At 44.7% G+C, this 142,230-nt stretch overlaps 6 protein-coding genes across 10 annotated transcripts in view; 3 read left to right on the top strand and 3 right to left on the bottom strand.

Annotated features, from left to right (window-relative positions):
• Positions 1–18,553: 18,553 nt before the first annotated feature.
• Positions 18,554–21,270, top strand: IER5L (immediate early response 5 like). The gene has a single exon (XM_070758171.1). It carries the CDS (start codon positions 18,710–18,712, stop codon positions 19,793–19,795), a length of 1,086 nt encoding a protein of 361 aa, XP_070614272.1. The 5' UTR covers positions 18,554–18,709; the 3' UTR covers positions 19,796–21,270.
• Positions 21,271–39,516: 18,246 nt separating this feature from the next.
• PTPA (protein phosphatase 2 phosphatase activator) lies at positions 39,517–68,249 on the bottom strand. Its single transcript, XM_070758632.1, has 10 exons — positions 68,120–68,249; positions 64,840–64,940; positions 63,901–63,987; positions 60,850–60,975; positions 59,845–59,962; positions 55,151–55,250; positions 54,450–54,574; positions 53,496–53,596; positions 41,881–41,988; positions 39,517–41,004 (listed from the first exon to the last, which is right to left on the bottom strand). The coding sequence occupies exons 1-10, from the start codon at positions 68,142–68,144 to the stop codon at positions 40,930–40,932; spliced, it is 966 nt and encodes a 321-aa protein (XP_070614733.1). The 5' UTR covers positions 68,145–68,249; the 3' UTR covers positions 39,517–40,929.
• Positions 68,250–69,434: 1,185 nt separating this feature from the next.
• On the top strand, positions 69,435–97,521 carry CRAT (carnitine O-acetyltransferase). Of its 2 annotated transcripts, none has more exons than XM_070758610.1 (14): positions 69,435–69,595; positions 77,568–77,831; positions 79,753–79,871; positions 83,102–83,155; positions 83,766–83,931; positions 84,505–84,679; positions 86,024–86,202; positions 86,684–86,784; positions 87,898–88,017; positions 89,300–89,422; positions 90,751–90,886; positions 91,974–92,036; positions 92,886–93,023; positions 93,754–97,521. In XM_070758610.1, the coding sequence occupies exons 1-14, from the start codon at positions 69,569–69,571 to the stop codon at positions 93,967–93,969; spliced, it is 1,881 nt and encodes a 626-aa protein (XP_070614711.1). In that variant the 5' UTR covers positions 69,435–69,568; the 3' UTR covers positions 93,970–97,521. The 2 variants fall into 2 exon arrangements, with proteins under 2 accessions (XP_070614711.1, XP_070614710.1); XM_070758609.1 differs by lacking the exon at positions 69,435–69,595 and adding an exon at positions 73,885–73,979.
• A 1,745-nt stretch (positions 97,522–99,266) lies between these two features.
• On the bottom strand, positions 99,267–115,489 carry DOLPP1 (dolichyldiphosphatase 1). Its single transcript, XM_070758635.1, has 8 exons — positions 115,270–115,489; positions 106,616–106,716; positions 105,949–106,033; positions 104,780–104,879; positions 104,227–104,325; positions 103,131–103,259; positions 101,695–101,784; positions 99,267–101,086 (listed from the first exon to the last, which is right to left on the bottom strand). The coding sequence occupies exons 1-8, from the start codon at positions 115,343–115,345 to the stop codon at positions 101,050–101,052; spliced, it is 717 nt and encodes a 238-aa protein (XP_070614736.1). The 5' UTR covers positions 115,346–115,489; the 3' UTR covers positions 99,267–101,049.
• A 6,115-nt stretch (positions 115,490–121,604) lies between these two features.
• On the bottom strand, positions 121,605–139,838 carry MIGA2 (mitoguardin 2). Of its 2 annotated transcripts, none has more exons than XM_070758470.1 (16): positions 139,622–139,838; positions 138,157–138,356; positions 137,704–137,914; positions 136,456–136,568; positions 135,163–135,283; positions 134,029–134,165; positions 133,019–133,133; positions 131,000–131,103; positions 129,794–129,909; positions 129,276–129,348; positions 128,605–128,691; positions 127,284–127,382; positions 126,276–126,410; positions 124,792–124,845; positions 123,553–123,669; positions 121,605–122,634 (listed from the first exon to the last, which is right to left on the bottom strand). In XM_070758470.1, the coding sequence occupies exons 2-16, from the start codon at positions 138,250–138,252 to the stop codon at positions 122,434–122,436; spliced, it is 1,779 nt and encodes a 592-aa protein (XP_070614571.1). In that variant the 5' UTR covers positions 138,253–138,356; positions 139,622–139,838; the 3' UTR covers positions 121,605–122,433. The 2 variants fall into 2 exon arrangements, with proteins under 2 accessions (XP_070614571.1, XP_070614572.1); XM_070758471.1 differs by having other exon boundaries at positions 139,671–139,765.
• Positions 139,839–141,591: 1,753 nt separating this feature from the next.
• SH3GLB2 (SH3 domain containing GRB2 like, endophilin B2) overlaps positions 141,592–142,230 on the top strand; it is a 30,617-nt gene continuing 29,978 nt past the window's right edge. The window contains exon 1 of one of the 3 annotated variants that reach the window (XM_070758629.1): positions 141,592–141,857. In XM_070758629.1, coding sequence (XP_070614730.1) covers positions 141,795–141,857 — 63 coding nt within the window. In that variant the 5' untranslated portion in view covers positions 141,592–141,794. The remainder of the gene's footprint in view (positions 141,858–142,230) is intronic. The other 2 variants (XM_070758630.1, XM_070758628.1) reach the window with 2 other exon arrangements.

The following is a 142,230-nucleotide window of genomic DNA, read 5'->3' as shown; positions in this document are numbered from 1 at the left end:
TTTCGGCTGTGGCGAGGAGGGCGTTTGCCCAGGTTCGCCTGGTGCACCAGTTGTGGCCCTATTTGGACTCACTCATGCCCTTATCACCTCGAGGTTCGATTACTGCAACGCTCTCTACATGGGGCTACCTCTGAAAAGTGTTCGGAAACTCCAGATCGTGCAGAACGAAGCCGCGAGAGCCATCGTGGGGCTTCCCAGATTCGCCCATGTTTCTGCAACACTCTGTGGCTTGCATTGGCTGCCGATCAGTTTCTGGTCACAATTCAAAGTGTTGGTCATGACCTTTAAAGCCCTACATGGCATTGGACCAGAATACCTCCAGAACCGCCTGCTACCGCACGAATCCCAGCGGCCGATAAGGTCCCACAGAGTTGGCCTTCTCCGGGTCCCGTCGACTAAACAATGTCGTCTGGCGGGCCCCAGGGGAAGAGCCTTCTCTGTGGCGGCCACGGCCCTCTGGAATCAACTCCCCCCGGAGATTAGAACTGCTCCCACCCTCCTTGTCTTCCGAAAACTACTTAAGACCCATCTATACCGCCAGGCATGCGGGATTTGAGACACCTTTCCCCCAGGCTTATTATAATTTATGTTTGGTATGTATGTGCTGTTTGGTTTTTTAAATTGATAGGGTTTTTAGTTTTTTCTTAATATTAGATTTGTGCCTGTACAATATTGTTTTATCGCTTGTTGTGAGCCGCCCCGAGTCTTCGGAGAGGGGCGGCATACAAATCTAATAAATTATTATTATTATTATTATTAAATTATGTGTATGTACACACACACACATACTCACAGCTCTTCTAAAATTATACACATTCAACCTCATTTACTGTGATAGGAAAAACATACTCAGAGCCCCGAAGGGGGAAAAAGAGAAAAAATTAAAAATTTCAGGTTTTTAGACAGATTTTACTGTTTTTCTGCTGGAGATGTTTCCCCCCAATAAAACATTGCCCTTGTAGGAAAGCTTCACCTTAGAAAAAGCTTTAAATTGTTTTGGTTGAGTTGACCTAAGTAAGAAAAACATATTGGGAATTTCTGTTTTTTATCAAAACAAAAACCAAAGGGCTATCTCTTACTGTCACTCATACAAAGCTGGGGATATTAGCCAAATTACGTTGAGTTTAGTTGAGTCACCCAACTGGCTTCACAGCTAAGGCAAGACTAGAACTTGCCATCCCCTGGGGATTGGCCCAAAGTCACCTGTCTGCTTTCATGCCTAAAACAAAACTAGAATTCACAGTCTCCAGTTTATCAGCCCAAAGTCACCCAGTCTGCTTTCATGCCTAAAACAGAACTAGAATTCACAGTCTCCAGTTTATCAGCCCAAAGTCACCCAGTCTGCTTTCATGCCTAAGGCAAAACTAGAACTCACAAACTCCCACTTTCTAGCCTGGTACCTTAACCACTAAACCAAAGAGACTCCAATGCATTTTACATGAGAGAGATGGTGGGGGTTTTGGCCTTGGTCTGTCCCTCCTCCCGTCCGTCTCCCCTCAAATAAAGCAAACGGAAGCAACATTGTCCTTTAAACTGCTTGTTGGATTACATCGCCTACAAAACACTCGACCGGGAACGTCCACAAAGGGAAGTGAAGATTGCCGCTTTGCCTTTTTTGACCTCCCACCTGCCTTCCATGCTCCCTCTTGCCCTTAGCCAGGACAGGCTGCATTAAAGCAACTAAGCCACTGAAAAGCAAACCAAGGTTAGGATTAATCCAGTTCAGCTCGCTGTCCAAACAGACTAGGTTAAAGGACTCATGGGAACACAGTGTTTTTATACTATTTTCGGCGCGTGGTCCAATCATTTCTATCTGCTTAGGCAATCCGAATGCATTATAATGCTGGCTGGGATAATTATATACCCCTCTGCCTTGTCATATCAATTTAACTGTCATTGTTTGTGGTAATATCTGTAATTTCCTACATATTGCAAACAGGCAATTTCTTAATGGACTATTTTGCATGGGGGGTTCTTCTTAATTTTGTGATCAGCATATTCCAGAAGGGTAAAAAATAATGACCTTATGAAGCAATGGGGAAAATTCTAAAATCTCAGGCTGCCTGGGTTGGGTTTTTTTTTTTAATTTAATCAATTCAAAATACGCCAAGTTTCTAGATCTCATTGTAGGTGATGATGCTATTGAAAATATCTAGAAGGATGTTGGATATAGGCATAGCAAAGAGAAAGCATGAAGAAAATATGAGCAGAAGATGAAACTGAAATGTGAAATAAAGTAATTATTCTGTATGTATACAGGGAGTTGTTGACTTACAACCAAAAACCAGAACCATAATTGTGTGACTTTTACTTTTTGGGCCACAGTTACAAGCAAAGCATTGCGGTTGTTAAGTGAATTGTGTTAGTCATTAAGCAAATCTGTCTTCGACCAGTGAGTTTGTTTGTTAAAAGCTGGATGGGGAAATCACAAAGAAGAGGGAGTCCAGCTATTCTCCAAAGCCCCTGAGGGTAGAACAAGAAACAACGGGTGGAAACTAAACAAGGAGAGAAGCAACTTAGAACTAAGGAGAAATTTCCTGATAGTCAGAACGATTGATCCGTGGAACAGAAGTTGCCTCCAGAAGCTGTGGATACTGCAACATTGGAAGTTTTTAAGCAGATGTTGGATAACCATCTGTCTGAAGTAGTGTAGGGTTTCCTGCCTAAGCAGGGGGTTGGACTAGAAGACCTCCAAGGTCCCTTCTAACTCTGTTATTGTTGTTGTTGTCGTTGTTCTTATTATTATTATTATTATTATTTTATTTTTATTATTTTATTATTATTATTATTATTAACAGAGTTGAAAGGGATCTTGGAGGTCTTATAGTCCAACCCCCTCCAGCATTCCAGACAAATGGTTTAATGGTTACTTAAACGCTTCCAGTAACAGATCAGCTTATGTCTGACATCTGCCAAAATTCCCAGTCCAATTGAATCCAGATTTCCAAAGGGACTGAATCCGATTCAGCCAAGGGAGCTGGTGGTGTGTGGACAGATTGAAGACGAATCTTCCTTGCCGTAATTTCCAGCTCATCAGACAAATTGTTTTTCAGACCGTAGCTTTTTAGCCCCGGAATCAGGCTTTTCCGCTCTCAGATTCTTGCTTTCTCTCCCTCCTTCTTTTCAGCTTCTTTGTGTTCTCTCTCTCTCTCTCTCTCTCTCTCTCCCTCTCTCTCCCTGTGCCCTGTAGATTGCTGCATGAAAGATACTCATTCATATAAAAAGTTGGATTGCACGATATTATTGAAAAAGTGACCTCCAGTGGTAACATTCACCCATCAGTTACAAGGCAACTTAAAGACGATTGTCACAATATTTTGAATTTATCTTGTCATTTCTCCCCTGTCCCAATTTAAGGGAGTGTTTTGATGAGCTCCAGACACGCATCGTTAATTCCAAAGACCCCCCCAGTCCCAACTAGGCAAATTCTCCATGATTAAGAGGGTTTTTTCAGGTCCCCCCCCCCTGTATTTCAGAAGATCATTTATGAATGGAAACAATCAGACCTTAGATATAAATCACTAAAGGGGAATACATGGAGGAATAACCACTTGCTTCCAAAGGGAAGGGCGTAATTATTTATCAAATATTTATAATTATATCAGAGTGGGTTGATGGGGGTCCAAATAGGGCGAACGTAAATAATTCATCGGGGTGTGTTTTTTTCTTTAAACCTATAATCGTTCCCGACTTTGATCACCAGATATTTCTAATATTAATAAGACATTTCTGGTCAATAAGAGTCCTTAATATAAATACTTAATTAGCACAGCATTTTAGGCTTCAAAAAACAGGTTTTACGTGGGCTGCCAAATTGGACCCACCAGTATATCTCACCCGCTGTATAGAGCGCTGGTGAGATCACATTTGGAATAATACTGTGTCCAGTTCTGGACACCTCACCTACAAAAGATATTGATCAAATTGAATGGGTCCAAAGATGGGCTACAAAAATGGCAGGTCTTAAGCATAAAACTGATCAGGAAAGACTCGATGAACTCAATCTGTAGAGTCTGGAGAACAGAAGGGAAAAGGGGGACAGGATCAAAACATTTATATGTGAAAGTGTTAAATAAGGTTCAGGAGAGAAGTGTTTTTCATAGGAAAATGAACCCAAGAACAAGGGGGCACAATCTGAGGTTAGTTGGGGGAAAGATCAGAAGCAACGTGAGAAAATATTTGATTGAAAGAGTAGATGCTTGGAACAAACTTCCAGCAGATGTGATTGGTCAATCCACAGGAACCTGCCTGGGATAAACATACATCCATCCTAAGATAAAATACAGGAAATAGTATAAGGGCAGACTAGATGGACCAGGAGGTCTTTTTCTGCCGTCAATCTTCTATGTTTCTATGTGGGAACTGCGCGGAACTTTGAGATGGTTGGTCGGTCCATCCAAAATCCCTCTTGGTCATCATAATTATCCAGTTTTGGCCACTCTCTTCCTCTTTGCTTCCCTAAAGGGTTAAGTTAAAAAACGGAGCAGGGGGTCCTCGAGTTACGACTACAATCGAGCCCAAAATTTCCATTGGCTTTGTTAGGTCACTAAAGTAAATCACATGACCACTCCACCTCCACTGCAACCATTGTAATTATGGGTCAGCATCTGAATTTTGATCTTGTGGCCCCAGGGGACTTGAATTGTTAAGTTTCCAACCAGTCTCAGACTGGGAATCGAACTGCAGTTTACCGGCACATAATAATTTGTAAATAAATTTTCCACTGAAATCAAAAGAAATAATGATACTTACAAGTAGGCAGCTTGTATTTTAATAAAGGAAAAGATTTGAGTTGTCGTTTTTTAACGGACAAAACAAAAACTTTATTTAATGAAATTTAAAAGATTCGTAACACAAAAAGATTATTACTACGAAGCATCAAACGAAGCAATACAACATTTGAGAAATGTAAATTGGGGTGCTCACTGGTTTTAAAATAAGAGATATAATTTGCCAAACTAAGCCTCATCCCTTTTTAATATGCATCACTTCAATTATTTATTTATTTATTCATTCATTCATTCCATCCATCCATTCATTCAATTTATTTGCAGCCTGCAATGGTCATAAGTCAATTTTTTTCATTTTTTTTCCAGTTGCCATTGTAACTTTGAACGGTCACTAAACAAACTCTTGCATGTATATTCTTTACAAAAAGGGTTAAAACTATCAGCAACAAAAAAGAAAGATTCATCAGACCAAGTAACAACAAAGCAATGACAGTTTTAACAGTTTAAAACAATAACAGGAAGTCTAAACTTAGGCTGGTTGGGGGAAGCGATTATTTAGTGGTTAGAAAAAGAGGTGGGTGGGTAGGGAAGACCCTCCAGCCCACCCAAAATATATCCCAAAAGTGAATCAAAAGTGATTCGAATGGGAATTTATTTTGCTTAATCCATTTCAATTCCTTGGCTCTTGATCAGAATGCTTTCGGGCATTCTGCTGGTTTAAAAAAAAAATCAAAATAGCATATTCTATCAAGTGGTTAACTCACCCACCCCGCTCTTCCCCATGCAACAGAAGCAAGGGAAGGGGGCTTCCGTTGAATGGGGCCAGATGCCATTTTGACTTTTTTTTGACACCCCCTACCCCTCTGCAGAGGGTTCATGGGACATTTTTGCAAGGACACCATGCTGTCAATCAAACATATCCACTGCAGAACCTTGAATCCAGATTCCTTTTTCAGCAAAATTTTCCCTTCAGTGGGATTCAGCTCCAGTTGACTAGGGGAGACATGACAGCAATGTTCCAATATCTCAGGGGATGCCCCATAGAAGAGGGAGTCAAGCTATTCTCCAAAGCCCCTGAGGGTACAAGAAGCAATGGGTGGAAACTAAACAAGGAGAGAAGCAACTTTGAACTAGAGAGAAATTTCCTGACAGTGAGAAGAATTAACCATTTTATAAGGCCTTGTAAGGCCACACTTGGAATACGGCATTCAGCTTGGGTCGCCATGATGCAAAAAGGACGTTGAGACTCTAGAAAGAGTGCAGAGAAGAGCAACAAAGAGGATGAGGGGACTGGAGGCTAAAACATAGGAAGAACAGTTGCAGGAACTGGGTAAATATCTAGTTTAATGAAAAGAAGGACCAGGGGAGACAGGATAGCAGCCTTCCAATATCTCTTCTCAGGGGTTATGGCCACAAAGAAGAGGGAGTCCACCTATTCTCCAAAGAAACCACAAAGAGGGCGGTTGTACAGGTAGAAGGGGCGATTCATTCCCCCTTGGAAAGAAAACCTGGGGGCTCGCAATGTCCCCCAACCCATTCCAACCCAATCCTCGGGACGGTTTCAGGGTAACCGCCAAAGGTTTTTCTTCCCTCCGGGGGTTCATTCTGCTTTGGAGGGAAGCCGCCCGCGGGCGCCAGGTTGCAAAACCCGGCCAGGTTGCGCCTCCCGCCGCCAACCTTCCCAAGTCGGACCCCAAGTCCCATTATCCCCAGCCAGCAGAGGCCGCCCTGGCTGCGGACGAGGGAAGCTGGGATTTAGCGGGGTTGGAAAACACCAAGGAGGAGCCGGGATGAAGATCAGCATCCTCCCTTCCCGAAGGAGGCGGGCGGGGAGGGGAACCCCCCTCCCCAAAATCGCCCCTCCGTTTTGCAACAGCTCCGGCGACCAGCTCCGCGTCTCCCCATCTCCCGCTCCCCAGGGATCTCGGAATGGGGCGGGCCGCCTGGTTGGGGATGGAGGGGGGGCTCCAGAACTACGTTGCCCAGAATGCTTTGCTCTCCAGCTGCTCTAGGAAGGGAATGGGGAGGGGCGTCTCCTCTGGGAATTGTAGTTATGGGGAACAGTCGATTACACTAGGAGTATTGCATGAAGTTTGGGTCAGCATGTTATAGAAAAGATGTGGAGACTCTGGAAAAAGTGCGGAGAAGAGTAGGAGGAACATGGTTCTATCTACCTACCTACCTACCTATCATCCACCAATCATCAATCAATCTATATCTGTATCTGTCTGTCTGTCTGTCTGTCTGTCTCTCTCTCTCTCTCTCTCTCTACCTACCTACCTACCTACCTATCTATCACCCATCTCTCTATATATATCTATCTATCTTATCTATCATATCATATCTCTCTTTCTCTATCTATCTCTTTATCAGATCACCCACCTCTATCTATCTATCTATCTATCTATCTATCTATCTATCTATCTATCTATCTATCATCTATCTATCTATCTTTATCATCTATCTATCTATCTATCTATCTATCTATCTATCTATCTATCTTTATCATCTATCTATGTATCTATGTATCTATCTATCTATCTATCTATCTTTATCATCTATCTATGTATCTATGTATCTATCTATCTATCTATCTATCTATCTATCTATCTATCTATCATCTATCTATCTATCTTTATCATCTATCTATCTATCTATCTATCTATCTTTATCATCTATCTATGTATCTATGTATCTATCTATCTATCTATCTATCTTTATCATCTATCTATGTATCTATGTATCTATGTATCTATCTATCTATCTATCTATCTATCTATCTATCTATCTATCTATTTTTATCATCTATCTATCTATCTATCTTTATCATCTATGTATCTATGTATCTATCTATCTATCTATCTATCTTTATCATCTATCTATCTATCTATCTATCTTTATCATCTATGTATCTATGTATCTATCTATCTATCTATCTATCTATCTATCTATCTATCTATCTATCTATCTATCTATCTATCCACACCATATTTCTGACATAAACACTCTAGAAAATGTCCAGAGATACTTTACACAACAGATACAAACTTAAAGTAAACTGCTCCAAACTTGACTGCAGGAAATACGACTTTAGTAACCGAGTAGTTGATGCCTGGAACTCACTATCAGACTCTGTAGTATCATCACCTAGCTCCCCAAACTTTACCCTTAGACTGTCCACTGTTGACCTCTCCTGATTCCTAAGAGGTCAGTAAGGGCCGCGCATAAGTGCACCACCGTGCCTTCTGTCCCGTCCTAATGTTTCTCTCTTACTAGTATCATGTATAAAAATATTATATCTTTGTATACCACCAATATGTATGTGACAAAACAAAACAAACCAATAAATAAATAAATAAATAAATGCTTCCTGTTGAGGCCCTAAGGAGCCAAAGTGGGGAGGAGTGGATGAGTAGAGGCCAGCGAGGTGCCACTCAATGTGAGTGACATTGAGTTGACCACGCCCACCCAGTCACATGACCATTTAGCCACGCCCACCCGGCTGCTCATTAGGCAGATGATATTAGTGGTCCGCGGTTTTTAAAATTATGAATTTAATGGTCCCTGTGATCCAAAAGATGGGTAACTCCTGGTACGAGTTTGGACTAGAAGACCTCTAATCTCCCTTCCAATGCTGATATATTTTAAGTTCCAACTCCCAACTTTGAGATCTTGTCTTGGGATGGGGGGAAAATGTTGCCTTGTTTCAAAAAATGAGGGAGGGGAAAGGGAGGTTGATTTGGACATTAAAGGCGAAGTATTGTGTGAGTGCAACTCTCAAAAAGGAACCCTGTTTGTGTTTTGCTCCCTGTTTATTTAATGCATAATTGAATAAGTTGTATGAAAGGTTTTTGACAGGAGGTATAAAACAAGGAATATAAAAGAAAGAAAGAAAATAGAAGAAGAGAACAAATGAAAAATGTCCAGAAAAAGAATGAAAAGAAATAGGGGGGAAAAAAGCTTTTGGGATTTTTTTAGTGATTCTGACTACAAATACAAATTTACTTCTCGGATGAGAAAAAAATATATATAATTTTTCCTTATCACCAACACCTCTGTCCTTTAAAAACACAAAGCTCTGATCCTGAATGAAACTGAATTAAAGAAAGGTAGAGAGGGCAAACAGAAATGAAGGGAGAATTGAGTTTTTCCTTCTTTGAAAAAAACAAAACCAGTCTCGTCTTCAAATTTTCTTGCACATCTCTGCAGAACGGCTGTAATTTGCAGCTTTTAAGCCAAATCAATTTCATTAACAGGTCCAATTTTAGGAGCCGATGCACAATTAGAGGAAGGCTGACATGCTTTGCCAGGAGCGGGTGGGGAACTGGTTCCCACCCACTTTTGTCAGCCCTGAAATTCAAAATTTGACTACTCTCAGATCTCGTTTAGACGTCAAACTTGGAGCAACACAAATCAGATTTTTAAAAAAAGAAAAAAAAAGAATAGCTCTTCATCTCTCATACACATTACTGGACCTAAATTAAAATGAAGATTGAGTTAAAATAACCCAAATTAGAAACAACAAAGCAAAAGGAAGATATAAAATAACGGCCAAGGGCCCTCCTCACATCGCAAATCCAATACTGTATAACCAAAGCGCTCAATCATACAATCAAGAATCATGAGGTCCAACACTTAATGATGGTCATACGGGTCAAATAAGCAATCAGGAAACAATATTAATCAAAATCTTAAGGATACAAGCAACAGGTTACAGACATACAGTCCTAAGTGGTAGGAGGGGGATGATAGGTATGATGAGAAAATAATAATAATAATTTAATAATAATAATAATAATAATAATAATAATTTATTAGATTTGTATGGCACCCCTCTACGAAAACTAGTAGTAATAGAAATGCAGACTTAGTAAAAGGTTTGACAGTGTTGAGGGAATTATTTGTTTAGCAGAGTGATGGCATTTGGGGAAAAACTGCTCTAGTGTCTAGTTGTCTTGGTGTACAGGGCTCTGTAGCGATGTTTTGAGGGTAGGAGTTGAAACAGTTTGTGTCCAGGATGCAAGGGGTCAGTCAATATTTTCCACGCCCTCTTTTTGACTCGTGCAGTCTACAGGTCCTCAATGGAAGGCAGGTTGGCAGCCGTTGTTTTTTCTGCAATTCTGATTCTCCTCTGACGTCTGTGTCGGTCTTGTTGGGTTGCAGATGTTTCCAACCTCTGTGCTGCTAAGAAAATATTCACCAAATTTCACCCTTTGCCAGCCAGTCCTGCCGGTGTTTCTCTGCAAATGTTCCCAATTGATTTAAACCCAGAATTTTAAATCTCCTTGGTGAAGTAGCTTGAACAGAGCAGGAAGAAGGGGGGCATTTAAAAAAAAAATTAAAATCCCTTATTAGAATGTATTGCCACGAGTCCGCTAATTTAAGCATGTTTAAGTGGGTTTAGCATGGCCTCGCCTGAGCAAAGGGTGGCATTACTTTTCAACCATGTATTTGTATTAATATCCACTCCGATAACCAAGCTGTTGAGGATGGTAGAGTGGGAAGGGGGTGAATTGCTTGATTTCTTTTTTTCCCAGAGTATTTCTCTGGAAAGGAAGGAAGCTGCAAAGCCTGCTGGGAGGCAGCATTGATTTAACGTGCAGTGAGAGCTTAATTCACCAAAATCCAAACAAGATCGGAAAGGCAGAAGGCTGAATAAACTCCCGACCAGGGGTGAAAGCCAGCACCTTCTGGAGAACCTGTAGTGGAAATTTTGAGTAGTGCAGAGAGCCAGCAAACATCACCTCTGGCTGGTCCCAGAGTGGGGAGGGAAGGGGGATATTATTATTATTATTATTATTGTTGTTGTTGTTGTTGTTATTATTATTAATATTATAGGCCAAGAAACATTCATAAAGGCAGGACAACAACTTGATGGTTTAATCTAGAGAGTTCTGAGGAACTATGATGAACTTGGATGCAAGACAACCCCATATATGGACAGGAAGAAGGGGGTGTAAACCAGACATGAAAATTCTATATAAGATGAGTCTTGAAGTTAGGTACTTGACCTTTTGAGGTTCACGGGTATTTTTCCCGTGACTTCGTTTGGTCCCTGTATGATACTGTATAATCATGCTGGCCTCTTTAAGATCTTTATGTTATTATGTTATGTTTGATATATGTTTTCTATGATATATATATCATGTGGTTAATAAAGTTTTTTAGCTTTTATTCTCTTGGTCTGGGGAATTTTTCTTACAATTATTATTATTATTATTATTATTATTATTATTATTATTATTATTATTATTTAGATTTGTATGCCGCCCCTCTCCGGAGACTCGGAGCAGCTCACATTAAACAGTATAAATCCAATGATTAAAACAATTAAAAAACCCTTAATATAAAAAGCAATCATACATTTCGCAATGGCCTTCCGCTGCCACGCCCACAGAACCAGTAGTTTTAAAAAAATGGATTTCACCACTGCTCCAGTGATGGGCCCCTACGGGTACGGTCAGGTGCACAGAACCGGTAGAAAAAATTTGAATTTTTTTCTTTTTCCCCCTTCTGGGCTCTGGGTGTGTTTTTCCTATCGGAGTAAATGAGGTTGAATGTAATTTTAGAAGAGCGGTGTGTGTGTGTGTACATACACTTTATATAGTAGATAAGGTAAATTTTTGTGTTCCTGTGTGTAATACGTATGTACACACATGGCATATATATATAGAATTAAAGAGTATATTTTGCATGTTCAGCAATAATAAATAGAGAGGGGAATTAATACTGATTGTTTCTTCATTGCTTATTTGACCCCTATGACAATCATTAAGTGTTGTACCATATGATTCTTGACAAATGTCTCTTTTTCTTTTATGTACACTGAGAGCATCTGCACCAAAGACAAATTCCTGGTGTGTCCAATCACACTTGGCCAATAAAAAATTCTATTCTATTCTATTCTATAAAAATGTCTCTCTTTGAGACGAGGAGGCCAGGCACCCTAACCCAAACCCTTGATGTGAGTGACGTCAAGTTGGCCACCTTTAAGCCAGTCACATGACATTTAAGCCACTCCCACAAAATAAGCCACACCCACAGTATGGTAGGAACATTTTTTGCAGCCTTTCCCTGCATTGCTCCCACCTACGTGTCACATCTTGAGAAGGCCTAAAGGAGTGTTTCTCATCTTCAACTGCTTCTAAGATTGATGGACTTCAATTCCCAGAATTCCCCCAACATGCCAGCTGGGGAATTCTGGGAGTTGACGTCCACATGTCTTAAAGTGACTGAGGTTGAAAATTAGCCAATTCCCTGTCAAGTTGAACCCTTTGTCAAGTGTCCAAATTTTGGTGCCTTGACCACGGAGACACTGCAAAGGTCATAAGAGTGAAAACCAGTCATTAGTCACTTTTTTGTGCTGTTGCAACTTTGAATGGTCACTAAATGAATCGTTGTAAGTCGAGGATTACCTGTCTTTTACTACTGCTATGCGTACATGTCTTTTCATTTCTCTTTTTTTATTCTTGTAAATGGGCTAAAGCAGCCCTGCGGTGAGAAAATGGACAAATAAATCTAATAATAATAAGCAGTAGACGTAAGCCTGAAAGAATTGGATCATCACTTCAACACCACTGTCATTGACATATGCCACCACTAGTCAATTGCAAAAGGCAGCTTGGTTTGGAACAGCTTCCCTCCTGTAACGAGATCTCTGACGCCATCAGAAGTTAACATCTGTTCATTCCCAGCCCTTGGGAAAGTGGGACAAAAATGCCAAATCCAGTTTAAATACCTGCTGACTGTACAATGAACCATAATAATTTATTGTTTGAACACTTGAATACTTGTCGGCATTGACAAATTCCACCATCAGTCAACTGCAAAAGGCAGCTTCATTGGGAAGAGCTGAAATCCTGGCATGAGACCTCTAACCTCACCAAACTTCAACGTCTACCTATCCCAGGAAAGGACAAAAAGGCCAAATCTGGTCTAAATTCCCATTGACTGAACAATGAACCATAATAATGTATAATTTGAATAGTGTCGGTATTGACAAACTCACTGCTAGTCAATTGCAAAAGGCAGCTTCATTGGGAAGAGCTGAAATCCTGCAATGAGACCTCTAACCCAGTGTTTCTCAACCTTGGCAGTTTGAAGATGTGTGGACTTCAACTCCCAGAATTCCCCAGCCAGCGTTGCTGGCTAGGGAATTCTGGGAGTTGAAGTCCACACATCTTCAAACTTCCAAGGTTGAGAAACACTGCTCTAACCTCACAAAACTTCAGTGTCTGCGTATCCCGGGAAAGGACAAAAATGCCAAACCTGGTCTAAATAATAATAATAATTTATTAGATTTGTATGCTGCCCCTCTCCAAGGACTCGGAGCGGCTTGCAACAACAACAATGCACAAATCTAATGTTAAAAACAAGTTATAAAAAGCAATCACACAAATATCACTAAATATCCGCTGACAGAACAATGAACCATAATAATTTACAATTTGAATAGTGTCGGCATTGACAAATTCACTACTAGTCAATTGCAAAAGGCAGCTTCATTGGGAAGAGCTGAAATCCTGCAATGAGACCTCTAACCTCACAAAACGTCAGTGTCTTATTATTCTGCCATTCTGGGAAGGACTAAAAAAAAAAAGGCAAATCCAGTTGGAACATCTGGCTGACTGTGCGACAAACCAGAAAACAAGGGTGAAATCCACCCTCCAGTTGTGCTGCAGGCCCTTCTGTTTTGAAGCAACGCTTCTTCCCTTTTCTCTCCTCTGCCTTCCTTTGCAAATGGCTCCCTCCTTCTCCGACTTTGGGGTGGACCCCCTCTTCCTTCCTTTGTGACAACCCCTGTCTTGTTGTTGTTCCCGCTGTGGGTTGTTTTTTGCCCGGGCCCACAGTGTTGGGTTTCCAGCTCGCTTTTACGCAACGGGGAGACAGATGTCCTCCGCGCTGTTTCTGCCCGTTTCCTTTCGTGCAACCTGGTAACCGACCGGCAGGATTATAACCGAACAGGTTTGGGCTGAGATGCACGTTGAGACAAATTCAATTCTCCCCAACATGTTTCTCTGCAACTTCGTGGCTTCATCCTGAGCGGAGCATGGGAGGGGATTCGTGCAGAAAAAAAATGCTCCTGCAGGTTTTACATTCCCTCCCCTGCTTATGGTCTTGAGCACTTCTTAGGAGAGGAGGTTTGTTTACAGGTTTCCTTCATCCAATAAAATACTTTTCAATGCAGGAGAGTGTTTTGCTGTTAATTGTGTTTCAGTGCGGGTACAATCTTTGCAATGGAGGCATTGCAACTTATCGGCACAATTGTGCGACTTACGAGCACAATTGACCCTGAAATTTCTGCTGCTAAGCGGAAGAGTTCATTTTGCGATCTTTCTTGCCAATAGTTAGTTATTTTATTATTTTATTTCTCTCTCTCTGTCTCTATCTATCTATCTATCTCTATCTATCTATCTATCCTATCTATCTATCCATCCATCCATCCATCCATCCTATCTCTCTCTCTCTCTCTCTCTATCTATCTATCTCTATCTATCTATCTATCTATCTATCTATCTCTATCTATCCTATCTATCCATCCTATCTCTCTCTCTCTCTCTCTCTCTCTCTCTCTATCTATCTATCTATCTATCTATCTATCTATCTGCAGTGTACAATGGAATGGGCTACAATCTGTAAAAGACTATTGTGATGTATATTTATTTCTAATAAATAAAGTGAAAAAGAATTAAAATGAGCTGGCCAAGGGATTCTGGGGGTCGAAATGAAGACATCGGTGGGTTTTTGGCAAAGTCACAAGTTCGTTCTTCAGGAGCTCTGCAATCTGGCAGCACTTGCAACCAATCCCAGCATCGCCCAGTTATGTGACTGCATTTCAAAACCATTTCCGGGGGGGATGGGACGATGACATAAACCTTTGATTCGCTTAATGGCCATTGGTTTACTCTCGACCACCACACACAAAGAAGAAACCGTTGTAAAACTAGGCAGGTTGGTGTGGCTGATCTGCTTTGCACCCATCACAAGTTACAATGGCGGTGGGCAGCCTCCATCACAGTCGTAATGTAGTTATGCACATTTTTAGCAAGCAAAGGTCCCTCAAAAATATGTATTCTTCATAGATGGTGATATCCGACTTATTAACAGATTGTTGTGCCAGGGAACTCCAAACCGCTCAGCCTCAATCCATCCGAGTTCCCAAATCCCACTAAATGCTTACTAATTATATAACAGAAAATAAAATCTCCTTTTTGGAATCAAGCTTGAACTTTCTAGGGATTTCAAGGACAAGAATAGGCTGTTGCAACAGCAGCAGCAGCAGCTCAAAACCGGTGGGTTTCCCCCCCAGCCCCCTCTCAAAGCCTTTTTGGATTCTCGGTCTCTTCACTCGTCTGAGATTCCTGGGGGGTTGGACTAGATGACCTGAGGGGTCCCCCATCCAACTCCCATCACAGGCACCCCCTAAACCTTGCTAAGTTTTTCAAGTTCAGCCGGGCTAAGCTGCCCCTTAACTGGATCCTAAAGGAAATACAGAAAGAAAAAAATGGGTCCAAACCTTGTTTTACCTTACGCTGCAGAAGAAAAATCAGAGTTTGACATAAAACAAGGGCAAATTAGTTCCACGGGGGCTTGCAATTAATTGTTGGGGTTAACAAGTCTGCCTCAGCTCTCTCTCTCTCTCTCTCTGTATTTATCCATGGGGTCAGGATTTTTAAAAACAAAATAAAAGATTCCAAAGGTCTTTTTAGCGAATGACCCGGAATCATGGATAACCCAGAGGTATACAATTTAATGAATTGTTAGGGTTGGCTGCATAGTCAGCCAGATGTGGATTTCCAAAGACCTGGGATAGGCAGTTGTGACTGTTGGATGGGGTTACAAATATAGTTGCAGGATGTAAGCTGTTGCTGATAGAACTGCCTTTTGCAATTGACGCAGGGTGAATTTGTCAATGCCGAGGGTATTTGTTGTACATACTCCTGGTCAGCTGGAGGATGATGAGAAAATATTATTTTACTGAAAGAGTAGTAGATCCTTGGAACAAACTTCCAGCAGACGTGGTAGATAAATCCACAGTCACTGAATTTAAACATGCCTGGGATAAACATAGATCCATTGTAAGATAAAATACAGAAAATAGTATAAGGGCAGACTAGATGGACCATGAGGTCTTTTTCTGCCGTCAGACTTCTATGTTTCTATGTTTCTATGAAGAAATTGAGGACTCTGATACAGATAGTGTTTATGAATTAGTGGTGGGCCCGGGGTTACAGGAAGTAGAACAGGTGAGAGGCCAGCCACAGGATGTGGCTATGTGTCCCAGAATCTAGCGAGGAAGAATCAGACGTTCGCTGGATCGATCCTAAATTCAGAAGGGTCCAAAAACGTAAGGAACAGGTGTTTGGAAGAAGATATTAAGGGGAGGAATGGGTTAAATACTGGAGTGATGTATTTGGTACATCAGGGGGTCAGTGGGGAAAAAGGGTGGAATGTCAATGTTGTAGGGCTAAAATGAAAAGTGTTTCCGTTCAGCTCCCAAGCAAGCAAACACATTCTGTGTTATTTTACAGTCATTTCTGCTGTTTTTGAATCATGCTGTGAGTACATCAATCTTGTTAAAGGGAGGAGGCTGGGAGGAATGGATGAGGAATGCAATTAAGAGAGATAACGGGAGGAAGAGGAATGTGCTAGTATGAACTGTATTTTGAATACGGAAGGGAAGAGAAATAAAGATGGAGTTTCTTTGTTTATGAAATACTGCATTTAGTAAGAGTTATTTGTAATAGCTAAAGTTCTACCAGAACTGTTCCAAATGTGCTTTGAAAAAGAAAAAGAAGCAACTGAACTTTCTGGTTCTTTTTTTAAAAAAAGATGTTTTGCTTCTCACCCAAGAAGCTTCTTCAACTCTGACCTAAAAGAAACAGGATGTAAGGCGTTCTAAATCAAACGGATGCTTGCAACTGACCTAGGCGGTCAATACCGATGGCATCCAAGAGGTGATCCAGATTGTTTTGGAATCGCACCGAAGACGCTTATCACTATTGGTCCCGAGCATAAATTCATCCTGATGGCAAGGGGGGGTGGGGGGGAAGGCCAGTTGAAATCAACATTGACGCATTTGGAGGGTCCCACCAGAGCAATCGGGAAAGGAAACGCGTCCCGAGGACCTTTTGAAAATGAAGCCCCTCAAATCCGTCAGAGAGATCAAGGGACTAGAAACCAAAACATACGAGGAAAGGTTGCAGGAACTGGGCATGGATAGTCTAGCCAAGAGGAGGTCCAGGGGAGACATGATAGCAGTCTTCAAATACTTGAGGGACTGCCACAGGGAGGAGGGGGTCACATTAAAGAAGGAGGAGTCAAGCTATTCTCCAAAGCACCTGAGGGTAGGGCAAGAAGCAATGGGTAGAAACTAAACAAGGAGAGAAGCAACTTAGAACTAAGGAGAAATTTCCTGACAGTTAGAACAATTAATCAGTGGAACAGAAGTTGCCTCCAGAAGTTGTGAATGCTCCAACACTGGAGGTTTTTAAGCAAATGTTGGATGACCATCTGTCTGAAGTAGTGTAGGGTTTCCTGGCTAAGCTTTCCTGGCTAAGCAGTGGGTTGGACTAGAAGATCTCCAAGGTCCCTGCCAACTCTGTTGTTGTTATTATTATTATTATTTTCCAAAGCACCACAGAGCCAGACAAGGAACAACGGATGGAAGCTGCCCATGAAGAGATTCAACCTGGAAATAAGTAGGAACTTTCTGACAGCGAGAGCGATCAACCAGCGGAACAGCTTGCCCGCAGAGGTGGTGAAAGCTCCAACACTAGAGACCTTCAAGAAAAACTGGACTGCTAGTGCGGGGGTAGGCAACATGGACTCTTCTATGGCTGTGGACTTCAACTCCCAGAATTCCTCATCCAATCATGCTAGCTCAGGAATTCTGGGAGATGAAGTCCACATGTCCTAGATAGAAGAGCCAATGTGACGTAGGGTCTCCTGCACCAGCAGGGGGTTGGACTAGATGACCTGCAAGGTCCCTTCCCACTGTAATAATAAATGAATAAAATAAACAAAACTCCCAGAATTCTTGAGCTAGCCTGATTGTCTCAAGAATTCTGGGAGTTGAAGTCCAACAAGTCACAGAAAATCCCACTGGGCCTCCGCCTGCCCCAGAGCATCGGGGAAAGGAAACGGGTCCCAAGGACCTATATGAAAACGAAGCCCACCGAATCCGTCCAACTGCCTTCGGTGCTAATGCAAACCTAAGGAGGAGTGGGGGGGGGAGGAGAAAAACCAGAAGCAGGAAATCATACGGAACTCCCCGAAACTAGAAAACCGCCTACAAAAAACCCCGGACGCGCAATGGGGATTTCAGCACCGATGATGCCCAGGCAGGGGGCTTGTGGGGAGGCGAAGCCCTTCGAAGGAAGGGCCGATATGGGGCACCTGCAGCAGGGGAGGCGGGGCTCCACGAGGTCCCGCCCCTAGCCCGCCACACACCCCTCCGGGGCCCGCACGTGGCCAGGCAGCCCGGGGAGGCTCACCTGTGCCAGGCGGCGCCTCCCTCCCTCCTCCCTCCGCCCCGCGGAGAGACCCTCGCGGCGGCCGCCCGCCCGCCTCGCCCCCTTCCCGGCCGCCCGCCGGAGCAGCCCCCGCTCCCTTCCAAGCCCGTTTCTGTATTTGAATAGCACAAAGGAACCGCCTCGCCTGGATTGGCGGGTCGGGCCCCCGGTGGGCGGGCGTCGGCTGCCAATCCAAGGCCGGGGCGGAATCCTATAGGTCCCGGGCGAGGGGGGCCGGCCCGAGGAGGGGGTATAAATAGCGGGGGCCGGCCCAAGCCCAGCTCAGTGCTGGCCCTGCCGAGCGCGGACGGCGGGGCGGGAGTGGAAGCGTGGGGCCGCGCGCGAAGGCGGGCACCGGGCGGGGTTGCGCTGCTTTCGCACCCAGCGCCTGGCCCAGGGCCGCGGGTGGGGGTCCTGCCCCAGTCCGTCCGGGTGGATGCGGGCCCGGAGCTGAGCGGGCCGACGATGGAGGGCGCGCTGGACGCCCAGAGCCTCATCAGCCTCTCTCTGCGCAAGATCCACCTGTCGCGCACGCAGCGCGGCGGCCTCAAGCTCCACAAGAACCTGCTGGTCTCCTACGTGCTCCGCAACGCCCGGCAGCTTTACCTGAGCGAGCGCTACGCCGAGCTCTGCCGGCGCCAAAGCAGCCCCGCCGCCGCCGGCGCCCACCAGCCGTTTCTCTACCTCGACGGCGCCGCCGCCGCCTGCGCGCCCCCGGGCCCCGACTTCCAGCAAGCGCTGCCTGCCGCCTCCGTCGGACCCGACGGCCTCCAGCTCCGGAGCTGCGCCCTGGCTAGACCGGACGCCCCGTCCCTGCTGCTCCTGCCGCCGCCGCAGCCGCCCCCCGACGACAACGGTGCCGCTTTGGGGATACCCGGCGCGTCAGGCATGTGCCGAGACTCGCCGCTGCCCTTCTACCCACCGCGGGGCTACTCGGGCTCAGCCGGGACGGAGTTCGGCGCCTCGTGCGCCCCCTCGGGGGTCCCCGGCGGGCCGCACTGCTCGAGCCGCACCACCGTGCTGGACCTGGACACGCACGTGGTCACCACGGTGGAGAACGGCTACCTGCACCAGGACTGCTGCTGCGCGCCCGGCCCGCCAGGCGGCCTCGTCCCGGCCGTCGTGGGAGCCGCTGCCGGTTGCTGCCCGCCGCTTCCTCCGTCGCCGCCGCCGCCTCCGCCCAGCCCGGGCGCCAAGCGCAAATACGAGCCGGCGGGCAACGTTGGGGACCCGCCACTCTTGCCGCCGCCGCCTCCCGGTGCGCCTTCGCCTTTCGCGTCCTGTGCCAAGCGCGCGCGCTTCGAAGGCTTCTTCTCCGCCGGCGGGCAGGCGCCCTCACCTTCCTCCTCCTCCTCTTCCTCCTCGGCGGACGCGTCCAACATCTCCAGCCTAATCTCCATCTTCGGTTCCAGCTTCAGCGGCTTGGTCAGCCGGCCTCCGGCGCCGGCGCCCCCGTCGGACACGGAGCAGCAGCTCTCCAACGGACAGCTGTGCGGGAAGCAGGCGCTGGCGAGCTTGGGGGCTTGGACGCGGGCCATCGTGGCCTTTTGAGTCGGCTTTTGTGGCCCCTTTCGGGACGCGCGGGGGAGAAAACGGACCGGTGCTTTGGGTGGGGGACCCTGGAAACAAAAGACTGGGGCCGGCGGGCTCTGGGTTAGAAACCGGGAGGGTTTGGGGGGACGAGGAGGAGGGGGCGTCGAACCGAGCGAATGTTTTCTAAAATTGGACCGCGGACTTGATGATTTCCCCGGAGCTCGGTTTTTTGCAGCGAGCGGAGGCGAGGCGATTTCGGGCAGCGAGGAACCGCGGAGGACGGGAGGCGAAGAACTTTTCCTTTGTTTCTGGATTTTCCCGGCGCTTTTGAGTTGGAGGGGTGTGCGAGTGTCTGTGTGCGCGTGTGTTTTTGGTGGGTTCCGAGCCTCCTCTTGAGTTTCTGGCTTTTTTTTTTCTTTTTAAAGATAATTAGAAAGGAAACCGCGAATGCCGCATGGGGGGCAAAAGGCGAGGTTTTGGGGGGGGGGGGGTCTCGGTGGGGCAGGAGTTGGTTACTTAGAAAGGGCGTTGGGGGAACAAATCCTGGGGAAATTGGGGAGAGGTCCCTGCCTAGAAAGGAGGAATTTCTAAAAAGCTTCAAGAGTTAGAATTTATTTTGAAAAAGCTCTTTGAAAATGCTGGGTTTTTCAACGGATTCCGCTCGAGAATCACTGCCCTCAAGTCAAATGTACTGTATGCATTGCCCACCTGAGGGTTTTTGGGCAGGGGGACTGGGCTTTCCCTCCTCCCTCCTCTTTTTTTTAAAAAAAAAATCCCCAATGTTTTATGCTGCAGAAATACCCCCCCCAAGAGGGTGATTTTTGTATCGATTGACCACCTTGGAGATGGTTGCTATTTTGTCCTGGCATGTACACAAACACAACACACACCCTTGCACCCTCTGGTCCATTTGCAGATGGGGTTTTGTTTGGGGGGGGAGGTAACAGCTCCCATCATGCACAGCTGTCTGCTTCCCTTCATCCCAAGGGAAGGGAGCGTGCAAGAAAGAGGGAAAACAACTCTACCAGTTCACTATTCTCCTGTCTTTAAATGTGTTGGGTGACTCCTCCAAATTTTTTTTTTTTAAAAAACCCTCAACTAGCCAGCATTGTTCAGTCCTGTATGCAGGAAAAATAAGAACTCTCTGTTTTCTGTAACCCTTTTTATTTCTCAGAGACCAGGGTGATGGGATTTAAATTTGTGTTCTTTTTTTAAAAAAATGTTTTTGCAAGGGAAGGGAGGAAAATAGCCTTTTGTTGTAAAAAGGTAGTTTTTTTTTTCAATCTGCCATCCACTTCACATTCAGCACTGTGTATTAAAGGCCTCATTGCCAAAACTATTAATTTTCCCCCCACCCTCCCTTTGTGTATCTGTATATTTGTGTGTGTGTGTGTGAGTGTGTGCATACTGAATTGTATATCACCGGGTAAAAACTGTTCAGATTTGTTTAAATTTATAATCTTAATAAAAAGGCCAATTATAAAAGGGAAAAAGCAAGTGGCTGTGTTATCCATTGCTTACAAAAAGGAGCTTGCAGCTGGGGGTGGGATGGGGTCGCAAATCTAAATTCAGTTGTTGCTACCCATGTGTAAAATGAATGACTCAAGTGGTGAGGTTTGCTTGCCTTTTAGGTTTAGCCTAACACAAAGTTTTGCTTGAAACAAAATAGTTCACTTTGTTTCCAGTGAAAATGCCCTTGTCTAAAAGGATTTAACTCCATGTCATCAGGAACATTTTTAATATTTTGGGAAGGGGAGGGCCAAGCCTTATCCAAATGCATAAAAAAAAGAGAATGATACATTTTCTCCAGACAACCAGATCTTTTAAAATATATATATATATTCCTTAACTAGGAATATAGATTCCTTAAGTAGGCTATATTCCTTAAGTAGGAAAATATATATATTTTAAAAGCTGGGAAATAATAGTGTTTAATGTTTGGAGCAAACTTGAGTTGCAAAAAGTTGAATTATGACTTATGCTTGGAGAAGCTTGGATTCAAAGAGTTTGTTTGAGTGTGGGATTTTTCTTTTCAACAGAAGAGTGCCTTTGACAAAGGGATAAAAGTTTCCCCCCGTGTGGATCTCTAAAACATGGTTATGCAGCCCGTATTCCTAAAGTTTGTTTTTCCCTCTTTTCTTTTTATCTAGAAGTCGAGTTTGTTATCTCTGCTTTACACCACTTGGTGGTGTTTTCCACACACCCCTTTCTTTTAAACCAAATGAATGAAGGTAATAAAAAGATTTTTCTGACCAACTACAGGCTGGCCTCAAAATTAATGGGTGTGTGTGATTGTGCACATGTGTGCCCACACAAACACACACTTTTTAAAAAAAGATATAGGAGCTATTCCTAAAACCAGAGATTCCCAACTCCCAGGCAAAATTGTCATAATGAATCAAAACCTTTTGACATCCCTTATTAGAATTTTTTGACTGGACGGGATATTTATATTCTGACCTCAGGTAGATGACCGCTTTTGTTTCTAAGGCTCACGGATGGATTTTTATGAATTTGTGCACTTGCTACTATCTTTTATATCTATATCCACAGCTCTCCCTCTATATTCCTTAAGTAGGAAAATCAATTATTGTGGATCGTGTTAATATTATGAGTTGATCTTTGTTTAATCTTGCTGAATGTCAGGTCTGAAAAAGCCCGTTTTAGATAATGAATTGAAATCCAGGAGAACGGAATGTATTAAAATCTGAGGCTGATATTTAAACGAAAAAGAGCTCCCGTCCATCTTTTTAACCTTTTGTTGAAAAATGTATATGATTTAAATTCATTTTTCCAATCCTAAATTTGCAAACGCGGTACAGTCCAGCCGAAAAGACGGATTGCCAGAGCTCTCCCTAGTGGTCAATGTGGGCATTGCAGCATTACACGGTAGCAGATTTTAAAAATACATTGAAATTCAAAATACAAAATTCAGAATAAGTCCAAATTCAACTCATTTGGGAAGGGGATTTATATCAATGCTGGGAGGGGGGAAGTGGGCTATTTTTCTCCCACTGTTTATTCACTGCCTCTTTGCACAGACATTTACAGATCCACACACACAAACACAATTTGCACACACCCAAATGGGCTGCATAAAAAGATTAAAACAGGAAAAAGCTATTCGACCACTTGGATAACCCAGGTCAATTGCTACAGGATGCTAAGCTGTGGTGTGAATGAACTCTAACCGAGTCCATCCGATGCACTACCTCATACAACAGGGTTTACCAAACAAGCCAGAGTTTATCTGTATCCTGGCTTTATTATTTTTAATAATAACTCAAGGTGGCAAATACCCAACACACTTTCCTCCTCCTCTTTTGCCCACAACCACCTTGTGAAATGAGTTGGGGCTGCCTAAGACCAGACTAGAACTCACTATCACCTGGTGATAGTCAACCAGGTGCCTTCCTTCCTTCTTTCCCAACTATCAATTCCTTCCTTCTTTCCCATTCCAATCTCCCTCCCTCCTTTCTTTTTCCTTCCTTCCCTCCCTCCCACCCTCCTTCCTTCTTTCCCAACTATCAATTCCTTCCTTCTTTCCCATTCCAATCTCCCTCCCTCCTTTCTTTTTCCTTCCTTCCTTCCCTCCCACCCTCCTTCCTTCTTTCCCATCTATCAATTCCTTCCTTCTTTCCCATTCCAATCTCCCTCCCTCCTTTCTTTTTCCTTCCTTCCCTCCCTCCCACCCTCCTTCCTTCTTTCCCAACTATCAATTCCTTCCTTCTTTCCCATTCCAATCTCCCTTTTTCCTTCCTTCCCATTCTTTCCTCCCTCCCTCCCTCCCTCCCTCTCTCTTCCCCACAAAGCAAGGGGATGACCCCAGGATCTCCAAAACTAGGCACAATCAGAACACATATGTAGAATAATAATAGGCTGAAACCTGCACAGACATCCTGGTGAAAGTTGATGATCTACGCAACAATTTCCTTTTCCAATGCTGGCTAGAATGGTCCAGAGAGGGAGATTATAGAATAGAATTATTTATTGGCCAAGTGTGATTGCACACCCAAGGAATTTGTCTTTGGTGCCTATTATTATTATTATTATTATTATTATTATTATTATTATTATTATTATTAATTAGATTTGTATGCCGCCCCTCTCCGGAGACTCGGAGCAGCTCACAACAATAACAAAGTGTACAAATCCAATACTTAAAAAACAATTTAAAACCCTTGTCATTAAAGTAGTAACACAACCCAATCAAACCATACATAAATCGTAAAAGCTAGGGTGTATATTAATTTCCCCATGCCTGGCGACATACAGTAGGTGGGTTTTGAATAACTTGCGAAAGGCAAGGAGGGTGGGGGCAGTTCTAATCTCTGGGGGGAGTTGATTCCAGAGGGCCGGGGCCACCACAGAGAAGACTCTTCCCCTGGGTCCCGTCAGACAGCATTGCTTAGTTGATTATGGGGACGGAAGGGAAAAAAAATATTTATCTATTTAGATTTGTATGCTGCCCAATCCCCTAGGATCCCAGGGCGGCTTATAGCAAGAATAAAAACAATATAAATAAATAAATAAATGCAAGAATTGAAAGTACACTTCAGTTGAGTTGGGCTCTGCCATACTTTGCAAAGGAGTGAGCAAACCTACGTTTTTCATTCCAAAATTAAAACCAGGATGAAATTGGGGCAATGGCTGGAAACAGAGAAGTCCATTGCATCCTCTTTGTGGTAGGAATGTGGTTTTTTTAAAAGGCTATTTTCAACCCCATTTCAGCCGCTCTTTCTCCCTCTCTCCTTTTCCTGGAGGACCCACGGGGACAAACCCGGAGTTCTCGGTTGCCTTTTCCTTCCCAAAAGGGGCCCAGCCACTTTGCGAGAGTGAATGCAAAAAAAAAAAGACACAAAAATCTTGTTGTAAATAAAGCAAAGCAGCCGCGTTGAAAACAACACTGCCCTCACTTGCCTGCTGTGGAGGGCAGAGAGAGAGAGACACACACAGAGAGAAAGAGAGAGAGAGAGAGAAAGAGAGAGAGAGAGACACACACAGAGAGAAAGAGAGAGAGAGAGAGGAGAAACTGGAATCGGCTGAAGACAAGAGTTTGTTCCGGGCTAAATTTAAACCCCTGGTTATTAGCAGACTGCCTCCACTGGACCCTTTTCGGTATTCCCACAAGACAGTTAACCTCTCCATGAATCCAGTTAAATGTGCTGTGGGAACCAGCTCAATAGACAGGGTGAACCTAAAAAAACAGGTTAAAACCAGGTTAACAGAGTCTTCTCTGTGGGGGGGCCTTCCCTCTGGAATCAGCTCCCCCCTCCTGGAGATTCGCACTGCCCCCCCCCCCTCGCCTTTCCTAAGACTCACTTATGCCACCAGCCTTGGGGTGATTACACTTTAACCCCCTGGCCTACGAATGGTTGTGTATGGTTGTTGTTTGAATGGGTATGATTGATTTTTAATATAATTAGGATTGTAGAGTAGTTTAGTTAGTTTTAATTAATTGGATTTAGCCTGCTGTATTTTATTGTTTCTTTCATATGTTGTAAATTGTCCTGAGGCCTCGGAGAGGGGCGGCATATAAATCCAAGAAAGAAAGTAAGAAAGAAAGAAGGAAAGAAAGAGAGAGAGAGAAGGAAAGAAAGAGAGAGAGAAAGAAGGAAGGAAAGAGAGAGAGAGAAAGAAAGAAGGAAAGAGAGAGAGAGAAAGAGAGAAGGAAAGAAAGAAAGAGAGAGAAAGAAAGAAAAAAGGAAGGAAAGAGAGAGAGAGAGAGAAAGAAAGAAGGAAGGAAAGAGAGAGAAAGAAAGAAGGAAAGAGAGAGAGAGAGAAAGAAAGAAGGAGAGAGAGAGAGAGAGAGAGAGAGAGAAAGAATCGGTTTGTAGGTTGGGCAAAGCGAAAGGTGCCGCTTAACGCACCCAGAAAACAGCATCCCTCCACACACACCACTCAGTTGCTGGTTGTAGACCCTTCCTCCAACCTGCAGCCCTCTACAGGGGTAGGCACTACACTTCCCATCCTCCCCAGCCTCAGCCCAACTAGCATTGCAAGACCAGGAAACAAGGTTTAGGGCCGTGATGGCGAACTTTCTTTTTCTTGCCTGCCAAAAATGGGAGTGTGTGTGCGTGTGCCAGCCCCCAGCTCCACCCCACGCGTGCTGCACTGCACATGCCCCCCCCCCCCTCGGCCCGTTTTTCACCCTCTGGCTTCCCTGAAGTCTCCCGAGTGCAGAAAAACAGCCCAGTGAGCAAGTCAGAAGTTGAGAAAAAGAGGCTCCCGGTTTGCCTGTTCGGCTATTTTCTGCACACTTGAGGCTTGAAGGAAGCCTCCTGAAATCTGGGGAAGAAGAACGCGGCCTCCCCCAGGCCAGAGGTCAGCTGGCCAGCCCCCCACGCATGCTGAGAGTGACACAGCACAACGCCTTGTGTGCCCTGATATGGCTCCATGTGCCACCTGTGGCATGTGTGCCATAGGTTTGCCATCACAGGTACTCCGAAGGCCCCTTCTCTTCAGAGGCAGACTACAAAGCCCATCTACCCAATGAAGTTGATGGGGAGCAAAAGATACCGCAAATACTGCCGGGCTCATTGCTTCAGGTTGCCTCTACAGTGGTACCTCTACTTCGGAACTTAATTTGTTCCCTGACCCGGTTCTTATGTAGAAAAGTTTGTAAGAAGAAGCAATTTTTCCCATAGGAATCAATGTAAAAGCAAATAATGTGTGTGATTGGGGAAACCACAGGGAGGGTGGAGGCCCTGTTTCCTCCCAGGACATTCCTAGAGAGACCCCACAGAGGCTTCTCCCTGTCTTTTCCGGCCCTGTTTCCTCCCAGGAGATTCCTAGAGAGGCCCCACGGAGGCTTCTCCCTGCCTTTTCCGGCCCTGTTTCCTCCCACGAGATTCCTAGAGAGGCCCCACGGAGGCTTCTCCCCGCCTTTTTCAGCCTTTTTCCTCCCAGGAGATTCCTAGAGAGGCCCCACGGAGGCTTCTCCCCGCCTTTTCCGGCCCTGTTTCCTCCCACGAGATTCCTAGAGAGGCCCCGCAGAGGCTTCTCCCCGCCTTTTTCAGCCTTTTTCCTCCCAGGAGATTCCTAGAGAGGCGCCACGGAGGCTTCTCCCCGCCTTTTCCGGCCCTGTTTCCTCCCACGAGATTCCTAGAGAGGCCCCACGGAGGCTTCTCACCGCCTTTTCCGATTACAGTTTCGGAGGCTCGGGGTTGTAAGTGGAAAATGTTTCTTGAGAAGAGGCAAAAAAATCTTGAACACCGGTTCTTGTCTAGAAAAGTTTGTAAGTAGAAGCGTGCTTAGGTAGAGGTATCACTGTACGGTGGTACCTCAAGATACGAACCCCTCGTCTTACGAACAACTCGTGATACGAACCCGGGGTTCAGAAAAATTTTGCCTCTTCTTACGAAGTTTTTTCGAGTTACGAACCGGCGTTCGGAGACTGCTGGGAAGCCGCGCGGCTGTTTTAAAAGGTGACAGCCGGGCGGCGGGGCTTCCCAGAAGCCTCCCGAACGCCGGTTCGTAACTCGAACAAAGTTCGTAAGAAGAGGCAAAATTTTTCTGAACCCCGGGTTCAGTTCGGGGGGGTGCTGGGAAGCCCCCCAGGCCGGCTGTCACCTTTTAAAACAGCCGCACCGCTTCCCAGCAGTCGCCGAAAGCCGGTTTTTTGCGGGGGGGTTTTTGGTTGCACGGATTAATTGACTTTACATTGTTTCCTATGGGAAACAATGTTTCGTCTTACGAACCTTTCGTCTTATGAACCTCCTCCTTGCACCAATTAAGTTCGTATCATGAGGTATTACTGTATTTAAAACGGGAGAAATGGGGATATTTGCAGGCCAATGCAAACCAGACCAAACTCCCAACCGACCTATGTGAAATAAAACACAGTTGTGGCCCCGATACGTAAGGTTCCTATTGACTTAATTAACTTATTAATGGTTGATTAACTGTATCCTTGCTTTCGCTTAAGATTAATTCATGTTTAATTCCGTGCAGTTGTGATTTTGCCACCAAACGCACAAGGCAGTGAACGACATAAAAACTCAAATAGAAAAACAAGGTGTTTTTTTTAAAAAGCAAGTGAATTAGAATCACCTTCAGATTCAAGTCGAGCCTCTCTCAAGAACGAACACGTTCAAGGTTTTCTTGGCAACACTTGGAAGGCTTTGTCAACTTCGCCCTCTAAGTCTACGGCACTAAGATCTCCTGGTGGTGCCTCGTTCAGCTTGAAGCACCGCTTAGGTGTTTGGATGTCAGCCCAGGTTAGAATGAAAACGGTTCTTGTTTAAGTTTAATTGGGCTGACGTCATCAACAAATCCAGAGAGCTTCCTTGCCAGAGCCCAGAAGTGACTTCCCGCTCTTGTAAAGAGAAGTTTTTAAACTTCGGTCTCCTGATGGTCTCCCATCCTTTTTCTAACCAACTGAGTTTTGCCCCCTTTTTTTTTTTTTTACCTTTCTTGCCACAATGGTTAAGTTAGTGACACGGTTGTTAAGCGAATCTTGTCTACCCAACTGATTTTGCCCGTCACCAAACGGGATCATGTGAATCCATTTGAATTTTGATCCTATGACTGTGGGGATTTATTTATTTATTTATTTATTAGATTTCTATGCCACCCTCCTCGAGGCGACTCAGGGCGGCGTACAACATTATAAATGTTAACAATATGTAAAGAAATCTAAATTGCTATAAAAGGATATGCAAATTACTAAAATAATATTTCTAAAAAAAACCATACAGAATCATGCGCCTTCATCCAATTCAATCATACATAGTATCGTCTGGAGACAATCTCCTCATAAGAACGTAAGGACCTAAGAAGGGCCCTGCTGAATCGGGCCAAAGCCCATCGAGTCCAGCATTCTGTGTCCCACTATGGCCCCCCAATTGTCCATGGGGATCTTGAGCAGAGAGAGAAGGCAAGACCCTCCCTTTCCCCTGACCCCCAACAAATGGGACCCAAGGGAACCCTGCCTGCCTCCACCAACATACAGGCGGCACTTGGACATCTGTTTCAATAGCCACCCATGATACACTTGGCATCTATGAATCTGTCTAATCCTGCCTTGAAGGCTGACAGCTGTCACGGCCTCTTCTGAAAGGGAATTCCATCAACCAAAGACCCTCTGGGTGAAGAAATATTTCCTTTTATTTGTCCTCCCCTTACCTGTGAGCTTTAGGGAGGGCCCCCTCGTCCTACCATTGTGTGATAGAGAATAGAATTTTTCTCTATCCACCTTTTCTACCCCATGCATGATTTTATCACTCATGGACCCCATTCCCTCCGACAGAGGTAGGTTTTTAAAGCTTTAGGAAAGACCAGGAGGGAGGGGGCGGTACATATCTCCAAAGGGAGTTCATTCCAGAGGGCCAGGGCCACCACAGAGAAGGCTATTCCCCTAGGCCTCCCCCATCTGACATTGTCTGGCCGACGGGACCCGGAGAAGGCCGACTCTGTGGGACCTAACCAGCCACTGGGATATTAACACAGCTCCAAGTCACTTGCTTTCAGTACCATTGCAATTCCAGTCACTAAAGCCCTACATGGCATGGGACCAGATTACTTACAGGACCACGAGTCCCAGCAACCGCTAAGGTCCCCCAGAGTCGGCAATGTCACTTGCTGGGATTCAGGGGAAGAGCCTTCTCTGTGGCGGCCCCGGCCCTCTGGAATCAGCTCTGCCCGGAGATTTGAGTTGCCCTCACCCTTCCGCAAACTCTTGAAAACCCACCTATGTTGCTAGGCATGGGGAAATTGGTTCCCCCAGCTGTTCCGCGTTATGTATGGTTTGCTGAATTGTGTGATTGTTTTTAATAAGGGTTTATTAATATGTTCTGGTTTTTAATATTGGATTTGTATTAGAAACATAGAAGACTGACGGCAGAAAAAGACCTCATGATCCATCTAGCCTGCCCTTATACTATTTCCTGTGCTTTATCTTAGGATGGATATATGTTTATCCCAGGCATGTTTAAATTCAGTTACTGTGGATTTACCAACCACGTCTGCTGGAAGTTTGTCCCAAGGATCTACGACTCTTTCAGTCAAATAATATTTTCTCATGTTGCTTTTGATCTTTCCCCCAACTAACTTCAGATTGTGTCCCCTTGTTCTTGTACTGTTGTTGGAAGCCGCGCTGAGTCCTTGGAGAGGGGCGGCATACAAATCAAATCAAATCAATCAATCAATCAATACATGTCACCTCGAGAAGGGCGGCATAAAAATCTAATTAATATATAAGTAAATAAATGAACTGTTGTAAGGTGACAAATTTAGCTTTGTTACATTTGTTTGGATGGCATCGTGGGCTGCCAAGGGGGGCTTTTTGCCCTCTACAATTAATCAGGTGCCCCCCCCCCTCGCCCCTCTTTCCTGACAACTGTCTCACCCTGCACCCCCTCTTCTCATTATCCCTCCTGCCAACTTTCGACCTCACCGCTTGGGAGCCGGGGACGGTGGCTGGGTTGCAAACCCCAGCAGAAAAATTCCAGCCTTTGAACCGCTAACGCTGGGCTCCGTTTCATCCTTTCTCTCCTCCTCGGCTGTCAAGCTCAGCAATTTCTTTCCCAGGGAGAAAACCCAGCAGAGCAGCAGAATAGCGGGTGGGTAGGGGAAGAAATGGGGGGGGGGGTGTTTAGGGGGAAAAGAGAGAGCGAGAGGGGAGATTCTCCCTGTCACCCTGAAAATTTACCCGATTGTGATTAATTTATCGGCTGCGGCTGAGGAAAGAGGAGCGAAGAAGGAGCTGGCTCGGTTGGGAGGAGGGGGCCCTGCTCAACTTCGGAAGGGAGGCAGGAGGAGGGAGGACAAGGGGCATCGGAGCATGTGCAGAGAGCAGGGCGAAGTTTTTAGGGATGGTCTGATCAGACGGCTGCCGTGTGCAATGGCTGGGAAGAGATGCCTTTTAAATCTTTGTGCACCTGATCTATTTGCAGAGGGTGGGGAGTTGGGGGGGGGCAACACACAATCTGTATAGTCTGGAGCAGTGTTTCCCAACCCTGGCCACTTGAAGATATTTGGACTTCAACTCCCAGAATTCCCCAGCCAGCGAATGCTGGCTGGGGAATTCTGGGAGTTGAAGTCCAGATATCTTCAAGTGGCCAAGGTTGGGAAACACTGGTCTGGAGGACAGAAGGGAAAGGGGGGGACAGGATCAAAACCTTTAAATAGGTGAAAGGGTTAAATAAGGTTCAGGAGGGAAGTGTTTTTAACAGGAAAGTGAACACAAGAACAAGGGGCCACAATCTGAGGTCAGTTGGGGCAAAGATCAGAAGCAACCGTGAGAGAATATTATTTGACTGAAAGAGGAGTAGATGCTTGGAGCAAACTTCCAGCAGACGTGGTTGGTCAATCCACAGGAACTGAATTTGAACGTGCCTGGGATAAAAATAGACCCATCCTAAGAAAAAGTACAGGAAATAGTATAAGGGCAGAGTAGATGAAACCAGGAGGTCTTTTTCTGCTGTCAATCTTCTGGGTTTCTAGGTTTCTAAGACTGGTTAGCAAAATCCTTCCAGACCAACACAACTTGAGTCGCTGTGAGAAGGGCGGCATAGAAATCTGATAAATAAATAGATAAATAAATAAATAAAATAAACTTTGGAGAAAATAAATTGTAAGGGCACTCATCCTTTTGGGACATTGGTGCTCTGGCAACTGGATCTAGTCAGTTTCACCACGTTTTCCCCCAAGGACTCTCAATCTGGTGTGTGTGTATATCACAAATCTAGAGAGGGTGGGGTGGCAAATGACTCTCGCATGTGTGTGAATGTGTGCGTTTGTGTCACATATGCGACTGCTGGAATGCTGTCAGAATTCACCCGCAGAGATTCGGGATGTTGTACAGTTGTGGCTCTCAAGCGCATTGACTGATCCAAAATAAACACGCGATGTGAAACAAGGAGGACTATCTCAAAAATGCAACCTGGAACTCGGGAATTAGGGAGAGCTAAACAAACAGAAACACAAAAATAGCAATTTTCCCCCCCGTTGTTTATTTCAATTTAAAGGACTCATCCTTCACACACATGCTCAAATACACACACACGATTACTAAACAGATGGTCCCATGTTGAAGACTAGCTATATAGTTTCCAGATCATAAAACAACAGAATCCTAGGGCCGGAAGGGACCTTGGAGGTCTTCTAGTCCAACCCCCTACTCAGGAGACCTCATGCCATCCCAGACAAACGGTTGTCCAGTTATCTTCTTGAGAACATCAGAAGGGAGGCCATTCCACGGGTTAATTCGGCTGCTTCTCTCCTTCATTGGTTTCCACCTAAGGCCCTTCTGGTGCAGAGAAAACAATGGCTGCCAACCTGCCTTCCATTGAGGACCTGTAGACTGCACCAGTCTCACATCCTGGGCACAAACTGTTTCAACTCCTACCCTCAAAACGTCACTACAGAGCCCTGCACACCAAGACAACTAGACACAAGGACCCCGTCCGCCAAACAATGTCGGTTGGCGGGACCTCGGGGAAGAGCCTTCTCCGTGGCGGCTCCAACCCTTCGGAATCAACTGCCCCCAGAGATTCACACTCCTACCAGTCTTCTGAAAAGCCGTTAAGACCTGGTTTTTCCAGCAGGCCTGGAATTAGGATTGAATGTTAGTACGTATGGGGTTTTTTTCTTTTTTATATAGTAACAATAATGATAATTATTATTAATATTATGTTAGCTATAGGTTTTCTTCATGTTGTATTTCCACATGGTCATGGATCCTGCAGCTTGCTTACTCAGCCTGGACTCTCGCTTCCTTTCAATAGAGGAAGAATTAAGGTTTTATACAGCACCCATTAGGCTTAAAACATCACCCTCCAGTAATATTCCATTCCTAAATTTCAGTGCCTATAAACCTATGATTACAACAATTATTATTCTTATTATCATTATTGATGTAAGCTAGCAGGCAGCCCCCGACTTACGACCCCAACGGAGCCCAAAATTTATGTTGCTTATTATTATTATTATTATTATTATTATTATTATTATTATTATTATCATTATTATATTTGTATGTTTCCCCTCTCCGAAGACTCGGGAGTTTTTGTAGTTTTCGTATTGTAGATTTAATTGATGTTTTTATTGTTCCTTTTATCAGTATTATAACTGTTTGTTAGCCGCTCAGAGTCCGTTTTGGCGTGAGCGGCATATAAGTGCAACAAGTAAATAAATAAATAAAATGATTCTTGACAAACATATATTTTCTTTTATGGACACTGAGAGCATCTGCACCAAAGACAAATTCCTTGGGTGTCCAATCACCCTTGGCCCATAAAGAATTATCTTCTATTCCCTTCTTTGTAGCATTCCCTCAAATATTGGAAGACCAACCCCATGTGTCCTTTGGATCTCCCCTTATTTGGAACAAGGCGAGGTGGAAGATACTGGAAGATACAAACCGATGCGTTCATGAAGCCACCAAAGTTCATCGTGATCCAGGCCCAGCCTCATTTTATCCACTTAGTGATGCTAATAGCGGAGCTATTTTAAAAGTTGGTGCTTGTGGCAGGATGTCAGTAAAGAAAATTGCCAGGGCTCAGTTTCCATCCAGCTTTTATATTATCTGCCCGGAGTGCTTCTATATCTCTTCTAAGAAAAAGTTCCTGTCCCCTGTTCAGTGGATCCTGAAAGACCACGAGAGATCCCTCCAGCTGAAATCCCCGCCATCCCCTCTGGAATGGAGAGAAACCCTGGAAGTCAATTACCAGAATGTCTTTCCGGACCGATTTCCTGCAGGAAGTCTTTGAATAAAGTCTCAAGTCACTTTGGCAAATCTAGAAGCAGAATTTGTTGGGAACATTCTACGTAATTGTGGTGATGAATTCGTTTGGGGGGAGACAGAAAGCTTGTCAAATAAACGCAGCCATCAAACTTGCCAATGTTAAGCCATGGAAAATTAACCAAGGTTAATGCTACAGAAGCTTCTCGTGTTTGTGTGAATGCAACTGCCTTCCTTTGTTCTGGGTAGAGGTGTTGCAACACTCCGTGGCTTGCACTGGCTGCCGATCAGTTTCGGGTCACAATTCAAAGTGTTGGCAATGGACCAGATTACCTCCGGAACCGCCTGCTACCGCACGAATCCCAGCGACCGATAAGGTCCCACAGAGTTGGCCTTCTCCGGGTCCCGTCGACTAAACAATGTCGTTTGGCGGATCCCAGGGGAAGAGCCTTCTCTGTGGCGGCCCCGGCCCTCTGGAACCAGCTCCCCCCGGAGATTAGAACTGCCCCCACCCTCCCTGTCTTTCGTAAACTACTCAAGACCCATCTATACCACCAGGCATGGGGGAGTTGAGATAGCTCGTCCCCCTAGGTCATTACAAGTTATGCATGGTATGTTTGTGTGTATGTTTGGTTTTATAATAGGGGTTTTTAGTTGTTTTTATTATTGGATTGTACATATTGTGTTTATTATTGTTGTGAGCCGCCCCGAGTCTGTGGAGAAGGGCGGCATACAAATCCAATAAATTATTATTGAATTATTAATTAATACGCTTTTAGTTGGAAAATCCTGGCTAACGTTTATTTAGTGTTTCTAGATCCCAACAACTTTGAGTTGTGTGGATTTCAATTCCCAGAATTCTCCAATCAGCCACTGTTTCCCGTTTGGTCCATTTTTTGCCCGCAAAGAGGCTTCCCTTCTAATCCTCCTCCTCCAATTTAAACGTGCGTTACATGTTTGCTTTTAAACCAATGCTTCCCTCTGCCCAATAAGATGCAAAACTCAAGGAAAAGCAGATTGCTCAAGATCTGGTAGAACCCCTGCCCCTTCTCTTAAGCCAATTTCGCAACTAGATCTTAGAGACAGGAAGTTAGTCAATTTCACCTTCCTATCTAATCAATTTCACCAGCTGTTTGGCAGAATCTGGGAATTTAAAGCTATAATCTTGGTGTAAGCTAGCAGGCAATCCCCGACTTACGACCCCAACGGAGCCCAAAATTTCCGTTGCTAAGCGAAACATTTGTTCGGTGAGCTTAGCCCCATTTCACGACCTTTCTTGCCGGCCATTAAGTGAATTGTCTCAGTTCCTCCGTTAGCCACAGGTTGTTAAGTGAACCTGTGCGGTCACTTAGTGCAGTCAGGCAGTAGGGAAAGCGAGTCGAATGCTTGGCTGCATAACAAGCAGGAAGAGGCAGATTGTGATCCCGCTGTATGGAGCGCTGGTGAGACCCCATTTGGAATAATACTGTGTCCAGTTCTGGAGGCCTCACCTACAAAAAGATATTGACAAAATTGAACGGGTCCAAAATCAGGCTACAAAAAGGGTGGACGGTCTTAAGCGTAAAACTTTAATAGGAAAGTGAACCCAAGAACAAGAGGGCACAAATCTCAGGTTAGTTGGGGAAAAGATCAGAAGCAACGTGAGAAAATGTACATCTCTTGTATAGTTAACAATGGGTCAATCTTGGTTGCTCAGCCAAAAGTCCTGTTTCCTGTTCTTTTTCCTTTTAATTATTATCAATATTATATTGATGGTCTTTGACCATAAATAAAATCTATATAAAATATTATTTGACTGAAAGAGATGTAGATGCTTGGAACAAACTTCCAGCAGACATAGTGGATAAATCCAGAGTCGCTGAATTTAAACATGCCTGGGATAAACATAGATCCATCCTAAGATAAAATACAGGAAATAGTATAAGGGCAGACGAGATGGACCAGGAGGTCTTTTAATGCCGCCAATCTTCTATGTTTCTATCTTTCTAGGTATCTGGCTTCCCCCATTGCCTTTGAGGCATCAGGAGGTTGCGAAAGCGAATCACGTGACACCCTCCACCCCCACCCCCCACCCTGGGGGAAGTGCAACTGTTCTAAGAACATGTCAGTTGTCGAGCGTTTTAATTTCATTCCATTGACCATGCTGTCATGTCATTTTTTTCAGTGCCGTTATAACTTTGAATGGTCGTAAGTCCAGGAATACCTGTATTCCAAGCACTTCTTTGCAAGTAATGCTACCAAATTGTAATTTTTATACTGTTATAAGCCATCCTGAATCCTTCGGGATTGGATAATGAATAAACAAACAAACAAACAAACAATAAAGCAGGCACCACGGATGCTTTGCAAGGCTACCACCTTCTTCAGAATTCAAAGGCAACTCAAATATTCTCCAGTGACTTTCCTCAAAGCGTAAAAGGCATCCCGTCCCACCAGACCCTATGGGACAAGCTCCCTAAGAATGGGGTGCCACCTGGATTCTCCCCAAAAACATATCATCATCATCATCTTCATCATCATCATCATCATCACATGCTTCAATTACATTTATTTTACTCTTATTACCAGGACAGGTGAGTTGTGGAAAGCACAGGAAGCCCTTCTAATAACTATGTAATTTCACTGATCCCCCATCTGGCCTAAATGGTAATTTACTTTACCTCCGGCCCGTACAGAATCGCGCCCCCCGGAATTAAATAGTTCTTAGAAAGTGAAGAAGAGAAAAGGCTGAAGATCGGGGATCAGCTTCCCCTCTCCAGAAACATTTGTGTGTGTGTGTGTAGGTGTGCGCGTTTGCAAGCAGTAAATAAACAGATTTGATGGTCTTAAGGAGCTCTTTTGAAATATTGTTTGGTCAGGAATTCAGTCTGCTGATTTGATCTCGCGGGATGATTTTTGTTACCTGAGAAATCCACCTTTTCCATCTGAAAACCTAGAAACCTAGAAGATTGACGGCAGAAAAAGCCCTCGTGGTCCATCTAGTACAGGGTTTCCCAACTTTGACAACTTGAAGATATCTGGACTTCAACTCTCCAAATATCTTCAAGTTGCCAAGGTTGGGAAACACTGATCTAGTCTGCCCTTATGTTATTTCCTGCATTTTATCTGAGGATGCATCTATGTTTATCCCAGGCATGTTTACATTCAGTTCCTGTGGATTTACCAACCACGTCTGCTGGAAGTTTGTTCCAAGCATCTACTCCTCTTTCAGTCAAATCGTATTTTCTCACGTTGCTTCTGATCTTTCCCCCCCCAACTCACCTCAGATTGTGCCCCCTTGTTCTTGGGTTCACTTTCTTATGAAAAATGCTTCCCTCCTGAACCTTATTTAACCCTTTCACATATTTAAGTGTTTCGATCATGTCCCCCCTTTTCCTTCTGTCCTCCAGACTACACAGATGGAGCTCATGGAGTCTTCCTGATAGGCTGAGAGCTCTATACAGCGGGATCACAATCTCCCTCTTCCTGCTTGTGATACCTCTAGAAACCCCACAAAACAGCAACCTACAGGAGGTCCTCAAACTTACAAACATTTAGCAACCGTTGGGGGTGACTTATGACCTGTCCTCACACTTACGACGTATCCCCACAGTCTTGTGATCGAAATCAGAATCCTAAGGGTCGTCTGATTGACACCTGCAACCCTCCCAACCGGTTTGTGACAAGCCAAGTCAACGCGGGAAGCTGGGCTTGTTTTAACGACCACACAGTTCACTTAAGAACTGTGGTTTTTTTTAAAAAGGTTGCGAAATTGAGTGGGGTTTGCTTAACAACCACAGTAATTCTGATCGTAAGTGGAGGACCGCTAATACTCGCAGGCCAAAAGAATCGAGAGGGAACGTTCACCTCCATCCAAATCCTTGAGAAAAGCCCAACACATATTATTGGGTCGGATCCTGGACAAAATGCCTGCAACTCCAGACGAAATTCAACAGGTTTCATTCCAACCATGATGCCAGAGACCAGGGTCAGGGGAAAAGCTTATGGGCCCAGGAATGCCCGACTGACCGTTTGGGACAATGTTTGCAGAGTTACAAATCAGACAGGCTAACGGACGTCCAACTGGGAATGGGACTGGGCAGCATATAAATCAAATAAATTAAATTAAATTAAACTAAACTTCCATCAAATTCTGGTCCAGTCCTCTGCAAATTTGGTTACTTCAAGACTGGTGGACTTCCATTCCCAGAATTCTCCAGCCAGCAAATGAGCTGGAGAAAAATGCTGACTGGGGACTTGTGGGAGTTGTAGTCCACCAATCTTAAAAGTTTGCCAGGTTTGGAGACCCATTAAGCTAACCTTTTGGACTATAAAACCTAAAAAGAGGCGGTTGAAAAGCCGGTGACCATCCAGCCCCGAGAAACACACAGGTGGGCCCTGAATAATATCTGGAATTAATAAAAGCTATGTCAACACAGAGAAAGTGGCCAATCCTATTTAATTGAAGGTGCAGCTCTCCCGGCGCCAGAAACAGGCAAAGATGGACGTTTGGAGAGGGAGGGAGGAGAGTGGTGACTCCTCACAGGGGGTGGTAGGGCTGAGTAGACACATGCAAGGTTTGCAAAAATGCCCCCCCCATTTGCAAGCTTGCCTGGGGGAGCTGCCGCTTGCTTTGATCAGAGTTTCAAAAGGCGTTGGGTTTTTTGTATGTGTGTATGGCCATTCCAAGTGCAATTGCAAGGCGAGGGCTGAACTTTTTGCTCTAGAGTAAGCAACACAAAAGCTACAAAAAGACCTTGGAATTCTTATATCAAATGACCTAGGTGCTAAAGCCCACTGCAACAATATCGCCAAAAAGGCTTCTAGAGTTTTAAACCTAATCCTACGCAGCTTCTTCTCCGGCAATCTTACACTACTCACCAGAGCCTACAAAACTTTCGCCAGACCCATCCTTGAATACAGCTCATCTGTCTGGAATCCATATCACATCTCGGACATCAACACCCTCGAAAATGTCCAAAGATACTTCACCAGAAGAGCCCTTCACTCCTCCTCTCGAAACAGAATACCCTACGAAAATAGACTGACAATACTGGGTCTAGAAAGCTTAGAACCACGGCGCCTAAAACACGATTTGAGTATTGCCCACAAGATCATATGCTGCAACGTCCTACCGGTCAATGACTACTTCAGCTTCAACCTCAACAACACAAGAGCACGCAACAGATTCAAACTTAATATTAACCGCTCCAAACTTGCCTGTAAAAAATATGACTTTAACAATCAAGTTGTCGAAGTGTGGAACTCATTACCGGACTCAGTAGTGTCAACCTCCAACCCCCAACATTTTCCCCTCTCCAGGTTCCTAAGAGGTCAGTAAGGAACGTGCATAAGTGCACTAGTGTGCCTTCCGTCCCCTGTCCAATTGTCTCTCCTTTATCTCATATATCTTTTCTTCTTTTCATATATCTTCTCCTCTATTTTTATATCTTTTCTTCTATCCTTTTCTTTATATATATTACTACATGTCTATTCTCTTCAATATGTATTGTGTATTGGACCAATAAATAAATAAATAAATAAAATAAAATAAAATAAATAAAAATCAGTCCGTAACAGGAGAACATTTGTAGCTCAGGCTTGACAATGGGGGCTCTCTGAGCTGGGTTTCCCCCCCCCTCTTTCTTGTGGACGTTTTACGCCCCAACTAGGTGACATCAGCAGTACTTATAAAGGAGTGGGGGTTTGCTTCTAGCGAGGAAGCCACCGAGCTCAGAGAGGACCAAGGAGCCCACAACCACCTGCCCCTCTCAAAGCAGTCACAGGCTGGACATTTAAATGGGGGGAGGGGTTTCTTTAATAAAATGGAATAAACTGGCAAAAACAGTTTCTTGGAATCCCCCACCCCAGTTCCCCCCATTTTGGAGGAACAGGGTTGACAAGTTTTTGCCAAGGAGCCAGAAAAATAAATAAAAACTAAAAACTACAGAACCGGTTTGAATTAGAAACGGAGGCGACCCTGTAGCAGAAATTGGGGGACCCCCCCTCTTTCAAATCACTTGAAGGTGAGGTGGGGAGATCACGTATTCCCCATAAACTTCAACGGAGACATCTAAATGTATATATATATATATTTGGTTATTTTAGATTTGACTGGGAAGAAAAATAATCGAACAAATCAGAAATACTTTTGCAGAGTGAGTTTTGGGGGGTTTTTTCTGTTGGTGGTGAGGGACAAAATGTTTTCTCGCTGAAATGTTTTCGAGGTGTCATTTAAAGCCTTTGTCTCCTTGGCCGAAAGAGATGGGCAATAGATTGGTGGTGGGGTTGTAGCATTTCGTTCTCCTTTTGGGTGGGGGGAGATCTAGAACTCTCTGCTCCACGTAGCCAACTCCTCAACGCAGGGAGTTCCTCTTGAGTTCCTCCAGGATTCCAACTCCCAGAATTCCCCCAGCCAACATAGATATTTCCATTTTAGCTGTTTCCCGTTTTTCCCCCCTGTCCATTTTCTGCCCGCAGAGAGCTTTCGCTTTTAAAACTTCATTCTCTTATTTAGATGTAGGTCTCATCTCAATAAACGCAAGAGGCAACATTCAAGGAAAAGCAGATGGCTCAAGACGTGAGAGCCCCTCCCCAATTGAAACTGAGCCCTGGTCAATTTTCCAGATCTTACAAAGAGTTGGTCAATTTCACCTCCCTGCCTGGTCAATTTCACCAGGCGCTGAGCAGAATCTGGGACTCTAAAACCCATAATCTTTTCCTGATGGAGGCTAGAAAGAGACAATGCTTTTGGCTGCTTTTCTTCGAATTTGCCCCCCTGCCCCGGGTTTGTCTGAACCCTTCAAACCCCGGGTTTTCCGCCCCCCGCCCGTTTGTCTGAACCCTTCAAATGTGGCTTCCCCACATGCCAGGTGGGGAATTCTGGGAGTTGGAACATCTGAAAACTCGCGAGGTTGTGAAACACTGGCATGGCATCATTCTCTCTGGAGTGGGGAGGGGAAGCACCTCCTCCTCCACCCCCTGAAATGGGGAGGGTCCGGCTTGGGGAATTCTAGAAGTTGAAGTCCAGCAGTCTTAAAAAGTGGCCAGGTTTGGAGACTCCGGTCCAAAGGGATCGAGACAGAGAAGTGGAAGGATCGGGAAGAATCGTTGAGCATGTTTAAACCATGTGTATTTCCCCCCAGCAAAATATACAGCACAGCTCAGAGAGGCAAACCGCCCCCCCCACCCCGCCCCTCCCACCGCCAACCATCCTGGGGCAAATGGAAAAAAAAGAGGGGCAGAAGAGGGCCACCACTGCATGGTCCACGTCGAGTCCACCTCTTGCCTTTTTTTTTTGCTTTTTTTTTGTGCCAATGGTGGGGTCTTTTTGGACAGTGGCGCCCCGACAGTCTCCTGCCGAAAGGAAGGAGCATCAAGGCTAGCGGGGTTTGGGGGTGACTAGGGAGGGGAGCCCTCCCCCTCCCCCAATGTTCTCCAGGGCTCCCTCCCCTCCCTCCCTCCTCGGTCCCATCACCAACAGAGCTCCTTAAGGTGCGACAGGCTGGATAGGAAGCAGGCTGCCAAACTTGAAGTGCTGGATGACGGGGAACTTCTCCAGGCACTAGGAAAAGGGAAAGAAAGGGAAGAATCGTCGGACCAGGCGACTTGTGGGACCGTCTCCTGCTGCAGGGATCCCAGTGGCCGGTCAGGTCCCGCAGAGTCGGCCTTCTCCAGGTCCCCTCAGCCAGGCAATGCCATCTGGCGGGGCCTTAGGAGAAGAGCCTTCTCTGTGGTGGCCCCGTCCCTCTGCAACCAACTCCCCCTGGAGATTCACACTGCCCCCACCCTCCCAGAAGGTCTTAAAAACTCGCTTCTGCCGACAGCCCTAGGCCCACTGAATTTTAACATCTACCCCGGCCTATGATTAAATCTATAATGTATGTTGGGAAGAATGTGGATCGTTGGTTTTTAAATAAAATGGGTTTTTAGAAGATGAATTCTTATACATATTTTCAGAATGGATGCTTTTTAGAATTCATTAATTAATTAATAGTTAATTAATTGGTTTCTACGCCGCCCTTCTCCTAAGGCTCAGGGCCACTCACACCACAACAAATACAAAATATGCAAGAAATCTAACATTTAAAATTCTAAAAAGTTCTAGACTCGCCTTGACCATGAAAGCCGACTGGATTTCTTTTACCCTTGGGCCTGGGCTTTTTGCCTGGTGACTGCAGACCATGGTGGACACTGGATGCCAATCCTCTGTCTTTCTTTCTTTCTTTCTTTCTCTTTCTTTCCTTCCTTTTCTTTCCCATCCTTCCCATAGCATATTATCTCCTTCCTTCCCTCCCTTCCTTCCTTCCCTTGCCTGCCTGTTTTTTGTTAATTAATTGATTGAATAGAGCCTCAATGTTGGGCAGATGTCTGACCCGGAAACAGGACACCTGGGTGGAGAGCTGCAGTGGCCCCCACCCCTTCCTCTGCCTTTCCTCACCTCGGCTTTGTACATCCGGATGAGCCCCTGGTTGACTTTGGCCCACGAAGGGACGGCGCTGATGTTCCACAGCTGGTTGGAGTGCTCAGGAAAGGGGCCCGTCTTCATCTGGGGGGGGGCAAAGGAACCAGCGTTAACCTCGAGGCACATCCCCACAACAAATAGCCCAAAACTAAGTGAGGTCCTTCACCTGAGTAAAAAAAATCCCAGATGCGCATACAGACTGGGAGGAACCTCACTTTTTATATATATATACACTGTGTATCTAAAATAATATTTATTAGTTTAGTATATTAAAGAAAAAACAAACAACAAACACAAACAGGAAATTAACAGAACATTACACACATGTAGACAGAACGAGTTGTCAACTGTGCTGTTGATTGCTAAAACTGCGACCTTTCAAAATTTGTTGTACATATTTGGATATCTTAATTATTTTTACATTTCACAAATGATGATTATCTGATAAATTTGGAAATTGGGAAAGAGAACTCGGGAGTCTTGGTGGATAACCAACTAAACATGAGCCAGCAATGTGCAGCAGTGGCTGAAAAAGCCAACACGATCTTAAGCTGCATCAACAAGGGGGCTACACTCCAAGACCAGGGAGGTATTCATACCACTCTATAATGCCCTGGTCAGACCTCACCTGGGGTATTGCATTCAGTTCTGGTCACCACACTTCAAAAGAGACACAGAAAAGAGCAACCAAAATGATCAGGGGACTAGAGACCAAGACATACGAAGAGAGGTGGCTGGAACAGGGCATGGAGAGCCTAGTGAAAAGAAGGGCCAGGGGGGACACGATAGCAGCATACAGGTACTTGCGGGGTTGCCACAGAGGGGAGGGGGTCACACTATTTTCCAGGGCACCAGTGGGCCAGACGAGGAGCAACGGATGGAAGCTGACCAAGGAGAGATTCAACCTGGAAATAAGGATGAACTTCCTGACGGTCAGAGCGATCAACCAGTGGAACGGCCTGCCAGTGGAGGTTGTGAACGCCCCCAACTCTCGACAGATTCAAGAGGAGATTGGACTGACATCTGGCTGGGGAGGTGTAGGGTTTCCTGCTTGAGCAGGGGGTTTTACGGCCCTTTTTTGTGGCAGTTGTGGACTGAACACGGCAGGTCTAAAATGAATCCGTTTTATTCAATGGGTGGATTTTTTTTGCCAGAGATTGGAGAGACAAATTTCCCCTGGTCTTAGAACTAAAGCTTCTATTCTGGCCCCTGGAACATAATTTTACAATCCGACCAATCAGGCGTTGACAGTGGGGCTGTCCCTCTGACCTTCCTGCCAATCCGCTTCGAGCTCTGTTGGGAGAATTGGTGCTAGACTTATGGTTGGGGGTCACCACAACATGAGCAACTGTATTAAGGGGCCACAGCGTTGGAAAGGTTGAGAACCACTGATTTAGAGACTAAATCTATTTTATTTATTATTTATTTATTATGAGAGTTGGAAGGGACCTTGCAAGTCATCTAATCCAACCCCCTGCGGGTGCAGGAGACTCTACATCACACTAGTCCAATGGCAGTCCAGCCTTTTCTTGAAGGTCACTAGTGTTGAAGCGTACAATGATTTCAGGGAACCAGATGGTCTCCAGTTGATTGAAGAAAAGGATTGAGGGGTGACACGATAGCCGTCTTCCGGTACTCGAGGGTCTGTCACAGGGAGGAAGGGGACAACCTATTCTCCAAAGCACCAGAGGGCAGGGCAAGAAGTAAATGGACGGAAAATAATCAGGAGAGAAGCAACCTGGAACGGAGAAGAAATTCCCTGGCACTGAGAACAATTAACCAGTGGAACAGCTTGCCTCCAGACGTTGTTGTGGGTGCTCCACCACTGGAGGGTCTTAAGAAGAGACTGAATGTCAGGGGGTTGGACTAGAAGACCTCCAAGGTCCCTTCCAGCTCTTTCCTCTTTATTTATTTCTTGCCTGCCAATCTGCGCCCAGCCCAGCCCTGCCCACGAGGCCAAAAGACCGGTTCTGCCAGATGGCTGGGCATCCGAGCGTTTTGGGTAGGCTGAGAAATGAGGTGATCTGACTTCTCCAGCAATTTGCGGAGGGGACCCCCTCCACACCTCAAAACAAGGGGCCGCACTCCCCACTTTTTTCTAATTCCAGCCTTCTGATTCTTTTGCCCGAAGCCTTTTGCCAGAAAGAAGATTCTCGGATGCTCTCCCAAGCAAGAGAGAGAGACAGAGAGAGACAGAGAGAGAGAGGCACAGGGTTTCTGGGGAGGGAGGTAGGAGGGAGGGGAAAAAGCAGTCGAGTTACTTTTCCTGGACACGGATTCTGGGGCACACCCTTGAGAAGAAAGCTGGCTCTGTCTGGGAGGGGGGGAGGGGGGGCAGAGAGAGGAGGAGGAGGAGGAGGAGGCTGGGAGGGAATGCAACCCAACTTGCCTGAGAGGGAAGTTTCCATGACATCACCCACCACAGGGCTGCAGCGCCAGCTGAAAAGCAAAGCCTGGGAAGTCAACAGCCCTTTGCAGGATGCGGATTTTAAAATAACTCACTTCCTCCTCCTCCTCCTCCTCCTCCCCAGACCTAAAGCACACAGAATATTCAGATTGCGAGCGAAGGCCCCCCCCACCAGTGCCAAAAACAAGAAAAGGGAGGTGGGAGAGGAGGGAGAGAAGGAGAGGAGGGGGAGATTCAAAATGGGTGGTGGAAGGGAGGGGGGGGGACACTGCCTTTTAAATGCGCCTAAAATTGCAAAGGTAATTGGAGAGGAGGCTGGTGGGGGCTGGTGTGTATATTTGAGAGGGGGAGAGAAAATAGGCAGTCAGCCCCCTCCTCCTCCTGCCGTGGTGGTCAGCCTCCTTTCTCCACCCTTTTGTAGCAAGGCCTGGGTTTCATTTCTGCCCCCAACAGCTGCAAAAAGTCCCCCGTCTCCATCCTGCCCCCAAAACAAAGAAAATGGACAGTGGGTTGCTAAACCCACAAGGGTTTGTGTGTGTGTGTGTGTGTGTGTGTGTGTGTGATTCTGGAAGAGAAGCACAAGTTTTGGGCCGTGGGGAAAAAGAAAAAGAAAAAGAAAAAAGAAAAACGACTGGGTTCCCCAGCTCCCCGTATGTATTTGGAGGACCAGCCAATGGGAAACTAAAAGGCGACTGGAGTTCTTTATAGAATTTCTTCCGCTGAACGAAGGGGGGGGGCAGAATCTCCCCCAAACAGAGAAAAAAAGCCAGAAGGAAAGACAGGGGTGGGGTAAGGATTGAAGGAGCACAAAGTGTGCTCCTTTTTTTGTTTTTGGATGAGGAATCTGCCACGCCTGCTTTTTACAAGCTCCTAGTCCTCAAGGCCTCCAGCAAAAGAAGGGGGGGCAGGGAGGAATTGCAGATTGGGAACTTTATACTGTAAAGTCCTCCACTTACGACCACAGGATTTATGTGTCGAGGTGAGAAATCTGTCAAGTGAGTTTTGCCCCATTCTTAGGGACTTTTCTCACCTCATTTGTGAGTCACACAGTTGTTAAGCGAACCGGGAGACTGCGACTGTCGTGAATCTAAACCAGTTGCCAAGAATCTGAATTTGGGTCACGAGACTGAAAGAGTAGTAGATCCTTGGAACAAACTTCCAGCAGACGTGGTTGGTCAATCCACAGTCACTGAATGTAAACATGCCTGGGATAAACATATATCCATTGTAAGATAAAATGCAGGAAATAGTATAAGGGCAGACTAGATGGACCAGGAGGTCTTTTTCTGCCGTCAATCTTCTAGGTTTCTATGAGACTAGATTCACTTAACAACCCTGTGACTTGTTTAACCACTGCAGTCATTTGCTTAGCAACGGTGGTGAGAAAGGCCGCAAAATGGAGCCACATTCACTTAACGAATGTTTTGCTTAGCAACAGACATCCTGGGCTCCACGGCTGTTGTAAGTTGAGGACCACCTTTAAATAAACCGCTAAAAAGCGGCACAGATCTGCTTTGCACGGCTACCAAAAACCATGGATTTCAGCAAGTTCACTGGCGTTACTGTTCCATCATCCTGGGTAGGACCACCGCACAGCGGTGTGAGCTGTGGACCATGGGCCTGGGAGCAGCCAGGAAGGGAATGTAATTTAATTTAAATTAATTTATTTGACGTAAATGCTGCCCGATCCCGTTTTTCAATGGGAAATATAGTTAGGTCAGAAAGGTTTATATACTGCTCAAAAAAAATAAAAACAAAGGGAGGACTCAAAAAACACATCCTAGATCTGAATGAATGAAATATTCTCATGGAATAATTTGTTCTGTGCAAAGTTGAATGTGCACGACAGCAGGTGAAATTGATGGTCAATCAAAGTTTGCATTTTACAAAAGTTTGATTGACTTGGAGTTATATTGTGTTGTTTAAGGGTTCACTTTTATTTCTTTGAGCAGTGTATCTTGAGATAACGAGATTAAGAATATATATACATCTTCTTTAAAAAGGAGCAACTGCCCTTCTTGGAAGGCCACTTTCTCAGAATAACAGAGCTGGTAGGGATCTATGGAGGTCTTCTAGTCCAACCCCCTGCTCAGGCAATAGCAATAGCCATCAGACGTATATACCGCTTCCTAGAGCTTTTACAGCCCTCTCTAAGCAGTTGACAGAATCAGCCACTTGCCCCCAACAATCTGGGTCCTCATTTGTCCCACTTAAGAAGCATGGAAGGCTGAGTGAACCCTGGAGCCGGTGGGGAGATTTGAACCACTGAACTACAGCTAGCAGTTAGCTGAAGGAGCCTTAGTGCTGCATTCTAACCATTGCGCCAATCTGACTTAGACCCTAGAGCAGTGATGGCGAACCTATGGCATGGCTACCACAGGTGGCACGCGAAGCCACATTGGCTGGTACGTCAGCCGTTGCCCTAGCTCAGCTCCAACATGCCTGTGTGGGGCAACCAGCTGATTTTTGGCTCGTGTAGAGGCTCTGGGAGGGCGTTTTTGGCTTCCAGAGAGCCTCCAGGGGGATGCGGGAGGGCGAAACGCGAGCCTGCTGGGCCCACCAGAAGTTGGGAAGCAGGAGGACCTCCAGTGGGCCTCCAGGAGGTGGGGGAAACAGTTTTTTGCCCTCCTCAGGCATTGAATTATGGATTCGCCATAACTGCTGGCTGAGGAACTCTGGGAGTTGAAGTCCACAAGTCTTAAAGTTGCCAAGGTGAGAGACCCCTGCCCTAGAGCAGTGTTTCCCAACCTTGGCAACTTGAAGATATTTGGACTTCAACTCCCAGAATTCCCCAGCCAGCCAATGCCCCAGAATGCTGGCTGGGGAATTCTGGGAGTTGAAGTCCACAAGTCTTAAAGTTGCCAAGGTTGGAGACCCCTGCCCTAGAGCATCCCAGCCAAGTGGCTCTCCAGCCTCTTCTTCAAAACCCCCAGTGATGGGAGGCAAGATGCCCCACATCCTATTTCCAATCGGTAAACAGGAGAGCCCTCACCTTTGCGACAGAGGGCAAGGCGAGGGGGTTTCAGGGGCCTTCACGTAAGGCTGGTGGAGGGGCCGAGTGAGGCCCCAATGTGCAAAAAGAAAAAAAGAAAAAAGAAAGAAAGGAGGCAGCAGGAGCTGCGCAGTGTTGTGAGTCATGCCCAGCCAGATCCTCCAAAGGGAACGAGAGCAGCGTGACTCATCCAGGCTGCGTCAGTTCAGCTCTGGCAAAAAGTTGGTCAGATGTTGTGAAGCCTTTCCCAATAAAGCGGCTCGTTTGAGGCTCCTCCAGAGCGAACTCGTGGGTCGGGCTGATCGATATGTTTAGTTATTTATTGGACTGTTCTCTCTCTTTTACAGGGGGGGGTCCTCCACTTACGACATAGAAACACAGAAGACTGACAGCGGAAAAAGACCTCCTGGTCCATCTAGTCTGCCCTTATACTGTTTCCTGTATTTTATCTTAGGGTGGATATATGTTTATCCCAGGCATGTTTAAATTCAGTTACTGTGGATTGACCAACCACGTCTGCTGGAAGTTTGTTCCAAGCATCTACTACTCTGTGACCACAACAAAGCCCAGGATTTCTGCCACTAAGCGAGACAGTTCTTAAGGCAGCTTTCCCACAGTGGTGAAGTGACACAACTGCCATTGGCATCACCTGATCTCTGTATTTCTAAAGTGATGTTGTCCTTGTCTTTTTCACAACGCATATGTACTGTATATGTACTGTATATGTGTTCGCCTGAGAACAAGGACAGAAACACCAGCCTGAAGATGATGAGTGGGACCTCATCGAAACGTCGCCAGAAATTTCCAAATCCTACACGGGAAGAAACCCGAATATACCAAGACCGTCATACCTGTACCCGTGAAAATCTACGAAAACAAATATATATATATATATATATATTTGTTTTCTTAGATTTTCACGGGTATATGTATGTAGATTGTTCTGAGTTCGGGTTTTGCCCCGTGTATTTATCTACAGCAGCACGAAGCTTACAACTGCAGCCTGATGATGGTGAATGTGATTTCACCGAAACATCGCATAGACACTCAAAATATTACACGGGGCAAAACCCGAACTCAGAACAATCTACATGTATGTATGTATGTATGTATGTATGTATGTATGTATGTATGACATGTTTTTTGCTGAAATTTTTAAAATTAAGGGAGACTAGGGTGGCACCATTTCGGCCTTGTCCTGGCCTCATCAGCTAGCCAAACCCTATGTGTATGCATGCATGTATGTATGTATGTATGTGTATATAAATAAATCTGATTTTGGGTTTTGCCAATTAGATTAGTTGGCTGTTCTAGAAATGGTGAGTATTCACAAAATATGAGAAAAGTAAAAAGCTGAGATTATAATTTCATTTTGCACAAAAAAGGGGGCAAATCACCATTTTCCTTCCCCCTTTCCTTTTCTTTTCCTTTTCCCCTCCTGTCTCCCTTTGCATTTTAGAATTACAGAAGAGCTGGAAGGGACCTTGGGGGTCTTCTAGTACAACAAGCAGAAGAACCTATGTCATTTCAGACAAATGGCTGTCCAACCTCTTTTTGAAAACTTCCAGGGATAAAGCACCCACAGCTTCTGGAGGGAAATTCCTTCCCTCCCTCCTTCTTTTCTCCTTCACTTCCTCCCTCCCTCCCTTTTCTTCCTTCTTTCTTTCTCCTTCCTTCCTTTCTTATTTCTCTCTCTCCTCCCTTCCCTTCTTTTTCTCATTCCTTCCTTCCTTCTTTCTCTCTCCTTCCTCCCTTCCTTTTCTTCCTTCCTTCCTCCCTTCCTCCCTTCTTTTCTTCTTTTTCTCTCCTTCCTCCCTCCTTCCCTTTTCCGTTCCTCACTTTTATTATTTTATAAGTAGCTCAAGGCAGCAATATATTGTGTTTTATATCACAATCAACTTCAATAGAAAAGAGACAGAAAAACTTTCAGAAAAAGGGACCTGGGGCCTGGTCAAGCGAAGCCTCTTCCGCCTGCCCCTTCGTGGCCAGGGGACCCACAACATCCGCTGTGGCTGGGGAAGGGGGGGCAGATGGTGGTTTGTGTTTGCGTTCCAAAGGGATGACCTTTCGCGCAGCCTCAGTTACGAAACCAGAGTTTTGGCACCCTGAAACGCCGCTCTGCCCAAGCAGGTGGGCATCGACCGTGGTGCCAAGCGGACATCTGCTGGCGAGGGGAGGCTGGGGACGAAGTGGTGGAGTTTTAGAAAAAGAAGAGGGGAGGGAGGGGGAAGCGAAAGGGAGAGGTAGAAAGAAAGGAACTGCAGCGGATTCCAGCCACAAAGAAAAGGACGAGAGCCGGAGAGAAGGATAGAGTGTGTGAGTTTGTGTGTGTGTGTGTGTGTGTGTGAGAGAGAGAGAGAGAGAGAGTCCCTCAGTGACCCCCAAGGGAACAAAATGAGTCAGGGTAACCATATTGAGCAGGAAATTACTCACAGACGCTGCGTTCCTGCCTCTCTGTTCCCAAGAGAATCGGCCTTTTGTAAATGGTTCCTCTGTCAGTTGAAAAAAAAAATAAGGGGGGGGGGAGAGGAGATGGAAAAGGGGAGTGTGTGTGTGGGGTAGGGGAGCAGCTGAGCCCTGCACCTTCCTGTCCGTGGCTTCCCTTCCAGCCAGGAGGGGCTTAGCATTCCTGCCTCCCTCCCCCCCCCCAGTCCCAAACACGCAATGCAAAGCTTTTTAAAATGTTTTCTTTCTTCCCTCTACTCCCCACTTCTCAAACCTCACCTCCTTATTTCAATTATTATTCTGTAATAAAATGATTGTTCGATTACTCTGCTGTTCTGAAATCAGAGCTGGCCCTTCCCAAAATCCCCCCCCCAAAAAATTTAGTAGCCGGATTTATTTATCGATTTGTGAAATATTTAGTAGCCTCCCATCCTAATTACAAGGTTAAAACTAGGGAAAGGGGGCAGGGTGTTGAAAAGGGGGTGCAGGGAAAAATAATAATAATAATAATAAAACCTTTAAAAAGAAATCTTTGCATTGCATGTTTTGGGGGTGTGCGTGCGTGGAAGGCGGGAACGGCAAAGCCTCCCTGCTTTCTTTCCAGGCGTGGAATTTGTGAGTGGGAAGGGAATCGACTTCTGGCCCAGGATTTGGGCCTGTTTGCTGACCCCACAACCCACGGGGAGGGGGGGTGGAAGGGGTGGGGGTGGAGGCTTGCTTGGAAACGAGGCCAGAGGGGACACCCCAAGAGACGCAGGAGAGATGCTCTTGCCGAACAAAGAAACAAAGCCGGGGGCGGGAGGGAAGGGAGGGAGGCTGCTTGGGAACCGAAAGGACTCCGGGCGGGTGGGGGGAGGAAGAGAGGTGAGGCTGCGGGTGGACTGCCACGGCCCCCACCACAAGGAGAGTGTTGACCTTCTTTCGGCCACCTCCAAATGGCAAACCTCTCCCTGTGCTACGGAAGCTGAAATGCGGCCGCAGAAGGTAGAATCTTAGGGCTGGAAGGGACCTTGGAGGTCTTCTAGTCCACCTCCCCTGTTAAAGTGCGAGAAGTCGAGAACCTATCCCTTTTTTCCTCGGGTGCCCAAGGAGCATGCGCACAGGCTATCGCACATGTGTAAGTGCCCACGCCCATAATTCAGTGCCTGGGGAGGGTGAAAACAGCTTCCCCCACCTCCTGGAGGCCCTCTGGAGGCCGGAAACGGCCTGTTTCCCAACTTCTGTTGGGCCCAGTAGGCTCATGTTTCACCCTCCCCAGGGTTCAGAGGCTTCCCTGGAGCCGGGGGAGGGTAAAAACGCCCCCTCCCACCCTCCTGGAGGCTCCCTGGAAGCCAAAAACGCCCTCCCAGAGCCTCTGTGCAAGCCAAAAACCAGCTGGCTGGCACAAAGATGCACATTGGAGCTGAGCTAGGGCAACGGCTCGCGTGCCAGCAAATGTGGCTCCGCATGCTATCTGTGGCGCCTGTGCCATAGGTTCGCCATCACGGACAGATGCCATACGTCAGACAAATAGCTGTCCAGCCTCTTCTTGGAAACCTCCAAGGATGGACCACCCACAAGTCCAGGAGGCGAGACATTCCACTGGTTAATTGTTTCTGCTGTCAGGAAATTCCTCCTTCGTTCTAGCTTGTTTCTCCCCTTGATTGGTTTCCATCTGTAGCTCCTTGTTCTGCCTTCCGGGGCTTTGGAGAATAGGCCGAGCCCCTCTTTTCAAGGACTGGGAGAAGGGCTATCGTGGTCACTCCTGGGAGCAACCCACACAACGATTAGGAAAGAAATCTTGGCCCAAATGCCCACCCCACTGGCCATCGTGTTGGAAACGAGGAGGAGAGCGAGAGGTTTCTTGGCTAAGAGCTTTGTGGAGAAGGAGAAGAAGAAGAAGAAGACATCTGTTGTCCATTGAACAGAGTTTTCTTATTGGGTAAATCTGCAGGAATTTGCTATTTCCCCCACCCACTATGCAGCTGTGGGCTATGCAGCTTCTCTTATCTGGCCGCTCCCTCGGCGGTATCACTTCCCCCACATCGCCAAAGGTCATCATCCCCACATACCATGACATCACCCTCCCTCCTCCCCTTCCTAGGATGAGATTCCGGAGCAGAAAAATAAAACTTCCCCTTCGGCTACGTTGAGGGTGCTGTAATTCTACCGTTCTGCCACTAGGGGCCGATCTTGTGCTGGCAAACTGGAGGTCGCCAGAGGGGACCACGTGACACTCGGACACCGCAGCAGTCATAAGGACCAGCCAGTTGCCAAGAGTCTGAATTTTGATCACGGGGCTGTGGGGATGTCGCAACCATCACAAGTGGGAAACAGAGTCATAAGTCGCTATTTCGCTCACCCTGAGTCCGCTTGGAGAAGGGCGGCCTATACATTTTTATTTCAAATGAATAACATAAAATAAAATATTTCCAGCCGTCGTAAGGTTGAATGGTCACTAAACAAGTGGTTTTCAGTTGAGTATCTGCAGCCCTGCAAGGCAGACAAGGCCAAACTTGGCTTTAGGAATAAAACGGGGGCTCTTGCAGGGAATGAGGGGGGGATTTTTATTTTTTAGTCAAATCTTTTTCATAGAATCAAGAAAGCACTAGGTGGAGCTGCAAGAACACAATTGGTGTCTGGTCCACAAATTTTCCAAGCCAAGACTTTTACAGGGTTTCTTTTGAGGCGGATCCAAAATTGGGCTTCCTTCCAGAACGCAAAACTACAAGCGGCCATTGACTATTCGGTTAGTGACCATTCACTGTTACAAAGGCACTGGGGGGGGAAAGGGGTTTAGGACCATTTTTCACGAGTACAAACTGTTGCATCATCGCCATGGTCACCTGATGGAAACGAAGAAATGTGCAACTGGACTGTATTTATGACGGTTGCAATGCCCCAGGGTCATGTGATCCCTTTTTGTGACCTTCCAACAAAACCAGATTCACTTGGCAACCTAGCTCGTGGGTCGGCAACCTTAAACACCCCAAGAGCCACAAAGGTCCCAACCGGAAGACCCAGACGCCTCACTTAATTACTGTATTTTTCAGAGTATAAGTTTAACGCACCTTTTTCCTCCCTAAAAGAGGCAGAAAAATCAGGTACATCATATATTCTGAATGTAGCTTTTTTCCCCTGAAGCTTTTTCCCCCCAGCCCTAACTAGCTGCTAACAACGTTCCCAGCTCTGACCTTGCAGGCTCTTTCATTGTTACTCTCTGTGAAGAATGTTTTCCGAGCCCTAAGTCTTTGCAGGGTTTTCTCCATTGCTCTAACTTGCTCCGAATAAGTTTCTTTCCAGCCCAACCAGGTGCTAACAACGTTCCCAGCTCTGACCTTGCAGGCTCTTTCATTGTTACTCTCTGTGAAGAATGTTTTCCGAGCCCTAAGTCTTTGCAGGGTTTTTCATTGCTCTAACTTGCTCCGAATGTTTCTTTCCAGGTGCTAACGATGTTCCCAGCTCTTACTGGCTTGCCAGCTCTTTCATTGTTACTCTCTCAGAATATTTTTTTTTAAAGCCCTTAACCAGGGGATAAAATAATGTGCTGAAGCTGACCAGACTAAGGACGCTAGCCAGATGAATACCTGATAAGCAGATTCTTTTCCCTTTTTCCCTCCCGCAAAACACTAAGGTGCATCTTATACTCCGAAAAATACAGTATCTGGCTTAGCAACGGAAATCTTGGACTCTTGTTGTAATTCAAGGACTCTCTGTCTCTGCTCCGCAAAAAGAATGGGAAGGAAGGCGCGGGAATCCCAGCCTCACCTCTGTGATGAACCGGATACATTCGAGGAACATGTAGTCCTTATGGTGCTCGTTCACCACCTTCTCCTCCACAAAGTGCCGAGGTTCCAAGTTGGGGTGATCTGAAAACAGGACTTTTTCAGAGCAGCTGCAGGAAGTTCAACCCTGGGGGGAGACTGACGGGAGCCCCTGGCAATGCCCCTCGCCTCTTCAGAATGGACCCCAAAGGGCAGAAACTTTACATTCTGAACAGAAATTGCTTGAAGGCCGGGGGGGGGGGGTGTATCTCTTTTTAATACCGCTAACCCCTGACTTATAACCATTCGTTTAGTGACCGTTCCAGGTTACAACAGCACTGGGAAAAAGTGTTTTTCGCTTATGTGACCCCCTCCCCTTAGCGACCGCCCAACAAGCAAACTCCTTGGTGAAGCCAGGTTCACTTAGCAACCGTGGTGAGAAAGATTGTAAAATGGGGACAAACTCCACTTAATGGCTCGTCTTGCTCAGCAACGGAAACACAGGGCTCAATTGTGGTTGTAAGTCAAGGATTATTGGTATAGAAGGCAGAAATCCTGTAGATATTTTGGCTCAGGGTTTAAAGTCTTAAGCTTTGCTTTCTGCTCTTTCCGAGCCCACATTCCCTTCGCTATCCTGTTTTCTAAACTTCCTAACAGTTACACGGTAATTGGAGGATCATGAGCCAGCCCCTTCCTCCCAGCCCAAGAAAGCAGGCAATGACAAACCACTTCCGAAATCTTGCCATCTTGTCCAGGAGGTTGCCAGAGGTGATAGTAAATAAATACCCTTTATAGCCCCACTTTAAAAGAAATGGCAGCAATAAATAATTTTTTTTCCTAAATAGGAAGAAAAAGAAAGGAAAGAGAAAAAGAGACAAGGACAAAGAAAGAGAAGAGAGACAGAGAAAAAGAGGGGGGGGGAGACAAAGAGAGAAAGAGAGAGAATATTCCTGCTTACCAACCAATTGAGAGCTTCCCCAAATGAAGGGGAGGAACTGAAAATCGTCCAGACCCCAAACTCCTTGACTGCCAGCTGGCTCCATCCGATAGGTTTTCTGCAGTTTCCGCATCACTTCCAAGTACCTGATAACAAGGAAAATTGGATGGGTCAGGATTATATGCAACTGACCACTGATTCCAACACCACAGCCATGGGAAAAACCTCCACATGAACTCGATAAGAAAAGACCTTTTGCCCCCTTGGACCACCGGGAAGAATAATGGAATGACCAGAGAGAGAATCTGGGGAGGGGAATCTGGGCAGAACCTGGAGGGTTGGGCTAGAAGACCTCCAAGGTCCCTTTTTAAAAACTAGCCCCGATTAATATGAATGCTTGCTGAATGTCTACTGTATTTTGGGATTTAAAATGTTTTATAATGCTATTATTCTATCATGACGTTTGCTATTGTTTATATTGTTTTTACTTAGGTTATCTTTATTACTGTGCGTTGCCCAGTGTCCGCAAGGAGTTGGGTGTTTAAAAGTCAAATAAATTAAAATTAAAATTAAATTAATTCTTTTATGTTCTCTGATCACTCTTCAGGAAGCAGATCTGGCCAAGAAGAAGAATTCGGAAATCAAACAGTATCAGCTACTTGAGAATTTGCTCCAACGGGACAATCTCAAGTCTGGCGGCTTTTGAGATACCTGCACTTTACCTGTTGAACACTTTGAAGACGATGGCCAGCTGATCGTCCAGCCGAAGGACTCCGGTTTTGCAGAGGCAGCAAAGGAAGGCAGCGAAGGCTGCTTCGTGGCCTGTGGGGAGAAAAGAGATGCTCGGGATGAAGAGCAGTTTGGCCTAATGGTTAAGGTTAAGGCTACAAAACCTGTGAGCTTGAGTCCAGCCTTAGGCGTGAAAGGTGGCTGGCGGACTTTGGGCCAATCCCTCTCTTTCTCTTAGCTAAACTCACCTCACAGGGTTGTTATTATTATTATTATTATTTATTATTATTATTATTATTTATTGGATTTGTATGCCACCCCTCTCCGCAGACTCGGGGCAGCTAACAACAGTAATAAAAAACAGCATGTAACAATCCAATACTAAACAACTAAGAAACCCCTTATTATAAAACCAAACATACATACAATCATACCATGCGTAAATTGTAAGGCCTAGGGGGAAAGAATATCTCAGTTCCCCCATGCCTGACAACAGAGGTGGGTTTTAAGAAGCTTACGAAAGGCAAGGAGGGTGGGGGCAATTCTAATCTCTGGGGGGGAGTTGGTTCCAAAGGGCCAGGGCCGCCACAGAGAAGGTCCCGCCAAACATCATTGTTTAGTTGATGGGACCCGGAGAAGGCCCACTCTGTGGGACCTAACTGGTCGCTGGGATTCGTGGTTATGGAGAAAAAAGGAAGGAGTATCTGGTATGTCCACCGCCTGGAGTTATTTGTAGAAATAATAAAAGTGAGATTGAAGTGAACAATTAAAAATAAGAAAGGAAAAACATCCAGGCTTAAGAAGTGGCCATCCCGAGACTGCAAAACTACATCTCAGCCACCTCAGGTAAGGCACAGGTGAGGAACTCTTTCAAAGCTCATTATTTTGAGAAAGGTGGTGTCTTTCCTCTTTTTCCCAGGAATTCTGTCCTTTGTCTGCATGAAAGGGATCATAGAAACATAGAAACATAGAAGTCTGACGGCAGAAAAAGACCTCATGGTCCATCTAGTCTGCCCTTATACTATTTTCTGTATTTTATCTTAGGATGGATATATGTTTATCCCAGGCATGTTTAAATTCAGTTACTGTGGATTTATCTACCACATCTGCTGGAAGTTTGTTCCAAGGATCTACTACTCTTTCAGTAAAATAATATTTTCTCATGTTGCTTTTGATCTTTCCCCCAACTAACTTCAGATTGTGTCCCCTTGTTCTTGTGTTCACTTTCCTATTAAAAACACTTCCCTCCTGGACCTTATTTAACCCTTTAATATATTTAAATGTTTCGATCATGTCCCCCCTTTTCCTTCTGTCCTCCAGACTATACAGATGGAGTCCATGAAGTCTTTCCTGATACGTTTTATGCTTAAGACCTTCCACCATTCTTGTAGCCCGTCTTTGGACCCGTTCAATTTTGTCAATATCTTTTTGTAGGTGAGGTCTCCAGAACTGAACACAGTATTCCAAATGTGGTCTCACCAGCATTCTATATAGTGGGATCATAATCTCCCTCTTCCTGCTTGTTATACCTCTAGCTATGCAGCCAAGCATCCTACTTGCTTTCCCTACCGCCTGACTGCACTGTTCACCCATTTTGAGACTGTCAGAAATCACTACCCCTAAATCCTTTTCTTTTGAAGTATTTGCCAACACTGAACATCATCAAGGTCACTTGATCCTGGAAATCTTGACTCCCAAATTTTAGCTCCCAGAATTCTTCAGCCAGATCCTATTTTATTGTATAACTGCATTTGAATAGAATAGAAGAATAGGACAGAACAGAATAAATGGAAAATAGAAGAGTAGAGTAGAGTAGAAAATAAAATAAAATAGAATACAGTAGAGTAGAGTGGAGTGGAGTGGAGTGGAGTGGAGTGGAGTGGAGTGGAGTAGAGTAGAGTAGAGTAGAGTAGAGTAGAGTAGAGTAGAATAGAATAGAATAGAATTCTTTATTGGCCAAGTGTGATTGGATACACAAGAAATTTGTCTTTGGAAGAAGGCTGGAAGTAACTTTTTAATGTTACTTTTGTATGTTTGTTTTGTTTTGTTCCTTTTGTGCAATTTTTTTCTACATGTGTCACTTTTTAAACGTTCTTCACATCCCCTTCAGGTTGCAATATTTTTATTTTAATTACATCCTATTGTAAGCTAGTAACCATATTTTTTTTTTAAAAAAAGTCATTCCAAACATTTTAGAAGCCTCTGCCTGCGTGCAAGTACATGGAGCTAATCTGGGTCTGTGAACCCCGGAGTCCAATTTAAATATTTCCAGAAAACTCAAAAAAGCCTCCGTACAACACAGTTAAACTTCGGTTTTGCTCTCTCCGCTGCGATGTCGCACAAAATGACAATCCCATTTGTGGGTCATGCTGGCTGGAAACAAATTGCTTGTACACTCAGGAAAACTAGGCTGGGCCAGAGCTATGTAAAAAGTCACAGCAGAAGGAAAAGTGAGTGTCGTCTGTGTGTCTGTTTGTGTGTGTGAGAGAGAGAGAATATCTTGTGTGGTTACTGCTCCCCTCAAGCTTAGCTGAGGTTCATTTCTGAACTATCAGCAACAAAACAAGGAATTGGAGCTAAGAGGTAGCCAGGATGATAGTGCCGACTGGTGGCCAATTGCAGCTTTGCTAACGGTTCTCTGGCCGTCCCCTTATATAGAGCGCTGGTGAGACCCCATTTGGAATAATACTGTGTCCAGTTCTGGAGACCTCAGCTACAAAAAGATATTGACAAAATTGAATGGGTCCAAAGACGGGCTACAAGAATGGTGGAAGGTCTTAAGCATAAAACGTATCAGGAAAGACTTAATGAACTCAATCCATATAGTCTGGAGGACAGAAGGGAAAGGGGGGACATGATCGAAACATTTAAATAGGTTAAAGGGTTAAATAAGGTTCAGGAGGGAAGTGTTTTTAATAGGAAAGTGAACACAAGAACAAGGGGGCACAATCTGAAGTTAGTTGGGGGAAAGATCAAAAGCAACGTGAGAAAATATTATTTCACTGAAAGAGTAGTAGATCCTTGGAACAAACTTCCTGCAGACGTGGTTGGTCAATCCACAGTAACTGAATTTAAACATGCCTGGGATAAACATAGATCCATTGTAAGTCCTGCAGACTTCAATTTTTCATGCCTTTTCTTTTTTTTTTAAAGGATCAACTAGCTGTCCAAAAGTCCCTTCTTCGGCTCAGCAGCAGCTGTTTTTAAAGTACGTTGCTCGGTTCCATTAGCAGTTTTGTGAAGGTTCTTTTGGGAAACTACAGAATGCAGGACAGAGGAACCGAGCGGGAAGGGACCTTAGAGGCCTCTGCTTGAGAAGGAGATTTTATACCGCTGGGGCAAATGCCTGTCCAAACCTCTTCTTAAAGGCCTCCAGGGATGGGGCACCCACAACTTTCGAAGTATCGGAGCTCGGGGCTACCCGGAAAAAAATCTTGATTTAATTTTGCCACGCTGTGCCTGTTTTAATCAGGGGACTTGCATTCCAAGATGCAAGGCAGAAACTGCCCATCTTCTTAAATCATCATCACCATCTCTAACTATTATTACGGCGGTTCACTGCTTCGGCACGTCTGGAGTTTCCAAATGCAATTCCACTTCCTCGGGTCACTTTTTCAGTGCTGAAAACGGCCCTGTTTTCAACTTTTGATAAATCAGGGCGTCCAGGAGGAAGGCATTTGGAAACTCCCTGACAGTTCCCTGTAACTTGCGATCTAGTGAAGGCCCGGTCGTAGATGACGTCATACCAAATGGCTAAGCCATGGAGAAATATCGGTAGCTGAGGAAGCAAGTGGTTGCCACAGTTAGGCTCATTTTTCCTTGACTCTGCCAGGCAGCGCGATCCGTTGTTGTTTCCTTACATGACTTTTCCCTGACTTTTAAACACTTTAATACAGTTTGTTTTTCCCCCCTGATTTATTCCTTTTCTTTCCACAAATTCCCTGATAATTCCCTAATATTTCCTGAACCACTGATTTCCCTAACAATTCCTCGATTTCCCTGATTTATTTATTTATTTATTTATTTATTTATTTATTTATTTATTTATTTATTTATTTATTTGATTTGATTTGATTTGATTTGATTTGATTTGTATGCCGCCCCTCTCCGTAGACTCGGGGCGGCTAACAACAATAATAAAAAACAGCATGTAAATCCAATACTAAAACTACTAAAAAACCCTTATTGTAAAACCAAACATACATACATACAAACAAACAAACATACCATGCGTAAATTGTAGAAGCCTAGGGGGAAAGAATATCTCCATTCCCCCATGCCTGAAGGCAGAGGTGGGTTTTGAGGAGCTTATGAAAGGCGAGGAGGGTGGGGGAAATTCTAATCTCTGGGGGGAGTTGGTTTTCCAGGTTTGCTGGACACCCTGTAAATGCTTGGCATTAAAACATCTGCAAGACAACTGCCATGCTGAGAGCAGCAGGACCCCTCGGTCCTCCTCCTCCTCCTAAATCCCACTCCCTTCTAGCTAGTTGGGTCCTAAAACATCTGCAAGAAACCCACCCTGTTCAGAGAGTGTGGAAGACCCCCAAAGCCCGTTATTGCTCCTGCCCACGAAGCTGTCTGCCAGGCTGAAGGGCTGCCCCCCCTGGAGGCCAGGCACCCACTCCCATCCTCCCCAGGAGCCAAAGAGAGATGCCAAGAAGAGGCTTTAAATCAATAAACAAGGTACCTGTGCCATAGTCGATGCGAGTGGAATTGCCAACGGACTCTTTCAAGTACACAGCCACCTCAGGCACAGCGTCAGCTTGCTGTTTTGGGATGACAGTTGCCACCAAGGACTCTGCCCCCTAAGAATTATTTTATTGATTAATTGATTGATTGATTGAATTTGTATGCTGCCCCTCCTTGAGGATTCGGAGCGGCTCACAACATATCAAAACAATATACAATATACATATCTAAAAAATCCAACTAATACATAGCTAAAAAACTCTAATAACATTTAAAATCATTCATTCCCATTCAAACAGCAAGACATACTGCATTCGTCGGCCAGGGAGCTAGGGTCTAATGGCCCCAAACCTGGAGGCACAGATGGGTCTTCAAGCTTTTACAGAAGGCGAGGAGGGTGGGGGCAGTGTGAATCTCCAGGGGGAGCTGATTCCAGAGGGCCGGGCCCCCCACAGAGAAGGCTCTTCCCCTAGGTCCCACCAAGCAACAACGACTAGCTGATGAGACCTGCAGAATGCCGACTCTGTGGGGCATCACCAGAGGCCCTCTGGAGGCTGGAAACGGCCTGTTTCCCAACTTCTGGTGGGTCCAGGAGGCTCGTGTTTCTCCCTCCCCAGGCTCCAAACGCTTCCCTGGAGTTGAGGGAGGGTAAAAACGTCCTCCCCCATCTCCCTGGAGGCTCTCTGGAAGCCAAAAACGCCCTCCCAGAGCTTCTATGGAAGCCAAAAATCAGCTGGCTGGCAAAAACATGCACCTTGGAGCTGAGCTAGGGCAATGGCTTGTGTGCCAGCAGATATGGCTCCACGTGCCACCTGTGGCACCCATGCCATGGGTTTGCCATCACTGGGTTAGGCTAAATGGCCTGTAATGTGTTTTACAACTCTGGGAGCCTTTTCAGCCTAAACTGACTGAAAAAGGTATGTCCACCTCTGACCCTGCCTCTATGGGACCCTCTGCCCACTCTCTTCCAGCCCTTTTCCCAGCCTACCTGGTTCCAGCCTACCTGGTCAACTTTTGCGTACCACGTCCGGAAAGCTTTGTTCCCAAAGCGAGAAGGTTGATCCACAGGGGGCGTCTCATCGATCCACCGATCCAGCGTGTTGAGGAGCAGGACTAGATTTTCGATGGGCTGTTTGGGAGGAAGAGGGTACAGCTGTCCTATCAGCCGGCGGTAAGAAAGCCTTGAAACAGAGTTCACACAACGCACCCTGTTCTGCCAGGTTTATCACTTTGTAAGGCACGAGAGAGGCCACGCTTGGAATGATGAGTGCAAATCTGGTTACCACGATACAACGGGGGGTGGGGGGGTGGAGAAGATGCTGAGGCCCTGGAAAGTGTGCAGAGGACTGCAGAATAAATTCTGCCTAAATTCTCCTTTGCAACATTGGATCATCTGAAAGGGGGAGGGGGGGAATGGAGGAAAACCCAGGGGGTGGGAGGCAGACTCAACATTGATTTGCAGCAGGGGAGGAAAATGAAAATGAAGGAAGATGTCTTGGAGGACAAGAAAGACAATTGCCTGTGTTTGGAAAGTCAAGACAAGATGACTCCCTCACTCCCTCCTTCCCCACTTCTTTCCATTCATTCATTCATTTATTTATTGGATTTATATGCCGCCCCTCTCCGAAGACTCGGGGCGGCTAACAGCAATCATAAAACAGTGTACTGTACAATAATAATCCAATACTAAAAGTGAATTAAAAACCCCTTAATATAAAAAAACAAACATACATACAAACATACCATGCATAAAATTGTAAAGGCCTAGGGGGAAAAGAAATTTTAATTCCCCCATGCCTGGCGGCAGAGGTGGGTTTTAAGCAGCTTACGAAAGGCAAGGAGGGTGGGGGCAATTCTAATCTCTGGGGGGAGTTGGTTCCAGAGGGCCGGGGCCGCCACAGAGAAGGCTCTTCCCGTGGGTCCCGCCAAGCGGCAGTGTTTAGTTGACAGGACCAGGAGAAGACCCATTCTGTGGGACCTAACTGGTCGCTGGGATTCTCTCTCTCCCCCCCCCCTTTCCATGTTTTCCCCTTCTCATCTTCCTTCCTTCTTTCCCTTTCTCATTTTCCTCCCTCCCTCCCTTCTCCCTTTCTTTCCTTTTTTCTTTTCTTTCTTCTTTTCCCTTTCTTCCTCCCTCCTTCCTTCATTTATTGGATTTATATGCCACTCCTCTCTGAGGACATGGGGCGGCTTACTATAATAAAAAACAATAAAATAGAGTGGCTAAATCCAATTAATTAAATTAGATAATTAACCTAAAGTCCCCAACCTTCCCATCTTCCTTCCTCTTTCTCCCCTGTCACTTTCCTTCCTCCCTCAATGCCCCCTTCTCCCCTCCTTTCCTTCCCTTCCTTCCCTTCACATACTGCAGCCCAAGGCTTGTTTGATCAATTAATTCACCCAAACCTTCCCTTCCAAATGTACAGAAGCCCTTGGGGGGGGAGGGGGGACCCTCAGCATGGAAACGTGGGGAAGGGGGGTGGAGGAGGGAGGACAAAGATAGCTGCGGTTCCCTCGACTTTGCCAGAGGCGGCTTCCTTCGTGAGAAATCCTCCAGGCCCTCGGGCCAAAGTTCGGCCATCACTCACTCTGCCATGTCAAGGCGGGAGGAACTGTCAAGCCGCACCAATTTTCCCAGCCCTTCAAGCATGAGCCGAGCGGGAAGGAGGGGCTGCAATTCAACCAGCGCAGCGTGCAAACCAGAGGTTAAAAAAAACCCCGCCACTGAGCAGAAATCAGCACGAACTAAGACTTGCAACAAACGTCAAAAATACAATTTTTAAAAAGTTTTGTTCAACACGTAAGAGCACGGGAAAAAAAGTCAAGGGAAGAATTGGTCCACTGATGGGAGAACGTGGCAAGGAAGCGGCAGGGAGAAAGGCTTGACCTTATTAAAAAAAAAAATTGGCACAGGATGGAGAAAGCCTTTGCCAGCGAAGAAGGTTCCATCTGCAGCCCCAGCTCTGCTCCTAACCCTGGTTCAAAGCTCGGAGCCCAAACCCAACCAGTCTCTGAACCGTCTCCCGTTCTGATCGGTTCAAAACCCCATTTTCGCTAAAGGCCTTGGCTGCCTCGGTGTCATTAGTGCCTGGGAAGGGTAGGGCTGTCGTCCGCCTCCCCCAGGAACAGGGCATCCCAGATGCCGCCCATCTCCCCTTAATCAATTTCTGCTGTGGTTGGATTAGCAGCCGAGATTGGTTTGCCTGCTGGTGCGGCCGCTCGGTTCTGCCTGCAGCTGAGACCTTTGTTGTTTTCCAAATCTCTCTTCCAAGCAGAGGGGAGGTGGAAACCCCTCTCTCTCCTTCTCCTTTCTCTCTTTCTCTCTCTCTCTCTCCAAGGAAGGGAAGGATTGGGAACCATTTTGGCCTGTTGGTGGTGGGTGAAGGTATCAGGTTGTGGGTGCTCCATCACTGGAGATTTCCAAAAACAAACTGGGCAACAACTTGACTGGGATGGGAAGGGGGCACAATCTGAAGTTAGTTGGGGGAAAGATCAAAAGCAACGTGAGAAAATATTATTTCACTGAAAGAGTAGTAGATCCTTGGAACAAACTTCCAGCAGACGTGGTTGGTAAATCCACAGTGACTGAATGTAAACATGCCCGGGATAAACATAGATCCATCCTAAGATAAAATACAGGAAATAGTATAAGGGCAGAAGAGATGGACCAGGAGGTCTTTTTCTGCCATCAGTCTTCTACGTTTCTATGTTTGAAGAATGAAAGGAAGAATAAAGAAAGAGAAGGAAGGAGGGAGGGAGGGAGGGAAGGAAGGAAGGAAGGAAGGAAGGAAGGAAGGAAGGAAGGAAGGGAAAGAAAGAAGGAAGGAAGAATCCACAGTAACTGAATGTAAACATGCCTGGGATAAACATATATCCATCCTAAGATAAAATACAGGAAATAGTATAAGGGCAGAAGAGATGGACCAGGAGGTCTTTTTCTGCCATCAGTCTTCTAGGTTTCTATGGTATCCCATTGAGCAAGGGGGTTGGACTAGAAGACCTCCAAGGTCCCTTCCAGCCCTAGGATTCTACGAGAGACCAAAACAAGGCCTACCTCCGAGACTTTATATTCGCAGGTCAACTTTTTTCCTTTGATTCCTTCGTTCAAGGTGAGAATGAACCCCATGTAGTCAGCATACGCCTGTTTAAAAAAACACACACACACACACCGTGTTAAGAACCAGCAGTACGTGTAGACCTCTCGATTTACAAAGTTCTTTTAGTGACCGAAGTTACAATGGCCCTGATAAAAGGGATCAAAATCCAAAATGCTTGGCAACTGGGTCAGGTTTATAAAGGTAGCGGTGCCCGGGGTCACGCGATCCCCTGACAAGCAAAGTCAAAGCAGAAGCCAGATTCACTTACTAACTTAACAATTGCAGTGATTCGCTTAACAACTGAGGTGAGAAAGGTTGTAAAATGGGGCAAAACTTTTGCTGAGCAACAGAATTTTTGGGCTCAATTGTGGTCGTAAGTCGTGGACTACAGTGGTACCTCTACCTAAGAACACCTCTACTTATGAACTTTTCCTGATAAGAACCGGGTGTTCAAGACTTTTTTGCCTCTTCTCAAGAACCATTTTCCACTTACAAACCCGAGTCTCCAAAACTGTAACCGGAAAAGGTGGGGAGAAGCCTCCGTGGGGCCTCTCTAGGAATCTCCTGGGAGGAAACAGGGCCTCCACCCTCCCCGTGGTTTCCCCAATCGCACGCATTATTTGCTTTTACACTGATTCCTATGGGGAAAAATGCTTCTTCTTACAAACTTTTCTACTTATGAACCTGGTCACGGAACGAATTAAGTTCATAAGTAGAGGTACCACTGTACCTCTATTCCAAGGGACTTCTCCCTGAGAAGTTAGCTTTCTACATGCAGGGAACAGCGTTCGCAATTATCATTGACCCAAATGAGGCTTGAGGCTCCTGCCAGGCCCTGTGTCTGTGGCCAGAACCAAATAATCCCAAGCAAATAATGCCAAGCTTTTCAGCCCTACCTGTGACCGCTTCCACTTTGCCATGTCAGGAACCATGTTGATTTCCTTCCTGGGGATCATGAACGTTTGGGACGGAGGAGGCTGGGTCTCCTCCGAGGCTTCTGGAAGGGGGAAAAGCAAATAAAATTACAAGAGATCTTGGAGAGTTCCAGATTTCTTCAGGGGAGGAAAATTAATTAATTAATTAGTTTGTTTGTTTGTTTGTTTATTGGATTTGTATGCTGCCCCTCTCCGCAGACTCGGGGCGGCTAACAACAATGATAAAAAACAACATGTAACAATCCAATTTAATAAAACAACTAAAAACCCTTATTATATAAAACCAAACATACACACAAACATACCAAGCATAACTTGTAATGGCCTAGGGGAAGGAATATCTTAACTCCCCCATGCCTGGCGACAAAGGTGGGCCTTGAGTAGTTTGCGAAAGACAAGGAGGGTGGGGGCGGTTCTAATCTCTGGGGGGAGTTGATTCCAGAGGGCCGGGGCCGCCACAGAGAAGGCTCTTCCCCTGGGGCCCGCCAAACGACAAAATCTCTTCAGGTGGTTTTTAAATCCGTCTCTCTCTGTCGTACTGATTGCCTAAGTGAGATGCAATAAATGCAGGAGATTAAGTGTGATCACCCGGGAGTTAAAATCCTCGGGAACTGCTGCTTTTTTAACTGTCCCGATGATTAAATCTGCAGGCAGGCAGAGAGGACCGTGCGGGTCCAGATGAAGCCAAGTGAACTTTTTAAAATAAGGGTTGCATTTCATTGAGGAAATTTAGGTTTCTTAACATGGGGAAGAGAGGAAAAAAACAAAATCAAATCACTGCAAACCCCCAGAGAGACATGACCTACCTAAAGGAGTGCTCCTGGTTTAGAGGTCCCTCTTTCAAAACCGCACGCATAGAAATTTGGCAGATTTCAAAGGAGAGCCTGCGCTAGAATGCCTGAGATTGGAGCTGCAGAATTGTGTAAAAAATGCACCGTGATCAAAAACCGCAGCAGGACTACAACTGGCTTTCTCGCCTAGTTATGCAGAACGACAGACTTGGAAGAAGGGACCTTGGAGGTCTTCTAACGCAACCCCTTCCTCACGCAGGGAACCCTAAACCATTTCGGACAAATGGTGGAGCAATCTCCAGTATCTGGAGACGGGAAGAACTGGAGAAGATAACCAAATACAAAGGCCTCCCAATAGAAATGGAAATAGACTGTGGCAAAAGAAAGCAAAGATAGGACCAATAGGGGATAAGCGCCTTTGGCGCAATCCCAAAACATCACTTGAACAGCTTCGGCATTGACAAAATCCGCATCGGTCAATTGCAAAAGGCATTTTGATTTAGAACAGCCCACATCCTGCAAATGAATGCCATCCAACCAACATCTGTCTATGATTCCATAGGTGGACAAAAATGTCAAATCCTTTCTGAACTGAACTGGCTGTGTGATGAAGCATCATTTATTATTTGAACACCATCGTCATTGGCAAATTCACCATCCGTCAATTCAAATGGCAGCTCTATCAGCAACGGCTCACATCCTGCATCTATCTATCTATCTATCTATCTATCTATCTATCTATCTATCTATCTATCTATCTATCTATTTATTAGATTCGTATGCCGCCCCTCTCCGTAGACTCTGGGCGACTAACAACAATAATGAAACAACATGTAACAAATCTAATATTTAAAATAATTTTAAAAACCCTTATTTAAAATATTTGTAACCCCACCAAAGAGCCACATCTGTCCATCCCAGGTTCTTGGGAAGGCCTTGACGGGTGGACAACAATGCCAATTCAAGTCTGAACATTTGGCAGGCTGTGCAATGGACCACAATAATGAACATTTGAAGAGGGTCAGCATTGACCAATTCACCATTGATCAATTGCAAAAGGCAGTTTGATTTGGAACAGCTTACATCTTTATAGCTGAAATACTATCAAAGAGTCACATCTGTCTATCCCAGTTGCTTAGTAATAGGTGAATAAAATGCTAGACCCAGTCAGAACATCTGGGGGGCCATGCAACGAGCTATAATAATATATTATTTGAACATCTGAACACTATCAGCATTGACAGAAATCCCTATCAGTTAAATTGCAAAATGCAGCTTTTCTTGGAACATCTTACAAGCAGTCCTCAACTTACATTCGTTCATTTAATGACTATTCAAAGTTACAGCGGCACTGAAAAAAAGTGACATAGGGCCATTGTTCACACTTATAACCATTGCAGCATCCCCACAGTCATGGGATTTACATTCACACGCTTGGTCAGTGGAGTCAAGCCAGATTCACTTAACAACTGTGTTACCGACTTAGCAACTTGAAACTGTTTCATGTTTAGCAACATGGCTGATATATAATAGAATATATAATTACCATGTACACACAAATGTCAGAAGTCAAAAGCTTAAGTATATCAATACTATTGTTATTAACATGGGTATAAACTACATCGACCCAGACAATACACCGTTCATCTTTTCTTTTCTTATATATATTTTTCTTATATACCATTTTTCTTTAACATCCATAAGTGCTTAGTGAACAGTGTATCTATACACACGTATAGACAGGGATAGAGACAGAGAGTGAGAGAGAGAGAGAGAGAGAGAAAGAAAGGAAAGGGGAAGGGGAAGGAAGGAAGGAAAGAAAGAAAAGGAAGAATGAGAAAGCAAGGAAGGAAGGCAGAGATAGCGAGAGAGAGAGAGAAAGAAAGAAAGAAAGAATGAAAGAAAGAAAGAAAAAAAGAAAGAGGAAAGGAAAGGGGAAGGAAGGAAGGAAAGAAAGAAAAGGAAGAAAGAGAAAGGAAGGAAGGCAGAGAGAGAGAGAGACAAAGAAAGAAAGAAAGAAAGAAAGAAAGAAAGAAAGAAAGAAAGAAAGAAAGAAAGAAAGAAAGAAAGAAAGAGATGCTGGGCTCAATTGTGTCATGAGTCGAGCACTGCCTGTATTAACCCCATCCCACAAGAACCTCCACCCCGGGATAAAAATGCCGAATACCGCCTGAACCTGTCTGGTTTGACTGTGCCTGAGACCATAATCCCCAGCCTTGTTATTATGGGATGGAGACCTTCCAGGCCCGCCCCACACAAGGACCCCAGGAGTTAAGAACCCCTCACCCATCCATTCCTCTCACGGAGGTGTTTTTTTCCTTCCCTCAGAGGAGCAAAAGACGCCCCGGCGCGCGCGTGAGGGGGTCACGACGACCCTGTAAGGTAGGCCGCTCTTCCTCGCCTTCCCCCGTCCTTGCCCCGCCGGGTTTCACCTCAGGGCTGGCCCTTACCCGGTTGTCGCTCGCTCTCGGCCATCTTCCCGGGACTGAGGAGAAACCGTCGCCACCGCCGCCACCTTTCAACCCTCACCACCTGACGGCCCTGAGGAACCGCCGGCCCACCATCTTGGAAAAGGGCAAAGCCGGCGGCGGCGAATAGGAAAGCGCGAAGGGGAAGCCGGGGCGGCCATGTTTGTCAAGGGCCACGGCGACTTGGCCCAGGGCGTCAGCGGACTCCGACGCCGCTTCGGCCATGTCGAAGAAGGGCAACGAAGCCTTCCAGAGAGAGGAGGCGACGGGCAAGAGTTACTACTGGGCCGTGTGCGCCTGTCTTTGACGGTGGGAAAGCTGAGGTGCTACAGGTGTTCCACCTCTAGAGGGCACTCCAATGATGCTGATAATCTTGTGGGTGGGGGGGTGGGGGGTATTATTATACTGCACTAGTACTGTATTGTATTGTTTGTATTGTTACTCTAGTCTAGTCCAGTAGTGAGATAGATAGAGAATTAGAGAATTATTTTATTGGCCAAGTATGATTGGACACAAAGAATTTGTCTTTGGTGCTTAATATATGATTGATAGATAGGTAGGTAGGTAGGTAGGTAGGTAGCTAGCTAGGTAGGTAGATAGGTAGATTAGGTAGATTAGGTAGATAGGTAGGTAGGTAGATTAGATAGGTAGGTAGGTAGATAGGTATGTAGCTAGGTAGGTAGATAGGTAGATTAGGTAGATAGGTAGGTAGATTAGATAGGTAGGTAGGTAGACAGGTAGGTAGCTAGGTATGTAGCTAGGTAGGTAGATAGGTAGATAGGTAGGTAGGTAGATTAGATAGGTAGGTAGGTAGATAGGTAGGTAGATAGGTATGTAGCTAGGTAGGTAGATAGGTAGATTAGGTAGATAGGTAGATTAGGTAGATAGGTAGGTAGGTAGATTAGATAGGTAGGTAGGTAGACAGGTAGGTAGGTAGGTAGATTAGATAGGTAGGTAGGTAGGTAGGTAGGTAGGTAGATTAGATAGATAGGTAGGTAGGTAGATTAGATAGGTAGATAGGTAGGTAGGTAGGTAGGCAGGCAGGCAGGCAGACAGACAGATAGATGCAAAGGCTTCTTAAGCCCCTCCTCTTTTCTTTCGCGGAGATCTCTTGGTGGTCTCCCATCCGCGCCTTTTTTTAAAAAAAAAACAACCCTTGCTTCCAAACTCCTTTTTGCCTGGGGGGGGATCTTGCCCTTTCCCAGCATGGCGGGGCCGGGGTCAGCATGCCCGGGCTAAAGATGGCTCAGTCTGGGACTCCGCCCCCCGCCCTTCTTCCACTCCCCTCCCGAGCCAAAGCTCCCGCGGGCGGGGCCGAGGCTCCAGGTTGCGCCTCTGCTGCCCTTGCGGACTTTGCACGGGTGGGCGTTGCGCGGGTTTAGCAAAAGCCCCGGGTCTTGCAACCCACCCACCCCCGCCCCGCCCGGCGCAATGCTGGCCTTGCTAGCCAGGAACATGGTGAGTGCTTTGCAAATGCTGCGCGGGCGCCCGGTTGGAGAGGCAGGAGGCTGCGCAGCCCGGGATCCTTCAGTGTGGGCGCTGCTGTTGCTGGAGGATCGCGGGCAAGGGAGGCCTCTCTCCCTCCGCCTCCTCCTTTCCCTTCCCTTCCTTCCTCCCTTTTGCAAACCCAACTTTCGCTTTTGCAAAGCTCGGGGTTGTCTTGCAAAGTGGGGGGAAAGCGTGTGCGTGTGTGGTTGCGTTGTTGTGCGTTTTTTCCTGCTTGGCACCACTGCTCGCTCGGTTTTTGGGTTGCAATGCAGCCGGATCCTTTTGGATCCTGGAGGGATTCCTTTTTAGAGGATTGGGCAGGACAGGAGGGGTGCCATGGGCGTTTAAATTAATTTAATTTAATCTGATTTAATTTGTTAGATTTGTGAGCCTTTGGGTGGGACAAGAACTTTGTCCTTTGCACACACACACACAAAAGACCTGGTCCATTTGGAAGGGTTTTTAATGCCCTCCTCCTTTCAAACCTTGTCATTTTGGGCTGTTTCCAAGAAAGGTTTGTTTGTTTAATAATTAATAATAATAATAATAATAACAATAACAATAACAATAACAATAACAATAATAACAGCAATTTATTTATAATGCCCTTTGAACAAAGGGTATAACAGCAAGCCATATATAACTAGCAAAGACAAACAGTAGGCAATACACACACAGCTAAAACTAAAATAATAATAAACAATAATAATAATAACAACAATAATAACAATAACAATAATAACAGCAGTTTATTTATAATGCCCTTTTAACAAAGGGCATAACAGCAAGCTGTATACAACTAGCAAAGACAGATAGTAGGCAATACACACACTTAGCTAAAACACAACTAATAAAACCAGGTTTGTTGGTTTGCTTGTTGATTGTTTGATTTGATTTCTGGACAGATACTAACAGGAAGAAATCTAATATTACAATATGCTAAAAACCACTGCTGAAAACATACAGTTTAAATAAAATTCTAAAAAAAACCTAACATATTTAAAAACAAACATCCACCTTCATTCTAATATTGTTCACTCACAGGCCAGGGTAGGGGTTTAAAAATTCTCAAGCGACAAAAATGTGTTTGTTTGTTGTGCTTCCAGTTTGTGAATTCAGGAATAAGAAACAGAAGGGGCAAAATAGTTGCTTTTGGGGGGGGGGCAAGAAATAACAAAAAAAAGAAGAATCCCAAGAGAGGATCACAATTTTGTTTTTGCGTTGCCTGCCTTTTTTTTTGCAAAGGAGAAAGTTCTTGTCCCACCCAAAGGTTCACAAATATAATAAATTAAATTGCCCTCTTCCTTCCCCACGTACCATAGTCCACTCAGGGACCGTTTCAAAATGAGGTTGAAAAAAGTGACTTAGGACTTGGTTGTTTTCGCGTGGCCTAGGTTGCATTATTTGCCAGGGCTGTTTCACTGAAATTGAGACTTTTTTTATTTTTATTTTATTTGGCAACTGGCTCGTATTTGGTTTCATGCTCTGCAAATTTGCACTGGTTGACCTTCCAGTCTTACTTTTAATAATTAGCTGTTTTATTAAATAAACAAAGTATGTGGGTGGAGCTAATTAGCTTCCTCCTCGTAGTGAACAGTGTCGGTTTCGGTACCGTCCAGGTAATAATTATGATAATTTTATTAGTGTCGGATGTCATCAATTCCTTGCAGAGATGTCGGTCCTCGGTTTACGACATTCGTTGTTAAGCAGTGCAGTCGGGAATGTGCATCGTAAGGCCACAGCAATCTTTCTTCCTCTGGTCATTAAAAGAAACAGAAACATAGATTGACAGCAGAAAAAGACCTTGTGGTCCATCTAGTCTGCCCTTCTACTATTTCCTGTATTTTATCTTAGGATGGATCTATGTTTATCCCAGGCAGGTTTAAATTCAGTGACTGTAGACTGAGTTCATGAAATCTTTCCTGATAAGTTTTATGCTTAAGACCTTCCCACCAAATCAACTGCAGTCCTTAAGCAAACCCATCTTCCTTCCATTGATGTCCTGAGTCAGCTAGGAATGTCATAAAGGTTGATCACGTGACCCCGGGACAGAGAAACTGGCATGAGTACATGTCAGTTGCCAGGTGCTTGAATTTCAATCAAGTGACTGCAGGGACGTTGCGATGCTCGTGAGTGGTAAAAGGGACGAGGTGTAGGTCACATTTTTCATCACCCAGATTTGGAAGGGTCACTAAATGGGCGTTCTTAACTCAAGGATTTGTGTAATGCAGTCCTTGTCATGCAAAATTTAAAAGCTCAGGTTAGGCCATAAAGAAATCCCCGTGCGAACTGCAAGGGTTTAATTAGAGGCAAGTCCTTGAGATACAACCACAAATCCTCGAGTTATGTTTGGAATGGAAGTTTTCACTGGAAGTTTTCACTGGACGTTTTTAAGCAGATGTTGTATAACCCGTTGTCTAAAGTAGTATAGGGTTGCCTGCCTTAGCAGGGGGTTGGACTAGAAGACCTCCAAGGTCCCTTCCAACTCTGTTGTTGTTGTTGTTGTTGTTATCATCAACAATACAACTCAGCAAACGAGATCACTATGCTGGATTTCGTATTTCATCACCAGTCGGGCGCTTCCCAAGCACCTAGGACTGCATGATGTAACGGCAAATTATGTTTGCCAATCCCAGTAAAGCGGCCTTTTGCAATTGACAGGTGGAGATTTTGTCAATTCCGATGGTTTTCAAATGTCCACTGAGATCCTTTGGCCCTGCGCCCAGCGTGCCAAGTACCACTGGGGCCACTTTCATGGGCTTATGCCAGAGTCGTTGGAGCTCGATTTTTAGATCTTTGTATTTCATTAATTTCTCTAGCTGCTTCTCCTCAATTCTGCTGTCTCCTGGGATTGCGATGTCGATGATCCATACTTTCTTTTTCTCCACAATCAGGATGTCTGGTGTGTTATGCTTCAGAATTCGGTCAGTCTGAAGTCGGAAGTCCCACAGTAGTTTTGCTTGCTCATTTTCGACCACTTTTTTGGGCTTATGATCTCACCAGTTCTTTGCCACTGGTAGATGGTGGTTCTGGCATAGGTTCCAGTGGATCATCTGTGCCACAGCATCATGTCTATGCTTGCAGTCAGTCTGTGCGATCTTTTTGCAGCAGCTGAGTCTGTGGTCGATTGTTTCATCTGTTTCTTTACAGAGTCTGCACTTTGGATCGTCTGTTGATTTTTCAATTCTGGCTTTGACAGCATTTGTTCTAATGGCCTGTTCTTGTGCCGCCAGTATTAGTCCTTCTGTCTCCTTTTTGAGTGTTCCACTTGTAAGCCATGACCAGGTCTTTTCTTTATCCACTTTGCCTTCAATCTTCTCCAAGAACTGGCCATGCAATGCTTTGTTCCGCCAGCTGTCCATACAACATTATCTTGTTGTTGTTGTTACAGTGGTACCTCTACCTACAAACGCCTCTACTTGCGAACTTTTCTAGCTAAGAACCAGGTGTTCAAGATTTTTTTTTGCCTCTTCTCAAGAACCATTTTCCACTTGCAAACCTGAGCCTCCGAAACTGTAACCAGAAAAGGCACGGAGAAGCCTCCATGGGGCCTCTCTAGGAATCTCCTGGGAGGAAACAGGGCCGGAAAAGGCAGGGAGAAACCTCCGTGTGGCCTCTCTAGTAATCTCCTGGGAGGAAACAGAGCCGGAAAAGGCGGGGAGAAGCCTCTGTGGGGCCTCTCTAGGAATCTCCTGGGAGGAAACAGGGCCTCCACCCTCCCTGTGGTTTCCCCAATTGAATGCATTATTTGCTTTTACATTGATTCTTATGGGAAAAATTGCTTTTTCTTACAAACGTTTCTACTTAAGAACCTGGTCACGGAACGAATTAAGTTCATAAGTAGAGGTACCACTGTATTAGTTAAATTGAGTCGCGCCCTCCCCCCATTTTTCGATCTGCATTTTCTCCGTCGTTAAGTGAATCAGTCCAGCTGTTAAAGTCACAAGGGTATTAAGTGAATTTGACCTCCTCATTGACGTCGCCTGTCAGACGGCCGCAAGAGCAGATCACATGAACCTGCCACCGTCGTAGATACGAGGAACGGTCACTAAGGAGAACAGAGGTAGCGGGAGGACTCCCCCGTAGCAGCAAATCCTCATGTTTGTTGAATAATGAAAGTTGTTGGACTTACGCAATCCTCGTTGGCCGGGCTGGGTTCCAGGAAAACTTTGGTAATAATAATTTTATTAATTAGAGTTGCGCGCAGCGCTAAGTGGCCTAGCCTGAATTAATCCAGGGTGTGCTTAAGGAGGATTCCTGGTCCCTGAAGAAACTCTCTTCCCGTGTTCAAGATTTAGTTTCGGGAGTGTTTACTGCCATGCCGGGCGACTCCGGTCGATGCCAATCCCAAATGGTAAGAGGGCAATTTGGGGAGCCGGGTAGGAACCGTGCATGATTGGTTTTTTCACTGGGGTGTGTCTGCCCTTTGTGGGGGGTCAGACTGGACCACCTCAAGGGACCCTTCCAACTCCTGAGATGATTTCTTGCACCGGCAGGCAAGGAAGCCGCAGAGCAGGTTGGTGAAAGATAGAAACATAGAAACATAGAAGACCGACGGCAGAAAAAGACCTCATGGTCCATCTAGTCTGCCCTTATACTATTTCCTGTGTTTTATCTTACAATGGATATATGTTTATCCCAGGCATGTTTCAATTCAGTTCCTGTGGATTGACCAACCACGTCTGCTGGGAGTTTGTTCCAAGCCTCTACTCCTCTTTCAGTGAAATAATATTTTCTCATGTTGCTTCTGATCTTTCCCCCAACTAACCTCAGATTGTGTCCCCTTGTTCTTGTGTTCACTTTCCTATTAAAAACACTTCCCTCCTGAACCTTATTTAACCCTTTAACATATTTAAATGTTTCGATCATGTCCCCCCTTTTCCTTCTGTCCTCCAGACTAGACAGATTGAGTCCATGAAGTCTTTCCTGATACGTTTTATGCTTAAGACCTTCCACCATTCTTGTAGCCCTAGCGCAAAGTTTAAAAACAAAAAAGCAGAGAATTCCCACGCTTGCCGGCTAAACATTTCTCCTGCTGTTTTAAAAACCGTTTGGAAACTGCTGGGAGTGGGGGGGGGAAACGACAAAAGTTGTTTATACCGCGTCAGGTTGGCAAATAGAAGCGGGTTGCGCCCTGCTTTATTAAAAAATGCACCTTGAGCCTTGTAAAAATGCACCTCGTAGCTGGTTGGGTTTGCAACAGGCAGGAAAGATAAAATAAAACCAGATTTTTTTTCCCCATTCCCACAACTTTATTAACCAAGAGAGGATTTTATGAGGTGCAGCAAATAGTTGCACGGAATGGCTAACTGGGGGGGGGTTTAATCTGTTGAAATCTGTTAGTCATCTGTCTTAATTTTAATTGCTTTATTCTTTTTTGGTTTGCCCTTTTTTATAATTTGTAGATCGCCCTTCTTCCATTTGCAGGGGAGATGGCAGCACAAGCATTGAATCAATAATCCATAAATCATAATAAAGTAGAACACAAGAGATTCTACTTTAACATTTTAATATTTCTTTATTTTATTTTCTACTTTTACTGCTTTTTTTGAATACTCCAACACTGCAGGTTTTTAAAAACATCTTGGTTAACCACCCGTCTGAAATAGTGTAGAGTCTCCTGCCTAAGCAGGGGGCTGGACTAGAAGACCTCCAAGGTCCCTTCCAACTCTGTTGTTGTTATTATTATTATTATTATTATTATTGTTGTTGTTGTTGTTATTTGTTAGTTGAAAAAGGAGGCTAGGAAGCTCCTGCCCTAGAGCCCCCGTGTAGCGTAGTTTCCTTCCTCAGATGCCTGGGGAGGTTTTGTGTGTTTCTGTGATTGGTAAAATTAAAAATAAAAAGCGTTATTGGGAGTTAGAAACAATAGATTGGAGTGATCAGTACAGTTTTCCAAATGAATTTTACAGCAACAGTCTGCTTATATAAGCACTGTTTTAATTTAACAGGTCAGGACGCCCAGGAAAAGTACTGTATTAGAGAGGTGAAGAGGAAGTAGAAAGGAAGGGAGAGAAGGAGAGGGAAAAATAAGGGAAGAAAGAGAGAGAGAAAGAGGTCTAGAGGGAGGGGAGAAAGGGGCAGACTGCTGTTGTTTAACAAATTTATTATTATTGTTGTTGTTGTTGTTATTGTTGTTGTTGTTATTGTTGTTGTTGTTGTTATTATTATTATTATTATTATTATTATTATTATTAAGTAGGGGTCTATAAATGAAGGGTAAAGTGTATAATTATGAACTCTCTGTGATGTATGCGTATCATATGTGTTCAGTTCTGTACCTCCAAAAAGATATTGATCAAATTGAAGGGGTCCAAAGAGGGGCTACAAAAATGGTGGAAGGTCTTAAGCATAAAACTGACCAGGAAAGACTTCATGAACTCCATCTGTGTAGTCTGGCGGACCGAAGGGAAAGGGGGGACACGATCGAAACATTTAAATAGGTTAAAGAGTTAAATAAGGCTCAGGAGGGAAGTGTTTTCAATAGGAAAGTGAACCCAAAAACAATCTGAGGTTATTGGGGGGAAAGATCAGAAGCAACAGAGAAAATATGATTTGACTGAAAGAGTAGTAGATGCTTGGAACAAACTTGAACCTATGATTACAACACAGGAGGGAAGTGTTTTTAATAGGAAAGTGAGCACAAGAACAAGGGGAGACAATCTGAAGTGAGTTGAAGGGAAAGATCAAAATCAACGTGAGAAAATATGATTTGACTGAAAGAGTAGTAGATGCTTGGAACAAACATCCAGCAGACGTGGTTGGGAAATCCAATGACTGAATTTAAACCTGCCTGGGATAAACATAGATCCATCTTAAGATAAGATACAGGAAATAGTATAAGGGCAGACTAGATGGAACAGGAGGTCTTTTTCTGCCCTCAATCTTCTATGTTTCTATGAGATGTTGCAGTGGTCGTAAATGCGAGGACTGATTGAAAGTCACTGTTGTGACTACAAATCTGATTGCTGAAACAAATGGTCGCAAGTCAAGGACTACTCAATTTTTGCAGAATCTGTTTTTTTTTTAGGATTATTGCAGCTGTATAAATGCATTTTAGCACCTCTATAAATAAGTCAGTGGGGGGGAGAGATATGGGTTGCATTGCTTTCCTCTCATTGCAACTGTGGCTTTAAATTTTTTTTGGTTTCATTTCGGTGGGGATTATAATAGTGATTCCGCTGGGGAGGTTAAAAATACAATATTTGTACTTTTTTTTTTTTCATAAAAATTGAGATTTTGCACTCTTCAGCTGATCAATTGCCAAAGTAAAGGATTAGCCTGAATTAAAAAGTTAAGCTTCTTACATGTATTACTTGTTAGTCAAGAAATCCTTTAAAACTTTGCTGATTTTGTTAGGGGGTCATTTGAGTATATGTGGCAAGGTGGCATATGTGGCAGTAAAAAGTGACTTCCTTCCTTCCTTCCTTTCTCTTCCTTTCTTTTTTTCTTTCTTTCCCTCCTTCCCCTTTCCTTTCCTCTTTCTTCTTTTTTTCTTTCTTTCTTTTTCTTTCTTTCATTTTCTCTCCTTCCTTCCTTCCTTCCCCTTTCCTTTTTTCTTTTTTTCTTTCTTTCCTTCCTTCCTTCCCCTTTCCTTTCCCCTTTCTTTCTTTCTTTCTTTCTTTCTTTCTTTCTGTTTCTTTCTTTTTCTCTCCTTCTTTCCTTCCTTCCTTCCCCTTTCCTTTCCTCTTTCTTTCTTTCTTTCTTTCTTTTTGTTTCTTTCTTTTTCTCTCCTTTCCTTCCTTCCTTCCTTCCTTCCTAAAGGTCGAGTCAGCCTTCCGTCCTTCCAAAGTAGGTAAAATGAGGACCCAGAGTGTTGGGGGCAATGTGCTTACTCTCTGTAAACTGCTTAGAGAGGGCTGTAAAAGCACTGTGAAGCGGTCTATAAGTCTAAAGGCTATTGCTATTGCTATATGTCAGTTGTGGCTGTTGTGTGTTGCAGGCGAAGCCATCCAGCTGGTTGAAGCCGGTGGCCTTGCGGAAGTTACGGGGCCGCTACCTGACCCACCAGGAAGGGCTGCCCCCTCTGCCTGTGCCCCCCCTGCAGCAAACCTTGGATCGATACCTGTTGATGCTGGAGCCCATCATTAGTGATGAGGAACTGAGCCACACCAAAAGTCTGGTGCAAGATTTTCGGAAGCCCGGAGGCGTTGGGGACCGCTTGCAGAAAGGGCTGGAGAGGAGAGCCCGGAAGAATGAGAATTGGGTAGGCGGGGTCCTCTTTTTGGGAGGGGGGAGTAAAAGTTTTTTTATTTTTCTCCACTTTTAGACTTTCATACATTCAATCTTCAATGAGCCCAAAGTGATTATTGTCAATTGTCATACATGCCTGTTTGCCTCTTAATTTTTTTAAAATTCTTATCATATTTGTTTGTTTGTTTGTTTGTTTGTTTGTTTATTTGCTTACTTACTTACTTACTTACTTACTTACTTACTTACTTACTTACTTACTTATTTATTAGATTTGTATGCCACCCCTCTCCGCAGACTCGGGGCGGCTAACAACAGTAAAAAGACAATATAAACAAATCTAATATTAAAAGTAATTTTCTAAAAAATCCAATTTAAGGAACCAATCATACATACAGACATACCATGCATAAATTTTATAAGCCTAGGGGGAAGGGAATATCTCAGTTCCCCCATGCCTGATGACAGAGGTGGGTTTGACCTTCAAAAAGAAAAGTTATTTAATCTTAAATATTAATTATCCATCCTCCAAATCTCGCAAGATATTTTCATAACCATATAATTCCCAAGGAAAGAAAGGAAACCAGGTGATATCAATTAAATCTACCTAATTTCTATCATACCTGATACGTCTAGCCTTGTGCCAGAGCAAAGGGGCGATTTATGAGTCCATAAAGTCAGAATCCCACACTCAAATCCACACAGCCCTTTTTCTGCTCGAGTGTCCCAGAGTTCACAGAAATCCAAACCAAAATGCAGCCATGCTGCAACAATCTTCTTTCTTCCAAACGCCAACGATAAACACCCACGCCCAGCCCTCCATCCCTCCCTTTTTTATCAGGGTTTCAGCAGCGTCATTAACTCTGAACAGCTGCGCTCTATTGTTTGTTTCTATGCTTCTGCAGCTGTTCCTGCCTTCCCAAGATCCTCCTCATGCGGGGATTCAAGATAGGATTATTCATGACGTCTTCCCCTTCTGAGTCCGAGGACCCTCTAGCTGGTGGGCTGGCTGCACCCATTCCCCTGTCTGTCTCTTCCTCTTCACTGCTGCGCTGTCGGAGGCATCTGGCTGCTGCAACCAGACTGGTCTTCTGTGCGCAGATGGCTCCCACTGATCTACATCTAAATCCCCAGCTACAGGAGCTGGCCTGAAGCCAACCACAAGACTTACTTAATTATTTGAACTTATATACCGCCCAATTCCCATAGGATTTTGGGCAGCTCACGGAGTTGGCCTTCTCCGGGTCCCATCGACTAAACAATGTCGTTTGGCGGGACCCAGGAGAAGAGCCTTCTCTGTGGTGGCCCCGACCCTCTGGAACCAGCTCCCCCCAGATATCAGAGTTGTCCCCACCCTCCTTGTCTTTCGCAAGCTCCTTAAAACCCACCTCTGTCATCAGGCATAGGGGAATTGAAATTTTCCCTTCCTCCTAGGCTTATAGGATTTATACATGGTATGCTTGTATGTGTGATTGGTTCTTTAAATTGGGGTTTTTTAAGATTATTTTTAATATTAGATTTGTTTTCATTGTCTTTTTTATTGTTGTTAGCCACCCCGAGTCTTCAGAGAGGGGCGACATACAAATCTAATAAATACAAATACACATAAAATGCAATATAAATCCCCTTAAAAACAGTTTAAAACAATTTAAACTAGGAGTTAAAACAATTAAATCTGATCAAAGATCCCAGGCTGCCAGAAAAGCCAAATCTTTATGGTTTTTCAGAAGGCTAGTAGGGTGGGGGTAGTCTGAATCTCGGGAGTAGTTGACCTCCTCCTTCTCCTCTTTGCAAACTATGCCTTTGTAGCACTGATGATGTTCCCTAGTTTGGTAATGAAACATCCACAAGTAAACCACCAAGGACCTCTGAGCTACAGATATTCTGTCCATACGTTGGTGCTACAACTCATGGCATGCTCTGCTTTCTCAACTAAGCTTTCAGACTGGTGGCTGAAAACGGCGTATCTGGAGTATCGGCAGCCAGTGGTCATCCATTCCAGTCCTGGCGTGGTGCTGCCCAAGCAGGATTTCCTGGACCGGCAAGGCCAGCTAAGGTAAGCCTCCTTAAGCTTTGCGCTTGAGCCCCATGGCTGTAAAAAACCACCTGAAGAGGCGAACAATGCAGCTCTCAAGTAGGGCCTTCTAGGTGGTGGCTCCTCACCTCCAAGATAATAGTTACAGGGGGATGAATAAGATGAAGACAGATGACTAAATAGTTTTTATCATGGTCATTGACCCCTAAATTAATGCATTCCTCCCATAAGAAATTCACGTACTGTCCCCTCAATGCACGCATTCCCAAATTATATTTGTTATGTGGATTTGATCTTTGTCTCTTTCGAAATTTTTTTCGTCGTTCCGGTTGTAGTTTTTCTAGTGGCAGTCTTGTTTTGTTTGTTTTTTTAAAGAAATTATTGGTTTTCAAATATATTTTGAAACAGACAAATAACAACGGAAAAAATAAATAAACAATAAAAACAAACAAAAAACAACCACAACAAAAGAAATTATAATATCAGCGAACATTCAGTATTTCTGCGTTGCTATAACGGCTATTTCATTAAAACCTATAATAATAGTATACATATTAAGTAATTATAGTAATATTCGTATTATTATTATCACAAAATCCCTATTGAAATCATTCATGTTTACATATTTATATTCTTTATTTTACTGATCTTGATGGATCTCTTGTGATCTTTTTATTTCTAACTCAATCCATTGTGCCCATGTTTCAATAAATACTCAAGAGTCTTTTTGGCCCCTTAATTCCATCGTGGCAATCTCGTTTTTGATCCCTGCGTAAAGTTTGGTGGTCAAGGCTTCCGGAAAGAAAGTGACATGATCTGAAAAGTAGCATCCTGGCAGGGGGCATTTTTGGACGCTTCTGGTGTTTTGCCCATGGTCTAATCCCACTGTTAGTCTATTTATCAATCCTCCGCCTCTAATTGAGAAGGTGGGGAGGAAAAAAATTGGGTGGGTGGGATGTTTGATCTTTGCAATGTTGGGAGAAGGGGGTGGCGGTCACCTTTCTCACAGTAGCCCACCGGCTCCCTTTCAACTTTGCTCTAATTCTGGGCTTGCATTTAAAAATAGCCAGCCAATGCAAGCAAAGAGCAAGTGGTGAGGACATCAAAAAAGAATTTTCCTTCTCATGCGGTGCCCTTGCTTTGCCTGCCGGGACCGGCTCCAATCTACAGATGGACCCCCCCACCCACCTCTAGTCTAGCTGAGCCCCCTCCCCAGCAGAAGGCCAACCTGACCCCAAGGTGCTGCTCCAGCATGGCTAGAAAAAAAACACTTTTATTTATTTAATTCAATTTACATGCCACCCAATTTATTTATTAGATTCCTCTAGGCCAGTGATTTTCAATCTTTTTTGAGCCACGGCACATTTTTTACATTTACAAAACCCTGGGGCACATTGAGTTGGGTGGGGGCCTAAAAAAAGTTTGGACAAAAGTTTTTTCTCTCTTAATCCCTTTCACTCTATTTCTCTCTCCCTCCTTCTTTCTCTCCCTTCTTTTTTTCTCTCTCTCCATCCCTTTCTTTCTCCCTTCCTTCCTCTCTTTTTTGCTCTCTTTCTCCCTCCCTCCCTCCCTCTATGTCGTTCTCTTTCCCACCTTACCCCCCTCTCTCTTTCTTTCTTTCTCTTTCTCTCTCTCTCTTCCTCTCTCCATTGCTTTCTCTCTCTCTCTCTCTCTCTCTCTCTCTCTCTTTCTCTTTCTTTCTCTCTCTCTCTTTCTCTCTCGTTTTCTTTTTCTCTCTCTCTCTTTCTTTCTCTCTCTTTATTTCTTTCTCTTTCTCTCTCTTGCTTTCTCTCTCTCTTGTTTTCTTTCTCTCTCTTGCTTTCTCTCTCTCTCTCTTTCTCTCTTGTTTTCTTTCTCTCTCTCTTTCTTTCTCTCTCTTTCTTTCTCTCTTTCTCTCTCTTGCTTTCTCTCTCTCTTCTTTTCTTTCTCTCTCTTGCTTTTTTTTCTCTCTCTCTCTTTCTCTCTCTTGTTTTCTTTCTCTTTCTGAGCTTCGCGGCACACCTGACCATGTCTCACGGCACACTAGTGTGCCGCGGCACACTGGTTGAAAAACAGTGCTCTAGGCAGCTTTTTTTTGCAATTTTCAGGGGCGAAAGGAGCCGAACGCTGGAGCAGTGGAGCATGGGTCAGGGTAGGCAATGAGGCCAAACCTCCTCCTCCACTGCAGCCTTGGCTGGGGGTGATGGGAGTTGTAGTTTTCAGAGGGTCCAAAGGGCAGCAAACTATCCTGGCAGGTAGGAAGAAAGAAAATCCAAAGCAAGGGTGTGTGTGAGTTTTATCTCAAGACATGATCGAAACACTTAAATATGTGAAAGGGTTAAATAAGGTTCAGGGGGGAAGTGTTTTTAATAGGAAAGTGAACCCAAGAACAAGGGGACACAATCTGAGGTCAGTTGGGGGGAAAGATCAAAAGCAACATGAGAAAATATTATTTGACTGAAAGAGGAGTAGATGCTTGGAACAAACTTCCAGCAGACGTGGTTGGTAAATCCACAGTAACATGCCTGGGATAAACATAGATCCATTGTAGGATGAAATACAGGAAATAGTATAAGGGCAGACTAGATGGACCAGGAGGTCTTTCTCTGCCGTCAATCTTCCATGTTTCTAAGTTTCTAATTCACAAGTTGGAATCCTGCCCACATTACCCCCAAAAAATAAATATTATATTGCTTGGAATAGCATCTCTGTTGCAAAAAATATTTTTTAAACTATCTTGCATCCTTGGGGGGGGGGGGGGGGGAAACCACTTATCATCAACAACAGTGTTGGAAGGGACCTTGGAGGTCTTCTAGTCCAACCCCCTGCTTAGGCAAGAAACCCCACACTACTTCAGACAGATGGTTAACCAACATCTGCTTAAAAACTTCCAGTGTTGGAGCATTCCCAACTTCTGGAGGCAGGCAGTTCCACTGATCAATTGTTCTGACTGCCAGGAAATTTCTCCTGAGTTCTAAGTTGCTTCTCTCCTTGTTTAGTTTCCACCCATTGCTTCTTGTTCTGCCCTCAGGTGCTTTGGAGAATAGATGATGGTGAGAATAATATTTACAATTGCAACTTCTTCCTTGGAGCCCTTGTTCCCTTTGACCTCTGCAGAGATTTCCATTTGGCCGCGGGTTTCAGGCCGTGCTCACGTTGGGCAGCTGATCTTGATAGTTTCCTCCACACCAGCCTGAAACCAGAGAGCCTCCCTGCTGTCTGGCAGCCCACCTGCACACCCCTCTTGATCTGTTTACATCTGACTCTTTCAGGTATGCAGCCAAGATGATCGAGGGGGCTCTGGACTTCAAGACGATGATTGACAAGTGAGTTGGAATGCCTTTTTTGATTATTGTTTCCTCTTTGATGTATGATTATTTATTGTTTTTATTGTATTTATATGCCGCTCATTCCAAAGCGGATTCAGAGCGGCTAACAAATGCGATAAATACAATACTATTAAAATACAATCACAGTTACATAATAAAATCCGTAATAACGATAAATAATAACTTTAAAATAATAATTAATCATAATAAATAATTTATTAGATTTATATGCTGCCCCTCTCCGAAGACTCGGGGCAGCTCACAACAATAATAAAATAGTGTGACAATGTAAACAAATTAATATTAAAAAAGCATCTAAAAAACCCATCATTTAAAAACCATGCAACACACACATAAAAGAACCATACACGCCCAGCCGTCAATCTAATTCCACTTTTCAAAAGCCGTTTCCAAATCCCAGATTTTTGTACCATCGCCAGCCACGTCTCACTAGAGACCAGGGCTCAGGAATCTTAAAACCTGTCGCTGGTCAGCACCAAATTGTGGTCATGAAAGAGCCCCACGTGGCTCCAGAGCCGTGGGTTGCTGACCCCTGACCTAAACACCTCGTTTTCTACGACTCTTTTTTCGCCTTTTTTCTCTGCAGCGAAACTCTACCTGTGGAATACCTGGGTGGGAAACCTCTCTGCATGAACCAGTACTACCAGATCCTCTCGTCCTGTCGCATCCCGGGCCCCAAACGTGACTCGGTGGTGAACTACGCCAAGGGGAAGAAATCTCCCACCCACATCACCGTGGTTCACAATTTTCAGGTAGGCAGGTGGTCCTTCGAACGGGGTCGTTGCTTGCGCTTGCGAGGCGTTTTGTGACCCATCTAGTTAACCTCATCAGTTGTAGGGTGTGTCGGTGATGGGCTCAAGTACGCCGAACCGGTTGAAAATTGGTCAAGTACGCAGAACTGGTAGAAAAAAATTGGTCAGGTACGCAGAACCAGTAGAACTGCTGGGAGTTTGTTCCAAGCATCTACTCCTCTTTCAGTCAAATATTTTCTCACATTGCTTCTGATCTTTTCCCCAACTAAGCTCAGATTGTGTCCCCTTGTTCTTGGGTTCACTTTCCTATTAAAAACATTTCCCTCCTGAACCTTATTGAACCCTTTGACTTATTTAAATGTTTCGATCATGTCCCCCCTTTCCCTTCTGTCCTCCAGACTAGACAGATGGAGTTCATGAAGTCTTTCCTGATAAGTTTGATGCTTGAGACCTTCCACCATTTTTGTAGCCCGTCTTTGAACCCGTTCAGTTTGATCCATCTCTTTTTGTAGGCAAGGTCTCCAGAACTGGACACAGTATTATTCCAAATGGGGTCTCCTTTTTCCCCCCCAGTTCTTTCAGCTGGATGTTTACCGAAGCGACGGGAGCCCCTTGACCACTGACCAGATTTTCATTCAACTGGAAAAGATTTGGAACACGTCCCTTCAAACCAACAAGGAGCCCATCGGGATTTTGACGAGCAACCACCGCAACAGCTGGGCCAAAGCCTACAACAACCTCATCAAAGGTCAGCACCCAGCCCACCGCTTCCCCCAGTGAAGGGCTGCAAAAAAAATATTGATGACCACACTTCTTCTTCTCTATTCGGTGCGCGTTGGTGTCTTCCCAGCTGATGGAGCATTTGATTCCTTTATTTATTGTATTTATTTGTTTGTTGGTATTGGTGGTATACAAAGATATAATAATGTTCATATACTATACATGATACTAGTAAAAACAAGAAATATTAGGACAGGGGATGGAAGGCACACTGGTGCATTATTGTTGTTGTTGTTGTTGTTGTTGTTGTTATTATTATTATTATTATTATTATTATTATTATTATTATGTCAGTACAACACAGCAAACAAGATCACTATGCTGGATTTCGTATTTCATCCCCAGTCGGGCGCTTCCCAAGCACCTAGGACTGCGTGATGTAATGGCAAATTATGTTTGCCGATCCCAGTAAAGCGGCCTTTTGCAATTGACAGATGGAGATTTTGTCAATTCCGATGGTTTTCAAATGTCCGCTGAGATCCTTTGGCCCTGCGCCCAGTGTGCCAAGTACCACTGGGACCACTTTCACGGGCTTATGCCAGAGTCGTTGCAGCTCGATTTTTAGATCTTTGTATTTCATTAATTTCTCTAGCTGCTTCTCCTCAATTCTGCTGTCCCCTGGGATTGCGATGTCGATGATCCATACTTTCTTTTTCTCCACAATCAGGATGTCTGGTGTGTTATGCTTCAGAATTCGGTCAGTCTGAAGTCGGAAGTCCCACAGTAGTTTTGCTTGCTCATCTTCGACCACTTTTTCGGGATTATTATTATTTATTAAATTTGTATGCCGCCCCTCTCCGTAGACTCGGGGCAGCTCACAGCAATAGTGAACACAATGTAAAATACAAATCTAATATTTAAAAAACTAAAAAACCCATAATTAAAAAACATACACATTTACACTTATGCAGACCCCTTACTGACCTCTTAGGAATTGGGAGAGGTCAACAGTGGACAGTGTAAGAGTAAAGTTTTGGGGGTTAGGTGAAGATACTACAGAGTCTGGGAGTGACTTCCAGGCATCAACTACTCGGTTACTAAAGTTGTATTTCCTGCAGTCGAGTTTGGAACGGTTGGCTTTAAGTTTGTATCTGTTGTGTCCTCGTCTGTTGTTGTGGTTGAAGTGGAAGTAGTTGTTGACAGGAAGGACGTTGTAGCAGATGATTTTATGGGCTGTGCTTAGGTCGTGTTGAAGGCGACGTAGTTCTAAGCTTTCTAAACCTGGGATTGTGAGTCTAGTTGCGTAGGGTCTTCTGTTGCAAGTGGGTGAGTGGAGGACTCTTCTTGTCAAGTATCTCTGGATGTTTTCCAGACAAGACCAACAAAGAATCTGTGCGCACGATTGAAAAGAGCATTTTCACCGTCTGCTTGGACGCTCCAATTCCCCGGGTTTCGGACGACGTTTATAAGAGCCGGGTGGCCGCCCAGATGTTGCACGGAGGAGGAAGTCGGTGGAACAGTGGAAACCGCTGGTTTGACAAAACCCTCCAGGTAATTCAGCGGGGTAAACCCACCCCCCTCCCACTTGTCCAAAGTTTTGGCATCCGTCACTAAAACGTGCCGTGGAAAACACCACAGGGGGAGGGGATGCCGAACACAAAATGGCGATGCATCCACAGTGCCAGAAACTCGAATTCTGAGCATAAGCAAAGGAATTTCAAAAAAAATATTTAAAAGTCAAAAAAATGCAAAAAATTTAAAGAATTTCAAAAAAAATTCAAAAAAATGCAAAAATTTCAGATTTTTTTTTTTAAAGAAATGCAAAAATTGCAAAAAAATAATTTGAAAAAAAATGCCAAAAAAGTGCAATAAAAATCAAAAAATTGCAAAAGAGACTGGTTCGGTGACATCACCAATGGGTCGCTACCAGTTTGGGTGAACTGGTCCAAACTGGGATGAACCCATCTCTGCAGCAAACCAAGATTTTGTGTGTGTCTATTTGTGTTGCTTTCATTTGGGTTTTCCCTTGCAGTTCATTGTGGCGGAAGACGGTTCTTGTGGGTTGGTGTACGAACATGCGCCGTCTGAGGGGCCCCCCATTGTGGCTCTGTTGGATCACATTGTGGAATACACGTAAGGCAGCTTGGGTTTCAAATAGCTTTATTTATTCCCCCACCCCTCCCCAATTTTCTGCAAGTCGATCCAGGAGGATCTTCACATAAGACAGCTTAGAAACCTAGAAGATTGAGGGCAGAAAAAGACCTCCTGGTCCATCTGGTCTGCCCTTATACTATTTCCTCTATTTTATCTTAGGATGGATCTATGTTTATCCCAGGCATGTTTAAATTCAGGTCCAGTGGATTCTTTCTTCCTTCTTTCTTTCCCTTCCTTCCTTCCTTCCTTCCTTCCTTCCTTCCTTCCTTCCTTCCTTCCTTCCTTCCTCATTCATAGAAACCTAGAAGATTGAGGGCAGAAAAAGACCCCATGGTCCATCTAGTCTGCCCTTATACTATTTCCTGTATTTTATCTTAGGATGGATCGATGTTTATCCCAGGCAGATTTACATTCAGTCACTGTGGATTGACCAACCACGTCGGCTGGAAGTTTGTTCCAAGCATCTACTCCTCTTTCAGTCAAATAATATTTTCTCACATTGCTTCTGATCTTTCCCCCAACTGACCTCAGATTGTGCCCCCTTGTTCTTGGGTTCACTTTCCTATTGAAAACACTTCCCTCCTGAACCTTATTTAACTCTTTAACATATTTAAATGTTTCCATCATGTCCCCCATTTCCCTTCTGTCATCCAGACTCTACAGATGGAGTTCATGAAATTTTTCCTGGTCAGTTTGATGCTTAAGACCTTCCACCATTTTTGTAGCCCATCTTTGGACCCATATCTTTTTGTAGGTGAGGTCTCCAGAACTGGACACAGTATTATTCCAAATGTGGTCTCACCAGCGCTCTATACAGCAGGATCACAATCTCTCTCTTCCTGCTTGTTCTACCTCTAGCTATGCAGCCAAGCATCCTACTTGCTTTTCCTACTGCCCGACCACACTGTTCACCCATTTTGAGACGGTCAGATTGTTTTGGTTGGGTTCTTTGCCCACTCTTCGGTCCATATTTGCTTGTCTTTTCAACATGTGTTTCTAGTTTAAAAATCAAGAGATCCCTGATTTTCTCTCTTTTAAAAAAATGAATCCCCCTCCCCTGTGCTTTAACTATGTCCTCACTGCTTTTGGTAGAAAGAAGCCAGAGCTTGTACGATCTCCCATGGTCCCGTTACCGATGCCAAAGAAATTACGGTTTAATATCACCCCGGAAATCAAGAACGATATTGAAGATGCCAAGCAGAACCTCAACATGTGAGTAAGCGTTGGCTGCATCACATCTGTCAAAAAGTGGTTCTGTACCTAATATACAAATATATAATACACTGCTCAAAAAAAATGAAGGGAACATTTAAACCACATAATATAACTCCAAGTAAACCAAACGTCTGTGAAATCAAACTGTCCCCTTGTTGTGCTTAGCTCTGGCCCAGCTCCTGCCCCAAGGACTGTGGATGTGGGGGAGACATCCAGATGCTGCAGCCCTGTTTTGCCCCCGGTGGAATCTGCTGATGAAGGCTCCTCTGACCAAGAAGACATGAGTGACAGGGAGGAGGAGAGTGTGGCAGACAGCTCAGAAGAAGATCAATTATCTAGCTCCTCCTTGGATTCGGAACAAGAGTTAATGATACAGCCACGCATGCGGAGAGCGATACACAGGCAGCAACAACTGAGAGATTATTATCAAAGAAAATGAGGCCACCTGTGGTTGGGTGGGGCTGTGGTCATTAGTGAGGCTGCTATAAAGAGCAGCCTGTGGGTTTGGCCATTGAGGAGGATTATCTGATCATTGTGTTTCGTGACTGCTTTGCTGACTTGGACCTTTTGTGTGCTGATTTTTCCCCGCTTTGAAACTAACCCAGAGCAAAGTGTGTTTCACTTTGTGAAAGAAGAAGGACTGTGAATTGCCTCACAGCTGCAAGCTAAGTATCACAGAACTGATAAGGGACTTGTACCAATTACCAGTTTGTTTGGAGACCAGTGCTCTTGGCTATACCAAAAGAGGGCTTGGTTTAAGTGAATTTTCATTATAAAGAACATTGTTTTGTATTTTCAAACGTGTGTGTGTGTCTGAAATTTGTACCTGTGAATTTTCGGGAGGAGTCTACCAGAGAGCCCGACAGAACACCCCTTAGGAAGCAACACTGATTGACAATCAATTTCACAGGCTGTTGTACATTTTCAACTTTGTGCAGAACAAAGTATTCAATGAGAATATTTCATTCATTCAGATCTAGGATGGGTTCTTTGAGTGTTCATTTTTTTGAGGAGTATATATTGATATGAATGTAAATACATGGATGTCAACCCACCTGAAAATATTAAGATGTAAATATTTAAAAAACCAGTTATATGTGCACACAAACCTGTCAAAAAGTCAGTAGGGATAGCCCTCAACTTAATAACAACAATCCAATCCAGTGACCATTCGAAGTTTGAAACTCTGGTTTCCATTATCCTAAGTTGAGGACTCCTTGTAAAGTATCCTTAATGGGGCTCTCGTCCGATCCAATTTTCCCCGTCCTTTTTTGCGCAGCATGGTACAAGATCTGGATGTCAAAGTGACCGTGTTCCATCAATTTGGGAAAAATTTCCCCAAGTCGGAGAAAATCAGCCCCGATGCCTTTATTCAAATCGCGTTGCAGTTGGCTTATTACAGGTAAATGGGGAGGGGGGCTGGGTTTTCTTGGTTCTTGTAATGGTCTTTGATTGTTTGAGGATTAAAATGGCTTCTCCACCTCTTCCTCCCATCGGCTGAGAATCGGGTGGATTTGCTTGGAGTAGCTGGGGAGGCTCTGTAAGAACCACTCCAGGTCCAGTCCAGCTTCTTACGTTCTTAACCAACTGCCCACTCATGCCCTTATCCCCTCAAGGTTCGACTACTGTAATGCTCTCTACATGGGGCTACCTTTGAAGAGTGTTAGGAAACTTCAGATTGTCCAAAATGCAGCTGCGAGAGCAGTCATGGGCTTCCCTAAATATGCCCATGTCACACCAACACTCTGCAGTCTGCATTGGTTGCCGATCAGTTTCCGGTCACAATTCAAAGTGTTGGTTATGACCTATAAAGCCCTTCATGGCATTGGACCAGAATATCTCCGGGACCGCCTTCTGCCGCATGAATCCCAGCGACCGGTGACGTCCCACAGAGTGGATCTTCTCTGGGTCCCGTCGACGAAACAATGTCGTCTGGCAGGCCCCAGGGGAAGAGCCTTCTCTGTGGCGGCCCCAGCCCTCTGGAATCAACCCCCCCCCGGAGATCAGGATTGCCCCCACCTTCCTTGCCTTTTGTAAACTTCTCAAAACCCACCTCTGTCGTCAGGCATGGGGGAACTGATTTCCCTGGGCCGTTTCCGTTTTATGTATGGTTTGTATGAGATGTATGATTGTTTTTATATTAAAGGTTTTAAATTGTTTTTAATCATTGGATTTATTTATTTATTTATTTATTTATTATTTAGATTTGTATGCCGCCCCTCTCCGCAGACTCGGGGTGGCTCACAACAAGATACAGCAATCATAACAAATCCAAATAATTTAAAATATTTAAGAAGATTTAAAAAGAACCCCATTTACTAACAAACGCACACACAAACATACCATGTATAAATTGAACATGCCCGGGGGAGGTGTTTCAGTTCCCCCATGCCTGACGGCATGTTGTGAGCCGCCCCGAGTCTTCGGAGAGGGGCGGCATACAAATCTAAGTAATAAATAAATAAATAAATATTGTGGTGAGCTGCTCCGAGTCTTCGGAGAGGAGCGGCATACAAATCTAATTAATAAATAAATTGATTGATTGGATAGATTGATTGACGTGTGTGCATGGCAAGGGAGGGAAAGGATGTGGACATGTGGACCTCTTTTGGCAGGCGAAGCAAACAAGGTTCGCCACCCCTGCCCTAGCACTGCCACGAATGGTTCCTTTCCCTTTTTTGGAAGCGTTCCTCCCGTTTTCCCACCTTGGCTCCTTGTTGTGTTTTCTAGGATGTACGGGGAGCTTTGCTCCACCTACGAGAGCGCCTCGCTTCGCATGTTCCGCCTGGGACGGACCGACACCATCCGCTCGACCTCCCTGGAGGTGCTGAAGTTTGTACAGTCCGTGGGGGCTGACAACATCCAGGTAGGTCACTCGGCCTCCATGTTTTACCCATCATCATCATCATCATCTTTTAATGACTCCCCCCATAATCCCTTGTGTCATGGTGAAGTCAGGGCAACTGAATGGAGCCGAGTGTTTACTGGCCCATTGCCTTTCCTGTTGCCAATGCGGAGTTTTGTTCAGCAGGTAAATTCTCATTGTGCCCAGAGAGAGAAATAGTCTGGAGGACAGAAGGGAAAGGGGGGACATGATCGAAACATTTAAATATGTCAAAGGGTTAAATAAGGTCCAGGAGGGAAGTGTTTTTAATAGGAAAGTGGACACAAGAACAAGGCCACAATCTGAAGTTAGTTGGGGGAAAGATCAGAAGCAACGTGAGAAAATGTGATTTGACTGAAAGAGTAGTAGACCCTTGGAATAAACTTCCAGCAGACGTGGTAGATAAATCCACAGGAACTGAATTGAAACATGCCTGGGATAAACATAGATCCATCCTAACATAAAATACAGAAAATAGTATAAGGGCAGACGAGATGGACCCTGAGGTCTTTTTCTGCCGTCAGTCTTCTATGTTTCTATGTTTCTATCTAGGATCGAACTCGCAGCCTCCTGATTGTGAGGCAAGAGCTCCACCTCTAGGCCATGTGCCACTCTGCATGTTTTACTCAGATAAATTCAGGAAAAATCCAGAAAAAACAGATTGCTTTTTCTTTTTCAGGCTGTAATTTTTTCTTTCTTCCTCCTGCTTTTTATATCCCAAGACAGATTCTTGCTTTTACAGAATGTAGGTTGGATATTTATTGTCATAAATTCACTTTATTAAAAAAAAAAGTGGAGAATAACAGCCAGACAGCTGAAAGATTAGAAACTTTTTTCAAGTGGATCAGACATTAAAAGGAAAGGAAGGATTCTACCACCTTGACGGTGCTTCCAGCTGAAAAGCAAGTCTTTTTTAACCAGGTTTATTGAAATGGGAAAAGATGAGAGTTATTTGGAGAGACAGCTGCCTGTTTTCCAGAGAAAGGAAAACGATGGGAAGATGTCCAGTGCTTGTAATATTAAAAGTGCCTGGTCGTTGTGGTTTTTTGTGACTCTCTTTCTTCCTTAGGATCAGGAAAGGGCAGAATTGTTAAGACGAGCCACTCAAGCGCATCGAAGCTATACTGACATGGTGGGTGCTATTATTTTACATTATACATTACAATGATTACTTCCTTCCTTCCTCTCCTCCCGCCCACCCTCCCTCCCTCCCTCCCTTCCCCTTCCTTCCTAAAGGTGGATTCAGACTTCCATCCTTCTGAAGTGGGTAAAATGAGGACCCAGATTGTTGGGGGCAATATGCCATCCTTCCTTCCTTCCTTCCTCCCTTCCTTCCTTCCTCCCTTCCCTCCCTCCTCCCTTCTTTCTTTCCCTCCCTCCCGCCTTCCTTCCTTCCATGTATTAATGCTACTCAAGAAATCCTTTAAAACTGCTGATTTTGTTTGGGGATTATTTGGGTATATATGGCAAGGTGGCATATGTGGCAGTAAAAAGTGACTTCCTTCCTTCCTTCTCCCTTTTTTCTTTCCCTCCTTCCCCTTTCCTTTCCTCTTTCTTCTTTCTTTCTTTCTGTTTCTTTTGTTTTCTCTCCTTCCTTCCTCCCTTCCTTCCTTCTTTCCCTTCCTCCCTTCCTAACGGTTGACTCAGCCTTCCATACTTCCTAGGGGGGTCAAATCAGGACCCAGATTGTTGGGGGCAATATATGCTTACTCTCTGTAAACCACTTAGAGGGGGCTGGAAAGCATTGGGGAGTGGTATATAAGTCTACTGCTATTTTCCTTCCTTCCTTCCTTCTCTCCCTCCCCCCTCCCTTCCAGATTGTTGAGTGCAATATATGCTTTCTTTCTGTAGAGAGAGGGGCTGGAAAAGCACTGTGAAGCGGTACATGAGTCTAAACCCTATGGCTATTGTCCCTTTCGATAGCCAACCTCTGAGCAGCGATGACATTGTCCCCCGCGAATTTCTCTCTCTTTCCCCGTAGGCCATTAGAGGAAACGCCATTGACCGTCACCTCCTGGGCCTGAAGCTGCAAGCGATTGAGGACCTGGTGAGCATTCCTGAACTCTTCATGGACACCGCCTACGCCGTGGCCATGCACTTCAACCTCTCCACCAGCCAGGTGAGATGGCGCTGCCGTGGGTCAGGGTTATTCCTTTCCGCGTGGATTTATCGGGTGGTTATGCACCGCCTCCAAGCCAAACCCTCCAAGAACCCATCCGAGGTCTGAATGAATGAAATATTCTCCTTTGTTCTGTACAAAGTTGAAGGTGCACAACAGCAGGTGAAATTGATGGTCCATCAGCGTTGCTTCCTAAGTGGACAGTTTCATTTCACAGACGTTTGATTGACTTGGAGTTCTAGTGTGTTTTTTAAGGGTTCCCTTAATTTTTTTGAGCTGTGTATATTTCTCCTGGGTTGGTTTGTTTTTTTTGCAGGGGATGTTGAGAACAATTTGTAGGAAGTCCTCCACTTATTTATTTATGGAGTCTTCCTGTTCGGTTTTAACTGGCCATGGTCATAAATGGAGTCCCCAGTTTGAGTGGGTGGGAGAAAAGTTAGAACGGGGGGAGGACCCTGGTTTAGAACCCCCCCCCTCCATGTTTATTGACTGTATTTGTATCCTTGCCTTTATTATTTTTTGCAAATAACGTGAGAGAGAAAACATACCCAACGTAAATTCCTCCTTCTATTTTTCCCCACAACTACAACGAGGTTGGTTGGGCTGAGAGAGAGGGATTGGGCCAAAGTCACCCAACTGGCCTTCATGCCTAAGGCGAGACTAGAACTCACCATCTCCTGGTTTCCATCCCAGTGCCTTAACCACTAGGCCACGCTCTCCCTCCTTGCAGGTGCCCGCCAAGACAGACTGCGTGATGTGTTTTGGACCGGTGGTGCCGGACGGCTACGGCGTCTGCTACAACCCCATGGAGGAGCACATCAATTTCGCCGTCTCGGCCTTCAACAGCTGCAGCGAAACCAACGCCGCCCGGATGGCCCATTACTTAAAGCAGGCGCTGCTGGACATGCAGCTGCTGCTCCAGGCCAACCCCAAGTCCAAGCTTTAAGGGGAGGAGGTCAACCACCTGCTCCAGTTGCTGACAGCCGGGTGGGCTTCGTCCACACCCTCTGGCCCCCACCCACCCAAAGGACGGAAGACTTTTCCTGGTTGCGCTGAGCTTGCGGGATGGGAACGAACTCCCACCATCTCACCCAGGAGCAGAGATACCTGCTGCCTCTCCCCGCCCACCTTTCCTCTCCGTTCGTATCCGCCTTGTGCCTTAGACAGGGAGGGTGAGGAGGGGAGGGCTTGCGAATCAAGGGGAACCCAGACCCTTCCTTGGTTGGATGCTGGGGTGGAAAGAGGAGGTCTTGGCTCAAAAGCCTGCTGAGAAGTTTCGGCTGCCCAGGATTTTGCACAACGTTTGTTCTCCGTCTGTTTTGAAGCATCCCGTCGCGAGGATGGTTTTCAGGGTAGAGACGTTTGATGGTTTGAGATTGCTAAGAGATTGCTTCCCCTTCTTCTTCCTCGCCTTCTAAATCATCACTGTTGTTTCTTGTTCTTCCTTTTCCTTCTTTCCTTCTCCATCATCATTTGTGTTTGTCCTCCTCACATCTCCTTGTTTTCCTCCATCGCCTCCTTCCCCATCTCTTCCTCCTCCCCTTATAGACCCTCCTCCTCCTCTTCCATCGCTTCCTTTTTTCTCCATCACCTCCTTCTCCCCGTCCTCCATCTCTTCCTCCTCCTCTTCCATCACCATTCCTCCTTCTCTTCCTTCTCCTTCACTTCCATCACCTCCTTCTTCTCCATCTCTTCCTCCTCCTCTTCCATCACCATTCCTCTTTCTCTTCCTTCTCCTTTTTTCTCCATCACCTCCTTCTCCTCGTCCTTCTTCATCTCTTCCTCCTACTCTTCCATCACCATTCCTCCTCCTCTTCCTTCTCCTTTTTTCTCCATCACCTCCTTCTCCTCGTCCTTCTCCATCTCTTCCTCCTCCTCTTCCATCACCATTCCTCCTCTTCCTTCTCCTTTTTTCTCCATCACTTCCATCACCTCATTCTTCTCCATCTCTTCCTCCTCCTCTTCCGTCACCATTCCTCCTTCTCTTCCTTCTCCTTCACTTCCATCACCTCATTCTTCTCCATCTCTTCCTCCTCCTCTTCCATCACCATTCCTCCTTCTCTTCCTTCTCCTTCACTTCCATCACCTCATTCTTCTCCATCTCTTCCTCCTCCTCTTCCATCACCATTCCTCTTTCTCTTCCTTCTTTTTTCTCCATCACCTCCTTCTCCATCTCTTCCTCCTCCTATTCCATCACTATTCCTCCTCTTCCTTCTCCTTTTATCTCCATCACTTCCATCACCTCGTCCTTCTCCATCTCTTCCTCCTCTTCCATCACCATTCCTTCTCTTCCTTCTCCTTTTTTCTGCATCATCTCCTTCTCCTCGTCCTTCTCCATCTCTTCCTCCTCCTCTTCCATCACCATTCCTCTTCCTTCTCCTTTTTTCTCCATCACTTCCATCACCTCATTCTTCTCCATCTCTTCCTCCTCCTCTTCCATCACCATTCCTCTTTCTCTTCCTTCTTTTTTCTCCATCACCTCCTTCTCCTCGTCCTTCTCCATCTCTTCCTCCTCCTCTTCCATCACCATTCCTCCTCCTCTTCCTTCTCCACCTTTTTTCTCCGCCTCCTTTTCCTTGTCCTCCTCCTCCATCCTAATTCCTCCTGCCTCAATTTCTTTTTTCTCTATTCCATTATTTTGCCTTTTTGGTGAGTTGCTCACAATCCTCCTCACCCACAGGGCAATTTTGGCCTCGTACCAAGTCCTGGTTAACTCATCCGCCTTGCTGGCTTACCTGGACCTACTTTGGATCTTACAAAGTTGGCTCGGAGCATCGTCCTGCTCGAGTTGTTATTGGATGAGTATTTGAAAATGCCAATGTTTTCTAGGATTCTCTGTGCCAATAGATGCTATTTCATTAAATGATAAGCCTTTTTTAAAACGTTATTTGTTGGGAGATTAGCTCCAAATTTCCACCAGTGTTTTTTTATCTCCTTTTACTAGTTTTTGGCTACCCCACTCTGGATATTTATTTTAAATCACCCTCATGAAGTTTCCCAGGAAACAAAATTTTTAGATATTTGCACATTTTTTGTACACTGGCATCTATCCGTCCACAGCACCTCCTCAATTGACAACAAAGTTTTTAGAAGCTACAAACATAGGGGATCTTGACTGATCTGCCCTTCCACCATTGGTTTAGCTGGTTTGATATAGCAAAAAATTGTGCATTTCAGGATGTAAGGATGTAGAAGAAAGACCCCCAGTTCTGGCACGGCTAAAAGCCAACTTTTGGGGTTCATTACAATAAAATCCATGCCCACGTTTTGAATAATAAAATGTTTTATGTTTTTAGAATGGAGAGAAACCAAGATAAAGTTCGCCCTTTCTTTTTCTCTTTCTCCTCTCTCCTTCCTCCTTTCCTTTTTCTCTTCCTCCCTTCCTTTTCCTCTTTGCTGTTGTCCTACCACCAGAGCTCTGTGGCTAACGTATTATGGAGAATTCACACAGTGCCAAATTAGATTTGGGCGTAGGATAAGGGAAATTCTCCCCATCGGCAGCATTTGCCACGATATTCATGAGATCTGGTGACTTCATGAAAGCGCATAAAACCGAAACACTTTAGTCACGGAAGTGCCTTATATTGCCTGCTCCTAAGAAAAAAAACCGTAAAGTGGTTTACAAGTTATTATCTTGCAAGTTGATATTTCAGCTTTAAGTTTTTAACAGTTGCTCTGTACATTTAAATGCAAATGGGGTGGGAAACTTTAAAAATAGCTTTTAGAGTAGCGTTTCCTAAACTGAGCAATTTTAAGATAGGTGGACTTCAACTCCCAGAATTCCCCTGTGCTGCTTGGTGAATTCTGGGGGTTGAAGTCTACACATTTTCAAGGTGCTAATTGAGAAACCTTGGCTTAGGATATTTTACAGCTATTTTAAAAGCTGCTTTAGATTTGTTTTTAAAATAAATATGTAAAACTAACGAGAGTTAGACATGGGATGAGGACAGTCCACGTTTCAAACCATGGATGGTTCCAAGACCTTCGTTTGTGCCACATTCGTACAAAATGCAAAACTTTCCTGGTTCAATCTTGATTTGAATATTTGCCACTGTTCCTGTTGTGTGAATTCAACCGGTTGGGTTCCTTTTATCTTTGCCTTTCGCTTTGCAAGCTCAGAAGATGGGCTAATTTGAGCCCCCTCTTAAAAATATAAGAATTCCTAGGAGTCCCAAATATTGTACTAGCTGAGAATTCTGGGGATTTAAAAGATATATATTCCCGAAATATCTGTTGTTGGTTCAACAGGTTTTAATGGTCTTAAAAACAGCCAAAATTCTCTAAAACGCACCCAACAGATATTTTTGCACTGTTTAGTGAGTGTTGCCAAATTCTTGCTATTGGCTTTTGTTGCACTTTGGCCCAAATGCTTGTGTGATTGGACGGTAAATTGTATTACACTTATTTTTTTTGTATAAGATGTCTTGCTTTGAAAGACAGAGGCCTTGAGCTGTGTATAAATAATAAATCTATCCCAATTAAAAGACGGGGAAACGGACGCCGTTTTTAGACTTTTCTTACAACCACAACAGACCCTCAAATTTCTGTTGTTTGGTGAGACATTTGCTAAGTGGGTTTTGCTGCCAGTTGTTACGCGAATCAATGCAGTTGGTAAGTTAGTCACCCAGGTGTTGAACGAACCTGGTTCTCCGTTGACTTAGCTTGTCCAAGGGGATTGCATCACCCTGGGACATAGCAACATTTCGTAGGTATGAACCAGTGTCTGAATTTTGATCAAGTACCGTATTTTTTGGAGTATAAGACGCAGCTTAGTTTTGGGGGAGGAAAATAGGGAAAAGAATCTGCTTACCAGCTATTCACCTGGCTAGTGTCCTTAGTCTGGTCAGCCTCACCACATTATTTGACCTCCCGGTTAGGGCTGGAAAAAAACTTACTCGGAGAGAGTAACAATGAAAGAGCTTGCAGACCAGCAAGAGCTGGGAACATCATTGGCATCTGGAAAGAAACATTCAGAGCAAATAGAGCAATAGGGGTTGGACTAGAAGACCTCCAAGGTCCCTTCCAACTCTGTTATTCTATTCCATTCCAATATTCCAATAAAGGTGCAAAAAAGGGCAACGAGTGATCAAAGAAATGGAGCCCCTCCCTTATGAAACCAAGTTGCAAGGCCTTGGTCTCTTCAGCCTTGAAAGACGGGGTTTAAGAGGGGACTTGATCAAAGTGTATATAATCACACATGGGATAGAAAAAGTGGATAGAGAAAAATCCTTTTCTCTATCACACAATACTAGGACGAGGGGGCCCTCCCTAAAGCTCATAGGTGAGAGTGAGGACAAATCAAGGGGAATATTTCTTCACCCAGAGGGTCCTTGGTTTATGGAATTCACTCCCAGAAGAGTTCGTGACAGCTGTCAGCCTTGATAGCTTCAAGGCAGGATTAGACAGATTCAGGGATGCCAAGTGTATCGGTGGTTATTGAAACGGATGTCCAAGTGCCACCTCTATGTGGATTGAGGTAGGCAGGGTTCCCTTGGGTCCCATTTCTTGGGGGGGGTCAAGGGAAAGGGAGGGTCTTGCCTCCTCTTTCTGCTCAAGATCCCTGTGGACAATTGGTGGGCCACTGTGTGACACAGAATGCTGGGCTCGATGGGCTTTGGCCTGATTCAGCACGGCCCTTCTTATGTTCTTAGTATCTCATGGGTTGCCACAAAGAAGAGGGAATCAACCCATTCTCCAAAGCACCTGAAGGTAAGACAAGAAGCAATGGGTGGAAACTAAACAAGGAGAGAAGCGACTTAGAACAAATTCCTGAATGTGGGAACAATTAGCCAGTGGAACTCCTTGCCTCCAGAAGTTCTGAATGCTCCAACACTGGAAATTTTTAAGAAGATGTTGGATAACCCTTTGTCTGAAGTGGTGTAGGATTTCCTGCCTAAGCAGGGGGTTGGACTAGAAGACCTCCAAGGTCCCTTCCAACTCTTTTTCCCAACCCTGGCAACTTGAAGATATCTGGACTTCAACTCCCAGAATTCCCCAGCCAGCATTCGCTGGCTGGGGAATTCTGGGAAGTCCAGGTATCTTCAAGTTGCCAAGGTTGGGAAACACTGTTCTAAATGTTTCCATCTCTGACGCAAACACACCTCTCAAGGTGAGTGTAACACTTGAACAACTCTGGCTATTGCTGCTTTACGTAGGTGAGATGCCCCCCTCCTGGGTTATAACATCCCACAACATGGAGATTCTCCCCAATCGAGGCTTGTACACATTCACCAGACGGAACGCGACCATAAAAACACGTTTATTGAGTATTTAAAAGTTTTGAAGGGGTTGGCGGAGGGAATTTTTTTTATAAACCAGCCTCCCCTCGCTTTCTAACCCCTTGGACTCGCTACCGAACACGGGGAGGTTTCCATTTTGTGGGCCTTCCTCAAATGCCGATTTGGGGGATGGACTGCGGATCGGGGGAGCGGAAAGAAGGGGAAGGAAAGACATTTCCAGTTCAAGGACTCGGGAGGGGCAGCAAATTTGGTTAAGTAATTTCAGTACCATGACGTGATTAAAAACAAAAATATAAAAAAAAGCATTGTGGGTTATTATTATTATTACTTTTTGCTGCTGTATCTGATCAGCACATGCAGATCCTTTCAGTAAGGTTGCTGGGTTGCTTTAGTGAAAGAGCGTAGGACAGTGATGGCGAACCTATGGCACGGGGGCCACAGGTAGGACACGGAGCCATATCTGCTGGCACGTGATCCGTTGCCCTAGCTCAGCTCCAACGTGCAGGTGTGGGCCAGCCAGGTGATTTTTGGCTTGCACAGAGGCTCTGGGAAGGCGTTTTTGGCTTCCAGGGAGCCTCCAGGAGGATGGGGAGAGCGTTTTTACCCTTCCCCAGCTCCAGGGAAGCCTTTGAACCCTGGGGAGGGTGAAACACGAGCCTACTGGGCCCACCAGAAGTTGGGAAACAGGCCGTTTCCGGTCATCAGAGGACTTCTTCTGGGGAAACTTTTTTCGCCCTCCACAGGCATTGAATTATGACGTGGGCACCCATGCATGGGCGATAGCACACCCACCGGCTCTTTCGGCACCCAAGGGAAAAAATAGGTTCACCATCACTGGTGTAGGAGAAGCACTTAATATAAGACTGCTTAAACCAAAGAGGTCCAATCTCGGTGGCTTTAAATCCAGCGGACTTCAACTCCCAGAATTCCCCAGCCGGCTTGGCTTTGCTGCCAAGGGGATTCTGGGAGTTGGGAAGTACGCAAGTCTTTTTTTTTTTTTTTTAAAGAAAGTCAGCAAGGTGCAGAATTCCCTTTTCCCTCTGAACCTTTTGTTCATTTTTGCCCCTTTGTCCAGTGGGAGTGAACTGGCCTTCCTCCCCCCCCCCCCGGTGCAAAAAAAAAAAAAAAAAGCAGACTGCCATTCCCCTTCGACTAACTGAACCAACCCATGATTATATTATAAATAGGTGGGTGGGTTGCATGCTGCAAATTGATTCTCCCCCCCCTTTTTTTTCCCGGTCCTTTTGTTAAAAAAAAAGAGAAAAAAAATCCGTAGAAAAGTCACAGAGCTATTATTATCGGGCGTGGCCCCCTCAAGGCGCTAACGTGGCCCCTCCTGCTCCCAACTTAAATATTCACAGGTGCAACCGATCCGATCAGAATGCAAACTTGGCTGAAGTGGTTTGGACGGCGCCAAGGGCCCCCTTCAGCCTTCTCTCTCCCCCCCCATCCAATTTAGCGGTGCTTGTGCCCCCCCCGTGCCCCCCCCTCAAAAAATTGCTTCCTGGTGCATCCCAGGGTAACATCCGGTCTGAACGCTGTGCGCCTGCAATAATATAAATTGTTTTCTGCTCGTGGGCGGGTTCGGCATGCAGCAGGATTGATCCAGCGCGTTGGAAAAGGCCTCTGGGAGGGGGGGCTCTTCGGTGGTGGTCCCCGCCCGATCGCGTCGACCCGTCTCGTCAAACCCGCCTCGCTACGTCCTCAAAAAGATATCTGGGCCGGTGTCTCCGTTCCAGCCTGCCGGGATACAGATCTGAGAAGTCCAATTCCGGAGACTTGGGCGCTCATTGTAGCTTGGTGCCCAGTTTACGCTGTCGGTTCCTTTCGGGAGAGACAAAGGGACAAGGGTCAGAGGGGGCAGCTCCTAGGGATGGAGAGCTTACCTTGACCACCTCGTATTGCGAGTGGTCCACATCACGGATTTCGGAGGAGTACTGGCATTGCAGGCCGGTGTTCTTACTATCTGAGAGGGAAGGGGAATTGGAGACTGGGGAACCACCAGAGACTGTAGCTCTGGGATTGAGTGAGTCAGAGGACAATGGGGAATAGAAACATAGAAACGTAGAAGATTGACGGCAGAAAAAGACCTCCTGGTCCATCTCGTCTGCCCTTTGACTATTTCCTGCATTTTATCTTAGGGTGGATCTATGTTTATCCCAGGCAGGTTTAAATTCAGTGACTGTGGATCCTTCCTTCCTTCCTTCCTTCCTTCCTTCCTTCCTTCCTTCCTTCCTTCTCATCCTTCTTTCCCTTCCTTCCTTCGTTCCTTCCTTCCTTCTTTCTCCATTCATAGAATCATAGAAGATTGAGGGCAGAAAAAGACCTCCTGGTCCATCTAGTCTGCCCTTCTACTATTTCCTGCATTTTATCTTAGGATGGATCTATGTTTATCCCTGGCAGGTTTCAATGCAGGGCTGACCATCGCTTACCTGGCTTCTGCTCTGCTGACCGCGTATTCAAACCATAGGATGTTGGGGATGAGGCTGGTGTCTCGGATTAAGAAAAACTCGGATAACGGCCTTTAAAACGGAAAGGAAAGGCAGGGAAGTTGGGCGGGGAAGGAAAGTAGAAAGACAGGGGAGTCGAATAATATTAATAATAATAATAATAATTTATTAGATTTGTATGCCGTCCCTCTCCGAAGACTTGGGGCGGCTCACAACAACAATAATAACAGTATACAATGTAACAAATCTAATATTAAAAATTATCTAAAACCCATGATTTAGAAATCATACAACATTTGTAGGGATGTTTGGTTTTACAATAAGGGTTTTTTAGTTGTTTTAGTATTGGATTTATATGATGTTTTTTATTACTGTTGTTAGCTGCCCCGAGTCTACGGAGAGGGGCGGCATACAAATCCAATCAATCAATCAATCAATCAATCAATCAATCAATAAAGCATACCATACATAAACTATATAAGTCCGGGGGAGATATCTCAATTCCCCCATGCCTTGGGTCTTGAGCAATTTACGAAAGGCAAGGAGGGTGGGGGCAGTCCTGATCTCTGCGGGGAGTTGGTTCCAGAGGGTCGGGGCCGCCACAGAGAAGGCTCTTCCCCTGGGGCCCGCCAGACGACATTGTTTAGTCGACGGGACCCGGAGAAGGCCAACTCTGTGGGACCTAATCGGGCGCTGGGATTCGTGTGGCAGAAGGTGGACCTGGAGATATTCTGGTCCAGTGCCATGAAGGGCTTTATAGGTCATAACCAACACTTTGAATTGCGACCGGAAACTGATCGGCAACCAATGCAGACTGCGGAGTGTTGGTGTGACATGGGCATATTTGGGAAATCCCATGATTGCTCTCACAGCTGCATTCTGCACGATCTGAAGTTTCCGAACACTTTTCAAAGGTAGCCCCATGTAGAGAGCATTACAGTAATCGAACCTCGAGGTGATGAGGGCATGAGTGACTGTGAGCAGTGAGTCCCGGTCCAGATAGGGCCGCAACTGGTGCACCAGGCGAACCTGGGCAAACGCCCCCCTCGCCACAGCTGAAAGATGGTTCTCTAATGTGAGCTGTGGATCAAGGAGGATGCCCAAGTTGCAGACCCTCTCTGAGGGGGTCAATAGTTCCCCCTACCCCAGGGTTATGGATGGACAGATGGAATTGTACTTGGGAGGCAAAACCCACAGCCACTCCGCTTTATCCGGGTTGAGTTTGAGTCTCTTGCCTCCCCTCTGAAGAATGCCAACTGGGAATGACATGATCCAGGCAGGGGGGAAAAAATATCTTGGAATATCCACCGTTCTCTGGAATGTCCCATTCCTGAGTCAAGTAACTTTGCACACACCCCACTATCTACAAAGAGAGGCATTTTTTAAAAGGACTGTGGAGCAGGGACAGAGGGACTTACCATGCAGCTATCCTGGGGAACAAGGGCGTTAGGATCTCCTGCGTGAAGAGAAACCAAAGGGCAGCCATGAAGCTGCCTACGAAGCCTCCGTAGACAACCTGACTCCAGGTGTGATACAGCAAGTAAACCCTACCAAGAAAAATGAAAAAGGTTTTCACCAATATTCCTGTTGTGGTTGGATCATAGTCACCTCCTCTGGAGTCGGGTTCTTCCGAGCATCAGAGACCTGTGTGGCTCTTGGGAGGATTCAGAAAGTGAGGGGGAAGGGGAGATGGAAGCTGAAGGTGGTGGAGAGATAGAGGTGGAAGCCCCTGCAGTGCCTGTGGAACCCCCAGCTGGGGCCTCGTCTGGGTCGGATGAGGAGGGGCTGATGAATGACCCAATCCTGAATGTCCGTGTGCGAAGGATGAGGGGGAGACAGGAGCAGTTGCGCAGGTGCGGGAGGAGATCTCAATCACAGCTGGGAATTCTGCAGCGTGCATAAAAGGGGAGGTTTTGTGGGAGGGTTCTTTGCAGGAGTTATCGTTCGTGGTTTAACAGAGAAACAGATCCGGAAGTTCCTCTAAACCAACATCCCTGCTTTCTTGGAGAAACCTAGCCTTTGGACAATTGCTTTATGAAAGACTGTAGCTATGGCAAAACAGAGTGAGAATCCTTGCTTCAGCCCAGTTTGGAGACATTATTTACAAACCTTGCGGGTTTTGGACATTCGATATCGGCCTTGAAGATAACTCAGACTCTTTGCCAGTAAACAGACATTCTTTTGACCACAACTGCGGTTCTCAGCCAACTTGTTAAGGAAATATATTTTGGTGTTTCTGAAACTCCAGTCTGTGTGTTTTACTTTGACCTTAATCACTGCTCAGCTGTCACGCCAGGCAGAACAGTTCCTAGTCCTAAGCTCGCTACAAAGAGCAGTTTGTCCAACCTCGGCAACTTTAAGATTGTGTAGACTTCGCTGCTGGCTGGGGAATTCTGGGAGTCGAAGTCTACACATCTTTAACAAGTTTTAAAGGTTGCGATAGACAACTGACTCACAGCCATCTGGGGGCAGAAAAGCACCCACATCACAACCACCCACCTCCTGGCCACATACCTGCTGTATGCAACTAGACAGGCCAAGGTTAAAAGGCAGATGGACAACACGTGTCTCCACAGCAGGTCCAGGAACCTGGCATTGTTGGTTTGGTGCATCCTAGGAGAGATTAAACAAGCCTCTCAGTCAACAAACCAGATACAAAATTAAATTAAATAATTATTAATTAAATTAAATTAAATTAAATTAAATTAAATTAAAGCTGGCTGGGGAATTCTGGGAGTTGAAGTCCACAGGTCACTAAACGAACTGTTATAAATCAAGGACAACCTGTGTACAGAGTATAGTTTTGATCATGTGACCATGGAAATACCGCAAACAGTCCAATCAATTCAATCAGTGTTGCTTCCTAAGGGGACAGTTTGATTGTAGAGAAGTTGGATTTACTTGGAGTTCTATTGTGTTGTTTCAGTGTTCCCTTTATTTTTTTGAGCATTTTGTATATTTTTTCCTTCTTGTTATTAATAACCCACAGGTCCACCACATATGGTCCTAAGGGGCCTTCTTCTGCACCAAGACACAAAACTCCTGGGATTGACCAAGACCTACTCACCTTAAATAAAGGAAGAGGAACGAATAGACGGAGAAAAACCATATAAATTGGGAATGGCTGGAAGGCATGGCGTACTTCGAGTAGACTGACGGGTGGGCTTCTGCGGAGACCGAAAGAAAACACGGAGGTCAGCAATCAGTAAAAAAACGTCCCACCGCATTTTCTCTCTGTTTGACATCATTGTAGCTTCTAGCAGACGCTGTGTCATATAGAATCCTAGGGCTGGGAGGGACCCTGGAGGTCTTCTAGTCCAACCCCCCTGCTTAGGCAGGAAGCCCTACACCCACTTCAGACAAAGAGTTATCCAACCTCTGCTTAAAAACTTCCAGTGTTGGAGCATTCACAACTTCTGGAGGCAACTTCTGTTCCACTGGTCAATCGTTCTGACTGTCAGGAAATTTCTCCTTAGTTCTCAATTGCTTCTCTCCTTGTTTAGTTTCCACCCATTGCTTCTTGTTCTGCCCTCAGGGGCTTTGGAGAATAGCTTGACTCCCTCTTCTTTGTGGCAGCCCCTGAGAGACTGGAAGGCTGCTATCTTGTCTCCCCTAGTCCTTCTTTTCATTAAACTAGCCATGCTCAGTTCCTGCAACCGTTCTTCATACGTTTTAGCCTCCAGTCCCCTCCTCATCTTTGTCGTTCTTCTCTGCACTTTAAAAATTATTATTATTATTATACCGTGTTTTTTTGCTGTAGATAATAATAATAATAATAATAATAATAATAATAATAATAATAATAATAATAATATTTGTATGCCGCCCCTCTCCGGAGACTCGGAGCAGCTCACAACAACAAAACACAGTACAAATCCAATTATTAAAACCAGTTTAAAACCCTTAATATAAAAACAGCCATACATCCCAGACAAACCATGCATAAAACGGAACCGGCCCAAGGAATCCATTTCCCCATGCCTGACAGCAGAGGTGGGTTTTAAGGAGTTTGCGAAAGGCAAGGAGGGTGGGGGAAGTCCTGATCTCTGGGGGGAGTTGATTCCAGAAGTCCGGGGCCACCACAGAGAAGGCTCTGTTGACGGGACCCGGACAAGGCCAACTCTGTGGGACCTAATCGGTCGCTGGGATTCGTGCGGCAGAAGGCGGTCTTGGAGATATCCTGGTTTTTCTAGAGTTCTCAAACACGTATTATTGAGTGGGTGAGTGGTACTCTACCTGGACAAGGCCTCTGTTCCTGGACGATGTTCTTGATTAACCAATTGACCCCTTCGTTGAAGCACAGCCCACCTAAGAAAGAGATCTACAAAAGGGAGGAGAGATTTAAAACCAGCCATAGGCAAGAGACCCCTTGTCACTCAACGTCTCGTCTGTTATCCAAATTTATCTGTTACTCCAGTCAATAAATAGAAATGAGATTCTCCCCAGGGTTGAGGTTAGGGGTGAAGACTGCACCACGGGCTACACAGCCAGTCCTTGGTTTATAACAAAGTTGGCTCTTCTATGACATATGGACTACAACTCCCAGAATTCCTGAGCCAGTCGTGCTAAGTCAGGGCTTCTGGGAGTTGAAGTCCACAAGCCGTAGAAGAGCCAACTTTGCCTACCCTTGTACCAGACTATTAGAGGGGTGGTTATATACACAACAGTCACTCACAGTTGCTGGTTCTTTTAGCTCAGTGTTTCCCAACCTTGGCAACTTGAAGGTATTTGGACTTCAACTCCCAGAATTCCCCAGCCAGCCTTCTGGGAGTTGTAGTCCACATGTCATAGAAGAGCCAACTATTGTCCCTGGACTCTGGTGGATTCCTAGGACTCTACGGACCGCTCTGGGGAAATCAATCGAGCTCTCGGTCTGGAGAGAAACCCACCCAAGGAGACCTACCGTGTGCAGCTCTCTCTTGAAGACGATGAGGGTGACGAAGCCCACGAGGATGAAGATGGGACTCAGGCTAAGGTAGGCGAGAAGATGGCCAGTGAAGTCACCTGGGAGGGAGGGAGAGAGAGAAAGAGAGAGAGATGGACACAGGTGGAAAAGAATTTGCTAACATCATCAGTGCTAGGAAGGAAGTAGGGTTATGGAGGAGGAGGAGGAGGAGGAGGAGGAGGAAGAGGACTGTGAGGGCCTTGCTCTTCTCTATGTTGATGGTTTTCTTGCAGACGTTTCATGACCCAACTAGGCAACCTGATCAGTGCTACAATAGCAATAGCATTTAGACTTATATACCGCTTCACGGTGCTTTTCCAGCCCTCTCTGAAAATGTAAACATATTGCCCCCAACAATCTGGGTCCTCAGTTTACCGACCTTGGAAGGATGGAAGGCTGAGTCAGTCTTGAGCTTGGTGAAGATTGAACTGCTGGCAGTGAGCAGAATTAGGGAAGGGAGAAAGGAAGGGAGGGAGGGAGGGAGGAAGAGAAGGATGGATGGATGGAGGGAGAGAAGGAAGGAAGGAAGGAAGGAAGGAAGGAAGGAAGGAAGGAAGGAAGGAAGGAAGGAAGGAAGGAAGGATAATAGCAACAACATTTAGACTTATGTACCACTTCAAAGTGCTTTTCCAGCCCTCTCTAAGCCGTTTACAGAATCAGCCTCTTGCCCCCAAGAATCTGGGTCCTCATTTTACATCCTCGGATGGACGGAAGACTGAGTCAACCTTGAAACTACTGAGATTCGAACTGCCAAACTGCCGGCAGCTGGTAATCAGCAGAAGTAGCACCACGGCTGCCCATATTTTTGACAAAAACATGTTAATAACAGCAACTTTATGTATGGGGAGATTGAAAGAGAGGCAAAACGCAGCTTCCCCCTGAAACCAGATTAAAAGGTGAGGTTTGCCACAAGAGCTTTGTGCCTAGTACGACACGGGGTGCGTCAAAAACGAATGGAAACCAAACCACATCCTTCTCTCCGCCACCCGGCCACCGTTGGCAGTAGGGGAAATCCTCCACTTACGACCCACCCATTTAAGGACTTTCCCAAATTATGACAGTGCTGAACAAGGGAGGCAATTGCTAAGTAAATTTGGCCCCATTTTCCTGCCTCGCTTGTTAAGTGCATCCATTTCCCCCCTTTGCTTGTTAGGAGGTCGATACTGCGATGGTCATAAATATGAAATTTGATTACCTGACACCCCCCACCCCAGGATGCTACAACAGGTCATAAGTGTGAGAAGTGGTCACAAGTCACCTTTTTCAGGGCCACTGTAACTTTGTACAGGCACTAAGCAAACTTTTTTGCAATAAGAAAACCTCTCTTTTTGGGGTCACTTATTTTAAAATTAAAATAACATCAGTAAATTTAAAATTAAGTTAAATGAGATTTGTGGCTTTATACTACGGTTTGCAGAGTATTTACCTATCGCAACTGGGCTGCAGAAAACGTGATGAAATAAAAGAAATAAATCGGAGTGATTTAGGAAGCCTTCGGCTCAGCTTTCCTGGTGAATTACGGTCCACCTTGATTTAATTCCAGAAAATTAATTAGGATGCAGCCCCTAGGAGTAAATCAGCCACAGGGCAGCTTCCTTTCAGTTGGCAGATGAATTTATCCAGCCCCGGCAGGGAGCTTTCACAGCACACTAGCAAAAGGAGAAGGGGGGACTTGAACATTGGAGATGATGGTAGATAGATAGGTAGGTAGGTAGGTAGATAGGTAGATAGGTAGATAGATAGATAGATAGGTAGGTAGGTAGATAGATAGAGATAGATAGAGATAGATAGATAGATAGAGAGAGAGAGATGATAGATAGATAGAGATAGAGAGAGAGAGATAAAGATGGATAGATGGATAAAATAGATGATAGAGATAATAGAGATAGAGATAGATAGATAGATAGATAGATAGATAGATAGATGATAGATAGATAGATGATAGATAGATAGATAGATAGATCCAAGCCAAGATTATAAAGTGCTCCTGAATCGGCAGCCGCTTGTCAATCTGGCAAGTGAGCTTTCAGCTTGGGGGGGGGGGGAGCAGATGAGGAGGAACAGATGGTCCAACTTGTCTTGTTTTCAGCCTCCAAACAAAACTGCTTGCAACAGCTGGCCCGAGGAGCGACTGCGTTCCCATCTACTTGGTTAACCTACATAGAGCGGACCCCAAAACTTTGGGGCACCGAGTTCCACAGAGAGAGGGTTTTTCCCCGCAAATCGGAGGGGTGCTGTTTTGCACACTGCCTGCATCCCCAAGGATGATGATGGTGTAACTTAGTTGGGTAATTAAATGTCTGCAAGAAAATGGCTCAGAGAATCACCCCACAGTCCTCCTCCTCCTCCTCCTCACAAATCCACTTCTAACACTGATGGAAACCTAGAAGATTGACAGCAGAAAAAGACCACCTGGTCCATCTCGTCTGCCCTTACACTATTTCCTGTATTTTATCTTAGGATGGATGGATGTTTATCCCAGGCAGCTTTCAATTCAGTTCCTGTGGATTTCCCAACCACGCCTGCTGGAAGTTTATTCCAAGCATCTACTACTCTATCAGTAAAATAATATTTTCTCACATTGCTTCTGATCTTTCCCCCAACTGACCACAGATTGTGTCCCCTTGTTCTTGGGTTCACTTTCCTATTAAAAACACTTCCCTCCTGGACCTTATTTAACCCTTTAATATATTTAAATGTTTCGATCATGTCCCCCCTTTCCTTTCTGTCCTCCAGACTCTACAGATGGAGTTCATGAAGCCTTTCCTGGTCAGTTTTATGCTTAAGACCTCCCACCATTTTCGTAGCCCGTCTTTGGACCCCTTCAATTTGATCCATTTCTTTAGGTCTCCAGAACTGATGATGTTACCTAGTTGGATAATGAGACGCCTAAAACAGAAAAAACAACCAAACTCGGAAAGCACCAGGGAGAAATTTGCTTTTCTTTTAAGCCAAGCCAGGCAGGGTCTGTAGAATCACTGGGACCTGGCTGGGAGGCACTTAAAAAACCCCACCTCAAAATGAGACGACCAACTCGTGTTGCTTGGGACAAACACACACACACAAAACCAGTGACCCTACGCAGCTGGCAGGCGTTTAAGTAGCCCAGCATCATTCAGGAAACCGGAGAAGAGGCAGCTAAACACCAGAGGAGATAAATAATACATGGGCTTTATTGCCACAATCTGCTGATCGTCCACAGGACTCTGCCTAGAAAGGGGGGGAAAACCCCCAAAGGATGCCAAAACAGAGGCCCTGCTCGGAAATACCACACCTTGTTACGAGAAACCCTCTTCCCCGATGATGCGTGGAAGCTGGTCGAGGAAAACAAAAGGCACTCTGCGCGGCCTCAGAGACTATTGTGGTAGTAGCCCCGGAGGCGAGATGCAAAAATCAGATGGGTTCAAACGTATTTATGTCTCGGATTATAAGCAGGCCATAATTGAGTGGACCCGATTATTTTTTTAAAAAATTAAAAATAAATTTTATTTATCAATGAACACATACAACAAGGCAAATAAAACATTAAAAAAATTGGACAACTTGTGACATGACCCGCATTACAATTCTTTCCCATTGCCAGTGGTCCCTCTACTTACAAACTTCATTCGTTCCGTGACCAGGTTCTTAAGTAGAAAAGTTTGTAAGAAGAAGCAATTTTTCCCATAGGAATCAATGTAAAAGCAAATAATGTGTGCGATTGGGGAAACCACAGGGAGGGTGGAGGCCCTGTTTCCTCCCAGGAGATTCCTAGAGAGGCCCCACGGAGGCTTCTCCCTGCCTTTTCCAGCCCTGTTTCCTCTCAGGAGATTCCTAGAGAGGCCCCACGGAGGCTTCTCTCTGCCTTTTCCAGTTAGTTTCAGAGGCTCGGGGTTGTAAGTGGAAAATGGTTTTTGAGAAAAATCTTGAACCCCCGGTTCTTATCTAGAAAAGTTCGTAAGTAGAGGTACCACTGTATTGTATTTTAAAGTCATTCTGTTTCCATCCATCTCTAGTTCTGTTATATACCATCCCACTGACTTCTCCAAAAGAGCTAATATCTCAAGGAAAACAAGAGGGTTTTTTTCTTTCTTGGTTTAATTCACTCGAGGGAATAAAGCTTCAATTATATTTAATTTAACTAATTTATCTGCTTTAAAAACACACAAAAAATAACCTGGAAGGCTGGCTGTGTTGTAACCCCCCCTCCCCTGCACCCCAGCTCCGATTTCAGACTTTGCTCCACGACTGATAAGATAAAGCAGGAAGCTGATAACAAGAAACAAATCTGAATCCAACACTGCAACACCAGATACAGATTAATGAAGACATTAAAACCATTAGGAAGGCCAAAAAAGAAAGAGGAGGCAAGTGTGATTTACCTTTGCGGGCACCAGGAGAGGAATCCCGCACGAATCCCAGCGACCGATTAGGTCCCACAGAAGTGGCCTTCTCCAGGTCCCGTCGAGAAAACAATGTCATCTGGTGGGACCCAGGGGAAGAGCCTTCCCTGTGGTGGCCCCGGCCCTCTGGAATCAACTCCCCCCGGAGATTAGGACTGCCCCCACCCTCCTTGCATCTCGCAATCTTCTGAAAACCCACCTATTTCGCCAGGCTTGGGGAAATTGACATACCCCTAGCTGTTCCATTTTATGTATGGTTTGTTTGAATTGTATGACTGTTTTATAATGGGTTGTTTATAATTGTTTTTAATATTAGATTTGTATTATTGTATTATTTGTTGTGAGCAGCTCCGAGCGGGGTGGCATACAAGTCTAATAAATTATTATTATTATTATTATTATTATTATTATTATTATTATTATTATTTATTAGATTTGTATCCCGCCCCTCTCCGTAGACTCGGGGCGGCATACAAATAATTAATAAATCATAATTATTATTAATGCCTAGTGCTAATCCCATCTATGTAAAATATGCATCACTCTGCTAAACAAATAATTTTCTCACCACTGTCAAACTATTCACTAAGGCTGCATTACTATTAATCCTCTCACCGTTCCTATCACCCATCTCCTCCCTCTTAGGTCTGCATGACTGTAACTTGTTACAGTCCTTACGTTTTATATTAATATACTTATGAGTTATATTAATATAGACTCTTTCCCTTAGTTGAACCCTATCGCTTATTTGAGCCATATGGCAATTGGCATTAAGTGGTGTTGTATCTTTTCTTTTACATACACTGAGATCATCTGAACCAAAGACAAATTCCTCGTGTGTCCAATCACACTTGGCCAATAAAGAATTCTATTCTATTCTATATGTTTTATTCTATTTTCTATTCTGTCCCTTATTCTATTCTATTCTGTCCCTTATTCTATTCTATTCTATTCTGTCCCTTATTCTATACCACTCATAGAAACATAGAAACATATAAGATTGAGGGCAGAAAAAGACCTCCTGGTCCATCTCATCTGCCCTTCTACTATTTCCTGTATTTTATCTTAGGATGGATCTATGTTTATCCCAGGCATGTTTCAATTCAGTTACTGTGCATTTACCAACCACGTCTGCTGGAAGTTTGTTCCAAGCATCTACGACTCTTGCAGTAAAATTCCATTCCACTCATATGCCAGGTTAGGCAACTGTTTCTAAGTCAACTCCCATTTATTCCGGAAAGATGATCAGAGCAAGTGTCCGGCTTTATTTACACTGATAATTGACTCAGTTCATTCAAGTGATTAGATTCCAAATATCTATGGAGATTCTCAATCATCAAGATCATGTTGTTGTCTCAAAGCTGCTTTTCCAAAAGACAATTGGATTTTCTTGGGGGTTTTTTCCCTTGAAAAAGGCTGCTTCTCATCCAAGGAGCGAAACGTTTTCAAGGAAAAAAAACAGGGGCAAAGTTGAGAATCAGTAGTGGAAATTTTGAGTAGTTTGTAGAACTGGGATATACCACCTCTGGCTGGCCCCAGGAGTAAGAAGGGAAGGTGGACTTTGCAAAAACCTTCCCCTGCCACCTACGCCTATAGAACTGTTAGGGGGAAAATGTGAACTTCACCCCTGAAAAAAAAAAAACAAGGAGGTCCAGTTGCCTTTTGGAAAAACACATTTGGTACGTGGAAGTGAAAACTGAGCAGGGGACTTTGTGGTCCAGGGGGTTGTGTCGATTCGGCCGTTCTCTTGAGCCAAACTCTACAAAGAGGGGGGGGGGGAAGGAGGATTCCAAAGGATTTGGCGTGGTTTCTACTATCTGCACTTTAACAGGCTTAAATAAAAGCGCAACAAAACCAGGGTGATTTTTCAAGCTTTGCCAGTTTGGTTACTTGGGTTGGGTTGAGAAATCTGGCCTTTCTTAGCACTTAATATCCACGCATGTGTGTATGTATGTATGTATGTATGTATGTATGTGTGTATATATACACGAGTCTGCGGAGAGGGGCGGCATACAAATCTAGTAAATTATTATTATTATTATTATTATTATTATTATTATTATTATTATTATGTTTTTGCTGAATTTTTAAAATTAAGGGAGACCAGAAAAAACATATGTATGTATGTATGTATGTATGTATATATATATATGTTTTTGTAGATTTTCACGGGTATATGTATGTAGATTGTTATGAGTTTGGGTTTTTTCACGTGTAATATTTTGAGTGTCTTTGCGACATTTCGGCAAAATCACATTCGCCATCACCAGGCTGAAATTGTTGACTTCATGCTGCTTTAAGTATGGTTTGATTTCGCCAAAACGTTGCAAAGACCCTCAAAATATTATATGGGGAAAAACTTGAACTCACAACAATCTACAGGTAGGTAGGTAGGTAGGTAGGCAGGCAGACAAACAGATTGGATTCATATGCCGCCCCTCTCTGGGGCCTCCAATATGTAATAAGCCCAGCCAGTTATTGTTGAGTTCAATGGGAAGTGCCAAATAAATACTGAAGAGGGAAATTAAGTCAAAAGACCAACCTTAAGCAACAAAATAATAGGGGAATTTAAATTTTGAGCCCTGGTCGAAAGGGAGAGATACACTTGGATGTTTATTTAAAACATTCATAGAGCTTGTCCATCTTATAACCAACTCTGTGCGGCTCCCAATCGAAATCCAAAAAACAACATGAACCCAATCATTTAACAATAAAGAAGAATATTTGCAGCTCAGGATTGAAATGAACAAGCAAGCTCAGAGAGATATTTGAAACTGTCAAACCAAAGTTATTTAAAATAAAGGTTGTAGTACAACAAAGCAAAGCCACTCCTGGCTTGGCAAACTGCAAAGCTGCTTCCAGGACCAAAGGGAGGTTGTTGGGGGTTTTTTGAGGGGGAGGGGGTCTCCACTGGGCCCATCCCTGGCTGGGATTCAAGGCTCCACTGCACCGTCTGGCACCAGAAATTGCAAAGTGTGAGAAATCTTCATAGCTGGCTACAGGAAGCAACAGTAACCAATATTGAATTCACCCCGGAACTATTCTTGCTAGGAATTATAAAGAAAATTTACCCCAAAAATATAAAATATCTGCTTATATATTGTGACGGCGGCAAGAATTATGTATGCACAAAAATGGAACGATCCAAGAATACCAGAAGACAGAGAAATAATCAAGAAAGTATATGACTGTGCAGAGACGGATCAGCTAACCAGGGTATTAAATGATAAAAAAGATTCAGACTATTATGATATGTGGACATTGTGGTACAAATGGATAAGAAACAGGAAAACAAATCTATAATGAAAATGTGTATGATGTAAGAACATATACAGTGGTGCTTCTACCTAAGAACGCCTCTACTTACGAACTTTTCTAGATAAGAACCGGGTGTTCAATATTTTTTTGCCTCTTCTCAAGAACCATTTTTCACTTACAAACCCGAGTCTCCGAAACTGTAACCGGAAAAGGTGGGGAGAAGCCTCCGTGAGGCCTCTCTAGGAATCTCCTGGGAGGAAACAGGGCTGGAAAAGGCAGGGAGAAGCCTCCATGGGGCCTCTAGGAATCTCCTGGGAGGAAACAGGGCCTCCACCCTCCCTGCAGTTTCCCCAATCGCACACATTATTTGCTTTTACATTGATTCCTATGGGAAAAATGGCTTCTTCTTACAACCTGGTCATGGAACGAATTAAGTTTGTAAGTAGAGGTACAGTACCACTGTATACAGATAAGAAGGAAAAAGCTGGATGCTAACTTACTTGAAAAATATTTGGACTTCTATCTGTGTCAATATTTGTTTATATGTTGTGTTTGTATTTTTTTAAAAATGCATAAAATTTAATAAAAATTACTTTTTTAAAAATTGCAAAACTGGATGTTTTGTCCTGGGGGGGGCAGTCCTGGCTCAAGCAAACCCACCCCCCAGCTGACTGATAAGAGGAGAAAGAAGCTTGCAAAAGACCCGGGAAGCAGTTGCATGGGAGGGGGGGAAGAAAGCACGGCACCCCCGCCCCAATTTCCAGGCTGTGTACTATCAAGGCAAAGCCCAGGAGGAACCGCGCATGCGCACAACGGTAGCCAGCGGCTCCCTCTGCTAAGCAGCAGCGTCGCCGCCCCACTGCGCACGCGCGCCCGTCCGCGCCTCATCAATAGCTCACTATTTGGCAGCTCCCGCCTGGCCTCCCCTGAAGTCCGAAGAACCCGCGCGAAGAACGAAGAGCGCTTTTTTACCTGCCGGGTACTCGACGTGAGTGAGAGAGACCGAATTCCACGGAACGGGGACCGAACACTCTCCGACTGCGGCCATCTTACCCGGATACCGGGCCGGGCGGCCACAGCCAATCGGCCGGCACACACGGGGCTGGGCGGCTAATGGGCGTGCCTGCGTGGCCCGCTCGGCCAATCGGGAAGCTCACCAGGTGAGGCCTCCAACCAATCCTCGGATACTACCACACCCCCGCGGCCTGTCTTTCCCTTGGAATCAAAGCAGCCAATCGCAAGGCCCCAGTCCGTAGCCAGGCCCAGGTAGATGAGAAAGCCAATCGTAGGAGAAGCGGGGCGGGGCGGCCGTCGAGGATTGGCTGGCTCACCTCGCCAACTGAGAAGCCCCTCGGTTGCCCCGCCTCTCCCTCGTCTCCTCCCTCCTCGCGCGCTCCCGCTGTGAGCCAATCATATCGTCGGGAGTGGATCGCGGGCTGAGGAGCGATTGAATGGGAGCGTGGTGCATTGTGGGGCCGGGGCTCAGCCTCTATTGTGACTCAGGGCTATCTTGGTCAAATGGTGGCCTATTCTAGCCATGCTTTAACCCTACATTGTTAAATAAACCACAGTTAAAACTAGTCCGAAAAAACATGCTACACTCTCTTTACAAGCTAACTTTTGCAACTTAAAACCACTTAAAAACTCTCCAAAAATAGGAGGAATATTAGATATGTTTGTCATGAATTATTTGTAAAAATAATAAAGGCGGGGTGTGTGTGTGTGTGTATACACACAAACACACATAGTATAGGTAGATTGTTGTGAGTGGTTTTTTCCCCATATAATATTGAGTGTCTTTGCAACATTTTGTCGAAATCACATTGGTGAATGTGATTTCGCCGAAACGTCGCAAAAACACTCGAAATATTACACAGGAAAAAACCCAAACTCCCAACAATCTACATAGATATACCCGTGAAAATCTATGAATATATATATATTTGTCACATTTTTACTGAATTTGAAAATTAAGGGAAACTATATTTCTGTCGAATCAGAAAAATTTGTTTTAAATTCAGCAAAAACATGCGACACACACACATACATACGTACATATATATATATATATATATATATATATATATATATATATATATATATATATATATATATACACATATACACACACACACATACATATATATATATCACATACTACTAATACATACTAATATATATATATATGTATCACATGTTTTTGCTGAATTTTTAAAATTAAGGGAGATCCAACAGAAAAAACATATATATATATTGGGCGGATATACTGTATATATATATCCACCCCAAGTTTTCGGAGAAGGGCGGCATACAAATCTAATAAATAATACTACTAATAATAATATATAAAGTCGTTTCTCCAACCAACCCATCCTTGTCAATTTGAACCCTAGAAAACCTTTGCCACTTTGTCTTCTCCTGCTGTGAATTCATTTAAAAAAATTGTAGAGACAAGACAAAAACATTCATCAGACACTGAGATTTTAGTCATATTTCAAAGCTGTGTAATAACCTCACACAAAATAAAAGCTTAGTGAGTAGGTTAGAGAAACCTCAGTTCTTGTAAAGCACAGGTTCGTTTTCTGTGTGTTCACACCACACAAGGTTCGTAACAAGAGAAGAGAATTCGTTGTGGTTGTTTTTTTCCATTCCTTCTTCCTCTCTTCCGGGCATCCTCTGCACAAGATCAATTCCCCCAGAGACAGTCAATGCAATTAGCAGGCAAGGCAAGATGGAGCAGAAGAAAGCAATAAAACAATAAAAGCAAATTACCTTGGGTCGTTAGCTATATTATTGACCTCAACGGAAATGAGAAGTCGGTCGCTTGCCAGAAGTTTTTAGTGCCTTTAAAAAAAAAAAGATGAACTAGAGGTCAATTAATTCAGTAAATACACAAATGGGGACAGTGAGATGGCTCTGTAGAAAATCAAAGTAAGAATTTCATGGTCACCAATCCAGTGCAGAGGATAAAATGAAACCGAGAAATTCTATCTAATGATATCTCCTTGGCTGGACTGCACAAATCCGGCTAATTGTTGTTTGTTTATTTATTTATTAATCAGATTTGTATGCCACCCCTCTCCGCAGACTCGGGGTGGCTCACAGCAATAATAATACAATGTAAACAAATCCAATATTTAAGTTTAAGTTAATTTAAAACCCCAATTGTTCCAACCATTTATTTAGGGACCATTCGAACTTACAATGGTACTGAAAAAAAGTGACTGATGACCATTTTTCATAATTATGACCTCTGCAGCATCCCCATAGTCACTATCAACATCTGGATCCTTGGCAACTGACCCACACGATTTTTCCTGTTGATTTTGCAGTCATTAAGTGTGAAAGGCAGTCATGGTTCCCTCCCCATTGCCATTGTAACTTCGAACAGTCACTATACAAATGGTTATAAGTCAAGGACCATCTGTATATTGATGCTATTCTATGCAAATCATCTTTACTTTCATTGGGGTTTTTAAAATTTAAATTGATTAATTGGATTACGATGTTTCATATTGTTTTATTATATGTTATAAGCTGTCCCGAATCCTCGGAGAGGGGCAGCATAGAAGTCCAATTAATAATAATAATAATAATAATAATTATAATAATAAATATTATATCCGACTTCAGACTGACCGAATTCCGAAGTATAACACACCAGACATTGTGATTGTGGAGAAAAAGAAAGTATGGCTCATCGACATCGCAATCCCAGGAGACAGCAGAATTGAGGAGAAGCAGCTAGAGAAATGAGTGAAATACGAAGATCTAAAAATCGAGCTGCAACGACTCTGGCATAAGCCAGTGAAAGTGGTCCCAGTGGTACTTGGCACGCTGGGCGCAGGGCCAAAGGATCTCAGCGGACATTTGAAAACCATTGGAATTGACAAAATCTCCATCTGTCAATTGCAAAAGGCCACTTTACTGGGATCGGCAAACATAATTTGCCGCTACATCACGCAGTCCTAGGTGCTTGGGAAGCGCCCGACTGGGGATGAAATACGAAATCCAGCATAGTGATGTCGTTTGCTGTGTTGTACTGACATAATAATAATAATAATAATAATAATAATAATAATAATAATAATAATAATAATAATATTTTCAAGTGTGTGTACTCTCCAAAAAGTGTTAACTGATCCAGTCAACCACCTTTGGGGCTGAAATTAAACTCCAAGTTATGAGTGATATACAGAATTGAACTTCCTCCAGCCTTGTGGTTCTTTTCATGAAAACAGCATCCTGTCGATTAATCTGTCCATCCTATCTTGTCATCCTAGAACAAATGATTAGAAAGACTGTTTCAAAGGGGCAGCCTAGTACATACCTCCTAAACCTCTCTTGCTCTCCCCGAGAAAGAAGAGAAACCAAGACGTTTTACATACATTATCGTAGTGCAAGGGATCACTTATAGTAGGTTAGTGGATGATGGGCTTCAAAGGGGAAAAAAATCACTACTCCCATTAAATTGAAAGAGGGGAGAAAGGAAGACGCTCCAGACCACAGTTTAACAATAAAGGAAATATTTATTTGATTTTTTTTTTCAGTGCCAAAAGTTCTAACAGGATAGAAAAGTTTTAGTTGCAAAAGGGAATAAGAAACATAAACGTATCCATCACGGAAAAGTAGGGAGAAATAAAATCCAAGCAACCAAAATAATGAGGCACAAAAATTACATTCAACTCCTTCCACGTTTCCAGGTAATATTGCCTGAAAGTTTCGTCTTCTTTTAACAAAAAGGATTTCTGATTAGATCGGGGTTTTTCTCAACCTTGGTTAACTTTAAGATACGTGGATTTCAATTCCCAGAATTGTCATTTTCAAAGTTTGAAATCCATGCATTCTAAAGGTGCCAACCGAGCAGAGAAACAGTGCTTTAGATATTGAACTATATAATTCCCAGAATATTGTTCTTCCTCCCCCGCCCGCCATCCCATGGACACGATGTTCAGGATTTAGCAATATCCAAGGATTACAATCTCTCCACCACCCTGTGATTTGCAGGCAGGAAAGTCAACTTTTCCCAGGATGGAAATGTCCAGTTGTTAACCCAAGTGAGCGAAAAAAGCCAGTTGACTTGGGTACCAGAAGTTGCCACCGAATGTCCAGGGATGATGGAAGCAGAATTTTTTATTCATCAGCCCTATTCAGCTGATTGTTGATCTTGCATAAAGCTGATCTTCCAGCCCCAAACTGATCAAGGCAGATTATGATCAACCTGATTTCCATCTTGCTTTCCCAGCCAGCAAGTGGCCCAAACATACTCATGCATTCTCAAGATTTAGCATGACCATCTTCGTCCACAAATAGTTTTCACCCCACCATCCCGGCTCCAAAACTGAACAACAACAACAACCAAGGACGATGGGAATTCCTTCCAAAAAGTTGCATGAAAAGTCAACGGCTCAAGATTTTAAGACTGTTAATCCGTGACTGGAATGGGTTGCAATGCAAGGGGCACTTCAGAACAGTCAACTTGGGAGCAGGGTTCAAAACCAGTATAAATCCAGGAGGAATTATTGCGGCACTCGATCTACATTCTTGATAACATTCCAAAATCTCTTCACTGCTCGTCATAATTTTTTTAAAAAAGGTAACGATTGTGGCAGTCACCAAATCGTACTTTAGAATTTGTCCTTGCAAATTGGAGGGGGTTTTCCCCCTTGGGTGAGACCATCTCCTTGCCGTAGTTCGAAATGAGGTCTCATCAAACAACAGGCAGCCAAGATTAAGTCAAGAAATTAAAACCTAACACAAATACTTTAGGTTCCAAGCGTTCACACATTCAACGCTCGCGGTTTCTCAATTCGAATCTAGAATTTGTGAGGCTGCCTTTGGAACCTGTTCCAAGAAATGAAGTGTCCCATTCAACCCTCAAGATGCAACACAGAAATCTCTTCCATCGATGTTGTGCGTGGACAACTCAACAATTCAGCCTGAAAATGTTGATTTGTTTGAAAGCCAACCCAACTGCTTCAATAACGGTAATTAAAAGGAGATTTAAAAGTAGCTTAGCCAGGGTAATCAGCAGTATAGGACAGCGTTTCTCAACCGTGTGAACTTTTAAGATGTGTAGACTTCAGCTTCTATAATTCCCCAACCTATCTAAGTGTGCTGGTTGGGAGATACTAGGAGCCAAAGGTCTTATATCTTGAAAGTGGCCAAGGTAAGACCATAATCCACCCTGTTGAAAAATCTCAGTGCATCTTCAGTTTAGAACATTCTCATCCAGTGGGATTTCATCGGGGTGGGGGCTACAAACAAGAAGCTTGGAGGCGGGTGTCAGTTGGCCCACTTAAAGCAAGACTATCCTAAGTATCTCAAAATTGCATCCCACCATCCCTAACTAGAGACTTCCCCCCCCAAATCTACACTCAAATTTATTTATTTAATTTATTTATTGGATTTGTATGCCGCCCCTCTCCGCAGACTCGGGGCGGCTAACAACAAAATTTGCATTGTTGCATTCAGGGTCTTTTTAATACAATCACTGCACCTTTCCTTCCCCCTCTTGATTCGGGGTTCCATGAATACTTGGCCAAACTCCAGAAGGTGAAGTTGAGAACATCAAATTCTGCAAAATCTACAGTCGGGAAGTTGGGGGTTTTGTGTTCAATTTCTCCATCTTTGGGAGAAGGAGGGGTCTTCGGTTTGATGGGCAAATTCATCAACAAATATTTCTTTTAACTGATGTTTTGCAAGTTCGTAAATAAATGTTTATCTCTGAACTTGCAATTCTGCAATCTCTACCGTCAGTCAGTTTTTAATTCAATTCCCCCCGCTGCAGGGAGAAGAAGGCGCATCCGGATTGTTGGAGAAAATTCCCAGTTATTGGAATACGACCATGAAGAAGGCAGTGAAAAAAATAAAATTGGAAGTTTGTCTCATTTATGAAAGTGGACAAGCTCTCAAGCCGATTAGTGTTTTAGAGCAGAGGTCTTCAAACTTGGCAACTTTAAGACCCTTCAACTCACAGAATTTAAAGTTTTGCTTTGCTAAAGAGAGAATTCTAGGAGTTGAAGCCCACAAGTCCTAAAGTTGCCAAGTTTGGGAACCCGTTTTAGAGTTAAACATTTATTCCAAGATTTCACTGAAACATTTGATCCTTTTCAGAAGGCACAGTGAAGTCCAACCTACCTTTCCTTCTTTTTCTTTCTTTCTTTCCTTCTTTTTCTTTCTTTCCTTCTCTTTCTTTCCTTCTATTTCTTTCTTTCTTTCTTTTTTTCTTTCTCTCTCTCTCCTCCTTCCTTCCTTCCTTCCCCACCCTTCTCCATCATAGAGGTCTTTCATCCGAGACCACCATATGTACGAAAATCTTTATTTTAAGAAATATTATTAAACGTTTGGCTGTATATACAGACCGACGTTTTTCACCCATGGCCACTTGAAGATGGATGCACTTCACTCCCAGAATTCAGCGTGCTTTAAGATAACCAAACTTCACTTCCCAGAATTCTCCAGCCAAGATGCTCATTGGAGCATTGCAGGAGTTGAAACCTACACATCGTAAAGCATGCTGGCTGGGGAATTCTGGGAGTTGGTGTCCACCCATGTCCAAGCGACCAAGGTTGAAGAATTATGATATAGACACAATAAAAATTAAAGTCAGTTTAAATAAAAATTAAATCAGAATTTTCCAAATCACAGCAGCAAGAGATCTCCCCACAGCTCTACCAGGTCTCTCCCCACTTTTCGTTTCGGTCATCAAATTTCACAAAAAGTGTCCTTGTGCATTAATTTCATAACAGGAATATTACATAGGGCTCGGCCACAATTTATGCAAGTATTAAATAACTAGAAACAGACATGGCTGGTTGGCAAAAACCTCCCACCTGCTGGGCACATCTGGGGCTGTTAAACTGTCTTTAAATCAGTGGGGGTTTTTATCCTGGAGATTTTAAGGTGGGTGGGCCAACTCCCAGAATTCTCCATTGGGCAATTCTGGGATTTGAAGTCCACCTCTCTTAAAAGTTGCCAGTGGTTCAAAATTGATTTTAAGTGAGAAAATTCAAATAGAGAATGTTGTGCTCCCATGCATCTTCAATCTCCAATCTGGGGAGCCCAGATGCCTTTCGGAGGGAGGAAGCAAACCCATTTATAAGCCCCCAAATGGTCTTGTCCGAGCAAGCGAGGTTAGTTGAAGCTATGGAAGGAGACGTCCTCATTTTGCAGAGCGCCATTGACGTCTGGGATGGTCTCCACTCCTAAGTAGCCGAGGAGGATGTCACTGCGACGCCTTGAGAGCTGAAGGATGTCTTCAGCTAGTAAGGTCCCCGTCGTGTACCTCACAATGTCCAGGTCAAACATATCCTTCAGGTATTGCAAAATCTGGTGCTGGAGAAAGAGAGAGAGAGAGGATTACTTGGACCAGATTACTTGCGGGACGGTCTTCTGCCGCAAGAGTCCCAGCGTCCAGTTATGTCTCAGAGTCGGCCTTCTCCAGGTCCCTTCAACTAGACAATGTCGCTTGGCAGGTCCTAGGGGAAGAGCCTTCTTTGTGGGGGGCCCAGCCCTTTGGAACCAGTTCCCTCCGGAGATTCATACTGCCCTCACCCTCCTCGCCTTCCGCAAGAATCGGAAAACCTGTCTATGCTGCCCGGCTTGGGGTCACTACTGGTTGTGTATAGTACTCCTGTTCAGTTTGGAGATTTTGAAGATTCTGATTCGGATAGTGTTTATGAATGAGTGGCAGGGGGCTGATTTACAGGCCCAGGAGGAAGGGGGCGACGATCCACAGGACGTTTCTATGAGCTCAAATTCAAGCGAAGGAGAAATAGATATTCGATGGGTAGATCCTTCATTCAGACGCTTACAAAGACGGAGGGAGCAAGTGTCATGGAAGAAATATTAAGGAGAGGAACGGGTTAGTTAATTAATTCATCACATCCAGGTACCAGCGGAGAAGGGTGGAGTTTTCAATCTGCTATAAATGAATATGGAGGTGCCATCTTAAACTGTTCTGGATTGATTGATAGATGGACAGACAGAGTGCTTGATAGATAGATAAAGATGGTAGATAGATAGGTAGGTAGGTAGGAAGGAAGATGGATGGATGGATGGATAGATGATAGATAGATAGATAGATAGATAGATAGATAGATAGAGAGATAGATAGATATAGATGATAGATAGAAAGATAGATAGAAAGATATAGATGATAGATAGAAAGATAGACAGACAGACAGACAGACAGACAGACAGACAGACAGACAGACAGACAGACAGACAGACAGACAAAATATATATATTTACCTTGAAAAAGCTGCAGACTTCAAAAAGCTGCTGTTTGGGCCCCAGAAAGCCAAAAGCCAGGACAGGGCTAACGTGCTCCGATACGGAGTAAAAATGAGATATAAAACCATCTGGAACCTAAAACAGAGAGAGAGAAAAGATGGATCGGTTGCCACTTCTGGTTTTAAAATGGTGAAGCACATTACAAACCGCATAGATCACATAAAAACTGCACACTCTTCGCTGGGAAAGGTTGCTCTAAAAACACGGAAAGATGCGCTGGCTGGGGAATTCTGGGAGTTGAAGTCCAGATATCTTCAAGTGGCCAAGGATGGGAAACACTGGACTAGACCACCACCAAAGCCCCCTCCCATCCTTTCATCCTAAGAACTGGAAAAGGGAAGGAAGTAGGGAAAGCAAGTAGGATGCTTGGCTGCATAGCTAGAGGTATAACAAGCAGGAAAAGGGAGATTATGATCCCGCTATATAGAGTGCTGGTGAGACCACATTTGTATGTGTGATTGGTTCTTTAAATTGGGGTTTTTAAGATTATTTTTAATATTAGATTTGTTTACATTGTCTTTTTATTGTTGTTAGCTTCCCCGAGTCTTCAGAGAGGGGTGGCGTACAAATCTAATTAATTAATTAATTAATTAATTTGGAATACTGTGTTCAGTTCTGGAGACCTCACCTACAAAAAGATATTGACAAAATTGAAGGGGTCCAAAGATGGGCTACAAAAATGGTGGAAGGTCTTAAGCATAAAACGTATCAGGAAAGACTTAATGAACTCCATCTGTAGAGTCTGGAGGACAGAAGGAAAAGGCGGGACATGATCGAAACATTTAAATATGTTCAAGGGTTAAATAAGGTCCAGGAGGGAAGTGTTTTTAATAGGAAAGTGAGCACAAGAACAAGGGGGCACAATCTGAAGTTAGTTGGGGGAAAGATCAGAAGCAACATGAGGAAATATTATTTGACTGAAAAAGTAATAGAGGCTTGGAACAAACTTCCAGCAGACGTGGTTGGTAAATCCACAGTCACTGAATTTAAACCTGCCTGGGATAAACATAGATCCATCCTAAGATAAAATACAGGAAATAGTATAAGGGCAGACTAGATGGACCAGGAGGTCTTTTTCTGCCATCAGTCTTCTATGTTTCTAAGATCGCATCCCATTTTCCAAATTGGTTGGAAAGGAGAGAAAGAAAGAAAAACCAGAACTGGGATTGGATCAGATTCTCCCCAGTTCTCACGTACCATTAGAAGACGCCTCTTCGCCTTCAGAACTGACCAGCAAGCCGTCGCCAGAGCCTGAAGTAGGGAAAAGAAAACAAGGTTATTTGGACTCTCGTTTAAACCTGCCTATAAATTGAATTCGCCAAGTTAAGAGCCACTAAGACAACTGCATTCATTTTTTTCCTCCGTACAAACCTTTCCAGTACATTTCAAAATACCTTCACATTACAATAAAAACAGTACTGAATTATATAAAACAAATATAATTGTGCACCCCCCCCCAATAATTATTAGTTCAAAATCAATTTCTTCCAGTATTCATCAATCCTCCCAATCTTGACCTCTGATTTTGTCATCTAGGTATCTAATTTTCTTCTAATTGAATTCAACATTATTTTCCTTTTAACCTTATTAAATTAATTATCATTATCCTCTTGAAAATTCAGGTATGCCATCCTTCTTAAACATTCTCCAAAACCCTTACAAAAAAAAAAGACTTATCAACTGTAAAGAAAAAAGAAAAACAGATTATAGTGTTAGGAAAGAAGAAAAAAACCCAACACTATTACTATTAAAAGTAAAAAAAATCAACAAAACAAAGAACATACAAAAAAAGAGAAACCCATAGATGTTAATCAATCCATTATTTTAAATCCTCGATTCTTAGACATTTACGATAATATTATAATCATGTGATAGTATTGGATTGTCGCATGTTGTTTTTACCACTGTTGTTAGCCGCCCCGAGTCTACGGAGAGGGGCGGCATACAAATTCAATCAATCAATCAATCAATCAATATTAAAATCAATCCAAACTTCAATAGGGAAATAATAGCTTTCCACATTTGCTTTTCTATTATTTCAATCAATATAATAATCAGTTGATATTCAAAAAAGTATCGTTTCATTGTCGTTAACTTTCATGACAATCTTTCACCCTCATTGACTTTGCTTGTTCAAAGCAGCCCCCAAAAGAAGGTTTTTGTCAGGTGGGTGCCCAGGTGGGTGGGGGTGGGGGCTGGACTAGATGACCTACAAGATCCCTTCCAACTGCATTAAATTCATGGAGCACCAGGGTACTACGTGGAACTGTTGGTACAAGGTACATGGTTGTTAGGGTTTGCCATTGTAAACTACCTATTTTAGTCTCTTGTACTATCACTTTAAATATTTTGGGCTGGTTCGCCATAAGAGGGCGCCAGTACTCCTTCCCTCAATGATGCTTTATCGCTCATTCACTTTTGCTTTGCCTTGAGGGGGGAGTGTATTTGCTTAGTGCTAGTTATGTTAAAATTCTCTGCTCAGTGTATGTCAAAGGTCTCATAGCCTAGCTATACCGAGACATACCAACAGGAACGTTCCAGAAAGACCAGAAAGGATGACGCTCTCCCTAAAACCTAACCCTCCTTAGCTTCTGGGCCTCCACTAGGTTGCCCTAGGTCTCTCATCTGCCCCCTTAGCTCCGAGGGTCCCGTTCCTACCCTCCCACCCCCTGGAAACGCACCGTCTCCTTGAAGCTGTCCGAGAGCCAGCGGTTATGCAAAATGGCCACAACTGAAGACGGCGGATTCTCCAGATCTTCTAAAGCGTCCATGAGGATGAAGTCCAGGGCGATGTCGAAGAAGTTCATACAAACCACCTGAAGGAACAGACAAGAGACAATCCACGTTGATTTGCGGCCACCTTCCCTTAATTCCGCCCCCTCCAGGATCCAACTGGTCTGTTAGTACTACGTACAAAACAGTTGCATTTGCAATATATAAACAAGCTGACAATGAAAGTTTGTTTGTACTGAAGCACTATAGCTTTAGGAGGTAGTGTTGCGAATTGCCACAAGAGGGGGCTAGAAAGCATGATTTTCTCTCTCTGCCCTCTCTCTTCGTTCTGCTGATTCACTGTGACTGATGTAGTAAGCTCTGTGATAGTTTGATGTATTTGTAAGCTCTAATGTATGTCTGATATGTAAGACAAGGACAGGCTTGTAATATTATTGTTGCATTGAGAGATATTGACTGACTTGAACGTGAATGATCGGACTGTTTAACTTGACTGCGCTATTTCTAAAGGAAACACTATTTTATACACTGAATAATTACTCATATCTCCTGAATATCTGCTGGAATCCCACCGTGCATGTCCTAACTCTCAACAGTCCTTCTGAACACTTCTTAACGTGGTCCTAGTTTAATTAATAATATTATAGCCTCCCCTGCCCACTATTGAGAAGGGTGGGTGTCCATGATTAAGGTGGATTAAATAAACCAGTGACAAAATTTGACCCGCAAAGCAGGATCTCCACCCATTAAGATTTCTTATCATGTCAATCCGGGGTGCCACCACCGGAAAAGACCCCGTCTTAGTACAACAGGGAGTCATCATTTAGTGACCACGACTGCCTTGAATAAATTCTGCTTTTCAAAACAAGATGCCAGGAGCGTTACAGGACTTCCACTAAACCCCGATCATTCCTTGGAGCAGGCCCAGATAGAATGGAAGCCCGACAACTACTCACCCCTCGCCCTTCCAGTTCCTTCTGCGTGGTTGTCCAAGTCTCCTGCCTCAGTGTGTAGTGCAGCATCTCAGCGTAGCTTTCGAGGAAACCTTTTGTGTTCTGGAAGAGCAGAAATCAGAGGAAACCAACCCAAAACCTAAGCAGGTGAAACCAGACAAGACTTCCTTCTGGCTTCTCAACCCATTCTGTGAAGTCCAGAGATTTCCTCAGATCTAGTTGGCTTAGTTAATTCTGATCTCACAAGAATTTATGTTTGCAGAAGAACTAGAAGATCTCAAGATGTTAATGTAGAAACACTTGTGTTAGTACCATGTACATAACTGGTTGGTAATAACTGGCAATACTATATAAACAATGTATGTTTAAATGAATTATAACACTATAACTTTAAGAGGTAGTATTGCAGTTAGCCATAAGAGGGAGCCAGAGGTCAATCAGTCTCTCTTTCTCTGCTAGTTTGTTTGTGTGACTATGCTGTAGAACTGTGTATTCAAGTGATGGTTTAATGCAGGGGTAGGCAAAGTTAGCTCTTCTATGACATGTGGACTTCAACTCCCGGAATTCCTGAGCTAGCATGATCGGCTCAGGAATTCTGGGAGTTGAATCCACAAATCATAGAAACATAGAAGAGTGATAGCAGAAAAAGACCTCCTGGTCCATCTAGTCTGCCCTTATACTATTTCCTGTATTTTATCTTACAATGGATATATGTTTTTCCCAGGCATGTTTAAATTCAGTTACTGTGGATTTACCAACCACGTCTGCTGGAAGTTTGTTCCAAGGATCTACTACTCTTTCAGTAAAATAATATTTTCTCACGTTGCTTTTGATAGAAGAGCCAACTTTGCCTACCCCTGGTAATATATTCCTAGATCTGAATGAATGAAATAGTCCCATTGAATATTTTGTTCTGTACAAAGCGGAATGTGCACAACAGCAGGTGAAATTGATTGTCCATCAATGTTGCTTCCTAAGTGGACAGTTTGATTTTGCAGAAGTTTGATTTACTTGGGAGTTATATTGTGTTGTTTAAGGGTTCCCTTTATTTTTTTGAGCAATGTATTTGTATACTTAATGTATCTGGTTATCTGAATTACTACTTGTATCTCTGGGCTATCAGCTGGACATCTGCCACCTCTGTGTTTCCTCCGTGCCTCCTTGGTAACTCAAGGTTTACTCTGCACACTTCCTTAAGATTGGACAACTTGTCACACTACTCTGAGCAGACCCTGTGGTAGATCCCAACCCACCTCCTGGGAGACCCATATATTCTCCCCACATCACCCCCAGCACAATCAAGTCTTTCCTAGTTGGTCCTTACCTTCTCAGCCTTGGTCATCAGCCCCATCACCATGCGTTTGCCCACCTCCCCAAAAAACGTCTGATTGCTCTCCACCACCATCAGCTCCTGCGAAGAGATCAGCCCAAATTGGCACTGCTCAGATTCGGGGATTCCAGAAAACAGGCATCAAAGACAGATTGGCCCCAAACCTTGAAGGACAACTAGCTTCAAGGTCTCCAGAGAAGACCAGCTTCAATGATTCTAGAGAAGACCAGCTTCAATTATTCTAAAGACCAGCTTCAATGATACTAGAGAAGACCAGTTTTGAGGTCTCTAGAAAAGACCAGTTTTGAGATCCCTAGAGAAGACCAGCTTCAATGATACTAGAGACCAGTTTCGAGATCTCTAGAGAAGACCAGTTTTGAGGTCTCTAGAGAAGACCAGGTTCAATGATTCTAGAAAAGACCCGTTTCGAGGTCTCTTGAGAAGACCAGGTTCAATGCTTTTAGAGAAGACCAGCTTTGAGGTCTCCAGAGAAGACCATCTTCAAGGTCTCCAGAGAAGACCATCTTCAAGGTCTCTAAGGAAGACCAGCTTCAAGGATTCTAGAGAAGACCAGCTTCAAGGTCTCTAGAGAAGACCAGCTTCAAGGTCTCTAGAGAAGACCAGCTTCAAGAGAGGACTAACTTCCAAGGTGTCCAGGTACCCACCTGAAAAGCTTGTCTGATGCAGTGAAGCTTTGCCAGGAAATCATGGTCACTGTAGCACCCCAAAAGCTCTGTGCTGGAAGAGAAGATATGGTGGTGGTGGTAATAGATAACATCTGGACCAGCTTTCCCAAACTGAGGTCCTCCCAACCTTCAGATTACAAATTCTGACAGGTGAAAACCTAGGAGTCTAAAGTTCACCGCATATTTCTGGAACGAAGGTCCAGGAGGATCAGGACCCCTGAAAACCGTGATTGGAGCATCCTCCAAATATTTCAAGGTTTCAACTCTCAGAATTCTCTAGCCAGAGAACCAAGAGGTAGCAACCCCTGAGAACTATGCCCTTGGAAGTGCCCAACTAACATCCCATTGGCTACATTCGGTTTGGGGTTAAGGAGTAAGAGCAAGGAATAAGCTAAAACCCCTCCATGAAAACCCAAAGGGGTCCATCAGATCCATAAAGACCTTAATGCCACCAGGGGAAGATAAAACATCCTAAGGCCAGCCTACTCCAAACTCACCGAAAGGTCCTGCATAAAACTAATCCATCCTTCACCAGCTGCAACGCTTCTTCATAGGCCACAGCTGGCTTAGAAGGCTGGTACGGGGTCTTCTCGATCTCCAGGGCGTCAAAAATCTGAGAGAGAAACACCCCCCCCCCCAGAAACCATCAGCTTTCTTAAACATTAGAGGCCTCCAAGAGGCTCAATGAAGATGTATCACAATTATAAACCAAGCAAAAATAGCTAGGTATTTGTAGTCTTACAACTTAGATACTACTCAGATACTACCTAAATACTACTCAAATACTACCTAAATACTACTCAGATACTACTTGCATACTACTCAGATACTACTTGCATACTACTCAGATACTACGTAATACTACGTAATACTACTTAGATTTTTCATATGGGGCAGTCCTAGGAGACTGCTCGGGAACTTCAACCTTGAATACCGTATTTTTTGTGTATAAGACGCACCTTTTTACTTCAAAAAAGTGCCTCAAAAACTGGGTGCACCTTATACATTGAATGCTGTGTGGGGGGGGGGGGAGTTGGGCAGTGGTCAGCAGCGGTCAGCAGCGGCAGCCTTCCCGTGCTTCGGCGACTGTCCCCGGGTTGGGTTCTTTGAGGGTTCCTTTGATTTTTTTGAGCAGTGTATAATAATTAATGATAATAATAATAATTTATTAGATTTGCATGCCGCCCCTCTCCGAGAACTTGGGGTGGCTCCCAACAATAATAACAAAGTACAAATCCAATGTCTAAAAACATAATTTAAAAACCCTTATTAATAAAATAATCACACAAACCAATCAAACCACACAAAAAACAGTAATTAGGGGAGGTGTCAATTTCCCCATTGGCAAAGGTGAGTTTTCAACAACTTACGAAAGGCATGGAGGATGGGGGCGATTCTGATCTCTGGGGGGAGTTGGTTCCAGAGGGCCGGGGCCACCACAGAGAAGGCTCTTCCCCTGGGTCCCGCCATATGGCATTGTTTAATCAACGGGACCCGGAGAAAGCCAACTCTGTGGGACCTAACTGGCCGCTGGGATTTGTGCAGCAGAAGGCGGTCCCAGAGATATTCTGGTCTGATGCCATGTAGGGCTTTTATAGGTCATAACCAACACTTTGAATTGTGACCGGAAACTGATCGGCAGGCAGTGCAAGCTTATAATGAATAAGTAAACAAGCAAAAACCCTACGCAGGGTTTAAATTACCTCCGCAGCAGAGAAAAAGGATTCCTCAGAAGTCACACTGCCTTCCTCCTCATCTTGTTCACGTCTTAGAGACTGTTCGGTCAGTGGGAACATCAAAGTTTGCTCTAAGGAAAGAGGATAAGAAAAAAAATTGAGGTTATAAAGGCAGTTTATTTGAATCAGATAAAACCAGGAACATCCCCAGGCCTCCTGAAACACAAACCAGCATTTTAGAAACCACCTGGGTACAAGTAAAACGCAATGAAAATAAAGTCAAATTGTAAGAGTTAAAAGGGATCCTTGGTGATCTAGGAGCTTGCAATCTTAGAAACCTAGAAGACGGACGGCAGGAAAAGACCTCCTGGTCCATCTAGTCTGCCCTCATACTATTTCCTGTATTTTATCTCAGGATGGATCTATGTTTGTCCCAGGCAGGTTTAAATTCAGTGACTGGATTGACCAACCATGTCTGCTGGAAGTTTGTTCCAAGCATCTACGACTCTTTCAGTCAAATAATTTCATTAAAAAAGACATTTCGATTTCATTACAAAAGACATTCCATTACCCGAACTAGGGAACATCACCAGTGCTAGTGAGGTGTGTGGTTTGTTCTGGGCTTATATTCTGGGGGCTCGCCCTGTCTGGGTGGGGAGGGGGGAGGTCTTAAGAGATCCTTTGGTTGGTTCTTGGGCAGTTTCTCCATTGGATTATTGTTTAGTTCCTGAGGGTTGGCCTGAGGTTGACCAGGGAGTTATCTATGCTGATGTGGGTGCTGATTGCTGATGGAGGTTCCCTGGGGCCTTTTTAAAAACCTTTTCTTTTGGGCTGGTTGGTTGCCTCTTTTGCATAGTCAATATGCATGTCTATGTGTCAGTTGGCGGCTAATTCAATTATTCAGTGAATGGGATGACTAAGTGGAATGGAATGACGGAATGAACTGACGGAGTAAAAATGGAAGGACTGAAGGATTCTCTGACCCGAGAGTATGTGTGTCCTCTGGGTTTATTATATAGTTTTTATACTGTTTTTATATTGTTTTTATGTACTGCTCCTTGGAGTCCTCTGGGAGTTGGGCGGCATACAAAAATGACAAGAAGAAGGAAAGAAAGAAAGAAGGAAAGAGAGAGAGAGAAAGAAAGAAGGGAGGGAGGGAGAAAAAGGAATGAAGAAAAAAAAATGAAAGGAAAGAAGGAAGGGAAAGGAAAGGAAGGAATGAAGGAAGGACAGAAGGAAGGAGAAAGGAAAGGAGAAAGAAAAAAGGAAGGAAGGGAAAGAAAAGGGAGGGAGGAAGGAAGACAGAGAGAGAGAGAGAAAGAAAGGTCCCAGCTATCAGTACCTTCCAGATCAGCATAGATTAAGTCCAATTTTAACATCAGACCAACCATCAAGTAAACAACATAGTATGGTCCCCGGAGACGGGCGGCATATAAATCCAATCAATCAATCAATCAATCAAACAAACAATCAATAAACACCTGAATCAAGGAACTGCCAAAGAGCCAAGAGTAAACAGCCCAGCCAAAGAATCTGTAAGGCCGCCCCTCACCCACACGGAGAACCAAGACACCAGAATATAAACTGGCAGCAAACAGCTCTCCTTACTAGCATGGATGATGTTACCTACTTAGGTAATGAAATGCCTGCAAGAAAAGTACTAAGCTCAGAAAGACCAAGGACCCCTCGTGTCAACCCTGAGCTATAAAGGTTCTCCTTTATTTAGCTGGCTGAGGAATTCTAGAAGTTGAAGTCCACAAGTCTTTCTTTCTTTCTTTCTTTCTTTCTTTCTCTTTCTTTCTTTCTTCCTTTTTTCTTTCTTTCTCTTTCTTTCTTTCTCTTTCTTTCTTTCTTCCTTTCTCTTTCTTTCTTTCTGTCTGTCTTTTTTTCTTTCTTTCTTTCCCTTCCTTCCTTCCTTCCTTCATTCATTTTACTGGATTTATAAGTTGCCCAACCCCTGACGGACTCTTAAAGTTGGAGACCCTCCCGGTCTTGATGTAAGAAAAGCCCAGTTTCTCCTGGAATTAGGAAATCAGCTCTACTCACCTAAATCGAGCAACATGTTATCGGCCGACAGACCGGATCCGAACTCATCCTGCAGGTTATACGCCCGGTACAGAAGCAATTCCAGCTTGTCTGCAAATTCTTTTTTCTGAGATTCCTGCGGCAAAAAAACACATAGACCTACAGGCTGCACTCAGCGTGAAATGAGGGCCAAGCGGCCTTCGAGGACCAATAACCTTGAATTCGGTACCTAAACCTCTTGTTTCATGCAGCTTTACAGTAAAACAAGAATCTGCTCGTTTGTCATTCTTGAAAGGTTAACCACGCCATTTCTGCCATTCAAATGATGTTGAACATAAACCAACTTAGCAATAGCCTTTAGACTTATCTACCGCTTCCTAGTGCTTTTACAGCCCGCTCTAAGCGGTTTACAGAATCAACCTCTTGCCCCCAATAATATGGGTCCTTGTTTTACCCAGGAAGGAAGGAAGGGAGGAAGGAAGGAAGGAAGGAAGGAAGGAAGGAAGGAAGGAAGGAAGGAAGGAAAATAGCACTTAGACTTATATACTGCTTCCTAGTGCTTTTCCAGCCCTCTCTAAGCGGTTGACAGAATCAGCCTCTTGCCCCCAACAATCTGGGTCCCCATTTGACCCACCTTGGAATCATGGAAGGCTGAGTCAACCTTGATCCGGTGGTGAGATTTGAACCGCTGAACTACATCCAGCAGTTAGGTGAAGTAGCCTGAAGTGCTGCACTCTAACCATTGCGCCACTCCGGCTCTTGGTGATTGTGCCCAAGGGGAATCTAGATTTTAACAAGCTCTGGGGCAGTGTCTCCTGAACGTGGGACATACTGTATTAACAAAGTTGGAAGGTCCCTTGAAGGCCATGTAGCCCAACCCGCTACCCAAGCGCCTGCCTACACCCTACACTTGCCTCTACTTAGGATAGAACTCACAGCCTCCTGGTGATGAGGCAAGAGCACCACTTCCAGGCCACAGCAGCTAGGGAACATTTCAGAGGAGACTCAAAATTGCCGAATGATGCACACACCTCGCAGAGATCTTGGGGCAGCATCAGCTCCTCCTCCTTGGGGACCACCCAAGAGGCCGAGAGGCTGGTGGGATCCCTCTGGCGGGTAGTCAGGGCCTGCTCCCACTTCTGCAGGGCCTCTTCAAACAGCTCCATGCCTGCCGAGGAAGAGAGAGAGACCCCCAAATGACGAGCAACAACCAGATTTGAGCCCCCTCTTGCCACCCAGCGTCCCGCTAAGCCGATGCCTGTTGGTCTGGGGGATTCTGGGAATTGAAGCCTGTTAGTAACTTAATAACTGGTTGAGTTTGGCAACTAACAATGTGTATGCTTAAATGTATTGAAACATTATTGCTTTAAGAGTTAGTATTACGGATGGCCACAAGAGGGAGCCAGAAGCATGATTCTCTCTCTCTCTCTTAATGACATTCTCTGCTATTCCTCCCCGAGTCTTCTGAGAAGGGCGGCATACAAATCTAATAAATTATTATTAGTATTATTTATTATTATTATTATTCCTGTTATTTTCTATGTGACTGCTGTAGTAAGAACTGTGTGTTCAAATGATGGTTGATGTATCTTATTTATTTATTTATTTATTTATTTATTTTGATTCGATTTGATTTGATTTGTATGCCGCCCCTCTCTCAAGACTCGGGGCGGCTAACAACAATATAAAAAGACAATATAAACAAATATAATATTAAAAATAATCTAAAATCCCCAATTTAAAGAACCACTCATACATACAAGCACCTGTAAGCTGAACAAGTAATAGCATTGTATATGCATTGATAGCTATTGGCTGATTTAACTGTGTATGACTGTTCAACCTGACTAAGATATTTGCCAAAGTAAATAATAATATTTAATAAATATTTAATAAATAATATTTCATACACTTTAATGTATCTAGTTTGTATGAGCCGCTCCAAGTCTTCGGAGAGGGGCGGCATACAAATCTAAATAATAATAATAATAATAATAATAACGACGACGACTGAACCATGTATTGTATCTCTGGGCTATCGGCTGTATCCCTGCTAGAATACCACGTTTCCTCTTTGTATCTTTGACAACTCAGAGATTGCTCTGCACCCAAGCTCTTAACACAACCCCCTCATGCTGGCTGGAGGACTCTGGCCACACATTTACCTTGAAAATAAAGGTTTTCTGCACTGCAATCCCCAGCAGCACCAGGGTCTTCTCCCCCCAAATTGGCTTCCCAGGGGGCTGCAGCAGCCAAGGCCGTGCTGGGAGAATTCACAACCGCCATCTAGAACGAGAAAAACCCCATGAAAACGTCACCTGTCCATCACCTCAAATGCACCAGTAAGTGCTCTGAACTCTACTTACTTATCTGTATCCTCCCTTTTTTATTATTATTATAAACTAGCCGTACCCAGCCCCTCTTTGCTGTGGCTCAGTCTGGTTGGTCGACTCTGGAACATGCAATATATATTGTCCATGTGAGAAGCAATCCGTCTATAGATCTAAACCACACGCGCGTATTGGAATGCAACGTATCAAACTTTGAAACCAATCGGCGAAGGTCCTGTTTTAAGCACCTGCAAGTTTTTACCTGTCACAGGTGGGACTTCTCTATAATGTTGGTAATAAAAAAAATTTGCTAGTCAGAAAGTCCCAAAACTCCAAGTCTTTGGAGAGGTGCAGCATACAAATCTAATAAATTATTATTATTATTATGTCAATACAACACACAAACGAGATCACTATGCTGGATTTCGTATTTCATCACCAGTCGGGCGCTTCCCAAGGACTGCGTGATGTAGCGGCGAATTATGTTTGCCGATCCCAGTAAAGTGGCCTTTTGCAATTGACAGGTGGAGATTTTGTCAATTCCGATGGTTTTCAAATGTCCGCTGAGATCCTTTGGCCCTGCGCCCAGCGTGCCAAGGACCACTGGGACCACTTTCATGGGCTTATGCCAGAGTCGTTGCAGCTCGATTTTTAGATCTTCGTATTTCACTCATTTCTCTAGCTGCTTCTCCTCAATTCTGCTGTCTCCTGGGATTGCGATGTCCATGATCCATACTTTCTTTTTCTCCACCATCACAATGTCTGGTGTGTTATGCTTCAGAATTCGGTCAGTCAGAAGTCGGAAGTCCCACAGTAGCTTTTTTTATATTATTATTATTATTATTATTATTATTATTATTATTATTATTATTATTATTATTATTAACATGATCCCAGGACACTGCAACTGTTATAAGTCCATGCCAGTTGCCAAGTGTTTGAATTTTGATCAGGGGACCACAGGGGCTGCTGCAACTGTTCTAAATGTGAAAAACGGTCATAGGTCAAAGTGAACGTTCACTAAACGAACTGCTGCAAGCCCAGGACGACCTGTCGCAGATGCTTCCCCCCAACACACACACACCAGGTGGGGCTGAAGCCCCCCCCCCTCCCCAAGCCATCTCTTACGGAGGCCAGGCTGTGCGAAGAGCTGGAATGCTTGCTGGGCTCCAGGGAGGAGATGCCACTCAAAGTGTCATTGCTTTTACTGCTGAGGCTTTGCACCCGACGGCCGGAATAACCTGGAATTAGAGGAAATGCAAGTACATTTTTTTTGTCTTTTTTATTGTTGTTAGCCGCCCCGAGTCTTCGGAGAGGGGCGGCAAACAAATCTAATAAATACAAATACAAATACAAAATACAAATATGAGAGAGAGAGACAGACAGACAGACAGACAGACAGACAGACAGACCGACAGAGAGACAGAGACAGAGAGAGACAGAGAGAGAGAGACAGAGAGAGACAGAGAGAGAGAGAGAGAATGAGAATACAGTGATACCTCTACCTTATCTTATATACAGTGGCACCTCTACTTAAGAACTTTTCTAGATAAGAACCAGGTGTTCAAGACTTTTTTGCTTCTTCTCAAGAACCATTTTCTACTTACAAACCTGAGCCTGGAAAAAATTCCCAGGAAATTTGAGCGCAGCACAAAAGCCCAGCCAGTTTCCTGCCATTCCCCCTGGGTTTCTCTCTCTGGTGCAGTGTACGGGACGCAGCCTTGCGCCGGGTGTATGGGAGGCGCATGCTCCTCCTCGCCGCCTCTGAGTCCCTCTTTTCTTTTTCAGCCTTAAAGCTTTGTATTTTTTTAATTCCCCTCCCCTCACCCTCTTCCTTCGGCAGTGACTATCCTCCTCCTCCTCTTCTTCTTCCTCCTCCTCCCACCCAAATTCCAAGCTTTTATTTCTTTCCTAGTGGGTTTGCACGCATGATTTGCTTTTACATTGATTCCCATGGGAAAAATGGCTTCTACTTACGAACTGTTCTACTTAAAAACCTGGCCACGGAATGAATTAAGTTCTTAAGTAGAGGTACCACTGTATATAAGATAAAATATAGGAAATATAAGATAAATATAAGATAAGGAGTTTGTAAAAGGCAAGGAGGGTGGGGGCAGTCCTGATCTCTGGTGGGGAGTTGATTCCAGAGGGTCGGGGCCGCCACAGAAAAGGCTCTTCCCCTGGGGCCCGCCAGACGACATTGTTTCGTCGACGGGACCTGGAAAAGGCCAACTCTGTGGGACCTAACCGGTCGCTGGGATTCGTGCGGCAGAAGACGATCCCGGAGATAAAAGTATTTATAAAATACTTTATAGATGGCACCTGCCAAAATGTTCAAAAATATGGCTAACTTTAAAAAGCTTTGATCGTCCTCACCTTTCTTCACCGATGGCACCCGTCGGGTGGGCAAAATGGGAACCGGAACCGCCAGAGGTTTGACGCTGGACTTCTCGGGAGCGGTCTGTTTCTTCCGTCGTCCGCGACGCTTCAGCTGGTGTGCGGTCAAGGCCAAAGCCACCGTCCCCAGAGCTGTGGCAAAGAGCACCTTCCGGAGGCCGGGAGAGACTCTCATGGCAGAGAAGGCCGACTTTAAGAGAGGGGAAAGCAAAACAACGGCAAATTTACCATCTTATGCCAGGGGTCTGGTGTATATATATGTGTATAAATAAAATCTTCTAATTAAAATAAAATGATGTGCGAAATCATGTGAGGTTTCTTAAACAAGCCAACATAATGTGCTTCAGGCAGTCTGCTAAGCGGTAAATCATTGTTAAAGAACCTCTGCTCACCCTAAATGTGTATGTGTGTGTGTGTTTTTTCCTCTATTACCTGTCCAAACGTGGTATAGAGGAACACGGGAATCTCCGCCACCGTCATGGCCAAAGCCTGGATGATGGACATGCCCTCCGTCCTCTGAAACGCCATGTTGGAAACGCGCTCGAGTTGTCGCCACCGAGATTGTGCTGCCCACAAAGCAGTCCAGCATCAAACAGGATCCAACCATCGGTCTTCGGAAGTGCATCTATTTCCTGGAGCGGATGCACACACAAAAAATAGTTGGGAAAAGAAGAACAAGACACAAAACTGTTAAACCAGAAGAACAAAAATGTTGGACCGGTTTGATTTTTAAAGTTCAGGACAAACTCTGTTGGATGAAGATTCATTTATGTTTTGCCAAAATTCCAGAAGAGAGCAAGGGCTTATGATCTCATCAATCAATCTTATTCCACGTGATCTTCAACTTATTATTATTATTTTATTATTATTTATTAGATTTGTATGCCGCCTCTCTCCGATATGCCCATCACTATCCTAACTTGTGGCACTTGTAAATGTGACTCGATTTTATTTATGTGTTTGAATAAATAAATACTTTATTGTCATTGTATATATACTGTATACCGTATATATACAGTAAAGTATTTATTTATTCAAATACATGCAACAAAAAATCCAGTTTGAACAGAACAGAATCCGAGTTTGAAATGGCCCATTTCAACAATTCCCTGTTGCTCAGAAGGGGTGTTTTATGCTCAACGCATAACAAAGAAATTTTTAACATTAATTAGATGCAGCTTCTGAGAAAGTTTCTCCCTGATTACAATATCTCGTCCAGGCAGTCTCTGCAGAGCTCCTAACTAATAAGTACAAGCCCAGCCTAGTTTATGGCAAATCCTGGGGGGGGAAAGGCTGTATTATAGCATTTAGCAATAGCCTTTAGACTTATATACCACTTCCTAGTGCTTTTACAACCCTCTCTAAGCTGTTTACAGAACCAGCCTCTTGCCCCCAACAATCTGGGTCCTCATTTAAGTAAATAAGTAATAATAATAATAATAATAATAATAATAATAATAATAATAATAATAATAATCATCATCATCATCATCATCATCATCATCATCATCATCATCATCATCCCAGGTAGACTGCTCCTGGACCTGGAGGCTCCATTCTTCCCAGCTAAAGGAAAGGCGCTTCCCGCCCCCTCTTTTTCCCATGCACCGAGACCGGCTTTGCAAGAGGACGGGGGCGAGCAAGAGGGATTTTTGCACGGCTGGTGCAAATGTTTTTGCACACCTGGGACTTTTGCTCCCCTATCTCCCACCTGTCAGCAAAGCCGCTGGGCGTGCATAAATTATTATCAGCAGGCGAAGCAATTGTCACACAAAAAAAATCCAAGGCGGGATCCACTTTCCCAGGTAGAAAGCCGGCTGTGCAAGGAAAATAATCTCCTCTTTCAACATTCCCCCCCTCTCCAACCCATAATGGAAGAGTCCGCCGCCCGTCTGACCTAAGCCAGGTGGTCGATACCATTCTCCTAAGCGGGGGGGAGCTCTCACCATACCGCTCCGCTCGCCATGGCTGCAGAAGGACGGCGTCTCCTTCCCGATTCGATAGCAGCCGCGCAGACTAGCTTGCCTTAAATCTCCGCCCAGGGGCGGGCGCCGGGGCTGAGACCGCAGACTGACAGCCACCTCAGCCAATGGAAACAGCAACCCGTCCTTTAGTGGACCAATTAGCCAACCCTTTGGGTCTCTTGCTTTACCGCAAGAGAATCTAGTGCGGTTGAGCAACCAAAGCGGCATCCTTGTTTCCCAATGGGAAAAGGAGGCGTTGCTTTACAGCTGATTGGCTCCGACGCGACGTGGAACGCGGAGGGGCGGGGCGGGGCTCTTCTTAAAGGGGCAATGCATTTGGATAGAGGCTATGGGCATGAAATAAAAACAGGGACTAGAAACATGCAGCGCGTCTTGTCCCTTCTTTTTTTCCGCTTTTATTTGAATGAGAATTCTGTTTTGAAGATGCATTGATTGTCATTTAAATTAGAATAGGAATAAAAGGTTTCATCTCTGGTTTCCTACAATACAAACCAAAACCGATAAATTGTTGTATTTGTTGAGATGCACAAGCTTGGAACCTGAAAATAGGGGACATTAAACCTGGTTTGAGTTGATGTTTCTAACTTCCATCTTTAGGCAAAACTGCCATACAGGTTCCCATGGCGCTGCGACTTATCCACCCTCTAATTGTTGCAGGGAAGAGCAACAAAGATCAGGGGACTGGAGGCTAAAACGTATGAAGAACAGTTGCAGGAACTGGGTAAATGTCTAGTTTAATGAGAAGAAGGACCAGGGGAGACAGGAGAGCAGCCTTCCAATATCTCAGGGGTTATTGCCACAAAGAAGAGGGAGTCAAACTATTCTCCTAAACACCTGAGGGTGAAACAAGAAGCAATGGGTGGAAACTAAACAAGGAGAGAAGCAACTTAGAACTAAGGAGAAATTTCCCGACAGTCAGAACGGTTGATCAGTGGAACAGCTTGCCACCAGAAGTTGTGAATGCTCCAACACTGGAAGTTTTTAAGAAGAGGTTGGATAACCAGCTGTCTGAAGCAGTGTAGGGTTTCCTGCCAAAGCAGGGGGTTGGACTAGAAGACCTCCAAGGTCCCTTCCAATGCTATCATTCTATTCCAATATCTCAGGGGTTGCCACAAAGGAGTCCACCTATTCTCCAAAGCACTGAGGGCAGAACAAGAAGCAATGGGTGGAAACTAATCAAGGAGAGAAGCAACTTTAGAACTAAGGAGAGAAATCTTGACAACAAAAACAATTAGCCAGTGGAAGGCTGCTCTTTCACTGGAGGATTTTACAGAAGAGATTGGACAGCCACTTGTCAGCAATTGTCTCCTGCTGGAGGGGTTGGACTAGAAGACCTCCAAGGCCCCTTCCAACTCTGTTATTCTATTCTATTCCAATATCTCGGGTTGCCCCAAAGAAGAAGGAGTCAAGCTATTCTCCAAAGCACCTGAGGGTAGAACAAAAAGCAATGGGTGGAAACTAAACAAGGAGAGAAGCAACTGAGAACTAAGGAGAAAATTCCTGATAGTCAGAACAAAGTTGTTAATGTTCCAATACTGGAGGATTTTAAGACGTTACATAACCATTTATCTGACAGCGGTGTAGGTTTTCTTGCCTAAGCAGGGGGTTGGACTAGAAGACCCCTTAGGATCCCTTGCAAGCTCTATTTTATTCTCTATCCCCGGACTCTTCAAACTTGGGCAGCTTGAAGACTTGTGGACTCCAATTCCCAGAATTCTCCAGCCAGATACGCTGGCTGGAGAATTCTGGGAGTCGAAGTTCACAAATCTCCAAGTTGCCCAAGCTTGGGGATCCATTCCCTGCTGCTCCGTGGAGGAAGGGCTTCCCAAGCCGTTGCCAAGCGGTGCGTAAAAAGGCTGCGCTTTTACGCACGGCTCTGGACAGCTCCTGCTAGGCGGCTGGGTGCCTTTAAGGGGCTGCTCGGCTGGGCGGGGAGGAGCGTTCGCGGCGCTCGAGGCTGGCGGCCGTTCGCTGGCGTTGCTGCCCGCCTCCTCCTCCGCTTCCTCCGCCGCCGCCGCCTCGCCTGCCCGCAGCGCCAGCCCAGCCCCGCCGGCGCGCTCTGCTGCGGGGAGAGCCGCCCTCGCCATGGATTTCAACATGAAGAAGCTGGCCTCGGACGCGGGGGTCTTCTTCACCCGGGCGGTGCAGGTAGAGTGGGGGCCTTCTTTCTTTCTCCGCCGGGTCGTCTGAATGGGGCCGTTGCGTGCAGCTGGAGGGGAGGGGGCTGCTTTGGAGAGCTTGGCTGAGGGTGACACGCGAGTCTGACGCGCGTCTGCAAAAGAGGTATGGGCAACCAAAAGGAGAAGAGACACCAATGGGCAGCTTTCTACCAGCACCGTTTACCACTGGGCAACAAAGCTGTTTATCCCCTGGAAGCATCATTTGTAGCCAATTTTTTTTTTTATATATATATTTTATATTTTATGTGTATTGGACAAATAAATAAATAAAATAAATTTAGATGCCGCTCACTCCGAAAGGACTCTGAGCGGCTAACAATGGGAATACAGTAAACACAACA

The sequence above is a fragment of the Erythrolamprus reginae genome, chromosome 8 (assembly GCF_031021105.1).
Source record: "Erythrolamprus reginae isolate rEryReg1 chromosome 8, rEryReg1.hap1, whole genome shotgun sequence".
NCBI classification, from domain to species: Eukaryota; Metazoa; Chordata; class Lepidosauria; order Squamata; family Dipsadidae; genus Erythrolamprus; species Erythrolamprus reginae.
The sequence above is the reverse complement of the archived record's forward strand: the minus strand, read 5'-3'. Positions and strand labels throughout refer to the sequence as shown.

Coding starts and splice junctions, on each gene's coding strand:
- IER5L (XM_070758171.1), top strand. CDS start 18,710: ATGGAGGGCGCGCTGGACGCCCAGAGCCTCATCAGCCTCTCTCTGCGC.
- DOLPP1 (XM_070758635.1), bottom strand. CDS start 115,345: ATGGCCGCAGTCGGAGAGTGTTCGGTCCCCGTTCCGTGGAATTCGGTC. Junction 103,260..104,226: donor TGTCTAGTTGCATACAGCAG/GTATGTGGCCAG, acceptor TTTTCTTGGTAG/GGTTTACTTGCTGTATCACA. Junction 101,785..103,130: donor TTCCCCAGGATAGCTGCATG/GTAAGTCCCTCT, acceptor TCCGTTTTAAAG/GCCGTTATCCGAGTTTTTCT.
- PTPA (XM_070758632.1), bottom strand. CDS start 68,144: ATGGCCGAGAGCGAGCGACAACCGG. Junction 63,988..64,839: donor CAAAGTGGAAGCGGTCACAG/GTAGGGCTGAAA, acceptor TTTTTTAAACAG/GCGTATGCTGACTACATGGG. Junction 41,005..41,880: donor TCCGGATGTACAAAGCCGAG/GTGAGGAAAGGC, acceptor CCCTTTTCCTAG/TGCCTGGAGAAGTTCCCCGT.
- CRAT (XM_070758609.1), top strand. CDS start 73,944: ATGCCGGGCGACTCCGGTCGATGCCAATCCCAAATG. Junction 77,832..79,752: donor CCCGGAAGAATGAGAATTGG/GTAGGCGGGGTC, acceptor TTCTCAACTAAG/CTTTCAGACTGGTGGCTGAA. Junction 92,037..92,885: donor ATCGAAGCTATACTGACATG/GTGGGTGCTATT, acceptor CTTTCCCCGTAG/GCCATTAGAGGAAACGCCAT.
- MIGA2 (XM_070758470.1), bottom strand. CDS start 138,252: ATGGCGTTTCAGAGGACGGAGGGCATGTCCATCATCCAGGCTTTGGCC. Junction 135,284..136,455: donor CTTCGCACAGCCTGGCCTCC/GTAAGAGATGGC, acceptor TTCTCGTTCTAG/ATGGCGGTTGTGAATTCTCC. Junction 128,692..129,275: donor GCATCAGACAAGCTTTTCAG/GTGGGTACCTGG, acceptor ATCTCTTCGCAG/GAGCTGATGGTGGTGGAGAG.